General features: G+C 45.8%; 1 protein-coding gene across 3 annotated transcripts; it reads right to left on the reverse strand.

Moving 5' to 3' along the window:
* Nucleotides 1–2,855: 2,855 nt before the first annotated feature.
* On the reverse strand, nt 2,856–93,498 carry HAS2 (hyaluronan synthase 2). 3 transcript variants are annotated; one of them, XM_038745471.1, is made up of 5 exons: nt 93,421–93,498; nt 41,953–42,006; nt 21,065–21,691; nt 7,784–7,885; nt 2,856–4,092 (listed from the first exon to the last, which is right to left on the reverse strand). In XM_038745471.1, exons 3-5 carry the CDS (start codon nt 21,689–21,691, stop codon nt 3,163–3,165), a joined length of 1,659 nt encoding a protein of 552 aa, XP_038601399.1. In that variant the 5' UTR covers nt 41,953–42,006; nt 93,421–93,498; the 3' UTR covers nt 2,856–3,162. The 3 variants fall into 3 exon arrangements, with proteins under 3 accessions (XP_038601399.1, XP_038601401.1, XP_038601400.1); XM_038745473.1 differs by lacking the exon at nt 93,421–93,498 and adding an exon at nt 48,231–48,270; XM_038745472.1 differs by lacking the exon at nt 93,421–93,498 and adding an exon at nt 42,379–42,456.
* Nucleotides 93,499–144,179: the final 50,681 nt, after the last annotated feature.

Here is a 144,179-nt window from a genome sequence, read left to right on the forward strand (position 1 = left end):
TTTTCACCCTATGAAATATTTCCTTTCGTTTCAAGTCTTCAAGCTTCAATGGTGTGAAATTGGTGTGAAATTTGATGGACAACAATTTTGGGCTCTGCCCTCCCCGCACACTTCTTGACTTTGAAAACTTCAATGGTACTCTTTAGCCTTCCTCTTTCCAGGCTAGAGTCTTAAGCTATTCAGTCATCATAATGAAACCGCTCCTTCCCCGGATCTTTTTAATTGAATTTTTCCATAGCCCCTTCCATTCTCTGCCCACTCATTTCAACTCCATTGCTTAGGCAAAACATTTTTTACCAAAGTTATTACAAGCAGTAAGTGAGTGTATCAAGTTAGACTCACACATAGTAAATTCTCCAGGATATCTGGCAAATGTTTGCCTTTGCCCTGAATAGGGAAGAGGAATAACGCACATAGGTTGTTGAAATTTGGAATGAGGAGATATTTTTGGCAGCATATACATTACATCCATTTTTTCCATGAATATTTGAGCTAGCTCTGAAGCATTGGAAAGGAATGTTTTTATGTAGTCCAGGTGCTAAGTTAAATGACGGAAAATGATGCCAAGTCTAGAGGCATCTTCCTCTTTTCCATGCAACCCCTTGGTTCTTTCTCCACTTCTGAACAATTTTTTAAACAGTATTTGTTAAGCGCTTACTATGTGCCAGGCACTGCACTGAGTGCTGGGGTAGATATGCATTAATCAGGTTGGACACAGTCCTTGTCCCACATGGGGTTTACAGTCTTAATCCCATTTGACAGATGAGATAAAATGAGGCACAGAGGAGTTAAGTGAATTGCCCAAAGCCACACAGCAAATGAGTAGCGGAGCTGGGCTGAGAACCTGGGTACTATGACTCCCAGGCCCATGCTCTTTCTACTAGGCCATGCTGCTTCTCACTTTCCAAAGGTTAGCCCATACTTTCTCACTCATTTGCACATCTTTTGAGATGTAAGAGATATAAGGCAGGCAGGATTGGGGCACTCCATTTGGCTGGGAGGAAAACACGGAGAAAGATTGATATTGCCAAAGCCCATGGAATGTTGTTCTAATGTCCCATACGTAAATTTTTCTGTAAGTCAATTCCTTTAAAGAAAAATAGCCATTCTTTTATCAAAAATATTTTATTTACAAAAGAATCAATGATACTATACACCCTATAATGGAAATACATTGAATAATTGCGAAAATAAATATAGGCAATTAATTCAACCTTTTATAGAATGAGAGAATTTTGACATTTGAATTTTCTCGAAGTTTAACTTATAACATAAATAGCTAAAAGATGAACTCAAGTTTTAGTCTTGGTGGTTTCCACTGGTGGTTTGTGTTCTAGAAACCTCCCCCAACATAAACAGGAGGTGGATTTGCAGAGGGTTCCTTGTAGCTCGATGAACTCAGCTTGGGCAGAAGGGTTGGTGAGGGAGGGCTAAAGCTCATTCTATTGAATTGCAGAAGAATGTCATAAAAGATGTCAGTAGAAAAGAGGTGGAAGATCATTTGAGCTCATTAAGCCATCGCAATGGCTTTGCTTAGAGCACAGTACCGGATTGCCTCGATCCAAAGGGGTGCTCGCTTATAATTACAATGTGCTTTGCACCTCATCCTCCCAGAAAGAAGAAAGTGGATGAGATGCAGTGAATGGGGGTGGAAGGGACAGGGGGTTTTAACTGCCAGATTGACATCAGCGAAGTCCCAATTCACTAGATCTTTGCCATCTTCTACTTCCTCTATGCTGTGCAGACCTGGCTTTAACAATCAGCCAACACAGGTCAAGATTAGGGAAGTTGAGGTAATTATCCAGATAACAACAACCCACATTAGGACCGCTGAGTCGGTATTTAGCCAGAGGATTAGACCAAATCCACCAAACCACTGCCCAACTCTCCCCACTACGCCTCCGAAGTGGGACCTTACACTGTGTCCTTATAAATGAAGAGGTTGGAAAAATTTACTTGATCAAACAGGATCAGTGTAGTCAGGCAAATCTGGATGATACGGATGAGGCTCCCAAATTCATTTTCATCCTCAAGAAAGTGGTCTTGTTTGAATACCTGCTTCAATTCTCTATGCCAATTGACAAAACAGGACACAGCCACAAGATATGAAGGGTGTTTGCTTTTCATCTGCTGGGTATTTCTAATGTGAGAAGACAGATAGACTGTCCAATGCTAGATGCCTAGAGAGTCCTCAATAGGGCATCAAAGTTTCCTTTTGTGAAAAAAAAAAACCAAAATTGCACGTTTCTACCCCTTTAGCCTCAGTTCAAAATACGCTCATTTTTTGTGCACACAAAAGTATGTTATTGTTGTTTAAACATAGTTTGGCAGTACCATGGGTCCTTTCTAATGAAAGCTAAAAGGTAAAGACTGAAATATAAGCACTTTCCACAGAAATAACTATTCAGTTTTAAAAGGTAGAGAGAAATAGTTTATTCTATCATGAACAGCGTCAATCAACAAAGTTTCACATTTTGGGTAGTTTTTTTTTTTAAAGTAGGAAGTCTTTCAAAACCCATTTTAAAAGGATGAACAAGTGTATTTTGTCAGAGAAGTAAAATAGAGATTATGCAAAAATTTTTGTTGTAAAAGTAGGCATATAAAATACAAAACACAATACAATAATATAAAAATACAGCATTGCCAATGGATTTGCAAAAATTCTCCTTTGGCATGACATTTGGTAGACCAAAACAAAAGACCCTCGCTTTTAAAAAAATAGCTATCAAAACAGTCCATAAATTAGATTGTGAGGGTTAAAAGAACTTTTCCTTGAGTTTTCAAAAGATCCTTTTCTTCCTTGATAACCCACATAAGCATGAACAGTGAGGTATATAGGGCAAAACACTGTCAGGCATATGCACAGTAAGAAAAAAGTGCATAAACGAAGAATTCGTCCCATTTTCATAGAAATAACAGATTAACTCTGAGTTTGTTCTTAAATGGTGTATCATTTGACTTTGGCAGAGATTTTAAAAAACCCCATAGATATGGTAATATTCAAGTTCCAGCAGCAGTGATGTGATTCCCTTGGTGACATTCCCCAATGCCACAAATACTCTACAGTCCCTCGAGAAAATGTCTAAGGTTGTGTGTATGTGTTTGTGTTTCTGTGTGTGTGTATGTGTGTGTGTGTGTCTTTTCCCACTTCAAAAGTTAAGATCATACATCGAGCACCATGTCATACTGTTGTTCTTTCTTCCGCCTGCCACACTTGGTGATAAGAACCACATACAAAGTCAAAAGCATGATCCAATAACACGCATACAGTATTGTACCAATGATAAGAACGGTTTGCTTCGACTCTGAAAATGGTTTTTTGGACTCCTTGTAAATGGTGAAAATGACACCGCCCAGAAGTATCGTGAACCAGACAGACACCGGGATGAGTCCTATGAAATTGACAACGATGGTCTTCCTCCCGGAAGTGCCCCACCCAGCCTTGTTAATGGTAGCAATGGCGAACATCTTGGCAGGGAGCAGGCTCGACATGTACAACACCGAGTAGAGCGACATGAAAACCATGACGATGTTCCCCCTGAGGCAGCTGGCGAAGGAAGACTTGATGAGGCCCACCAGCTGCACCGTCAACAGGAAGAGCAGAATGTTCCAGATCTTCCCCCGGTAGAAGAGCTGGATCACTGTGGCGATCAGGAAGAAGGGGAAGAATCCAGTGATCACAGCCTCATAAGTCATCCACAGGTGATGCTTGTGGAACCACATGGCATTGTACAGCCACTCCCGGAAGTAGGACTTGCTCCAGCGTGTCTGTTGGTTCAGCCACCTCAGATACTCGATGGGGGTTTCCGTGAGACACTTGGACCGGGCCGTGTACTTAGTGGCATAGCCCAGGCTGAGCACGCGGTTGGTTAGATGTCTGTCGTCCCCGAAGCTGCACTGGTTGCCCATGAATTCCTGATTGTACCAGTCTTCCACGAATTCGTGGAGCAGGGAGTTCCTGTACATACCCAGCGGTCCACTGATGCACTGCACGCAACCGAAGTAGGACTGGCAAGCTCGCTCGATGTTGAAGGCCATCCAGTAGCGCACGCTGCTCAGGAAAGAGATCCAGGAGTCGTACTTGTTTAAGATCTGCAGCGGGGGGAGAAGAAGCATGGTGAGTCGTGACTGGAAGCTCATTGTGGACAGGGGACAGGCCTGCCGATTCTATTGGATTGGACTATCCCAAGAGCTCAGTCCAGTGCTGTGGTAGTAAGCACTCAGTGAATACCATTTATTGATTGCTACACTGTAAGCTCATCATGGATGGGGAACGGGTCTGCTGATTCTGTTAAATCGTTCTCTCTCAGGCGCTCAGTATGCTCTGCCCATTATAAGTTCTCAATAAATACCAATGATTGATTGTTAGACTGTAAGCTCCCCCTCTAGGCTGTAAGCTGGTCAGGGGTAGGGAACAGGTTAGCTAATTCTCTTGTATTGAACTTTCCCAAGCACTTAGTACAGTTTCCAGCATGGAAAGTGTTCAATAAATACCACTGATTGACTACAAGCTTTTTGAAGGCAAGGGCCATGCCTTTCATTTCTGACTAAAGGGAAGCAGTGTGGCCTAGGGGAAAGAGCATGGGCCTAGGAGTCAGAAGACCTGGGTTCTAATACTGACCCTGCCATTTGCCCGCCATGAGAGTTAGTGCAAGTCAATCACCTCCTTTGGGTCCATTTCTTTACCTGTAAATTGGTGGTTCAATACTTGTTCTCTGCTCAGAGTGTGAGCTCCACGTGGGACAGGGACTGTGTATGACACAATTGTTTTGTACCTACCTCAGCCTTAATATAATCAATCAATCAATCAATCAATCGTATTTATTGAGCGCTTACTATGTGCAGAGCACTGTACTAAGCGCTTGGGAAGTACAAATTGGCATCACATAGAGACAGTCCCTACCCAACAGTGGGCTCACAGTCTAAAAGGGGGAGACAGAGAACAGAACCAAACATACCAACAAAATAAAATAAGTAGGATAGAAATGTACAAGTAAAATAAATAAATAAATAGATAAATAGAGTAATAAATATGTACAACCATATATACATATATACAGGTGCTGTGGGGAAGGGAAGGAGGTAAGACGGGAGGATGGAGAGGGGGACGAGGGGGAGAGGAAAGAAGGGGCTCAGTCTGGGAAGGCCTCCTGGAGGAGGTGAGCTCTCAGCAGGGCCTTGAAGGGAGGAAGAGAGCTAGCTTGGCGGATGGGCAGAGGGAGGGCATTCCAGGCCCGGGGGATGACGTGGGCCGGGGGTCGATGGCGGGACAGGCGAGAGCGAGGTACAGTGAGGAGATTAGTGGTGGAGGAGCGGAGGGTGCGGGCTGGGCAGTAGAAGGAGAGAAGGGAGGTGAGGTAGGAGGGGGCGAGGTGATGGAGAGCCTTGAAGCCCAGGGTGAGGAGTTTCTGCTTGATGCGCAGATTGATCGGTAGCCATTGGAGGTTTTTGAGGAGGGGAGTAATATGTCCAGAGCGTTATATAATATAGTTATATAATATAGTGCTTGGCATGTAGTAAGCACTTAAACACCCCAGTTATTATCAATGAATCATATGCTATTGAATGCTTGCTGTGTGCAGAGGACTGTATTAAATGCTTAGGAGAGTACAATATAACAGAGTTGGTAGACATGTTCCCTGCCCACAATATTCCCAAGTGCTTATGTTCCATTCTTTATATTCCCAAGCTCCTTGTCCTGTTCTTTTATATTCCCAAGGGCCTCATTCTGTTGGGTGCTCTTTTCACAGAAGGGGTGCAGGTCAATGCTCTGTACCCCCTAGGCACCCAGTACACTATTCTGTACACCTCAGGCCCATCTCATCTAACCCGTGGCCTTCAGGCTGGACCATGCTTAAATCGTCCAAGTCGAGAACGATCCCATAATAATTAGAAGAAAAAGAAGCAGTGTTGCCTAACGGAAAGAGCAAGGGCCTGAGTTCTAAATTCAGTGCTGCCACTTATCTATTTGTGATCCTGGGCAAGTCACTTCACTTCTCTGGTCTTCAGTTCCCTCATCTACAAAATAGGGATTCAATACTTGTGCTCCCTTAGACTGTATGCCCCAAGGGGGGACCTGATGATTTGTTATCTACCTGCATGCTTAGTACAGTGTTTGACACAGTAAGCACTTAACAAATACCACAGTTATTATTATTATCAACACAACAAACTAATTTATTCATTCCTTGTCTACACACCATCCATTCCTTTTTCTCAGTTACGAGAACCAAAATCTAGGACTATATCATCTTTCTCCTAGATTTTCCTTCCTCTTCCTTCCTCAACCCTCTCCTGTCCTACTTCCCAGTAATAATAATAATAATAACAATAATAATAATAATAATAATGACATTTGTTAAGCACTTACTAGGTGTGAATTATCTTTTATAATAATAGTGGGATTTTGTTAAATACTAATTATGTACTCAGGGCTGGGGTAGATACAAGATAATCAGGTCCCACAGTCCCTCTCCCACAAAGGGCTCACAATCCAGGAGGGATTGTAGGAGGGAGAACAGGTATTTTTTATGATATTCATTAAGGGCTTAATATGTGCCAGGCACTGTACCAAACACTGAAGTACATACAAGACAATCAGGTTTGACACAGTCCTATGTCTTATGTGGGGCTCATAGTCTCAGTCCCTATTTTAAAGACAAGAGAACTGAGGCACAGAGAAGTGAACTGATTTAACCAAGGTCACACAGCAATCAAGTGGCAGAGCCGAGATTAGGACTGAGGTCCTTCTGACTCCCAGGTCTGTACATTACCCACTAGGCATCAGATTAGGGAATCAAGGGTTCAGAATAGTTGGTAGGGGGCTGTGGGTGTGTGGGTCTATGAGGGAGACATAGAAGGGCTACTCAATGGAAGAGACAGAGGGTTGAATTGTAGTGGGTCACTGTAAAACTGAAGGCGCAGAAATCTGGTACCTGGATTCTGGCCAGCTGCCCTAAACCATAGTTTCTTTGTGGGGCTGGGATTAGAACTCAGGTCCTTCGATTCCTAAGCCTGTGCTCTATCCACTAGGCCATGCTGCTTTTCATTGAATCCCCATTTTTCAGGTGAGGAGCCAGACTCAGAGCAGCTAAGTGTCTTCAGCAAGATCACAAAGCAGACAAGTGGCAGAGCTGAGATTAGAACACAGGTACCCCCACCCTCAAGTCTGTGCTCTTTCCACAGGGCCACCCTACTTCTAATTCCACAGCCCTCCCTCTATGGTTTCATGAAAATCACTTTCCCAGAATCCTCCCTACACACTGTCATCATTCCTTTATTCATCAGCTTTCACTAATAAACCTCGTTTATGGTGGGGGGGGGTGGGGGCAGTTGGGGGGCTCACCCAGGACCCCAGTCAATCAATCCATGGTATTTGTTGAGTGCTTACTCTGTGCAGATCACTGTACTAAGCGCTTGAAGAGAATTCACAGGCACATTTCCTGCCCAAAACAGTTTACCATCTAGAGGGACAGTCATTCGATCAATTGATGCTATTTATTGAGCACGTACTCTGTGCAGAGCACTGTACTAAGCACTTGGGAGAGTCCAATACAACAAATCAGTAAACACATTCCCTGCCCATAACAAGTTTACAATCTAGAGGGGGAGACAGACATTATTATGAATAAATAAGAAGCAAGTATTTAATAATGGCAATTGTTCTGCTATCATCAGCGGTCTAGTAAGGAGCACCGGCGGACAAATCATGGTGCTGGGGAGACCCAGCATGAGGAAAAGACATTTTGGGGTTGGCCTTGGTCAGAACCACGGCTCCATTCACCTGCACGTCTCCACCAACTCCTCCGACCATTGGATCTTCCTCTAAGACCTTGACCATCTCTACTGATGAGGCTGGGTCAAGCATCGTGTCTGAGTCGCAGACCTATGAACAACAGGACAGAAAGAGGGTCAGCGAGGATGAACAATTAGGAGGCCAAATGTTCTGTTGGTCTGTCTTACTTTCCTGTTTCATAGACTCCGTTTGGCTCATCCGTTCTAAAGAGATGATAGCTTCCTGCCTCTAATCTTTTCTTCAAGAAGATAAAAATGTTTCTGAAGCTGCACTTTGGGGGTCCATCACCTGTTGTCTTTTGCCCTCCCGGTCATCCCAACTGAATATTGTCTGTCAGTAGGATCTGGGTTCTAATCCTGGCCACGCCACTTGTCTGCTATGTGACCATGGGCAAATCGCTTCACTTCTCTGGATACAGAGAAGCAGCGTGGCTCAATGTAAAGAGCACGGACTTTGGAGTCAGAGGTCATGGGTTCAAATCCCGGCTCCGCCACTTGTCAGCTGTGTGACTTTGGGCAAGTCACTTAACTTCTCTGGGCCTCAGTTACCTCATCTGTAAAATGGGGATTAAGACTGTGAGCCCCCTTGGGACAATCTGTTCACCTTGTAACCTCCCCAGTGCTTAGAACAGTGCTTTGCACATAGTAAGTGCTTAATAAATGCCATTATTATATTATTATTATTATTATTAGTATTAGTATTATTATTATTATCTTACCTCATCTGTAAAATGGGGATTAAGATAGTAAGCCCCATGTGGGACTGTGTCCAACCTGATTAGCTTGTATCTACCCAGGTGCCTAGTACAATGTCTGGAACATGAAAAATGCTTAAAAAATGCCTTAAAGAATAAATAATGCAGACGCTCGTCTGCTTGTTGTCAGTCACCAAAGCTCTCACTGTTTTCAGGCTCGTCATTCCTCCAGGGGCCAGCTGAGTCCCTGAAACACTGCCATGTCCAATGGAAAGGGCCTGGGTATCAGAGGGCCTGGGTCCTAATCCTGGCTCTGCAACTTGTCTGTTGTGTGACACTGAGTCATTTCAGTTCTCTGTGCCTCAGTTTCCTCATCTGCAAAAGGAGGATTTAATACTGGCTCCCCCTTCTACTTAGACTGTGAGTTCCATGTGGGGCTGGACAATGTTGTATCTACCCCAGTGCTTAGTACAGCGCTTGGCACACAGTAAGCACTAAGCAAATGTCACTATTATTATTATTATTACTTCCCAAGAAGGGCTTTTTTCAATGCTGTGAAAAGTGACTTTTAAGTACAGTATGCTGCTTGTCCACTTTTCTTCCAAGAAGCCTTCTCCAATTAAGCCCTCTTTTTTTGTATCTCACTCTCCCTTCTGCATCACCTGTGCATTTTGATCTGTGACATTTGGACATTTGACATTCACCCCAAAGTACTTATGTACATATATTTAAATTACATACTGTAAATTATTTATTTATTCATATTAATATCTGTCTTCCCTTTTAGACTGTTAGCTTGTTAATGGGAAGGGAATGAGTCAGCTAATTCTGTTGCTCTTCACTCTCCCGGGTGCTTAGTACAGTGCTGTAAACTCAGTAAGCACTCAATAAATAATGTCGATAGATTGATTGATTGTCCATAAGATTCCAAGTGGGATCACCAGACATATTTGCACTAGTGGGTGGGATCTGGTAGAGTGGGGTTCCTTATCAGTTCTGCATTATTCCCTCACAGTGGGGAAGGAATCAATTCATTAGTCAATCAATCAATGGTATGTATTGAGCTCTTACTGTGTGCAGAGCCCTGAACCCTGTGTGAAGAGCCCCTGGGAGAGTCCAAAATCCTTTACACCCTTAAGATGACTAGTTGGCCCAACAAGATCCATGTCTAATCCCCACTTCTGTACTCTTTTGTACGCCAAGGAGCAGTATTGCCTAGTGGATAGAGCCTGGGCTTGGGAGTCAGAAGGACCTGGGTTCTAATCCCAGCTCCATTCATTCAATTGTATTTATTGAGCGCTTACTGTGTGCAGAGCACTGTACTAAGCACTTCAAAAGTACATTTCAGCAAGAAATAGTGACGATCCCTGACCAACAACAGGCTCACCGTCTAGAAGTGGGGAGACAGACATCAAAACAAGTAAACAGCCATCAATAGCATCAAAATAAATAAACAGAATTATAGATATATACACATCATTAATAAAATAAATAAAATAATAAATATATACATGTATACACAAGTTTTGTGCCGTGGGGAGGGCTCCACCACTTTTCCGTCTGCTGGGTGACCTAGGGCAAGTTACTTCTCTTCTCTGGGCCGCAGTTACCCCACCTGTAAAATGGGGATTAAGGACTGTGAGCCACCTGTGGGACAGGGACTATGTCCAACGCAATTTGCTTGCATTCACCTCAGCTCTTAGAACAGTGCCTGGCACAGTTATTTCTTAACATATAGCACAATTATTACTCTTTCCCGGGGCTTAGTCCAGGGCTCTGCACACAGTAAACACTTAATAAACATTATCAATACTAAATCAGCACTTGATCCCCTTTAGGGATGAAGCTGCAAGGGGTAGGTGAACTCCGTCAAGTCCTGATGTGAGGCCCTCTCTTTCACATGGGACTGAAACCCAAACACCCTCAACTGGTCCATCCATGAGAAGCCTGGATCTGGGAATAAGAACGACCTGGATTCTAATCCATGCTCTGCCACAAATCTCCTGTACGACTTTGGGCAAGTCACTTCACTTCTCTGTGCCTCAATTATCTCATCTGCAAAGTGGGGATAAAGACTGTGATCCTGACATGGGACAGGGAACATATCTAACCTTATTATCTTGTATCTACCCAAGTGCTTAGAACAGTGCTTGGTACATAGAAAGTCCTTAACAAATACCATTATTAAAAAAAGCTGACATGCAGTACTAGCAAGTTGTCATAGTAATCAATCAATCCATGGTATTTACTGAGTGCTTACTATTGTACTAAGTGCTTGGGAGAGTATAACCCAACAGAGTTGAAAGACACCTGCCCTGCCCACAATGAGCATTAGAACTGACAGATACATTCTTTATCATGCCTGTCTATACAGTTTAAAACTCAACACTGCACTAAACACTGGGAAAGAAAATACAGGTGGAATTTTAGCCACGTGACCTACTCAACAATTCAGGCCACGCTCAGAGGATTTAATGGCTTCAATTTGTCCTTGGCCAGACTGAGACTCAGAAACACCCAGTTACCTCATCTGTAAAATGGGATTATGACTGTGAGTCCCCCGTGGGACAACTTGATCACCTTGTAACCTAACCAGCGCTTAGAACGGTGCTTTGCACATAGTAAGAGCTTAATAAATGCTATTTAAAAAAAAAGTGAAGTGCCTAGCTCATGGCCACACAGCCACACATCCTGGTGGAGCCGGGATTAGAACCCAGGTCCTTCTGACTCCCAAGCCCATGCTCTAACCACTATACTGCTTTGAGAAAAGATTATAGGCAAGAAATAGCCAAGGAATTGTCCTTTCAGAACAGAAAAGCTGAATAGATTCTACAAAATGGGCAAGAAAGACAGACCTGCAGAAGTTTAGGCCTAATAATAACAACTGGGTTATTTGTTAAGTGCTCACTATGTGCCAGGCATTGTACTAAGCACTGGGGTGGATCCAAGAAAATCGGGTTAACCCAGTCCCTGTCCCACAACGGGCTCACATTCTTAATCCCCATTTTACAGATGAGGGAACTGAGGCCCAGAGAAGTAAAGTGACTTGTCCAAGATCACACAGCAGACAAGTGGAGGAGCCAGAATTAGAACCAGGTCCTTCCAACTCCCAGGCCTGTGCTCTATCCACTAGGCCACACAACCTCCACATCTGCTCATGGGCACTGAGAAGGGGCAGGAAAGGGTCAAGGCAAACATCTCCAATTCACCATTACCATCTGGAGACACTGGGGGCACACCCATTGTTATTGACTTATGCCGGGGGTGGTGAAATATATTCAAAATAAGTGAAAACAGCAACAAGAAGAGGGATCCAAAATTAAAATCTAAATGATGGTGCACAGCCTTGGGCACGGTAAACCAGTAGGACTCAAATAAGCCTGCCTCTCAAAACGGAGCCAAACCTCTAAAGTTCTAAAATATTTGACTATTTCCCTGCCCCTCCTCCCCGTTTCCAAGAGCAGAGTGCCAAAAAAATACTGTGAGAAAGACTGTTCTCATGCTTCTTAGCCGAGACTGAAAGCAAAAGCACGACAAGTCCCCCCCGCCCACCCCTGGGGCCCGAACCCTTGCTCGAGGGACTCAACTTCTATGAAGCAAAAGAAAAACGGCTGAAGGACTGGATGATTCTGACATGCAAACTCCCCAGTAGTCAATCAATCAATCAGATTTATTGAATGCTTACTGGGTGCTGAGCACTGTACTGAGTGCTTGGGAGAGGAGAATAGAACAGGGTTGGTGGACATGTTCCCTGCCCACAAGCTTATGGTCTAAATTGTGTGTAGCTATTTATGGAGTAGGTAGAGGGGAAAGAGTTGTATTTGCTAGCAGGTATGAAGACTGGCTGCTTCTTTGCAAATCTGACACAAATCAAAGAAACACGAATTTGAATTTTGTGTAGTATTTATTAAGCATTTACTATGTGCCAGACACTGTACTAAGAGCTAAGGTAGATCCACATGATCAGGTTGGACGGAGTTCCTGTCCCACAGCCTGAACCCCAATAACAGATGAGGAAACTGAGGCCCAGTGAAGGGAAGTGACATGTCCAAGATCCCACTATCTGCCAGTAGATAAGTGGCAGAGCTGGGATTAGAACCCAGGCCCAGACCCAATATTTTCATTAGGGATCTAATTAGTTGCCCTGAAAGTTTGGGGGTCATCAGTTTTCTCCTCAAATTTATGAAATGAAAGACTAGCCACCCAGATGTCACCCACCGTTAGCTGGGGAAAATCAAAAGTCAAGCCACAACAAGGAGTGCATTGCCTAGCGGAAAGAGCATAGACCTTGGCAGCAGCAGGATCTGGGTTCCAATCCCAGCTCTGCCACTTGTCTGCTGTGTGACCTTGGGTAAGTCACTTCACTTCTCAATGCCTCAGTTTCCTCACCTGTAAAATGGGGATTCACTCCTACTCCCTCCTTCTTGGACAGTGAGCCCTAATAGGGACAGGGCCAGTGTCCAACCTGATTCACTAGTATCTACCCTAGCTCCTAGAACAGTATTTGACACAAAGTAAGCACTTAGCAAATACTATTTAAAAAAAAAGAAAAAAGAAATGATCCGCTATTCCCCCGCTTCATCTTGGCACTGGACTAACTTGGTTATTCCCTTCTAATCTCCTCATCATTCCAGTTGATGACACATCTCTTAAACCTTTTCCCCATAGCCGAGCCCCACCCGAAAGCTAATCTATGATTTTATGAGAGCCTGCTTGATCTAAGCCCCAATTACAATCCTCAAAATTATTCTTCTTACCTTCTGTCTCCAAACCTTAGAATCATTAAGACTTTTTGACACTGACTCAAAAGCATTATTAAACCAAGAGGTGGACCTCTTTTAACTAATGACCTTAAAGTTTGGGGAAGCCCGTATTCTTCAGTCTAAACACTTTATCACCGGGCCGTTAAATACATTATTCAGCACAGCCTTGGTAATGTTAAAGGGCAAAATTCACGCTTTTGAGAAAACCAATGTGATCAAAGGAATCAGTGAAATAGCTTTCCCACTGTTAATCACACTGAGAAACAGAGTGGCCTTATGGATAGAGCACAGGCCCTGGGTTTTAACTCTGTCTTCACCACATTTGCTGTGTGATCTTGGGCCAGTCACTTCACTTCTCTATGCCTCAGTTACCTCAACTGTCAAATGGGGATGAGGACTGAGAGCTCCAAATGGGACATGGACTGTGTCCAACCTGATTAGCTTATATCTACTTCCCAAGTGCTTACGACAGTGCCTGGCACTTAGTATCCACTTAACAAATACCATAAAAAATAACAAAAAATCAACTTACCTACGCCCAACCTACAAACATGAGATTCAGTGATAAAGCGTTCAAAAGCTCCTCAAGGTGAAATGGCCTTTCACTATTGCTTATGCCAAGCCTATTGCTGTCTGGACTTATATCCAACTACTCAAACCATCCTGAGTTTTTTTTTCCTTTGGGATAGCAAGGGTCCTCCTCTCTTATCATACAAAAGTCTTGTCTAAGTCCTACTCTCCTCTTCTCCCACTTCCTTCTATGCCACTCTTATTTGCTCCTTCATTCATCCTCCCTCCCATCCCCACGGCACATATGTATATATCTACATATCTGTTATTTATTTACCTATTTATGTATTTATATTAATGTCTGTCTCCCTTTATAGATTCTGAGCTCATTGTGGGAAGGAATGTATCTATTTGTTGTTATATTGTACTCTCTCAAGCACTTCGTACAGTTCTTTGCACATAGTAAGTGCTCAATAAATGTGATCGAATTAATCAATCAATCAAAGCCCTCCAAAAGGAAATCCCATTTGATGATCCCAACAGCCTTCAGGGAGGAAATTGGATGGAATAAATCAATAACTATTCTGTGGCTACTCCTGCAACTAATAATAATAATAATAATAATAATAATAATAATAATAATTGTTATGCACTTACAATGTGCCATGCACTGTACTAAGGACTGAGGTAGATACAAGATGATCAGGTCTCCCATGGGGTTCACAGTGTAAATAGGGAGTACAGGTATTGAATCCCCATTTTGCAAATGTGGGAACTGAGGCTCTGAGAAGTGACTTACTCAAGATCACACAGCAGGCAAGTGGGAAGTCAGGATTAGAACCCACTCTTGACTCCCAGGTCCAGGCTCTTTCTACTAGGGCACGGTGCTTCAAACCCTAGTCTTTGCTGGGTGCCAGTGACCCCCGTGTTGTAGCTGTGACCAAATAGGCTTAACACTGACCTGAGGGGCCTATTTCTCAGAGAGGAATTTCTCTTGTTACATTCATGCATTCATTCATTCAATTGTATTAATTGAGCGATTACTGTGTGCAGAGCACTGTACTAAGCGCTTGGGAAGTACAAGTTTGCAACTTATAAAGACGCTCCCTACCCAACAGCGGGCTCACAGTCTAGAAGGGGGAGACAGACAACAAAACAAAACATATAAACCAAATAAAATAAATAGAATAAATATGTACAAGTAAAATAAATAGAGTAATAAATATGTACAAACATATATACATATATACAGGTGCAGTGGGGAGGGGAAGGAGGTAAGGCGGGGGGATGGGGAGGGGGAGGAGAGGGAGAGGAAGGAGGGGGCTCAGTCTGGGAAGGCCTCCTGGAGGAGGCGAGCTCTCAGTATGGCTTTGAAGGGAGGAAGAGAGCTAGCTTGGCGGATGTGCGGAGGGAGGGCATTCCAGGCCGGGGGGGACGTGGGCCGGGTGTCGATGGCGGGACAGGCGAGAACGAGGCACAGTGAGGAGATTAGCAGCAGAGGAGCAGAGGGTGCGGGCTGGGCTGTAGAAGGAGAGAAGGGAGGTGAGGTAGGAGGGGGTGAGGTGATGGAGAGCCTTGAAGCCGAGGGTGAGGAGTTTTTGCCTGATGCATCTCCCATTGACCTATCCGCTGAACTCAGTAAATCTTTCTCTATCCTGGAAGCAGAACAAATGGCAGAGAGAGGAGTGGGAAGAAGTGTATGTGCATGCCTTCAGCTTGAGGAAGGCACCCTCTGATGAAATTTCACATATTGTGATCCTGTTCACAGTAATATAATAATAATAATAAATAGTGGTATTTGTAAAGCACATACTATGTGCAAAGCACTTTTCTAAGCACTGGGATAGATTCAAGGTAACAGGGTTGGACACAATTCCTGTCCCACATGGGGCTCCCAGTCTTCTTTCCCATTTTCCAGATGAGGTAACTGAGTCACAGTGAAATTAAGTGACCTCCCTTAAGTCACACAGCAGACATATGGCAGAGCTGAGATTCATTCATTCATTCATTCATTCATTCATTCAATCGTATTTATTGAGCACTTAGTGTGTGCAGAGCACTGTACTAAGTGCTTGGGAAGTACAAGTTGGCAACATATAGAGACGGTCCCTACCCAACAGCGGGCTCACAGTCTAGAAGGGGGAGACAGACAACAAAACAAAGCATATTAACAAAATAAAATAAATAGAATAAATATGTACAATCAATCAATCAATCATATTTATTGAGCGCTTACTGTGTGCAGAGCACTGTACTAAGCGCTTGGGAAGTACAAGTTGGCAAATAAAATAAATAAATAGAGTAATAAATACGTACAATCATATATACATGTGGTGTGGGGAGGGGAAGGAGGTAAGGCGGGGGGGTGGAGAGGGGGAGAGGAAGGAGGGGGCTCAGTCTGGGAAGGCCTCCTGGAGGAGGTGAGCTCTCAGTAGGGCTTTGAAGGGAGGAAGCAGAGATTAGAACTCATGTCCTCCAACTCCCAGGCCCAGGCTCCTTCCTCTAGGCCATGCTGCTCCTCTTCTGTGTGTACACTAACGTTTCCATGGGAGTATGTGGTGCTCATGTCTGGCTTGAGATATGGCTCAGAATCAGACAAGAGTGACCTGACCCAATGTCGGACTGACCCAAAGGAGGGCGTTCTGAGGAAATAAGGGTGGGAATGGAGCTTTGCCTGAAACAGCCCATTCAGCATGGGCTGAACTATTCATTCTCAGGTCCATCCTTCTTAGACAGAACATTTACAACTCAACCTGGGCTATATGTAGGACCCCTTTGTAGAAGAAGATCATGGGCTAAGGGTCGGAATCCAGTAACCTTTTCCAAAATAATTTACATCATGAAAAGCCCAACTTCCAAGGCTCTTTCCTGGAAGGTCATGGGCTAATCGTGGGAATCCAGTAAACTTATCCAAAGAAATTTTAATCAATCATTTTACTGAGCACTTATTCTATACAGAGCACTGTACTAAGCACTTGGGAGAGTACAATACAACAGAATGACAGATAACAAGCTTACAGTCTAGAGGGAGTTAAGTGAAGTGACTTGCCCAAGGTGAAACATCAGACAAGTGGCAGAGCCTTGATTAGAACACAGGTCATCTGACTCCCATACCTGGGCTTTTATCCACTAGGCCACGCTGCTTCCTGAGTGTGAGAAGCCCAACTTCCAGAACTCCTTGCAGAACTTTCTTCTGAGGACTGAGAAAGCCCCCAGTCCACTACTGCCCCAACAGAAAACCTAGGTTCTAATCCTGGACCTGCCACTTTTCTGCTCTGCTCTGACCTTGGGCAAGTCATTTCACTTCTCTGGCCCTTAAAATTGGGGTGAAGACTGTGAGCCCCATGTGGGACAAGGATTGTGTCCAACCTGACTTGCTTGGATTCCCCCTAGCGCATATAGCCTGGCACAAAGTACACACTTAACAAATACCATGCCTGTGACAATTGGGTCACGGTAGATGGCGGCCAGGGCACTGAGTGAGAGGGGCCAGCCTAAGTGCAAGAATCTCTGAGCTAGGCTCCTCAATCAATCAATCCATCAATTAGTAGTGCTTATTGTGTGCAGAGCACTGTACTCAAATACCAGCTTCCTGGAGGGAGACCCTACACTAGCTCTCTTACAAGAGTAAGACTGGTGAGAATTGGACTGAAGAGGGGCTCCTATGGAGCTAAAGACCTCAGGCCTTATTTTGAGACTCATGAAAAGAGAGAATGAGCAAAGAGCCATGGACTGCAAGGGGCAGAGGAATCTGGTAATAATAGTAATTGTTGTGTTTGTTAAGCACTTATTATGTACCTGGTACTGTACTTAGCACTGAGGTAGATACAAGACAATCGGATTGGACACAATCCCTGTCCCACATGGGGCTCACAGTTTTCATCCCTATTTTCCAGAAGAGGAAACTGAAGTGAAGTGATTTGCCCAAGGTCACACAGCAAACAGGAGGCAGAGATAGGATAAGAACCCAGATCCTCTGACTCTTAGGCCCATGCTCTAACCATGAGGTCATGCTGTTTCCTTTCTCAGGCCCAGAGGATCAGCTGACTGAGCCCTACAGCCAGGGTGACCCCTGATGACACTAGATAATCTAGACACTCCCTAGAAACACAGACGTTAAGTGATAGTACATGCATTTTGCAGGTTATAATGACGCAGTGACATTACGAGCTCATGATGAGCAGGGAACATGTCTGCTAATTCCAATATATTGTACTTTCCCTCTGCACACAATAAGTCCTCAATAAATACTATTAATTGATGGATTACCTATAGACTATCCCTACTGACTATAGACTATCCCTCCAGAATGTAAGGTCAGTGTGGACAGGGAACGTGTCTAACAACTCTGTCATAGCGGTCTCTCCCAGGTGGACACAATAAGTAATTAAATAATTGCCTGTCTACTTGTCTTGTTTTGTTGTCTGTCTCCTCCTTTTAGACTGTGAACTTGTTGTTGGGTAAGGATTGTCACTATCTGTTGCCAAACTGTACTTACCAAGCACTTAGTACAGTGCTCTGCAAACAGTAAGCTCTCAATAAATACGACTGAATGGATGAAAGAAATACAATTGACTAAATGACTGACTTGTTAAGTGCTTACTATGTGCCAGACGTATTAAGTGCTGTGTATATACTATACTTTATACACTCTACTATATATACATATATCTCTACATATATATAAATCTATCTATATATAGATAAATGTAGTACAGCACCATACCACTTCTGTCCATATCTGTAATTTAATTTATGTATAGCAATGCCTGTCTCCCCGCCTAGACTGTAAACTCAATCTGGGCAGGAAATGTGTCTGTTATACTGTTATATTGGACCCCACCATAACAATGATAATGGAAGAACCATTAGCAAGGTTACGGATTATGGCAGAAGTCAGGATGTTCCGGAGAAAATATATCCATAGAGTCACTATGAATCAGAAAGGACTCGACACCATTTGATAATAATAATAACTCCCCAAGTGCTTAGTACAGTGCTATGCATATAGTAAGCCCTCAATAAATATGATTGACTGACTGACTTGTTAAGTGCTTACTATGTACTGGGCATTCATTCATTCAATCATATTTATTGAGTGCTTACTGTGTGCAGAGCACTGTAATAAGCGCTTAGGAAGGACAAGTTGGCAACATAGCACTATATTAAGCACTATATTAAGCGCTGGGATAGATACAAGCCAATCAGATTGGATACAGTCCATGTCCCACATAGTTGACGTGAACAGAGATGATCTGGGCTCAGAAACAAAATGAAAGACAGTGTCTGGGCTATCTTGATTATCCTGCATCTACCCGGCTCTTAGCACAGTGCTGGCTCAGAGCAAGTGCTCAATAAATACCATGCTTATCGTAGTTAGGGAGCAAACTGTATATTCATTCAATAAAATACATACGGCTTGGATTTAAGCTGCTCCCGCCAATCTGTATGTGGGAATCTAGAATCGTGGAATGAGAGAATTGAGGCCATTTAGGCCAAATCCCTGCCTTCAATTGGTAAGGTGCCTTAAAAATGGAGAACTCCTCCTACATGTAGATAATCTCAAAGTTCTGACGAATGTGTGTTTTAAGAAGCCCTGTGGCAGCTTCTACCAGTAGTGAGAGAATTCTGACTGCTGGAATCAATCAATCAGTCAATCAATCAGAGTAAGAAATTCTCAGGGCAGGGTTTCCTGAAACTCCAAGAAGCAGCCTTTCAAGGCAGAGGTCTTCAGGATGATTCATTTCAAGAGAAGCAACATGGGCCTAGAAGTCAGAAGCCCAGGGTTCTAATCCCGGCTCTGTCATTGGCCTGCTTTGTGTCCCATAACTGCTCTGCACCTTAATTTTCTCATTTGTAGAATGAGGATTAAATACCTGTTTTCTCTTAGACTGTGAACCCCATGTGGAACAGGGACTGTGTCCAACCTGGTTATCTTGGATTTGCCCCAGCGCTTAGTTCCATGCTTGTCACATTGTAACCACTTAACATCATATTGTAATTATTATTCTTTTCAATCCCTGAGAGAAAGGGGAAGTTGGTACAAAGCTCAAGCCAATGAACTGAGTTTCTGAAACATTTTTTAAATGTAAATTTTAGTAGTGTTTTAATGGTACTTTTAATGGCATTGTTAAGTGGCATTTTAATGGTATTTGTTATTTGTTGATGCACAGTACGCACTTTAAAAATACCATTTAAAAAATGAAGAAGAAAACCATATCGTGGTGTCAGAGGATTGTAAGGAGTGTGGGAGGGAAGGAGAAAGGGAGAGAGGAAAGAAAGGAGAGAGAAATAGGGATAAAAGGTGGGAGTGAGGGAGGAAGGGAAATAGAGAAGGAGAAAAGGGGGAGAGAGAAAGAGAGGTAGGGATTAAGAGAGGGAGGGAGGAAAGAAGGGAGAGAAGTAGGGTTAAAGGGAGGGAGGGAGGAAGGAAGAGATATAGAGGGGGAAAGTGGGGGGAGAGGGGGAGGGAGGAAGGGAGGGAGAGAGAAAGAGAGAGAGAGACAGAGAAAGAGACAGAGACAGAGAGAGAGACAGAGAGAGACACAGAGAGAGACAGAGAGAAAAGCCCATCCTAGAGGGTGGTCTTTTGGGGAATTGACAAGCCTGGCCTCATTTTCGTCTGAGTACACAGTACATCACAAATGCTGTCGAAGGTCAGGCTGAGAGTGAGGTAATGCTTTTATGAAAAGATGAAGTCAATGCTACTTGTATTTCTTTTGCCCAAGACGTTTTTTCCTCATCTGCATTAAAAAAAAAACTCCAACCCCCTCCAGCCTTTCCACTCCACCCTGTCTTTGTGAATAACCTTCTAAAGCCCAAACACGTTTCCCTTTCGGCTAATGCATTCCAGCAACCTTTTAAGACCCTCACAGAGGCAACGAACATGAGAGAGAGAGAGAGAGAGAGAGAGAGAGAGAGAGAGAGAGAGAGAGAGAGAGAGGGTGTGGGTGTGTAGTTTGAGGTTTGGAGAATGTGGAAAATGACCTTGGATTAGAGTAGAGGGGAAGAAGGGGAGGAGGGAAGGAGAGGAGGAAGAGCCGGGAAGGGTCTCATATTTGAAACAAATCTGATTTCTAACCGACATCACCACACTGGTTAAGCATTTTCACAGACAGCCTCAACCGTTATGACGAAACTGAAAAGAGAGGGGTGTTTTCCAACGGTCACACAGTTTTCCAACTGGCTAAAAGCGCCGTTGTGTTCAGGAAGGATCAAGACAGGCTGTAACAGACTGGCCGAGCTATACAAAAGCCGTCTTATTTAAGAAATGTTTGGGTTGGCACCCGTCTGGAAACCTACCTGAACATAGTCCACGCTTCTCCCCAGTGCTTTGAATGCCGTGTACATGACTTCTCTCTTTCCCCCCCACTTCTGCATTATGCACACGCTTTTGTTGGACAGGACCAGCTGAGTGACGTGTTGCGAAGACTCTTTGTGTGACTCCTCTGTCTCTCCGGGACCCTTCTCATGGAAGTTGTTCCTCCAAATGTAATTGGCCGACTTGTCCCTGCCCATGACTTCGCTAAAGATGTCCAGCATGTAGAGGTCGTCTTCTGAGTTCCCGTCGATGACCATGATCACCTTAATCCCAGGGTACGTGAGCCTTTTCACAGAGAGCAAACATTTTCTCAGATAGTCAGGGTCCTCCTGGTAGGCGGCGATGCAGAGAGCGACCGTTTTGTTCAACTTAATGGGCGTCTCTAGCGATCTTTTCATCTTTCTGTGTTCTAAAAAGGCAAACAGGCTTTGGATGATGAGATGGGAGGCTAAGAAGGCCCCGTACAGGCCGAAGGAGAAGTAGTAATTATCAGTCTGGATGAACTGGTAGCCAACAATATACGCGGCTGTGATTCCGAGCAGGAGGGACACCCCAAAAAGTGTGGTTCCGATGATTCTCAGGATGCATAGAAACCTTTCACAATGCATCTGCAAAGAAGCAGAGTCAGAATTGAGTTGAGCCACTCCCTCACTGAGATCTGCTAGACTGGAAGCTTGTTACAGGCAAGGAATGTGTCTGCTGACTAAAATAACAATAATGATGGCACTTGTTAATGCCCTTACTATGTGTCAAGCCCTGGTTTAAGCGCTGGGGTAGATACAGGCTGATCAGTCCCAGTCCCACATAGCGTTCATGGTCTTAATCCCCGTTGTCCCAACGAGGTCACTGAGGCCCAGAAAATTGAAGCAACTCACCCAAGGTCACACAGCAGACAAGTAGAGCAACTGGATTAGAACCTAAGTCCTTCTAACTCCCAGGCCTGTGCTCTATCCACTAGGCCATGTTGCACTGTATAGTGTTTGGTACAGTGCAGTGCACACAGTAAGTGTTCAGTAAATGCCTTTGGTTGATTGATTGACCCCTCGTGGGGGATGCCTTCTGAAGTTCAGAAGGCAAGTTCCAAGAGTGAACTCATCTTCCCTCCCAAACCCTGCCCTCTTCCTGACTTTCCCATCACTGTTGACGGCACTACCATCCTTCCCGTCTCACAAGCCCTCAACCTTGGTGTCATCCTCGACTCCGCTCTCTCATTCACCCCTCACATCCAATCCATCACCAAAACCTGCCTGTCTCACCTCCGCAACATTGCCAAGATCCACCCTTTCCTCTCCATCCAAACCGCTACCCTGCTCGTTCAATCTCTCATCCTACCCCGACTGGATTACTGCATCAGCCTCCTCTCCAATCTCCCATCCTCCTGTCTCTCCCCACTTCAATCCATACTTCACGCCACTGCCCAGATCGTCTTTGTGCAGAAACGCTCTGGGCATGTTACTCCCCTCCTCAAAAATCTCCAGTGGCTACCAATCAACCTACGCATCAGGCAGAAACTCCTCACCCTCGGCTTCAAGGCTCTCCATCACCTCGCCCCCTCCTACCTCACCTCCCTTCTCTCCTTCTACAGCCCAGCCCGCACCCTCCACTCCTCTGCCGCTAATCTCCTCAACGTGCCTCGTCCTCGCCTGTCCCGCCATCAATCCCCGGCCCACGTCATCCCCCTGTCCTGGAATGCCCTCCCTCTGCATATCCGCCAAGCTAGCTCTCTTCCTCCCTTCAAAGCCCTACTGAGAGCTCACCTCCTCCAGGAGGCCTTCCCAGACTGAGCTCCCTCCTTCCTCTCCCCCTCCTCATCCCCCCCGCGTTACCTCCTTCCCCTCCCCACAGCACCTGCATATATGTATACATGTTTGTACATATTTATTACTCTATTTATGTATTTATTTTATTTGTACATATTTATTCTATTTATTTTATTTTGTTAATATGTTTTGTTTTGTTGTCTGTCTCCCACTTCTAGACTGTGAGCCTGCTGTTGGGTAGGGACCGTCTCTACATGTTGACAACTTGTACTTCCCAAGTGCTTAGTACAGTGCTCTGCACACAGAAAGCGCTCAAGAAATATGATTGAATGAATGAATGAAGAGGCATTTTTGAAAATAATAATGTGGTATTTGTTAAGTGCTTACTAAGAGCCAAGCACCATACTAAATGCATGGAGAGATACAAGACAATCAGAAAGGAAATGGTGGGCAGGGATCAGGTCTACCAACTCTGTTTTATTGTCCTCTCCCAAGCAGGTAGGACAGTGCTCTGCACACACAGTATGTGCTCAGTAAAGACCATCGATGGATTCACTGATTGAAATGGTCCCTGTCCCACATAATAATAATAATGACACCAATGGCATCTGTTAAGCGCTTACTATGTGCCAGGCACTGTACTAAACGGTGGGGTGGAGATAAGCAAATTGAGTTGGGCACAGTCCTTGTCCCATGTGGGGCTCACAGTCCCAATCATAATAATAATAGTAATAATAATGGCATTTGTTAAGTGTTACTTTGTGCCAAGCACTGTTCTAAGCGCTGGGGAAAATACAAGGTAACCAGGTTTTCACATGTGGGGCTCCCAGTCTTAATCCCCATTTTACAGATAAAGGAATTGAGGCACAGAGAACCTAAATGACTTGCCCAGAGTCACACAGCTGATAAGTGGTGGAACCAGGATTAGAACCCACGACCTCTGACTCCCAAGTCTGTGATCCTTCCACTAAACCATGCTGCTTCTCTTCTCGTGTAAGAGGGAGAATAAACATTGAAACTCCATTTTATAGATCAGGAAACCAAGGCACAGAGAAGTTAGGCACCTGGCCTGGGGTCAGGCACCCCCTGGTCCACCTGAACCCTCGAGTGGCCACTGGCGACGGGGATCGTTCCCCAACAAACGATGGTGGATCTAGGCCTCATTCCTTAGGGGGAGCCAGGCGGTGTTGTCCTCCTCCTTCTCGCTCCTCTACTTCCTTCCCCCACCATCCCCTCTCCCTCCCCATTGCCTATTGAGCCCCCCCCAAAGTCCACCCCCCAGGGGTCCTCCCAGTGGCCCCAGCAGGCGAAGTAGTGGGGCAGGCAGGGCCTGGAGCTGAGCGCCCACTCTGGGAGTTAACTTGCAACTCAGGCATGTCACAATGGCCCATTAGCTGGGGAGGTGGGACCACCTTCTCCTCCTCCTCCTTCTCTTCCTTCTTCTTCTCCTCATCCTAACAAACCCCTGCCTCCCAGAGGCTCTGGAAAAGGATCTCATGATGGGGGAGGGCAGGGAAATGGTTGCGGCTATTTGGGGTGTTAATTTGAATTTCCCAACCAGAATTCTTATGCCCCACAAATGCTGAAGACCTACGCCACTGAATTGGGTTTCTAAGGGAATGCATCTCTTATATTGTTCTATTGTCCTCTCCCAAGCGCTTAGTACAGTGCTCAGCTTTCAGTAAATGCTCAATAAATACGACTAACTGACTGACTCTGGTTCCCAGGGCCATGTCCCGGATCACGCCACCTTATTTTTGAAATGTAGATATCGTACACCAAGCTGGTTGATGTTGAATGGGCATACCAAGCCCGGTAAAACCAGCTCTTAGAAAGGCCACTGGAGCAGTGCTTGGCACATAGTAAGCACTTAACAAATACCATAATTATTATGGTATTATTATTATATTATATTATTTTATTATTATTATAATTGTAGTATTTGTTAAGTGCTTTCTATGTGCCAGAATGATCCAGAGTAATCATGTTGGATGCAGTCCATGTCCTACAGAGGGCTCACAGTCTTCATCTGCATTTGACAGATGAGGGAACTGAGGCCCAGATTTATGAAGTGACTTGTCCAAGGTCACGCAGCAGGCACGTGGCGGAACTGGGATTGGAATTCAGGTCCTACTGACTACCAGGACTGGGTTCTATCCACTAGGTCAGGCTGGTTCCAAGCACTGTACTGAGTGTTGGAGCAGATACTGGGTCATCATGTCCCACATGGGACTCACAGTTTAAGTAGGAAGAAGAGAGATTAAATCCCCAATTTGCAGATGAGGGAATTGAGGCCCAGAGAAGTTGAGTGACTTGTACAAAGTCACACGGCAGGCAAGTGGCAGGGCCAGGATTAGAATCCATACTGCTTAGGGTAGTTGCATCTCCCTGAAGAACTTCCACATTGGTAATCTCATTTTTCCTCCCCCAAATCCCATTGAGCTCAGGGAGGCAAATATTCCCCCCTATATTTTACAGAGGAGGAAGGTGGGTCTCCGACAGGTTAAGTGATGTTAGAAAAGCAGTGTGGCCTGTTGGATAGAGACCAGGCCTGGGAGTCAAAGGACCTGGGTTCTAATCCCAGCTCTTCTACTTGTCTGCTGGGTGACCTTGGGCAAGCCAATTCACTTCTCTGGGCCTCAGTTTCCTCATCTGTCAAATGGGGATTAAGAGTGTGAGCCTCATGTTGGACATGGACTGTCCAACCTGATTAGCTTCTATCTTCCCTAGTGCTCAGTACAGTGTCTGACGCATAGTAAACGCTTTACAAATACCTTAAAAAAATAAATAAATAAACCAGAAAACACAGTCACCAAACCCTTTGCCCTGCTCCTGAGGCATGGCTTGAGAAGAAGCCGTGACATCCTGTTTGGGTCCTGGATGGACTGGGAATATGTCTCCCAATTCTGCTCTATTGCACTCTCCCAAATGCTTCGTACTGTGCTCTGCACATAGTAAGTGGTCAATAAATACCACTGATTGACTGATTGAGCAAAAGAATGTGTTTACCAACTGAGTTATATTGCACTCTCCCAAGTCCAGTGCTCTGCACACAGTAAGCGTTCAAAAAATACCACTCAATGATTGACTGTAGGCTGTCCTTCTGGACTGAAGGCTCGTTGTTGTCAGGTAACATGTCTACCAACTCTTTTGTACTGTACTCTTCCAAGTACTTAATAAATACCACTGGTGGACTGCTTGATCATTAGCATCAAGATTTTTACAAATTTGAGTCCTTAGGAGACAGTTCCACCTAGTCAAAACAGGCTGGGACACAGGCCTAGAGGGGGTCATTCATTCCTTCATTCAATCGGTTAAATTGAGCACTTAATGTGTGCAGAGTACTGTATTAAGCACTTAGAAGAGTACGTTATAACAATCAACAGACACATCCCCTACCCACAACATCAGCAGGAAGGCTTTGCCCACGTCCAGCCCTGCCACCCTGCAGATGGAGGCAGCCCCTGGAGCTGCCTGGCAGCTGGGCAGCATCAGGTCTCAGATGGACACTGGATGGCAATTTCATTCTGTCCAAAGGTCTTTGTGCAATCCACATTTCCCAATCCTCCTTTTCAGAGGCCTATTGCCCTAAAGAAGCTGAAACAAAACCCACCCTGTGGCATGCTCTCTTAAAAAGATGGCTGCCCCTGGGAGTTGATTCCTCCTGCTCTCTCCCCCCACCCCCACCTGCTCTTCCACCCCTTCCAGCCAAGCCCCTGCCCTTGGTAGCCCCCCTGTTCAACCTCCTCACTTTGCCCGTATCTTGCCTATCTTCCCCCAGCCACCGCCCCCCCCCCCCCCAACCCACATTCTGCCTCTGGCCTGGAACACCCCTCCTCCTCATATCAGACAGACAATTAGTCACCCCACCTTCGAAGCCTTATTGAAGACAAATCTCCTCCAGGAGGCCTTTCCAGACTAAGCACCCCCTTTCTTCTTCTCCCAATCCCTTCTGTGTCACCTGGATTTGCTCCCTTTGTTCTTCCTCCCACACCAGCCCCACAGCACTTATGTACATATCTCTCATTTATTTATTTGTATTGATGTCTGTCTCCCCAACTCTAGACTGTAAGCTCATTGTGGGCAGGGTATGTGTCCATTTATTGTTGAATTATACTCTCCCAAGTGCTCAGTTCAGTGCTCTGTACTAAGTGCACACAGTAAGTGCTCAATAAATACAATTGAATGAATGAAAGAACAGAAGAAGCAGGGCCTAATGGAAAGAGCACAGGTCTGGGAGTCAGAAGGACTTGGGTTCTCATCCCAGCTCTGCCACTTGTCTGCTGTATGACCTTGGGCAAATCACTTCACATCTCTGGATCTGTTACCTCAACTGTAAAATGAAGATTCAGACTGTGGGCCCCTGTGTCTATGAGGAGTAGTATTGTTTAGTGGATGGAGCACAGGTCTCAGATTCAGAAGGTCCTAGGTTCTAATACTGGCTCCTCCACTTGTCTGCTGTCTGGCCTTGGGCAAATCATTTCACTTCTCTGAGCTTCAGTTAACTCATTTGGAAAATGGGGATAGAAACGGTGAGCCCCAAATGGGCAGGAACTGTGTCCAGAAGCAGTGTGGCTTAGTGGAAAGAGAATGGGTTTAGGAGTCAAAGGATGTGGGTTCTAATCTTAGTTCCTCCATGTATCTGCTGTGTGACCTTGGGCAAGCCACTTAACTTCTCTGTGCTTCAGTTACCTCATCTGTAAAATGGGAATTAGAATGGAGATTAAGACTGTGAGTCCCACGTGGGACAACCTGATTACCTTGTATCTGTCCCAGCACTTAGAACAGTGTTTGGCACATAGTAAACGCTTAACAAAGCGGTGAGGGGGGTGGGAAGGGGGAGGAGGGGGAGAGGAAGGAGAGCACTGTACTAAGCACTTGAGAGAGTTCAATATAACAAGAGACAGGTACATTCCCTGTGCCCAACAAGCACACATTCTAGAAGGGAAGACAAACATTAACATAAATAAACTACAGGGAAGTGCACAAGTGCTGTGGGGCTGGGAGGGGGGAAGAATAAAGGGAGCAAGCCAGAGTGAGGCAGAAGGGAGAAAGAGAAGAAAAGAGAAGAGGAAAGGAGGGCTTAGTCAGGGAAGGCCTTTTGGAGGAAGTGGGGTTTCAATATGGCTTTGAAGTGGGGGCAAGTCATTATCTGTCAAACATGAGGCTGCGGTGGCGGTCGGGGGAGGCAGCGGGAGCCTCGTGTCCAGCGGGCGGGACCTGACCTGTGTACCCGAGGTGGCCGATACCTTGGGGGCGGTGGCCAAGCAGGGCTTCGACTTCCTCTGTATGCCTGTTTTCCACCCTTGCTTCAAGAGGGAGTTCACCCAGGAGCCTGCTAAGATCCACCCTGGACCCCAGACCCGATCCGATCTGCTGCTCTCCGGACAGGATTGGAACACGTTGATCATGGGGAAGCTCTCGCCCTGGATCCGCCCCGACTCCAAGGTGGAGAAGATCCACAGGAACTCGGAGGCGGCCATGCTCCAGGAGCTGAATTTAGGGGCATATCTGGGGCTCCTGGCTTTCCTGCTACCTCTCAACCAGGAGGACAACCTGTGATGTCCTCAACCCTGTGATGCCATTGCCTATTTATATCATTGCTACTGTTTTATCGCTTCTGCATCTCAATTGTTAACCTCCCGCCGTACTGTCACTGCCCTGCTGACCTCACCACGAACTTTCAATTCCCTTGCTCCCAAGTGCCATTCCCATTCCTCACCTTCCCCTTCCCCCTCCCACCCAGCTTTTTCCCTCCCTCTCCCCCACCAAGACCACTCCCCCTTACCCCCTACCAAGGATCCCTCTGTACCAGCGCCAGTCCTCCACTCCTCCCTCCCAGCCCCCTCCCTCCCCTTCTTCCCGCCCCCACCCCATCCCAGTTCTCCTTTCCCATCACCACCCCTCTTCCCACTCTCCCCGCCTAGGCCCCCCCCAACTCATCCCAATCCAAACCCTCCCGACCCCTCGCACCCTTCCCCCTCCCTTCCCTCCCTCGACAGCTACTGCCAAGTGTGGCCTCTGGAACCCCCGCTCCGTTTTAAGTAAGATCCCTTTCATCCTGGACCTATTCCTGTCCAGCTGTCTACTCCTCCTCGCCCTAACTGAAACATGGTTGTCTCCAGATGACACGGTCTCTTCTGCTGCTCTCTCCAGTGGAGGCCTCTTCTACTCCCACTCCCCCAGACTCACCGGAAAAGGAGGAGGTGTCGGTTTCCTTCTCGCCCACCAATATCGCTTTCGTACTATCCCTCCTCCCCCTTTCCTTTCCTTCCCTTCCTTCGAAGCCCACATTATTCGCCTCTACCACCCCCTCCAGATTCTTGTAGCCGTCATCTACCGCTGCCCCGGCCCCACCTCCAACTTCTTTAACGATTTTGACCCCTTCCTCACCTTTCTTCTCTCCTTTTCCATGCCCACTCTGATCCTCGGAGACTTCAACATCCACATGGAGATCCCTGATGAATCCTCTGCCACCCGCCTTCTATCTCTCCTTGACGCTGCAAACCTCTTGCTCCACTCCATCTCACCCACTCACCAACTAGGTCACACCCTCGACCTCATCATCTCCTACCGCTGCACTGTGTCCACCCTCACCAACTCTGAAATCCCTCTCTCTGATCATAATCTTCTCACCTGCCTCCTCACTCACACTCCTTTCCCCTGTAAATACATATTACTCCCTCACAGAGATCTCCGCTCTCCTGACCCCATCCATCTTTCTGAGCGCCTCACACCCCACCTCGCCTCCCTCTCCTCTCTACCCAGTCTTGATGATCAGATTACTGCTCTCAACTCTACCCTTTCTACTCAGCTAGACTCACTCGCTCCCCTTTCCCTTCGCCGCTCTCGTACCACTAACCCACAGCCCTGGATCACTGCCACTGTCCACCTCCTTCGCTATTATGCTCAAGCTGCCGAACACTGCTGGCGAGAGTCTAAACACCATGCCAACCTCGTTCACTTCAAGTTTATCCTTTCCTGCCTTAATTCAGCCCTCTCCTCTGCCAGACAAAACTATTTCTCCTCCCTTATTGACACGCACGCCCATCAGCCCCGTCAGCTCTTCCATACATTCAACTCCCTTCACAGGCCCCCGGTGCCTCCCCCTCCTTCTTCCCTCACCCCCAACGATCTGGCCTCCTACTTCGTTAATAAAATTAAATCCATCAGGTCCGACCTCCCCAAAGTCACTCCCCACCCTTCTCCAACCCCCCGGCTCTCAACACTCTCTGCTACTCTCCCATCCTTCCCAGCAATATCCTCAGAGGAGCTCTCCTCCCTCCTCTCAAGTGCTACTCCGGCCACCTGTGCTTCTGACCCCATTCCCTCTCATCTCATGAAATCTCTCGCTCTGTCCCTTCTCCCCTCAACTTCCATCTTCAACCGCTCACTCTCACTGGTTCCTTCCCCTCTGCCTTCAAACATGCCCATGTCTCTCCCATCCTAAAAAAACCCTCTCTTGACCCCACATCACCTTCTAGTTATCACCCCATCTCCCTTCTACCATTCCTTTCCAAACTCCTTGAACGAATTTTCTACACGCGCTGCCTCAAATTCCTCAACACCAACTCTCTCCTCGACCACCTCCAGTCTGGTTTCCGTCCCCTACATTCCACGGAAACTGCCCTCTCAAAAGTCACCAATGACCTCCTGCTTGCCAAATCCAACGGCTCATACTCTATCCTAACCCTCCTCGACCTCTCAGCTGCCTTCGACACTGTGGACCACTCCCTTCTCCTCAACACGCTATCCGACCTTGGCTTCACAGACTCCGTCCTCTCCTGGTTCTCCTCTTATCTCTCCAGTCATTCATTCTCAGTCTCTTTTGCAGGCTCCTCCTCCCCCTCCCATCCCCTTACTGTGGGGGCTCCCCAAGGTTCAGTGCTTGGTCCCCTTCTGTTCTCGATCTACACTCACTCCCTTGGTGACCTCATTCGCTCCCATGGCTTCAACTTTCATCTCTACGCTGACGACACCCAGATCTACATCTCTGCCCCTGCTCTCTCCCCCTCCCTCCAGGCTCGCATCTCCTCCTGCCTTCAGGACATCTCCATCTGGATGTCTGCCCGCCACCTAAAACTCAACATGTCCAAGACTGAACTCCTTGTCTTCCCTCCCAAACCCTGCCCTCTCCCTGACTTTCCCATCACTGTTGACGGCACTACCATCCTTCCCGTCTCACAAGCCCGCAACCTTGGTGTCATCCTCGACTCTGCTCTCTCATTCACCCCTCACATCCAAGCCGTTACCAAAACCTGCCGGTCTCAGCTCCACAACATTGCCAAGATCCACCCTTTCCTCTCCATCCAAACCGCTACCCTGCTCGTTCAAGCTCTCATCCTATCCCGTCTGGACTACTGCATCAGCCTTCTCTCTGATCTCCCATCCTCGTGTCTCTCCCCACTTCAATCCATACTTCATGCCGCTGCCAGATTGTCTTTGTCCAGAAACGCTCTGGGCATGTTACTCCCCTCCTCAAAAATCTCCAGTGGCTACCAATCAATCTGCGCATCAGGCAGAAACTCCTCACCCTCAGCTTCAAGACTCTCCATCACCTCGCCCCTTCCTACCTCACCTCCCTTCTCTCCTTCTACAGTCCAGCCCGCACCCTCCGCTCCTCTGCCGCTAATCTCCTCACTGTGCCTCGTTCTCGCCTGTCCCGCCGTCAACCCCCGGCCCACGTCATCCCCCTGGCCTGGAATGCCCTCCCTCTGCCCATCTGCCAAGCTAGCTCTCTTCCTCCCTTCAAGGCCCTACTGAGAGCTCACCTCCTCCAGGAGGCCTTCCCAGACTGAGCCCCTTCCTTCCTCTCCCCCTCGTCCCCCTCTCCATCCCCCCATCTTACCTCCTTCCCTTCCTCACAGCACCTGTATATATGTATATATGTTTGTACATATTTATTACTCTATTTATTTATTTATTTATTTTACTTGTACATATCTATTCTATTATTTTATTTTGTTAATATGTTTGGTTTTGTTCTCTGTCTTCCCCTTCTAGACTGTGAGCACACTGTTGGGTAGGGACTGTCTCTATATGTTGCCAACTTGTACTTCCCAAGCGCTTTGTACAGTGCTCTGCACACAGTAAGCGCTCAATAAATACGATTGATTGATTGATTGATTGGTTAACAACACAACCTGGCCAGAGTCCTGACCAATCACATCCACACTGGCCACCACTCTTCCATGGTAGGCCACTGGGGCTCTCCACTTTCTTCCGGGCCCAGGGGGCATCACTCATGGGGCAGCCAGGTGGTCCCAAACCCAAGGCCACCCCCGTGGCTCAGTGGAAAGAGCCTAGTCTTTGAAGTCAGAGGTTATGGTTTCAAATCCCAGCTCCATCACTTGTCAGCTGTGTGACTTTGAGCAAGTGACTTCACTTCTCTGGGCCTCAGTTACCTCATCTTTAAAATGGGGACGAAGACTGTGAGCCCCTCGCGGGACAACCTGATCACCTTGTAACCTCCCCAGTGCTTAGAACAGTGCTTTGCACATAGTAAGCACTTAATAAATGCCATCATCATCATCATCAAGAGGAAGGAGGGTGTTACAGGCCAGAGGCAGGACATGGATGAGAGGTCAGCGGCAAGATAGACAAAATTGAGATACAATGAGGTTAGCATTAAAGGAGTGAAGTGTGTGGGCTGAGTTAAAGTAGGAGACTAGCAAGGTAAGGTAGAAGGGGACAGGGTGAGCCGATGATGATGACTTTCTGTTTGCTGCAGAGGGGGAGGGGCATCCACTAGAGTTTCTAGAGGAGTGGGGAAACATGACCTGAACGTTTTTGTAGAAAAGCGACCCAGGTAGCAGAGTGAAGTAGCAGAGGAGGCTTGATGCACTAATCATGGCTGTATAGGATAAGTGATTGGATTAACATGGCAGTTTGGATGGAGAGGGAAGAGCAGATTATAGGCAGATTTTAGTGATGTTGTGATGGTTGAACAGGCAGGATTTAATTAAATATGAAGGTTGAACAAGAGAGAGGAGTCAAGGACAAGGCCACGCCTATGGACTTGTGAGACAGGAAGGATGGGGGTGCCTCTAATAATGGGATGGGAAAGTATCGGGGAGGACAGGGTTTGGGTGGGAAGATGAGTCCTCTCTCTTGTTCACTCCACACATCCAATTCATCACGAAAACCTGGCGGTCTCACCTCTACAACATTGCCAAGATCTGCCCTTTCCTCTCCATCCAAACCACTACCTTACTGGTTCAATTTCTCATCCTACCCCAACTGGATTACTGCATCAGCCTTCTCTCTGATATTCCATCCTCCTGCCTCTCCCCACTTCACTCTATACTTCACTCTGCTGCCCGAATTATCTTTGCGCAGAAATGCTCTGGGCATGTTACTCCCCTCTTCAAAAATCTCCAGGGGCTGCCTGTCAAAATACGAATCAAGCAAAAACTCCTCACTCTTGGCTTCAAGGCTCTCCATCACCTCGCCCCCTCCTACCTCACCTCCCTTCTCTCCTTCTACAGCCCAACCCGCCCCTCTGCTCTTCTGCTGCTAACCTCCTCACTGTACCTCATTCTCACCTGTCCCACCATCAACCCTTGGCCCACGTCCTTCCCCTGGCCTGGAATGCCCTCCTTCCACACATCCATCAAGCTAGCTCTCTTCCTCCCTTCAAAGTCCTACTGAGAGCTCACCTCCTCCAGGAGGCCTTCCCAGACTGAGCCCCCTTTTTCCTCTCCTCCTCCCCATCCCCCCTGCCCTACCTCCTTCCCCTCCCCACAGCACTTGTATATATATTTGTACGGATTTATTACTCTATTTATTCTACTTGTACATATTTACTATTCTATTTATTTTGTTAATGATGTGCATATAGCTTTAATTCCATTTGTTCTGACGATTTTGACACCTGTCTGCATGTTTTGTTTTGTTGTCTATCGCCCCCTTCTAGACTGTCAGCCCGTTGTCGGCTAGGGACCATCTCTATATGTTGCTGTCCTGTACTTCCCAAATGCTTAGTATAGTGCTGTGCACACAGTAAGCGCTCAATAAATACAATTGAGTGAATGAATGGATGAGTTCTGTTTCAGACATTTTGAGTTTGATGTGATCTCCTCCTACCTTCAGGGCATCTCCATCTGGATGTCTGCCTGCCATCGAAAACTCAATACGTCCAAGACTGAGCTCCTTATCTCCCCTCCCAAACCCTGCCCTCTCCCTGACTTTCCCATCACTGTTGACGGCACTACCATCCTTCCCATCTCACAGGTCCACAACCTTGGTGTCATCCTCGACTCCGCTCTCTCGTTCACCCCTCAGATCCAATCCATCACCAAAACCTGCTGCTCTCACCTCCGCAACATCGCCAAGCTCCGCCCTTTCCTCTCCATCCAAACCGCTACCTTGCTGGTTCAATCTCTCCTCCTCTCCCAACCAGATTACTGCATCAGCCTTCTCTCTGATCTCCCATCCTCCTGTCTCTCCCCACTTCAGTCTATACTTCAGGCTGCTGCCCGGATCATCTTTGGCAGAAACGCTGTGGGCATGTTACTCCCCTCCTCAAAAATCTCCAGTGGTTACCAGTCAACCTATGCATCAGGAAAAAACTCCTCACTCTGGGCTTCAAGGCTCTCCATCCCCTCACCCTCTCCTACCTCACCTCCCTTCTCTCCTTCTCCAACCCAGCCCACACCCTCCTTTCCTCTGCCGCTAACCTCCTCACTGTACTTCGTTCTCACCTGTCCCGCCATTGACCCGTGGCCCACGTCCTCCCCCTGGCCTGGAATGCCCTCCCACCGCACATCTGCCAAGATAGCTCTCTTCCTCCTTTCAAAGCCCTACTGAGAGCTCACCTCCTCCAGGAGGCCTTCCCAGACTGAGCCCCTTTTTTCCCCCTCCTCCTCCCCATCCCCCCCCACCCTACCTCCTTCCCCTCCCCACAGCACTTGTAGATATGTTTGTACAGATTTATTACTGTTTTACTTGTACATATTTACTATTCTATTTATTCCATTAATGATGTGCATCTAGCTTTATTTCCATTTATTCTGATGACTTGACACCTGTCCACATGTTTTGTTTTGTTGTCTGTCTCCCCCTCCTAGACTGTGAGCCCGTTGTTGGGTAGGGACCATCTCTATATGTTGCCAACTTGTACTTCCCAAGCGCTTAGTACAGTGCTCTGCACACAGTAAGCGCTCAATAAATATGATTGAATGAATGAATGTGAGAACATATAAGTAGAGATATCTTGAAGGCAGGTGGAATTGTGAGGCTGCACAGTTGGAGAGAGATCAGGGCTGGAAATGTAAATGTGGGTGTCATCTACAAGAGGTGGTACTTAAAGCCATGTGAGTGAATGAGTTCTCCAAGGGAGTGGGTGTAGATGGAGAATACAAGGGGACCCAGAACTGAACCCTGATAGATTCCTACAGTTACGGGGTGGGAGGCAGAGGAGGAATCTGCAAAACAGACTAATAATCAGTGGCCAGAAAGATAAGATGAGAACCAGGAGAAGACAGTGTCACTGAAACTGAGGTTGGATAATGTCTGCAGAAGGGTGTGGTTGACAGTGTTGAAAGCAGTTGAGGGGTTGAGAAGGATGAAGATGGACTAGAGGCCATTGGATTTGGCAAGATTATTGGTGGCCTTTGATAGGGAGATTTCATGGAATGAAGGGAATTGAAGCCAGATTGGAAGGGATCAAGGAGAGAATTGGAGGAGAGGAACTTGAGACAGCAGATGTAGATGACTCACTCAAAGAGTTTGGAGAGAAATGGTATGAGGAAGATGGGGCAATAATTAGAGGGAGCTGTGGAGTCAAGGGAGGAGTCTTTTTAGGTTATTTTATTTTAGGTTATTTTTTTTAAAGCAGTGGGGAAGAAGCCACTGGAGAGCAAACAGTTGAAGATGGCAGTTAGGGAGGGAAGAAAAGAGAAGGCAAGTGTTTTGGTAAGGTGCGAAGGAATGAGATGGGTTGCACAGGTGGAAGAGGTGGATTTTGAGAGAAGGCAGGAGAACTTCTCTAGAGATACTACTGGGAAAGATGGGAGAGTTGAAAAGGGGTCAGGAGAGGAGAGGGACTGGGGAGGGGCAGGGGGGATTTTAGGGAGATCACACCTGAAACTGTTAATTTTCTCAATAAAGTAGGTGGCCAGGTCATTACGGGGAAGGGATCGGGAAGGTGGTGGGAACATGGGACCTGAGGAGGGAGTTAAAAGTCTGGAGCAGCTGGCAAGGGTGATGGGCATGGGTGTCACTAAGGAGGGAGAAATAATTCTGCCAGGCAGAGGGGAGGGCAGAGTTAAGGCTCGCAAGGATAAACTTGAAGTGGGTGGTCAGCCTGATGTCTAGATTTCTACCAGCAGCGCTCTGCCGCTTGTGCACAAGAGCGAAAGAGGTGGACTATGGAGGTGATCCAGGGCTATGGGTTAGTGGTACGAGAATGATGGAGGGATAGAGGAGCGAGTGAGTTTATTCCAGCAGTGAGGGTGCTGTTGAGTTTCAATTTGGTCTTAAGGGAAGGTGGTTTGGGTATGGAGGCTACATGAGGCATGATGAATAAGTGTTTAAGAGTAAGCATATGATAGTAAATGCTTACAAATATCATTTTTTTAAAAAAGAGCTGCTCTTTTCTGGATTGCAGTGGGCCACACGGGTTTCTCTGTAGCTATTCCTTCCCAACTTTCAGCTGAGCGGCAGAATTTTTGAGGTTTCGGTTTCCACATCCTTCACACATTTTCCCCGTCCTCATTGCTTTCCATTTCCCAATCTCAGCCCTCTGTACAACAGCTGTTTGGATCCCTCTTCCTGCCATTCAGTCTCCTCACATGTCTCCGCCAGCACAGCTTCAGTCCAGGGGATTGACTTGGTTTCCGGATTTTGTTGTCTGGGTGGCCGTCCAAAACCGGAAACCATCAAGGCATCAGATGTGGCCTCTGTAGAGCCACTGAAAAGGTTCATTCATTCATTCAATCGTATTTATTAAGTGCTTACTGTGTGCAAAGCACTGCACTATGTACTTGGGTGAGTACAAGATAACATTAGACAGACACAAGTGGCATGTGCAGAGCAATGTACTGAGCACACTTGAGAACATATAACAACAAGCCCAATCCTCTTTATCCTCATCACAAACCCCCTAATCCTATTCTGCCCCATCCTCAAAATGAAAGGTTGGCACCAGTGTACCCTCCTCACCTTCAAAGCCTTATTGCAGGCACATCTCCTCTGAGAGTTATTCCCCAATTCAGCCCTCATTTCCTCTTTTCCCACTGCCTTGGATTTGCACTCTTTATTCACCCCTCGCTCAGTCCCAAAGCACTTATGTACATATCCACAATTTATTTACATTAATGTCTGTTTCCCCCTCTAGATTGTAAGCTCCTTGTGGGCAGGGACTTTGCCTATTATATTGTTATATTGTACTCTCCCAAGCGCTTAGTACAGTGGTCTACTCACAGGAAATGCTCAATAAATGTTACTGATGGATGGTGCTCTCACTTCCCCAACACTCCCAGAACTGCTTGTAGTCCAAAATAGTGATTGCATTGGAGGGAGAAATTTGGGGGGGAGAAGTGTTGTGGGGATAGTGGCAGTGATAACTCAAGATGCTATCCATCTCCATGACAGCCTGTCCATTACCACTGCCTGCCCATCCCGGCTGAAGTCACTCTAATGTCTAAACAAGAAACTCTTCCTGCTGTCTCCATAGTGATTTAGCCTTAGTAGAAATCTGAATAACCCACTCTACGAGAAGAACATGAAGGGTCAATCAGTCAATAGTATTTAGAGTGCTTACTGTGTGCAAAGCACTGTACTAGTCCCTTGGGAAAGTCCAATACATCAAAATTGGTAGACACATTCCCAGCCCACCATGAGCTTACAGTCTAGAGGATCACCTCTCATTTTGTTCTTCCATACTTTGTGCGAGGTAGGTCAGATGTTATTATCCCCATTTTACAGATGAGGAACTTGAGGCCCAGTTAGTCCTCTCAATCAATCAATTATATTTATTGAGTGCTTACTGTGTGCTTTCACTCCACTGTCAATCACTCTTGCTCTCTCACCAAGCAACATGGAGTAGTGGATAGAACACAGGCCTGGGAGTCAGAAGGTCATGGATTCTAATTCTGGCTCCACCACTTGTCTGTTGTGTGACCTTGGGCAAGTCACTTCACTTCTCTGTGCCTCAGTTCCCTCATCTGTAAAATGGGGATCGAGATTGTGAGCCCACATGTGACAGGGACTGCTTCCAACCTGATTTATCTGTGCCGAGCACACAGTAAATGCTTAATAAATATTATAATTATGATTATTACTATTTCACCATCTTTTGCTCTCTTAGCCTCTTGAGCTCAGTCCACTGTCTCACTCGTTCACTCTGCTGTCTCATGCTCTCACACTCTGTCTCTCTCTCAGGCCCCAAAATACTCAGAGTGATGCAGACTCTCCAGGTGCTCACATGCACCCACGTTTGCAGGGCCCACTTCTGCTGATTCCCCTGCCACTCCTCATCCACATTCTACCCCCTAGAGGTCTGCATATATGTATGGCACAAAAGGCAGAAGAACTGGGCACTGTCATTCCTCCTTCTGTTAGGACTATTGTCTTGTGGAAAGGAGAGAATTGGCTGGATCCACACTCGGTGGAAGTAGCGGCAAGAATGTCCCAAGAGCATGGTCGTGATGTAACAATCTCTCCAAGATGATATCCGGACAACAAACAGTGCCAGGGAGGGGGTCATGGTCATGGTGTTCAGAGAATTTGGAGCAATAAAGTTTAAGGGCTAGCCCACTATGATGCCTTCTGGGCTTAAAAAAAAAATTATGTAGGAAGAGGTTGATGAAAACTCCTTGGAGGGAGGACTGAAATTACCACTGCATTGTATTCTCCCAAGTATTGAGTACACTGTTCTGCACATGGCAATTGCTCAGTAAATATCACTGGTGGATTGGCGACTTTAAAATCTCCAGATCCCTTCTACCAACATGGTCACTTGGCTTAAGAAAAACAGGTATCTTCATGAAAAACTATTTTTTTGAGACATGGTGATATTTGCTTGTGGGTTAGATTTATAAATCACTTTTCTTCAAACTTCAGTAGCTTTTACCTTCTCAGATGTAGGGACCAAACTTTAATTTTATCCACAATTCTGTTACATAAGGGACTATTTTTCTGTTTACACCCAAGTGCTTTCTTGCTTAAACTGGTACATCTTCAACACCAGGTAACTAGCATCTTCATAAGAATGACTTTGCAATTTGAATTAGTAGCCCTGCTTAACTTTCTTCAGTTTGTCAAAGCAACAGCTAGTAGTTGAGGAAATAATACACTAGATATCCTGGGACTTACTGGTGAAAATCTTCTTGAAAAGGTAACCATCCTGTTTTAATGTCCTGTGGAATATCTTCCCAACATAGTTAAAGTTTAGGAGAAAAGCCATGGAAATCTCAATAGCTTTAATGAGCATTTACCTCTTTAATGACTGTAGCATCTAGCATTGAGTCCCCTTAAATTAGCAATTTTGTAGACCAAAATACATAGTAAAAGACTGCAGTCCTTAGAAGCATTAAAAAAAAGGAATGTGAGTCAAACTGGGCTCTTATTAAAGGATAATGGGCAGACTTAGAAGTCTATTCATTGAAACCAAATTCTTTATTAAAATCTATTGTTATAATAACCATTTCAAAAGTACCATGCGTTTTTCAAATTTACACTGACACCTGACTTATTCTGCATAGATGCGTCCACTTGGCATTATCTGCTCTATGATTCATCCCTTTTCGGCTAATGACACTGGTAGACAAGAGACTATTCATGATTGCTAGTTTTTCAGCACAGTGCTGTGCACATAGTAAGTGCTCAATAAATGCCATTATTATTATTATTATTTTCTGTGTCCTTCACGGACTTCACTGGGGCACTTTTCAACTCCACACCTCTATGATCCTCTGTTTAATGTGTAAATATCAAATTGGTGATTTGCAAGAATTCTGTGATCAGTTTCCACACATAACCTATCAACACCATATAATAATGACCTACTGAGGATCAAAGGTTGCAAGTGTCCTTCGTACTGAGTAACACCTTCCGTGTGCAGTAAAAGCCAATCCCTTCATGATATGCTTCTCTAGGCACCTGAAAACTGATGTACAGTTTGAAAATGACCACAGACAACAATTTTACCAAGTTGAACCAGCTTCATCACCTAACCCTCGAAAAACCTCATTCGCTCCAAGGTCAGTTTTCCAGATCCCGGCTGACCCAGAGCCAGTAGAATGTTAGAGTTCCAGGGAAACCCCCCCTCCTCCCCCGCCTTCCGGCCAATCAGGGCGCTGCCCTTTATTACGTCACTCCGCCCCTTCAACTGTGATGTCAAGGCATTCCCTGCTCTTTGCCACGTGGGTTTAGCGGGAGTCCTGGGCCGGGCGTTCTAGGGGGCAGGGGCTCCAACCTTGGGGGAGGGGGTTTAAAGTGTCAGCCCTGAGACCCTCAGCCCTCCCTCCCCCGAGGGCAGGCGCGATGGTCCTGGCTTCCCCTTGCCCCTTTCCCCTCTACCACCCCAAGGATTTACTTCCAGGCCCACCCCCACCCCTGGGCCGCCCCCTCCCCTAGGCCCAATTGAGGGGGGCGGGGGGAAATTCCGAGCCAGCTGCCGGATCCCCGCCCTGCCCCCAAACCAAGGCCCCTTAACCGTACTGCCTCCCGCAGCTAGGAATCGAATTGCTGGGGAGTGGGACGAGTAATTGCGGATGTGTCCTTGGAGGGGTACCCTGCTAGGTTGGCGGGGGGGGTCCCTGGGGGCTTCCATGGGGTGCTGAGCCGTGGGCATGCAGGCAGGTGATTGTGTGCATGCTCCTGGACATATAAGCGGGATGCATTTCTGCCACTCCCCCCCTCCCCTTTGACTGAACGCCCCTTGTGGGCAGGGATTGTCTCTCTTTATTAGCTGTAGTGTATTTTCCGAGCGCTTAGTACCGTGCTCTGCCCACAGTAAGAGCTCAATAAGTACGATTGAATGAGTGACTGTGTTCAGCTTCTTCCCCGCCCGCCCCCCCCCCCCGGCTCGCTCTCCCTTCTGCGTCGTCTAACGCACTTTGGGTACTTGACATTCGCCCCAACCCCATAACACTTGGGTAGGGATCTTGAAATCATGTATTCTCAATTCATTTATAATAATGTCTTTCTCCCCCTTTAGACGGTAAGCTCATCTTCCAACTCTATTATACTGTAGTACAATCGCGGTGGTATTTGTTTAGCGCTCACTATGTGCCAGGCACTGTTGTAAGCGCTGGGGGAGATACAAGGTAATCAGTTTGGACACAGTCACTGACCCACATAGGACTCAGTCGTAATCCCCATTTTACAGTTGGGGTAACAAGAGGCACAGAGAAGTTAAATGACTTGCCGAAGGTCCCATTTTCGTACTGTACTCTCCCAAGCGCTTAAACTAGGGCTCTGCCCAAAGGAAGCGCTCAATACATGATTGCTAAATGATTTATTTCATTTCCCCAGAGACTCCAAGATGTGTACAGGCGTGCTGGGTCTGCCTGTACGTGAGTTGTGCATACGCTCGGAAGAAAGGATAATCAATCAGTGGTATTTATTGAGCGCTTACTCGGTGCAGAACACTATGCTAAGCACTTGGGGAATTACACTCCAGCAGTACTAGCGGACCCGTCCCCTGCCCATAAAGAGCTGGCGGTCTAAGGGCGGAGGAATAGACATTAATACTGCGGAGGAGATCTTAGGTAAAGGGGACACAAGGTGGGTTGGGGGTGAACGCCCACTCGACCTACTTGGACTGTAACATACAGAACGTCTTCGTCTCTTCACTGGTCACCTCTTGGGGATTTTTATAGGGAATGCATTCCAATCGCGTTCTTTCCCAACTCTACCTGGGCCCCCACCAAGGCCACATTTGGGGCGACCTAGGCCTGGTGAAGGATGGGAGGGGGCTGTCTCTCCCCAACATCTTGGAGGCTCCACTGGTCTCCCCCCGGAAAGCTCACCCTCCACCCCAACCCATCCAGAATTGGGATGCAAAAGCTTTTTTTTTTTTTAAAGAAATCATTCCGTCTCCCTGTCTCCTTTCCTGCCTCCACCCTCCTCGCCCAGGGAAAACGCGACCATAAATAACGTACCTTGTTCAGCTTTCGGTCATAAAGATCTTCAGCCCGCTGTGTGGTCTCCCAGGGCTGGCGGAGGAGCAGTTTCCAAAATTGAGGTCACGGGAGATTAGATGAATTTGAGGCGACCGGCCAAAAAGGTAGAAAAGAATAAAAACAACATGAAAGAGTGAGGAGTTGGCGGGGAGGGTGGGTTTCTACAACGTGGTCTCCCCCCACGCGTGGTTTGGAGACTTGAGCTGTATTGATTGGGGTGAGAGGTACTGGAAAATTCAGCTTCGCTCTCCAAAACTCCCGGGGTGGATTGCTTGTGCTCTTCCAGTAAAAGAACCGCTCCACCCCCACCACCCCCTCTGCAAGACCCCTTCTTCTCAGACCAGAAAGCACCCCCCTTTTTTTGGTTTTGTTTTCCTCCAGTCCTCCAAAACTACTTGTCCGAACCTAGTCTGTAGAAAAGCGTCCCAGAGATGGACGGCATCGGGATAACGTCTCTTTGGCGGATGCTGGTTCAATGAGGCTTCTCAGAGACCGGGTAATTTTTTCCAGACGTCTTGATTTTTTTTTTTCCTTTCCTGCCGTTGCCTCTCTGCCTCCTCCAACTTAAGGGGGTCTTTTAACAAGTGAGACTTGGTGGTTGTTTTAATAGGGTAGAGGATGAGGGTGGGGGGAGTGGAAGGGGGAAGAGGGAGGGGAAAGGAGGAGGGAACTCAGAGAGAGAGAGAGAAAGAAAGAGAGAGAGAGAGTTGTCCATTCAAAAGTAACTTTCTCAGCCCTAGGACAGGTCTAACCCCCATGGCTTCGGGAGACTTTAATTGCAAACATTTGCGGATCCAGGAGGCTCACACGTGTTTTTCCCACCTGATGGCCTCCCCATCCGCGCTGACGAGTTGAGGAAAATAAAGATCCCGCTCACCAAATCGCCTCCCACCCACTCCCTTGCCCCCCGACCCAACGCGCTCGCGGTCGCTGGGATCCCGTTATTTTTCTTAATTATCACTAGGACGAAAAACGCCACCCGGCGTGAGGTTCGGTTAAGCGGGCCTCCTGGGCCCACTAGGGGGTCGGGGTGGGGGGAGGGGCCCTGAAGCAATGTTAGGGGGGAGAGGGGTCGTCGTTCCCCACTTTAGGAACTCTGACCCCCTCCCCCCACCCACCCAGTTAAGCCCCCCGGGGGGGGGGGGGGTAGGATGTATAGGGGTGAAACTCCCCAAATTCCTCCAAGAACGGGCCACCCCAAGAGGATGCGGTGATGCCCTCGCATTAGCTCCCAAAGACCCTGGCCGGGGCCCACACAGGACCGGCACCCTCCGCGGGGGCGGGGGGTGTGATCTCTGCGCTTAGAACAGTGCTTTGCACATAGTAAGCACTTAACAAATAGTCATTCATTCATTCATTCAATCGTATTTATTGAGCGCTTACTGTGTGCAGAGCACTATACTAAGCGCTTGGGAAGTACAAGCAGCGTGGCTCAATGGAAAGAGCACGGGCTTGAGAGTCAGAGGTCATGGGTTCAAATCCCTGCTCTGCCACTTGTCAGCTGTGTGACTTCGGGCAAGTCACTTCACTTCTCTGTGCCTCAGTTCCCTCATCTGTAAAATGGGGATTTAGACTGTGAGCCCCACGTGGGACAACCTGATCACCCTGTATCCTCTCCAGCGCTTAGAACAGTGGTTTGCACATAGTAAGAGCTTAACAAATGCCATTATCACTATTATTACAAGTCGGCAACAGATAGAGACGGTCCCTACCCAATAACGGGCTCACAGTCTAGAAGGGAGAGACAGACAACAAAACAAAACATGTACACCATCATCATCATTATTATTATCTCAAAGCGCCAACTCTTCCCCCAAGGCGAGGTCGGAAGACCCCCCACCCCCACCCCCTTCCAAACCCGAGGAGGATGGAGGGGGAGGAGCGACCTCCCCCCGCCCCTTCCCCGGCTCAAACCCGAGCGCTGTTCCCGGGATGACGGTGAGTGGCCAAAAGGTGGCGCTGTTGAGGAGGCGATGGAAGCGGGTTTTACCCTTTTCGGTTCCCCGACACGTGCCTTCCAATAATAACAGTAATAATAATGCCATTTGTTCGTTCATTCATCATTCAATCGTATTTATTGAGCGCTTACTGTGTGCAGAGCACTATACTAAGCGCTTGGGAAGTACAAATCAGCAACAGAGACGGTCCCTACCCCACAATGGGTTCACAGTCTACAATTTGTTATAATACTAATAATGGCATTTATTAAGCACTTACTATGTGCAAAGCACTGTTCTAAGCGCTGGGGAGGTTACAAGGTGTTCAGGTTTTCCCACGGGGGCTCACAGTCTTAATCCCCATTTTACAGATGAGGTAACTGAGGCACAGAGAAATTAGAGTGTCCAAAGTCACACAGTTGACAATTGGCGGAGTGGAGATTTGAACCCATAACTAACATCTGACTCCAAAGCCCGGGCTCTTTCCACTGATACAAGGTAATGAGGTTGTCCTACGTGGGGCTCACAGTCTTAATCCCCATTATACAGAAGAGGTCACTGAGGCACAGAGAAGTGAAGTGACTTGCCCAAAGTCACACAGCTGACAAGTGGCAGAGCCGGGATTAGAAGCCGCGATCCATGACTCCCAAACCCGGGATCTTCCCACTAAGCATGCTGCTTCTATGCTTCAATGCCACGTGGGGGGGGAGGTTACTGACCTCTGCCGCCCTGCCCCTCTCAAACCATGGGCATATGACTTGGGCATGGTTGAGCGGGGACCTCTGCAGACCAGGGAGATCCAGGGCCCGGTGGAATAAGATATCTGGGTACCCCTCCCTCATTTTGGCTCTCCTCAGCCCTCCTTCCTCCTCCTCCCCTCCTGTCATTTTGAGAATGGCATAAAGGTTATGAGTATGGGCACAGAAAGGATGGTGGTGTTATCCAATCCACTGAGAAAGTTTGCTGGACAGATGAGGGTATCCGACTCAGACATATTCAATTTGAGGGGCTGGTGGGACGACCAAGAGGAGATGCCTGGAAGGAAAAAATCCAGCCGATAGGGGCCCCCAAGACCCCTGTCTTGAAATCATTAATAATAATAATTAACTGTGGTATTTCAGCACTTACTGTGCCAAGCACTGTACTAAGCACTGGGATATATAAATGACCATCAAGTCCCACATGGGGCTAAGTAGACCAGACAACAGGCATTGAACCCCCATTTTTCAAATGAAGGATCTGAGGCACAGAGAAGTGAAGTGACTTTTCCAAGTTCACAGGGCAGACAAGTAACAGACCAGGAATTAGAACTCAGGTCCTCTGACTCCCGGGCCCATGCTCTTTCCACTAGGCCAGGCTTCTCCTTGAATCATTCTGGGCTACTCTCAGCGCCGCTCTGCCCCACCCCACCTTCAATCCTCCCCCCCTTTCCCTACACACATTATGCCTCAAGAATTTTAAATGCATTGGAATGGGAACTCGGAACAGTGAATTTTATTTTTTTTTTACTAATAAAATAGGTAATAGCCCCTATTAAGGCCACCTGGACCTCTAATGGCCAAACATGTTTAACTTAATAATAGTGGTGTTTGTTAAACGTTCTTACAATGTGCCAAGCCCAAGATAATCAGGTTGGACACTCTCTCGTTCACCCCTCACATCCAATCCGTCACCAAAACCTGCCAGTCTCACCTCTGCAACATCTCCAAGATCCGCCCTTTCCTCTCCATCCACACAGCTACCCTGCTCGTTCAATCTCTCATCCTATCCTGACTGGATTACTGCATCAGCCTCCTCTCTGATCTCCTATCCTCCTGTCTCTCCCCACTTCAATCCATACTTCACGCCGCTGCCCAGATCGTCTTTGTGCAGAAATGCTCTGGGCATGTTACTCCCCTCCTCAAAACTCTCCAGTGGCTACCAATCAACCTACGCATCAAGCAAAAACTCCTCACCCTCAGCTTCAAGGCTCTCCATCACCTTGCCCCCTCCTACCTCACCTCCCATCTCTCCTTCTACAGCCCAGCCCGCACCCTCCGCTCCTCTGCTGCTAATCTCCTCACTGTGCCTCATTCTCGCCTGTCCCACCGTCGACCCCCGGACTATGTCCTCCCCCTGGCCTGGAATGCCCACCCTCTGCACATCCGCCAAGCTATCTCTCTTCCTCCCTTCAAGGCCCTACTGAGAGCTCACCTCCTCCAGGAGGCCTTCCCAGACTGAGCCCCCTCCTTCCTCTCCCCCTTCTCTCCCTCTCCATCCCCCCCGCCTTACCTCCTGTATATACGTATATATGTTTGTACATATTTATTACTCTATTCTACTTGTACATATTTATTCTATTTATTTTATTTTGTTAATATATTTTGTTTTGTTGTCTGTCTCCCCCTTCTAGACTGTGAGCCTGCTGTTGGGTAGGAACCATCTCTATATGTTGACAACTTGTACTTCCCAAGCGCTTGGTACAGTACTCTGCACACAGTAAGCGCTCAATAAATATGATTGAATGAATGAATGGACACAGTCCTTGTCCCACATGGGGTTCACAGTCTATGCGGGGAGGGAGAACAAATATCAACTCTCCCTTTGACAGCTAGGAAATCTGACTAGGAACTAAGTTCTCTGACTCCCAAGCCCATGCTCTTTCTGCTAAGCCACGCTGTTCTCTGTTTTCTGGGTGCAGAGTCCAATCCCCAGTAATGCAGAAACCAAGAGGCAGAAATGTGTGGTTGGGAGACCCTTTCAGACTGTAAGTTTCTCATGGGCAGGGAATATGTTCATCAACTGCTATTTTGTACTTTCCAAAGCACTAAATACAGTGCTCTGCACACAGAAAATACTTGATAAATACCATTGTTTGATCAGGTAAGATGCATTTAAAGCCTTACCATTGGCTTTAAAGTACTCAATCAGCTTGCCTCCTCATACTTCACCGATCTCCTACTACAACCCAGCCCACAGCACTTATGTACATATCTGCAAATTACATATTGTAAATTATTTTATTCATATTAATATCTGTCTCTCCTTTTAAACTGTAAGCTCAGTGTGGGCAGGGGACACGTCTACTAATTGTGTTGAACCCTCCCAAGGGTTTAGTGCTCTGCACATAGTAAGCATTCAACAAACATGATTGATTGAGTGTAGAAGCCAACACAATTATCTGTGGTTTGGAAATTGGGAAGTGAAATCCATAAATACCGTATGTAATACAGAGACCTTATTTCTAGCAAGGAGATCCCAACCAATCCACTTACGTTAGAGAAGCAGCGTGGCTCAGTGGAAAGAGCCCGGGCTTTGGAGTCAGAGGACATGGGTTCAAATCCCAGCTCTGCCAGTTGTCAGCTGTGTAACTTGGGCAAGTCACTTAACTTCTCTGTGCCTCAGTTACCTCATCTGTAAAATGGGGATTAAGACTGTGAACCCCATATGGGACAACCTGATCACCTTGTAACCTCCCCAGTGCTTAGAACAGTGCTTTGCACATAGTAAGCGCTTAATAAATGCCATTATTATTAAGTTCTCATTACAGCTTCCAGCAAGGTGCAGAATGGATAGTTCCCAGGTTTCACCTTTTTTATGGTGTTACTTAAGCATTTACTATGTGCCAGACACTATTCTAAGTGCTAGGGTAGATACAAAGTAATCAGGTTGGATACAGTCCATGTTCCACATGGGGCTCACAGTCTTAATCCCCATTTTACAGATGAGGTCACTGAGGCCCAGATAAGTGAAGTGATTTACCCAAGGTCACATAGCAGACAAGTGGCAGAGCTGGGATTAGAACACAGCCCCTTCTAACTCCCAGGCCTGGGCTCTATCCACTAGGCACACGTCTCCCTCCTCGATCATTATCATTGTCCCAGACCACCTTCTGATCAGTCAGTCAACCAATCCATCCCAGCTCTTAGAATAAACTGGAGAGACTATGTGTTTATCATCAAGAAGACTAGTCCCCATGGGGTCTTCGGTGTAAATGGGAAAGGAAAGACCCGGAAAACCCAACAAGAATTACAAGATAACAGGCTACATTTACAATTCAAGAGTAAACAAGAGCCTCCCCACACTGCTCCAAGGAGGGTGGTGGTTGTTGTTGCCTTGTGCTGTCAAGTCATGTCTGACCCATAGCCACGCCATGGACACACTCTACCAGAATGCCCCACTTCCATCTGTAATTGTTCTGGTAGTATATCCACAGAGTTTTCTTGGTAAAAATATTAGCCAAGTGGAACTGCCAGAACGCTTTAAAATTTGTACTTCCTGGATGGGGGTGCAGGGGTCTGGTAGCTCCTCTTGGCCCTGGTAGCCCCCTCTAGGACTTACCTGGTCCCTAATGCTTCTGCCCAACTCCCCCTCAGATGGAAGTCCTTGGGAATAGAATATGAGAGCAGGAGAAGAGAGAAGACAAAAGGGATATCAATCAATCATTTTTAAATTATTATTATTATGAAATAACACAATAATAATAATGGCATTTCTTAAGTGCTTACTATGTCTCAAGCACTGTGCTAAGTGCCGAGATAAATACAAGCTAAACAGGTTGGACACAGTCCCTGTCCCACATGGGGAACATAGTCTTAATCCCCATTTTACAGAGGAAGGAACTGAGGCACAGAGAAGTTAAGTGACTTGCCCAAGGTCACAGAGGAGACAAGTGGCAGATCCAGGATTAGAACTCATGTCCTTCTGACTCCCACATCCTTACTTTGTCCACTAGGCCACACTGCACGCTTAATGTCTGCAGGGCACTGTACTAAGTGCCTTGGGAGAGTACACAACAACAGAGTTGGCAGCCACATTCCCTGCCTGTGACAAGCTTGCAGTCGAGAGGGGCTGTCAATTCATCAGTCAAGATTATTTATTGAGCACTTACTGTGTGCAGGGCAAAGTGTACAAAGTGCTTGGGAGAGCACAACACAACAATCTAACAGACATGTTCCCCACCCACAAAGAGTGTACATGCTAGAACAGAAAATCCACAACCTGGATAATCAGTCCGTGAATTACTGGAGTGGGAAAACAAAACAAGGAGCGAAATTGAAATCTACAAACTTTGGTTTAAATTTTAAATTCAACTCTCTGAAGGTTGTTTTGGGGGTTCACTCAACTGCATCTTTTCCTCTTCCTCCTCGCTACCCTCCCCGCATCGCCAACTGTTTCACCTCCTCTTTCCCCTTTCCAGTTCCTTTCTTCTATTCCCTCTTGTTCCTCGATTTCCACTTCTTTTCTACACCAGTGTGTGTGATCCTGTGACAAGCTTGTCATGCCCTGGATTTGCATGGGTCTTTTATCAATCAATCAATGGCATTTATTGAGCGCCTACTATGTGCATAGCACTGTACTAAAGTCTTGGGAGAGAGAGCATGGTACAAGAGAATTAGCAGACACATTCCCTGCCCACAACTAGCTTACAGGTCTTTTGACTTTTTCCATTATGCAGACATGTGCCATTTAGATAAGAACTCTGAGATGCAGAGAAGGTAAGTGATGCCTAGGTCATTGCACAGCAGGTCACTGCAGAGCTGAGACTAGAACCCAGGCCTGTCCACTAGATCAAAGGAAGACAGAACTTTAAAAGAGTTTAGTAAAAAGATGTGCAGAAGAGGTGAGAAGCAGTGTGGCCTAGGGGAAAGAACCTGGGAGTGAGAAGGACCTGGGTTCTAATCCTGTCCCTGCCACTTGTCTGTTGTGTGACCTTGGACAAGTCACTTCCCTTCTCTGTCCCTCAATGACCTCATCTGTAAAATAGGGATTAAGATTGTGAGCCCTATGTGGGACAGGAACTGTGTTCAACTTGACTAGCTTATAACTCCTCCAGGCGTAGAACAGTGCCTAGCACATAGTAAGTGTTTAACAAAGAACTTACTATGCAAGTGCCCTGATTGCAGGAATTCTGTCTATTAATTTTATTGTATTTCCCAGCCACTTGGTACAGTACTCTGCACACAGTAATCAATCAATCCTTGATTGTGTGCAGAGCATTGCACTAAGCACTTGGGAGAGTATCACAGCATTGGTAACCTGTACTTCCCAAGCGCTTAGTACAGTGCTCTGCACACAGTAAGCACTCAGTAAATACAACTGAATGAATGAATGAATGAATGGTAGACAAGGTCCCTGCCCACACTGAGCCTACGGGCTATAGTAATTGTTCAGTAAATAGTACAGCTGGCTTAATTGATGATAAATAGAAACTATTTTTGTCTTCTATGATCAAGATGATATAAAGAAATTATAGAATTAAGATTTGGTTGAAGTGCTCTTCCCCAGTTTTCAAGTTAGTCACAAAAGTAAAAAGAAAAGATAGCAGTCAATGAACGAGTTTTCATGGAGGGAATGGAGTCATCTTTTAATTGTCCTTTCATACTGTGATTGTTAACAAGACAGTGCCTAAGTGAACAGATCTGATAAATTGCTCTAATATTAAGAATTCCAAGTAGTTTTGACTGTGAAGAAGAATTAGGCAGCAGGTTAATGTAAGAAAACACTATGTCCTCTTCAATCTGTTTGTGTTCACTAATTTTAAAATATTTTCTCCCACTCAGGGAACATGGACCTGTCTCTTCTGCCTATGGGAATTCACACTATTAGCCCCCAAGACAGGGAAATCTGTATCCAAGCAATGAAGAAATCCCACTAATTGTTTCTTCTGCTGAATTCTACCCTTTCTCCCTGCCAACAACAAACAGAAACATCCTTTCAAAGAGATGCAATCTCTTCGAAGAACTGGAAATTCTAAGATTTTAAGAGGGGGTTAGAGGGGGTGGAGATAGGTGGTGTCTGTGGATTTGGCTGTTTGCTCAGATTTTGAAATGCTGATTATTTTTATTATTATTTTTTACAAAGATCCTCATTCTGTCCAGAGGAGAAAGATAGGTAGGTCCCTGTATTCAGGAGTCGATCAGACAGAAACAATGCAGTGAGAGGCCTCCTCTCTGCTGTCTGGTAGGGGGATACAATTAGCAAAATTACCATTGCAATGCCATCTCAGTCCTGTCTCAGAGTAGAAGGAGCAGAAAAAAACCATCAGGAAGAGTGACTGGATGCAGCACTCACCTTCTGGATCTCTCTGAATGACTACTGCATGCCACTTAGACTATAAATCTTAAAGAAGCAGGTGGCAGACAAACCCCATCAACCCAAGGTGTGATTGCTTGATTAATCTCTAGGGACCAGGTTCTGAATGGGAATTTTATCTCAGCCTTACAAAGCTAGGAAACTCTGTTTAAAATTGAGTACCCCCTGATGTTTATGTACTTTAGGATGTTACCCCACAGGTATTTTATGTTGAATTTTCTTATCTGCTCTTTGTTTCCTGGGTATTGAGAACCTCCTGGGATATTTGTGTCTACCCTAGCATTGTAGCTGTTGTATCTGTTAAGTGCTTACTATATGTGGCTTACTCCACGAAGTGCTGGAGTTAATTACAAGTTAATTACAATTACAATTAGTTGATTACAAGCTAGTCAGGTTGGACACAGTCCCTGTCCCACTTGGGCACCACAGTCTTAATCCCCACAACATTGCCAAGATCCTCCCTTTCCTCTCCATCCAAACCGCTTCCCTGTTCATTCAAGCTCTCATCCTATCCCGTCTGGATTACTGTATCAGCCTCCTCTCCAATCTCCTATCCTCCTGTCTCTCCCCACTTCAATCCATACTTCATGTCGCTGCCCGGATTATCTTTGTCCAGAAACGCTCTGGGCATGTTACTCCCCTCCTCAAAAATCTCCAGTGGCTACCAATCAACCTATGCATCAGGCAGAAACTCCTCACCCTGGGCTTCAAGGCTCTCCATCACCTCGCCCCCTCCTACCTCACCTCCCTTCTCTCCTTCTACAGCCCAGCCCGCACCCTCCGCTCCTCTGCGGCTAATCTCCTCACCGTGCCTCGTTCTCACCTGTCCCGCCGTCCACCCCCGGCCCACGTCATCCCCCTGGCCTGGAATGCCCTCCCTCCCCACATCTGCCAAGATAGCTCTCTTCCTCCCTTCAAGGCCCTACTGAGAGCTCACCTCCTCCAGGAGGCCTTCCCAGACTGAGCCCCCTCCTTCCTCTCCACTTCCTCCCCCTCTCCATCCCCCCCGCCTTACCTCCTTCCCTTCCCCACAGCACCTGTATATATGTATATATGTTTGTACGTATTTATTACTCTATTTATTTATTTTACTTGTACATATTTATTCTACTTATTTTATTTTGTTAATATATTTTGTTTTGTTCTCTGTCTCCCCCTTTTAGACTGTGAGCCCACTGTTGGGTAGGGACCGTCTCTATATGTTGCCAACTTGTACTTCCCAAGAACTTAGTACAGTGCTCTGCACACAGTAAGCGCTCAATAAATATGAATGAATGAATGAAAACCACTAGGCACAAAGCAAGCCCTCCACAGATACAATAGGGACGACCACCACAACAAAAGTAACTCTTCTAGACTAAAAGCCCATTGTGGCCAGAGAATGTATCTATTCTACTGTTGTGTTGTTCCCGCACAGGCACTTAGTACAGAGCCCTGCATACAGTAAGCACTCAGTATAATATGATTGATTGATAACAATGGTGGTAATATGTCTCTCCTTTAAACTCCTCATAGCAGCACCAAAAAAGCAATTCATCCTGTTTCTAATTTTGCAATTTGGAGATTTTCCAAACATTGTTAAGCTCAGCCCCGTCTCCCCAGGTTTTTACTAGATCCCTAAGGTAGAGACCCTTTCTAATCATTTCCTGGCAGGTATTTGATTTATGGAGCTGCCAAGAGCCACAAGTCTAGTCGTTCCAGTTACTGAAAAACACAAACCACAAACAAAACTATGAATTTCCAAAGAGAGAGAAGGCCATTTCAGCACTCTTTACTGTTTTCATGGACTTTGTTTTCCCCCCATTGCTAGAGAGGATTTTATGTAATCTCCATCAGGACACCTCACAAAATGGATTAAAGCCCACTGCTGCCTCTGCCTCCTCACTCTGCCCCTTCAATCCTGCTGGTGTGCACATTGTATTCCTAGGGGAGATGGCTGGGGGCCTCTTTTTATACATTGGCACAGTTAGGACTGTGGTGGTGGACACGCAGGCTGCAGATTTTCTTTCTGATTCCTTGAGGAAACTCCTTTAATGTCCTAATTGGATACAGAGCAGGATGTAGGTGTGTCATTCTAAGGGAACTTGCTCTCCAGTCTACCAACATAGAGAAAATACCACCTTCTTTTGTAACCCCCTACCCCACAAAACTCAAAGCTTAAAGACTCCTTTGAAAGAGTGGCTCAAACTTGGGGTTTTCCTTCTCCTTCCATGATTTATTTACCCAGGAAAACTTTGTTTAGAAGGAGCACCTGGTTCTCAACACCCTCCTGCACTCTTCATGTTTCCAGCTATAGATAAAATGCCTGGGCCTCCAAGCATTCACAATCTAAGAGTTCTTGGGGAGGGTGTTGGAAACAGATACATAAGGAAAGATGAAATAATAAAAGAAGCAGCAGCATGGCTTAGTGGAAAGAGCACGGGTCTGGAAATTAGAAGGAACTGGGTTCCAATCCCGGCTCCACCACTTGTCCACTTTGTGACCTTCGGCAAGTCACTTAACTTCTCTGTGTCTCAGTTACCTTATCTGGAAAATGGGGATGAGTGTGAGTTCCATGTGGGACAGGGACTGTGTCCAAACCGATGAACTTATATCTACCCCAGAGCTTGGAACTGTGCTTGGGCTTGGTACGTAGTAAGTGCTTAACAAGTACCATTATTATTATTATTATTATTATTATTACTATATAAAGCAGAAACCACTAATAAAAAATTCTGGGTCATACCGTGTTTCCAGCTGAGCAGAGGGAGGGGTGAAAAAGCAGGTGACTGAAAACAGGTCACATGGGACTATTCAGCCAGTCAGAATGCAGGATTTCCCCAGCTGGGCCCCTCCCTCAGCCCTGGCTATTGGCAAAGGCACTAGGAAGTCCCAAAATGCTATTTGTTAAGTGCTAAGCACTGGGGTAGACACAAGATAATCAGTTTGGACACAGACCCTGTCCCACATGGGACTCACAGTCTTAATCGATTCGAACCAGTAATTGAATGTTTCTAAAAGACATCTTGAAAGGCATCTGAAAGGCTTCCTTTCAGAGCCATAAGCTGTTGACACTGGCCCTCCCCTACCTCACCTCACTACTCTTCTACTACAACCCAGCCTTCACACTTCACTCCTCTGATGCCAACCTTCTCACCGTATCTCGATCTCATCTATTTCACCCCGACTCCTCAACCTTGTCCTCCCTCTGGCCTGGAACGCCCTCCATCCTCAAATCGACAGATGACTCCTCTCCCTCCCTTCAAATACTTATTGAAGGCACATTTCCTCCAGGAGGCCTTCCCTGACTAGGCCCCACTTTCCTCTTCTCCCACTACCTTCTGTGTCACCTTGACTTGCTCTCTTTATTCATCGCCCCCACCCCCTGCCAAGCCCCATAGCATTTATGTATATATCTGTAATTTATATTTATATTAGTGTCTGTCTTCCCCTATAGATTGCAAGCTCATTGAGGGCAGAGAATATGTCTGTTTATCCTTATATTGGACTCTCCCAAGAGTTTAGTGCTGTGCTCTGCACACAGTAAGAGCTCAATAAATACAATTGAATGAATGAGTGAATGCAGCTCATGAAGAATGAAAAGAAGCAGCACCTATGGGAGTTTGACTAATGTGAGGGTGGTTAACAGTCCAGGTGAATTCTGAGTATTGATTTTTTATTTCTCTGATGCAGGTGACCTTGCATATCCACTTTGATTTCAAGGTTCCCATTCCTAAGGAGAAAAAATGGGGAACTTAACTTAATCCCCCCAAGGATGATAATAAGGATTTTATTTGTTAAGTACTTAAGTTAACTGCCAGGCACTGTAATAATAATAATAATAATTGCTATTATTATTATTATTGCATTCGTTAAGTGCTTACTATGTGCCAAGCACTGTTCTAAGAGCTGGGGTAGATTCAAGGTAATCAGGTTGTCCCATGTAGGGTTCACAGTCTCAATCCCCATTTTGCAGATGAGGTAACTGAGGCACAGAGAAGTTAAGTAGCTTGCCCATGGTGACACCTGAGAAGTGGTGGAGCTGAGATTAGAACCCATGTCCTCTGATTCCCAAGCCCGTGCTCTTTCCACTAAGCCACACTGCTTCACTACTGTGCTGTACTAAGCACTGGGGTAGATACAACACAAGCAGATCAGACACAGTCCTTCCCATGTGGGGCTCACCAACTAAGAGGGAGGGAGAAGAGATATCTTATCCCCATTCCTCTAGACTGTAAGCTCATTGTGGGCAGGGAACATGTCTGCTAATTTCTTATTTTGTACTCTCCCAAGAGCATAAAACAGTGCTCTGCACGTGGCATAGTGGATAGATCATGGGCCTGGAAGTCAGAGGGTCATGGGTTCTAATCCTGGCACTATTTGTCTGCTGTGTGACTTTGGGCAAGTCACTTCACTTCTCTGGGCCTCAGTAACCTCATCTGTAAAATGGGGATTGAGACTGTGAGCCCCACTTGGGACAGTAACTGTGTTTAACCTGATTTCCTTGTATCTGCAACAGCATTAGCTTAACAAATATAATAATTGTTATTAACAAATACCATAATAATTACTATTATTAGTAGTCAGTCAGTCAATCCTATTCATTGACACTCTCAACACCACTCTCTCTACTGAACTCAACTCACTTGCTCCCCTATCTCTTTGTCTATCTCTTATTGCTAACCCATGGCCCTGGATCACCTGCACAGCCCATCACATTGCTCTTGTGCTCAAGCCACAGAGCGCTGCTGATGGAAATCAATATCATGCCGGCTTCACCACATCAAGTTTATCCTTGCATGCTTTAACTCTGCCCTCTCCTCTGTCTGACACAATTATTTCTCTACTCTTACTGCCACCCATGCCCATTGCCCTCACCAGTTGTTCCAGACATTTAAATCCCTCCTCAGGCCCCCTGCCCCCCTGACTCCCTCCATTCCTTGCCCCCAGTGACCTGGCCACCTACTTTATTAAGAAAATTGGCACTATCAGGCATGAGCTCCCTAAAATCACCCCTGCCCCTACTCAGTCCCTCCCCATTCCGACCCTTTTTTCAACTCTCCCACCCTTCCCAGCAGTATCTCTAGGGAAGATCTCCTGCCTCCTCTGAAATCCACTCCCTCCACCTGCACTTCCAACTCCATTCCTTCGCACTTTATCAAAACTCTTGCCCTCTCCTTTCCTGCCACCATAACAGCCATCTTCAACTGTTCACTCTCCCGTGGTTTCTTCCCCACCGCTTTCAGACATGCCCATGTCTCCCCAATCCTAAAAAACGCTCTCTTGACCCCAAGACTCCCTCCAGTTATTGCCGTAACTCTCTCTTTCCATTCCTCTCCAAATTCCTTAAGCAAGTTGTCTTTACCCACTGTCTCAAATTCCTCTACTCCAATTCTCTCCTGGACCCTCTCCCATCTGGTTTCACTCCCTTTACTCCACAGAGACTACCCTCTCAAAGGTCGCCAATGGTCTCCTTCTTGCTAAATACAACGACCTCCATCCTAATCCTCCTTGGCCTCCCAGTTGCCTTTGACACTGTCTACCAGCCCCTTCTCCTGGAAACATTATTCAACCTTGGCTTCAGTGGCACTGCACTTTCCTGGTTCTCCTCTATTCTCTCTGGCCATTCATTCTCAGTCTCCTTTGTGGGCTCCTCCTCTGCCTCCCACCCCCTAACTGTGGGGGTCCCTCAAAGTTCAGTTCTGGGTCCCCTTCTATTCTCCATCTAAACCCACTCCCTAGGAGAACTCATTCACTCCCATGGTTTCAACTACCACCTCTTTGTGGATGATATCCAAATCTACATCTCCAGCCCTGATCTCTCTCCCTCTCTGTAGTCTTGCATTTGCTCATGCCCTCAAGACATCTCTACTTGGATGTCCACCTGTCACCTCAAGCTTAACAAGTCCAAAACAGAACTCCTTATCTTCCTACCCAAACCCCTCCCTCTGTCTTTCCCGTTACTGTAAAAGGCACCACCATCCTCCCTGTCTCACAAGCCTGTATGTAGCCTTGGTGTAATCCTTGACTACTCTCTCTCATTCAACCCACATATTCAATCTATCCCTAAATCCTATTGGTCCCACCCACACAGTATCACTAAAATCCACCCTTTCCTCTCCAACCAAACTTCTACCACATTCATTTAACCACTCATCTTATCCCGCCTTGATTACTTTATCAGCCTCATTGTGGACTTCTCAGCCTCCTGTCTCTCTCCACTCCAGTCCATACTTCACTCTGCCACTTGAATCATTTTCCTACAAAAACATTCAGGACATGTTTCCCCACTCCTGAAAAAACTCCAGTGGCTGCCCATCCACCTATGCATCAGAGAGAAACTTCTCACCATTGGCTTTAAAGCACTCATTCATTCATTCATTCAATCATCTGCAGCAGATGGAGGGAGTGGAGGAGACAGCTACTGTCAGTCCATCCATGTGGGCAGGGAACATGTCTCTTAAATTGTTATACTGTATTCTCCCAAGCACACAGTATGATGCTCTGCAATTGTCTGCTCTGTGACCTTGGGCAAGTCACTTAATTAACTGTGCCTCAGTTCCCTCATCTCTAAAATGGAGATTAAGAGTGTGAGCACCAGTGTGGGACAGGGACCATGTCCAACCTGATTATTTGGTATCTATCCCAGCACTTAGAACAGTGCCTGGCACATAGTAAGCGCTTAACAAATACCATAATTATTATTATTACTGTAAGCACTCAATAATTACATTTGACTGATTGACTGACCTCCATAATTTCCCATCTCCAACAATAGCACCTGATAACTCACCTCTAGCCGACGTGTGGAACGTAGAGCGGCAGCTCTTTGTAGGCATGGAACACGTCTACCTACTCTGTTTATAGGACTCTCCCAGGTGGTTAGTCCGGTGCTCTGCATCATACAGTAAGCACTCGATTAATATGATTGATTATGGTTGATTTAGTACAGTTTACTGCACCTAATGGGCACTCAATAAAGGCTATTTATAATACTTTGTGGAGACTGACTGGCAAAATAAGATGCCACTTTGGCATCAAATTTATAAATCAATCAATCACTGGTATTTTTTGAGTGCTTATTTTGTGCAGAACATTGTACCAGATGCTTGGAAGAGTACAATACAACCAAATTGGTAAATTTGTTCCCTGCTCACAACAAGCTTACCATCTAGAGGGGCAATCGATGGTATTTTGCAACCCCTTAGTTTGTGCAGAGCATTTTACTACATGCTTGGGAGAGTACAATACAAGAGAATTGGCAGACGTGTTCCCTGCCCACTACGAGCTTATAGTCTGGGGATTTATCACCAGCTTAATTTAAAAGAACACAGAAATCATTCAGTAGTTGCAATCAAGCATTGCTTAGTGGATGGAGCATGGATGTGGGAGTCAGAAGGAGAAGGGTTCCAATCCCAGCTTCTCCACTTGTCTGCCCCCTTTTCCTCTGCTCCTCCTCCCCTACCCATCACCCTGACTCTCTCTTTCTGCTCTACCCTCCTCCCTGCCCCACAGCACTAGTGTATATATGTACATATTTATTATTCTATTATTTTATTAACAATGTGTATGTATATCTATAATTCTATTTATTTATATTGCTGCTATTAATGCCTGTTTACTTTTTTTGATGTCTGTCGTCCCCCTTCTAGACTGTGAGCCAGGTGTTAGCAAGGATTGTCTCCATTTTTTCCTGAATTATACTTTCCAAGTGCTTAGTATAGTACTCTGCACACAGAAAGCACTCAACAAATGCGATTGAATGAATGAATGATGTATGACCTTGGGCAATTCACTTCACTTCTCTGTGCCTCAGTTTCCTCATCTCTAAAATGGGGATGAAGACTGTGAGCCCTGTGCAGGACAAGTGACTGTGAACAACCTGATCTGCTTGTATCCTCTCCTGCACTCCAGTACCTGGCACTATTATAATAAGTGCTTAACAAATACCACAGTTATGATTATTATTATTTTCATTATTACACCACCCGTGGAAAGAACAAGGAAGTTTCTCAGAACTGTGCTTTTAAAATGTATGTTTGAAAAACATCCCCAATTTCTTCCCTTCTGGTACTTTCACCTACGTCAAACACCCATGGCCTTATTCCTATAATATTTGTGGTATTTCTCAAGCCCTTACTATATGCCAAGCACTGTATTAAGCCCACTCATGGCCTTATTCCTATAATAATTGTGGTATCTGTTAAGCCCTTGCTATGTAAGATAATCAGGTCCCACATGGAGCTACCAGTCTAAGTAGGAGCAAGAATGTGTTTAGAATTCTAATTTTACAGTTGAGGCAACTGAGTGCAAGAGAGGTTAATAATAATAACTGTGATATTTGTTAAGCACTTACTATGTGCCATTCATTCATTCAATCGTATTTATTGAGTGCTTACTGTGTGCAGAGCACTGTACTAACCACTTGGGAAGTACAAGCCAGACACTGTACTAAGTGCTGGGGTGGATACAAGCAAATCTGGTTGACACAGTCCCTGTCCCACATGGGGCTCATAGTCTCAATCCCCATTTTACAGATGAGGTAACTCAGGCCCAGAGAAGTGAAGTCACACAGCAGGCAAGTGGTGAAGTCAGGATTAGAGCCCATGACCCTCTGACTCACAGGCCAGTGCTCCATCTGCTATAGGCTGCTTCTGGCTTGCCCAAGGTTCACAGGAGGCAACTGGCAAAAACAGGATTAGAACCCATGTCCTCTGATTCTCAGGCTCGTGTTCTTTCCACTAGGACATGCTGCTTCCCATTCAATCAATCGGTAGTATTTACTGAGCACTTATTATTTACAGAGCACTGTACTAAGTGCTTGGGAGAGTACAACAGAACAGAATTAGCAGAAACGTTCCCTGCATGTAACGAAGTTTACTGTCTAACGGGAGGGGGTCCTGTTGCAGTGACCTTTTATAAAAGGATTGAAGTGACAAGATACAGTGCATAAAATCCACCCAGGACTCTCTCCTCCCCTGGAAAACCAACACATGGTTGTTTTGGGTTTTTTTTCTTAAATTCTGAGTCCAGCAGACCATGGGTTAACTGCCAGAATTAATGGCCTTCTCAGGAGGCTGGGAAATTCACACCTATTGTTTCAGCCTGTCTGGCTTGCAGATTAGACAAACGCTTGTTTTACATTCTACAGGCTGCAATCTCCAACGAGAAAAGGACAGAAACACAAAGAAGAGGAGGCCTCTGGTCTATGTTGGCTTTCATTTGCATTCTCCGAATTGAACCCTTTCCCATCACACCATGTAAAGGAGGGTTTTCCCTTTTTGTTCTCCCTCCCAGGCCACTGGGAAACAGGGAAAGGGAGAAAAGAGAGTTGGAACAGTACTGGCCAACTAGAGAGGAGAAAGGAACCTGCCTGCTAATTCTGTTGCATTGTATTCTCCCAAGCCAGTGCTCTGCACATAGTGAGCATTCAGTAAGTACAACTGATTGGTCCATTATTGCCTGGATTTCCCCTCTAGAATAATAATGACAATAATTGTGGTATTTGTTAATCGCTTACTATGTGCTAATCACTTTTTTAAGCTCTAGGGTAGATACATGCTTATCAGGTGGGACACAGTCCCTAACCCACATGAGACTCACAGTCTTAATCCCCATTTTATAGATGAGGTAACTGGGGCCCAGAGAAGTGAAGTGACTTGCTTAAAGTCACACAGCAGACAGGTGGTAGAGTCAGAATTAAAACCCAGGTCCTCTGACTCTCAGAACCAAGCTATTTCCACCAGGCCACGCTGCTTCCTATATAGTAAGCATGTTATGGGCAGGGAATGTGTCAGCTAATTCTTTTGTACAAGACCCTAGGAGTCCTTTTCCATTTTACCACCAATCATCAAGCTTTAGGTGGGTTGGATATTTCTTATATTATCTATATTATTATTATATTATATATATTATTATAATCTTTATATTTTTCCTGAATCTCTGTTCATTAGAGAAGGGAATCAATTGACCAGTGATATTTATTGAGTGCTTACTCTGTGCAGAGCACTGTACTAAGCACTAGAGAAAATACAATACAATAGAGTTGGTAGACACATTCCCTGCCCACAACAAGCTTACAGTCTAGAGGCACAGTCTACAGTCAATCCATGGTATTTATTGAGCGCTTACTGTGTGCAGAACACTGTACTAAGTGCTTGGGAGAGTACAACAGAGTTGGTAGATATGGTCCCTGCCTACCAGGAGCTTACAGTTTAGAGGGACAGTCCACAGTCAATCTATGGTATTTTTTGAGCACTTAGTGTAGATCACTGTACTAAGCACTTGGGGGGGTCAGACAGTGTAAACTCAGGGAGAATCACTATGCCAGCAAGTGCCAGGAACTCCCTTCCCTTTGGGAGCTTGCAATTTAATATTATTATTTTCCAGAAGAAGACGTTTCCTCTTGACCCTTTCTTCTGGACCCTTAGGTCTCATTCCTGTACTCCGTAACTTAAATTATCCACTTGGTTGTCTATGAAACCATACAGCAGAAACAATAGAAACTCACCACAACCACCCAGAGCAACAAACAGATAGGAAATGTGAAGCTGTGTGAGAACACTGTGTGCTTTAGTTTGGGAAGACTGAACGGGTGCATCCTTCATCTGATTTAGAAAGAAAGTTAGGGGATCCAAGGTAACCACCCTCAGTGAATGGGCAGACATTTATTTGCTCAGAAAAAGGGGCCTCATCAGATAGAGACAGCCTGATGTTCTAACTCAGTGATTACAATGTTGCCTCCTTGGATCTTTACTTTCCCTAAGTGCTTTCACATTCCTTATTTCACCAGTGGGTTTTTTAGTGGCATTTGTTATGCACTATGTTATGACAATAATAATAATAATGGCATTTATTAAGTGCTTACTATGTGCAAAGCACTGTTATGTATTTGAATGGTGTAGTGGAGAGACCATGGGCCTCAGAGTCAGAAGGTCATGGGCTCTAATCCTGGCTCTGCCACTTGTCTGCTGTGTGACCTTGGACAAGTCACTTCACTTCTCTGGGCCTCAGTTCCCTCATTCTATAAAATGGGGATTGAGAATCTGAGCACCACCTGGGACAGGGACTATGTCCAAACAGATTTGCTTGTATCCACCCCAGTGCGTAGGGGTAGCGGTAGCCGGGGTGGGGGTGGGGGGAGGAAGTAGGTTTAGTGGGGAAGGAAATCGGGGAAGGAGGAAGTGGGGGAAAGGAGGTAGGGGTAGCAGAGAAAGAAATGGGGGAAAGAGGAAATTGGGGGAAGGGGCTAGGTGTAGTGGGGGAGGAGATGGGGGGAGAAGGAGGTGAGGGAAGGAGACAGGGGTAGCAGGGGTGGAGAAGGTGGAGTTAGTTTGTTCATTCATTTGCTTATTCAATCAATCTGCTTACTGTGTGCTGAGCACTGTATTAAGTGCTTGGGAAGAATACAATATAACAATAAACAGACACATTCCCTGACCACAACGAGCTGACAGTTTAGAGGGGGAGCCAGACATTAATAGATATAAAGAAGGAAGTCGGGGTAGGGGTTAGGGGTAGCAGGGTAGGGGTGGGAGATTGGATGAGGAGGAGGTGGGAAGGAAAGGGCAAAGGGGTAGCAGGGGAAAAGATGGGGAAGGTGGAAGTGGGGAAAAACGGCTAGGGGCTGTCGGGGGGAGGAGACTGGGGAAGAAGGACAGGGAAGGAGGTAGGGGTAGCAGGGGAGGAGATGGGGGAAGAAGGTAGTAGCCGAAATCCGCCCTTCCCTCTCCATCCAAACCGCAACCACGTTAGTACAGTCATTCATCGTATCCTGATTGGTTAACTGCCTCAGCATCTTTTCTGATCTCCCAACCTTCATGTCTCTCCCTGCTTCAGTCTATACTTCACTCTGATGCCCAGATTATCTTTCTACAGAAACGCCCTGGGCATGTCACCACCCACCCCCCTCACCGCACCGTCAGAAATTTCCAGTGGTTTCCTAACAATCTTCGTATCAAGCAAAAACTCCTCACTATTGCCTTCAAAGCTTTCCATCCCCTTGCCCCTTTTTATTTCACCTCTCTTCTCTCCTTCTACATCCCAGCCTGCACACTCCACTCCTCTGCTGCCAACTGTGCCTCGTTCTCGCTTGTCCCGCCATCGAACCCTGGCTCACATCCTATCTCTGTATTCTAGACAGTGAGCCCACTGTTGGGTAGGGACCATCTCTATATGTCAACAACTTGTACTTCCCAAGCGCTTAGTACAGTGCTCTGCACACAGTAAGCGCTCAATAAATATGATTGATTGATTGATTGAAGGTACGCTGGGGTAGATTCAAGGAATCAGGTTGGACACAGTCCATGTCCCACATAGTAATGACAATAATAATAATAGTTGTGGTATTTTTTTAAACACTTACTAGGTTCCAGGTTCTGTACTAAGCACTATGGTGCATACAAGTGAATTGGGTTGGGCACCATCCTTGTTCCACACAGGGGCTCACAGTCTTAATCTTTATTTTGCAGATGAGGGACCTGAGGCAGAGAGAAGTTAAGTGACTTGTCCATGGTGACAGAGCAGGCAGGTGGTGGAGTCGGAATTAGAACCCAGATCCTTTGACTCTCAAGCTTGTCCTCTATTCACTGGCCAACACTGCTTCTTCTCATGGGTAGGCAAGGAGGCATTTACCATTTTTTCATTTTATATATGAGGAAACTGAGGCACAGAAAGGTTAGGTGACTTGCCCAAGGTCATTTAGCCCAAACAAGCCTAAAAGACATCAGTGCTCCCTGGACTCAATCAATCAGTCATATTTATTGAGCACTTACTGTGGGCAGAGCACTGTACCCTTGGGAGAGTACAATATAAAAGTGTTGGTGGACAAGTTCCCTGCCCACAACTTAATCAGTTCTATTTATTGAGGGCTTCCTGTTTGCGGAGCACCAGACTAAACACCTGGAAAAGTACTATGTAGTAGAGTTGGTAGATACATTTTCTGTCCACAAATGAATCAGTGTTTTTTACTGAGGACTTACTGTGTGCAGAGCACAGGACTAGGCACTTGGAAAAGTACCGTTAACAGAAGCAGCATGGCTTAGTGGAAAGAGCACGAGCTTTGAAATCAGAGGTCATGGGTTCAAATCCCAGCTCTGCCACTTGTCAACTGTGTGACTTTGGGCAAGTCACTTAACTTCTCTGTGCCTCAGTTACCTCATCTGTAGAATGGGGATTAAGACTGTGAGCCCCAAGTGGGACAACCTGATCACCTTGTTACCTCCCCAGCACTTAGGACAGTGCTTTGCACATAGTAAGTGCTTAATAAATGCCATTATTATTATTATTACAGTATAATTGAGTTAGGTATACATATTCCCTGCCCTCGAGGAGCTTATAGCCTATAGTGTGGCCTAATGGATAGAGTACAGACCTGGGAGCCAGAAGGACCTGGGTTCTAATCCTGCCTCTGCCACTTGTCTGCTGGGTGAACTTGGGCAAGTGACTTTATTTCTCTGGGCCTCATTTCCCTCATCTGTAAAATGGGGATAAAGACTGTGAGCCCCATATGGGGCAGGGACTGTGGCCAACCCGATTATCTTGTATCTACCCCAGCACTCAGAATCAATCAATCAATCAATCATATTTATTGAGTGCTTACTATGTGCAGAGCACTGTACTAAGCGCTTGGGAAGTACAAGTTGGCAACAACCCAACTCAGAACAGTGCCTGGTACACAGTAAGTGTTAACAAATACCACAATTATTATTATTATTTTTTCAGGGGAGACTAACCACTCACATTCCTCTGTTGGCTACTCTTGCTTTGGCAGTGCATCTAGGAAGAAGGGGGAGAGTTGTAGTAGTAGTAGTAATACTAATTCCTTTTATTTATATTGATGCTATTGATGCCTGTTTATTTGTTTTGATGTCTGGTTCCCCCCTTCTAGACTGTGAGCCCATTGTGGGCAGGGATTGACTATTTGTTGCCGAACTGTACTTTCCAAGTGCTTAGTACAGTGTTCTGCCTAAGGCAAGTGCTCAATAAATATGATTGAATGAATGAATAGTAGTAGTAGTAGTAGTAGTAGTAGTAGTAGTAGTAGTAATAATAAAAGTAGCAGCAGTAGTGGTAATGATGATGATTTATTAAGCACTTACGATGTGTCAGGCACTGTACTAAGAGCTGGGGTGATACAAGCAATGGCATTTATTGATGGCATACTGTGTGTGGAGCACCAGACTAATCGCTTGGAAGAGTACAATTTAATATACTAGACGTGATAGGTCATGACTCTTTCAATTGCATTTATTGAGCACTTACTGTGTGCAAAGTACTGTACTAAGTGCTTGGGAGAGTACAATATAAAAATAAACAGACACATTCCCTGCCCACAACAAGCTCACAGTCTAGAGGGGGAGACAGACATGAATGTAAAGAAATAAATAAATTACAGATATGTACCAAATCATGCTCCCTCTCTGGGTCGCACCTGGAGTACTCCAGTACTCTACCAGTCTCAACTATGGGAGGGAGAGTCATGCAGAGGCATACCCATTCCATTCCTACCTTGGGTGGTGGCTAGTGAGTGGAAGGCAATCAGCTGCAAGTCAAAACACCTATGCTGGGCAGCAGTGGCATGGGAGAGATTCAAGGGCAGAGACTCAAGTTTACTGCGCAGAAGGAGACAGTGGTAAAACACTTCCATATTTTTATGAAGAAAACTCTATGGATCCAGTACCAGGACGATTTCAGATGGAGGTGGGGCATTCTGGGAGAGATGTGTCCATGGCATCACTATGGGTCAGAGATGACTCGACAGCATAAGAGAAGTAATAGTCTTGGTAGTAGTAGTGGAAATGATGATGATGATAATGGTATTTATTAAGCACTTACTATGTGTCAGGCACTGTACTAAGAGCTGGGGTGGATACAAGTAATGACATTTATTGAGTGTTTACTGTGTGCAGAGCACCAGACTAAATACTTGGAACAGTGCTTTGCACATAGTAAGTGCTTAATAAATGCCACGAAAAAAAAGAGTACAATGCCATAGACTTAGTAGACAGGATGGGTCATGATTCATTCAGTTATATTTATTGAGCACTTGTGTACTGTACTTAGTACTGTACTAAGTGCTTGGGAGAGTACAACATAGCAATAAACAGATACATTCCCTGCCCACAACATGCTCATAGTCTAGAGGGAGAGACAGACATGAATGTAAAGAAACAAATACATTACAGATATGTACCAAATCATGGCCTTTTTGAGAAAATGAGGGAGAAACTGTGAGAAAGCCATTCTCATTCCCTTTAAGGCTATTTCTGGAGGATAAAGAGACCTGCGAGGAGCCTCAGCTCCAACCCTGTCCAGGACATGGGGTCAGGGCAGGGCACTGTGAATTCTAAGCACCTTCTCTATCTGACCTCTTTGATGTAAGCCCACTGCATCCGGTGGTAGAATGGAAACCAATCCTTCTGTGTGTTCTACCAGTCCAAATCAGCAAACATGTTAACTTTTAAACTCTCCTCTTGGGTTGAATAGTTAACAGAGTACCTGTGGATTTAAAACTGGCTATAATTGCTGCCTGACTGTGAGACCACAGAAACTCTTCCATTATCTTTTTCATTATCATTATCCATTATCCTTCAGCTCCCACACCAATGGTGACAGAAAACAAATGCAATTTCCCTTTAAATTAATCTGAGGGACAGTATTCAGTCTAAGAGATAACAGTCTCTTACTGTGAACAATACAGATATCTGATTTCAAGGGCTGATGCTAAATGAGAAAGCACCATGACCCACTGGAAAGAACCGGGGCCTGAGAGATGGCAGACCTGGGTTCTAATTCCAGTTCTATCAGTGGCTTGCTGTGTGACCTTGGCCAAGTCGCTTAGCTTCTCTGTGCCTCAATTTCCTCAACAGTAAAATGAGGATTAAATAACTGTTTCCCCTTCTACTTAGACTGTGAGCTTAATGTGGGACAGGGACTGTGTCTGACCTACTTCACTTGTACTCACCCTAGAACTTAGGTCAGTGATTTTTTTAATGGGATTTGTATAACACTGGGGTCTGTCTTGTCTTGTTTTATGCCATCGAGTAGTTTCCAACCCATAGTGACATCATGGATGCATCTCTCCCTTAACGCCCAGCTCTCCATCTGCAATCGGTCTAGTAGTGTGTCCATAGAATTTTCTTGGTCAAAATATGGAAGTGGCTTACCATTGCCTCCTTTGGCACAGTTAAGTCGAGTTTCCACCCTTAACTGTCTCCCACACCATTGCTGCCCAGGACAGGTGAGTTTTGACTTGTTGCAGATTGCCTTCTACTCGCTAGCCACTGGCCAAGCTAGAAATGGAATGGGTATGCCTCCGCTTGAATCTTCCTCCTGTAGCCAGACTGGTAGAGAACTGGAAGCTCTCTAGGTGCCACCCTGAGAGAGGAAGAACTGGGATAGATAGAAGCTCATCAGGTTGGATATAGTCCATGTCCCAGATGGAGCTCACAGTCTTAATCCTCATTGTGCCAATGAGGTAAATGAAACACACACAAGTGAAGTGAATTGCCCAGGGTCACACAGCAGACAAATGGTGGACCTTGGATTAGAACTCAGATCCTCGGACTCCCAGGCCCATGCTCTTTCCACTAGACCACACTATTTCTCAACTATATAAGTTCTAGAGATGACTCAGGGTTCTGGGAATTTATCTGGAAGGTTTATGGGAGGAAGTACTGTCTCTACTTGGATGTCCAGCCAACACCTCAAACTTAACATGTCCAAAACACAACTCCTCATCTCCCCCTCAAACCCTGTTCTCCCCAAGACTTTCCCATCACTGTAGACAGCACCATTGTTCTCCCTCTCATAAGCCCTTAACCTTGGATTTATCATAGATTCATCTGTCTCATTCAACCCCCATAATCAGTCTGTCATCAAATCCTGTCTTTTCTTCCTTCACACATCTCTATAATCTGCCCCTTTCCTCTGCATCCAAACTGCTAGCACACAGATGCTGATTACTGCATCAGCCTCTTCACTGACCTCCCTGCCTCCTGTTTCTCCCTACTCCAGTCCATAGTTCACTCTGCTGCCTGGATCATTTTTCTAAAAATACATTAATTTCCCAAGGCTCCACACTCCTCAAGAAGCTCAGGTGTGGTCGCTTGTACACCGCTGCATCAAGTGGAAACACCTTACCATCTGCTTTAAGGTCTTCAAATCCACTCTTCCCCTCCTACATTACTTCACCTACATCCTAGTACAACCCAGCCTGCACACTTCATTCCTCTAATACCAACCTATGTGTTGTACCTTGATCTCATCTCTTTTACTGCCAGTTCCTTGCCCACATATTTCCTCTGGTCTGGAAGAACCCCCTTCCCCTTTATATCAGAGACCATCACTCTTCTCACTTCCAAGGCCCTACTTAAATCATCTCCTCCAAGAGTTCTGTCCTGAATAACCCATTTCCACACCTATTCACACTCGTCTCTGCGTCATCTATGTTTGTGGGCCTGTACCCCTAAAGCACAATGATTTTCATAACAAATGCTCAATAATTATGATTGACTGATTGATTGTTCACTCCATCCCCAGCCCCACAATACTTTTTAAATGATAGTTGTTAAGTGCTTACTATATGCCAGGCACTGTACTGAGCACTGGAGTGGGTACAAGATAATCAGGTTGGACAGAGTTCATGTCCCACATCAGGCTCAGAATCTTAATGTCCATTTTACAGATGAGGTAGCTGAGGCCCAGAGAAGTGAAGTGACTTGCCCAAGGTCACACAGCAGACAAGTGATGGACCCAGGACTAGAACCCAGGTCCTTCTGACTCCCAAGCTGGGCTCTAGCCACTAGCCCACTTGCAATCGTAATAATCATCATCACAATAATGATGGTATTTGTTAAGCGCTTACTATGTGCCGAGCACTGTTCTCAGCACTGGGGGAGATACGGCGTCATCAGGTTGTCCCACGTGGGGCTCACACTTGTAATAATAATAATAATAATAATAATAATGTTTGTTAAGTGCTTACTCTGTGCTGAGCACTCTTCTCAGCACTGGGGGAGATACAGAGACATCAGGTTGTCCCATGTGGGGCTCACAGTCGTCATCCCCATTTTACAGATGAGGGAGCTGAGGCCTAGAGAAGGCAAGCATGAGTGACAACCAGGGGCGCAGGACAGACACAGAGAGAGAGAGAGATTGATTCATACTGATGCTATTGATGCCTGTTCACTTGTTTTAATAATGATAATAATAATAATAATGGTATTTATTAAGTGCTACATGTGAAGTACTGTTTTAAGCGCTGGAAGAGATACAAGGTTATCAGGTTGTTCCACTTGGGGCTCACAGTCTTGATCCCCATTTTCCAGATGAGGTCACTGAGGCCCAGAGAAGTGAAGGGACTTGCCCAGAGTCACACAGCTGACAAGTAGCAGAGCTGGGATTAGAACCCACGACCTCTGATTCCCAAGCCCGGGCTCTTGCCACTAAGCCGTGCTCCTTCTCTTTTGGTGCCCGTCTCCCCCCTTCTAGACTGTGAGCCAGTTATGGGCAGGATTTATGTCTATTCATTGCTGAATTGTACTTCCCAAGCGCTTAATACAGTGCTCTGCACACAGTAAGCGCTCAATAAATAAGATTGAATGAATGAATGAATAGCTTTCCCCTACTATTAGTGTCTGAGCACTGTTCAGCCTGGTTAGGAAAGGGCCAGAAAAGTCAGTCAGTCATATTGATTGAGTGCTTACCATGGGGAGAGCACTGTGCTAAGCACTTGGGAGAGTACAGAAGAACAATATAACAGACACATTCCCTGCCCATAGTGAGCTTACAGTTTAGAGGGGCACGACTGTGTTTTTGTGTGCACAGTTGGCAAGCAAGCAAAATATTTTTTCCTTCACCTTACGCTTGCCATTAGCAGTGACATCTTTGCCACGATGGACAACTCTACAACTACAGCTCTACAGAGAAGCAGTGTGGTCTAGTGGAAAGAGCCCTGGCCTGGGAGTCAGAGGATGTAGGTTCTAATCCCGACTCTGCCACCTGTCTGCTGCATGGCTTTGGACAAGCCAGCTAACTTATCTTTGACTCAGTTTCTTCATCCATAAAATGGAGATTCAGAACTTTTTCTCCTTCCCTCATAGACTGAAGGCCCTATCAATCATTTGGGAGAAGGCAATACATCCGACTCTATTTTAATCCTCCTCGACCTCTCGGCTGCCTTAGACACTGTGGACCACCCCCTTCTCAACACGCTATCCAACCTTGGCTTCATAGTCTCTGTACTCTCCTGTTTCTCCTTTTATCTCTCTGTCCATTCATTCTCAGTCTCCTTTGTGGGCTCCTCTTCCCCCTCCCATCCCCTTACTGTAGGGGTTCCTCAAGGGTCAGTTCTTGGTCCCCTTTTGTTCTCTATCTACACTACAATCACTTCCTTGGTGAACTCATTCACTCCCATGGCTTCAACTATCATCTCTACACTGATGACACCCAAATCTACATCTCTGCCCCTTCTCTCTCTCCCTCCCTTCAGGCATGTGTCTCCTCCTGCCTTCAGGACATCTCCATTTGGATTTTTTCCCCACCATCTAAAACTCAATATGTCCAAGACTGAACTCCTTATCTTCCCTCCCAAACACTGCCCTCTCCCTGACTTTCCCATCACTGTAAGACAGCACTATCAATCAATCAATCAATCGTATTTATTGAGCGCTTACTATGTGCAGAGCACTGTACTAAGCGCTTGGGAAGTACAAATTGGCATCACATAGAGACAGTCCCTACCCGATAGTGGGCTCACAGTCTAAAAGGGGGAGACAGAGAACAGAACCAAACATACCAACAAAATAAAATAAGTAGGATAGAAATGTACAAGTAAAATAAATAAATAAATAAATAAACAGAGTAATAAATATGTACAACCATAACCATCCTTCCCGTCTCACAAGCCTGCAATCATGGTGTCATCCTCGACTCCGCTCTCTCATTCACCCCTCACATCCAATCCATCACCAAAACCTGCCAGTCTCACCTTCACAACATTGCCAAGATCTGCCCTTTCCTCTCCGTCCAAACCGCTACCTTGCTGGTTCAATCTCTCATCCTATCCTGACTGGATTACTGAATCAGCCTCCTCTCTGATCTCCCATCCTCCTCTCTCTCCCCACTTCAGTCTATACTTCACGCTGCTGCCCAGAAGCAGCGTGCCTCAGTGGAAAGAGCACGGGCTATGGAGTCAGAGGTCATGGGTTCAAATCCCGGCTCCAGCAATTGTCAGCTGTGTGACTTTGGGCAAGTCACTTCACTTCTCTGGGCCTCGGTTACCTCATCTGTAAAATGGGGATTAAGACTGTGATCCCCCCATGGGACAACCTGATTACCTTGTAACCTTCCCAGTGCTTAGAACAGTGCTTTGCACATAGTAAGCGCCTAATAAATGCCATCATTATTATTATTATCTTTGTGCAGAAATGCTCTGGGCATGTTACTCCCCTCCTCAAAAATCTCCAGTGGCTGCCAACCTAAGCATCAAGCAAAAACTCCTCACTCTCGGCTTCAAGACTCTCCATCACCTTGCCCCCTCCTACCTCACCTCCCTTCTCTCCTTCTACAGCCCAGCCCACACCCTCCACTCCTCTGCCACTAACCTCCTCACTGTACCTTGTTCTAGCCTGTCCCGCCGTCAACCCCTGGCCTGGAATGCCCTCCCTCCGCACATCCGCCAAGCTAGCTCTCTTCCTCCCTTCAAAGCCCTACTGAGAGCTCACCTTCTCCAGGAGGCCTTCCCAGACTGATCCCCCTTTTTCCTCTCCTCCTCCCCATCCCCCCAACCCTATCTCCTTCCCTCCCCACAGCACCTGTATATATGTTTGTACAGATTTACTACACTATTTATTTTACTTGTACAGATTTACTATTCTATTTATTTTGTTAATGATGTGCATCTAGCTTTATTTCTATTTATTCTGATGACTTGACACCTGTCCACATGTTTTGTTTTGTTGTCTGTCTACCCCTTCAAGACTGTGAGCCCGTTGTTGGGAAGGGACCATCTCTATATGTTGCCAACTTGTACTTTCCAAGCTCTTAGTACAGTGCTCTGCACACAGTAAGTGCTCAATAAATATGATTGAATGAATGAATGAATCAGAGTTAGTAGACACTTTTCCTGCCCACAAGCTGATATAAGCATGTATCCTATCCCACCTTGACTACTGCATTTTTCTCCTCTCTGATCTCCTGGCCTCCTGTCTCTCCCCAGTCCAAACCATACTTCACTGTGCTGCTCAAATCATTTATCCAAAAAACGTTCAGTTCATGTCTCCCCACTCCTCAAGAACCTCCAATGGTTGCCCATCCACCTCTGCTTCAAACAGAAACTCCTTACCATTGCCTTGGAACCACCCAATCAGCTCGTCCCCTCCTACTTTACCTTTCTGATCCCCTACTACAGCACAAACTGCTCATTCTGTTCTTCCAGAGCCAGCTTACTTACTGTACTCCGATCTCATATATCTCGCTGCTGATCCCTTTCCCATGTCCTCCCCCTAGTCTGGAACTTCCTCTGCCTCCATATATGCCAGACCACCACTCTCTCCACCTTCAGAGCATTACTAAGGTCACACTTCCTCCAAGGGGCCTTCCCTGATTAAGCCTTCTTTTCCCCAGCGCTCTCTCTCTCTCTCTCTCTCTCTCTCTCTCTCTCTCTCTCTCTCTCTCTCTTTGTCATCTATGCACCTCAATCTGCTGTCTTTTGGACACCTGATATTCTCCCCATCCCACAGCACTTATATACATATCTTTAAATTATATATTATCAATTATTTATTCGTATTAATGCCTGTCTCCCCCTCTAGACTGTAAGATCTTTATGGGCAGGGAATGTGTCTGCTAATTCTGTTGGATTTTACTCTCCCAAGTGCTTAGTACAGTGCTCTGCACATAGTAAGCACACAATAAATACGATTGATTGATCGATCACTTACAGTGTAGATGGGCAGACACACATTAATGTTAATAAATAAGTTGTGGATATGAACATAAGTGCTGTGGGGCTGAGTATGGGGTGCGCATCAAGTGTCCAAAGGGGACAGATCAGTCAATCAATTGTATTTATTAAATGCTATTACATTCACAGCACTGTACAAAGCACTTGGGAGAGTACAATACAACGAAGTCAGCAGACATGTACCCTGCTGTTCTAAGGTGAACCAGAGCTCCCAGCATCACAAGGTTAAGTGCTATCTTGTTACTATTTGAGCCAGTAAAGTGGAACTCAAAAGAAGAAGCAACTGAAGCTGTTAGATATCCCAGGTCATGAATGAGGTGTCCCTCACCCTCGTGCCAACCAACTAAGTTATGGAGGAGGGTGGGGGGAACGGAGATTGGATAAGAAGACAGCAGAAGTCCCAACAGCCCGGACGGAAGGGTGACAAATACCTGCCACCTCCGACGTTCTGGGCAGTGGATTGAGACTCACAGCAGCTGACTGTGGGTCACTTCTGCCCAGAGAATGGATTGCCTGCTCTGTCTGCATCACGCGAGGAGCTGTGGGACAGATGACTCAATGCTCGTGGGGCCGGAAGTTAGGGTGCTTCGCCACATGAGTGGAACGCATAAATGTATTCCTCCCAAGTGGGAAACATTCATAGTCGGAAGGCCATGTTTGAGTAACGTATAAGTTTATTCCTCCCCAGTGGGAAGTTCAATTCACCTCACGTGAATAACTAAAAATAAGTGGATTCTTCCCAAAAAGGAAGTTCAATTTGCCATGTAGAATACTTCTTGTGAGACTCAGCCTTTCTGACTCTGGTCTCTCCCTCTCACCAAGCCGATTTTTAAAGCCATTCCCACATTACAGATGACCATAATGAGTTTACAGTCCTGAGTTTATATATCCAAATGCAAGAGTTATGCAGAAGGGAGAGGAAATCGTGGAAAAGAGAGGTTAATCGGGGAAGGCCTCTAGACTGTAAGCTCAGTGTAGGCAGCAAATGTGTCTACCAATTCTGATGCGGTGGACTCTTCCAAATGCTCAACAAAGCGCTCTGCCCGCAGCAAGTGTGAGGGGCCGGAACTGTATCTGCCCTGATTGCCTTGTATCTACCACAGTTGTTCAAGCAGTGCTTGGCACATAATAAGCGCTTAACAATTACTATTATCATTTTGCTGTGGGTACCACCTGCATTTCAAGGGAGGTATCCAAGGATGAGAGGCCCTAGACTATAACCTTGTTGTGGGGAGGGGATGTGTCTATTATATTGTTATACTCTCCCAAGTGCTTAGTATATTGCTTTGCACAGAGTAAGCTCTCAATAAATCTGATTGATTTGACTGACCTACTGTGGAATGTGCATGGGGAGCAGAGTTCTCTCCTGACCCAGCTGGGCTCAGCTCCTAAAGCCGTTGACAGGCAGGAGAGATGGGATCCCATCTGGACAGATGTGGGATTGAAGAGCATTGAAACTCTGCAGTCAAAAGTCAGAGGAACTACGGTTAATGAGCATGTACGGTCTTTTCTCAGACATCAAAGAAGTAGCACAAGCCAAATTATGCAAACGATGTTCCACAGAGAGAGAAGAAAAGTGTAGGAGGCTCTGCCCAGAACTGGAAGGATAAAAACATTTTTTTCTCTAATTGTGTAAAACAGCAAATGGAAAACTATGTAGTTTTAACCACTTAGAAGAGTTTTTGACACATATTAAGTACTTAACAATTACGATTAAAAAAAACAGTGTTTGACAAATTAAGTGCTTGATGACTACCATTAAAAAAAAACAAAATAAAAACAACAACAACAACAAAAACCCCACAGCAACATGTCTATTTGTTTACCTGAGAGTGTAAGAATAAAATCCCCCATCCCACTTTCACTTCAGTCAGGTCTCAGCAACAGTAATAATTAACAAGTGTGACCTATCCATTATGAAGGGAGAAGGAAACCCACCCCCCAAAAAACTTTCTGTACTGAATTTCATACTGGGATTTAAGGAGAAGATTTCACAGGCTCTCAAAGAACTTTCTATACTCCCCAAAATTCAGTTCTCTTTTCAGTTTGCAAGCCCGTGAGGTGTGATGAGTTTGGGCCTGTGTTAGAGAGCTGTGTGTGAAGTCTGAAGTATACACTCTTTATTCTGGGCTAATAAGGGCACAATTGGTTTCAGGCAGCTTTGAAGAACACACCAGGTTTTTCTTCCTCATTCCCCATTGAACTAATTCCAGAGAGAGAGAGACAGAGAGACAGAGAGAGAGTGTGTGTGTGTGTGATTCTGTCGTCACTGCCTTTAGTCATTCTAGGCACTCAGCCAGTGAAATATAGACTAAATACAACAACAGGATATTAATTTTACTTCACCCTATATGCTTTGCATAAAACGAGTGATACATATGGTCTTCATTCCAGAACCTACAATTGTGCAATTGTCCAGAATTAAACGCCACTGACAGATTTCTGAGGGAAGTTGGAAGCAGATAAATGGAGAAGGATGAAAGCAAGGCTGTGAACGTGGGCTGTAGAGCAAAGCTCATTCCCCCCATCCACGAAGTGCGTGACGCCTACCGTGAAATCATTCAGAACTAAACTCAGAGAGACACTCATGGCGGGACAGATGGAAAAGGCGGAGTTCTGGTCTCCCAGAGGGGTCTGAGTATGAGAAGGAGTCGAGCAGAAACTGGATGGAAAATCTCTGTTACCTCCTATTATAATCCTCTCGATGGGAGATGGGTCAAGATGGACACAGCTAAACCATGGATTTGCTAGAGAAATGGCTATGTGCTTGATTCGTATATTCGGTCTGTTAATTTAGACTGACAGCTCATTATGGGCAGGGAACGTCTCTTCTAATTCTGCAGTATTGTACTCTCCCAAGAGTTTGGTACAGAGTTTTGAACACAGTCAGTGATCAATAAATACCACTGGATGCTTGATTGACTGTAGACTGTCCCTCTAGACTGTAGGCTCATTGTGGGTAGGGAATGTGTCTGTTATATTGTTGCACTGTACTCTACCAAGTGCTTAGTATTGTGCTCTGCACACTGTAAGCACTCAATAAATACAAATGACTGACTCTCCTCAAACCCAGCTCTCCAATAGCTCCCTGTTGCCTCTCTCTTTTTTAATTGTACTTGTTAAGTACGAAGTATGATCCAAGCACTGTATTAAGCACTGGGGTAGATACAAGAGAATCAGGTTAGGACATGGTTCCTGCTCCACATGGGGCTCACAGTCTAAGTAGGAGAGAGAACAGGTATTGAAGTCCTGTTTTACAAATGAGGAAATGGAGGCACAGGGAAGTTAAGTGACTTGTCTGAGGTCACACAGCAGGCAACTGGCTGACCAAAATTAGAAACCAGGTCCTCTGACTCCCAGGCCCATGATCTCTCCTCTAGGCATTTCTGCTTCTCATGCCTCTACTTGTGCCTGGCCCCTGGGATTAACTTAGACCAATCAATTGTCCAATTAATCAATGGTATTTATTGAGCTCTTACTATGTGCAGAGCACTGTGCTAAGTGTACACTATAACAGAGTTGGTAGATACATCCCCTGCTCACAACAAGCTTATAGTCCACATTCTGCCAAGCACTCAGTACAGTGCTCTGCACACAGTAGGCACTCAATAAATACTCTCGATTGACTGACTGAATGTAAACTATTACTCTAGACCGTAAGCTGACTGGGACCAGGCAAAGTGCCTACCAGCTTTGTTGCATTGTGCTCTCTTGAGTGCTCAGTACAGTGCTCTGCTCATAGTAAGTGCTCAATAAAGATCACTGAAAATGATCTTCGTCAAACCAATCTAGCCCTTTTTCTGTGCTCCTCCTCAGCAAGTCTCCCAGCCATCCCAAATTCTTGTCAGTTGTACTTCCGATCTGCTGCTCATAACACTTCTCATTACCTATTGCTCATGTCTAAAATACCTGCCCTTGTCAGGGTCGGCTTTCAATAGCAGCCCCACCCTCCTGTTCCACAGGATGCCATTACCTTGGGCTATGGGCATGGCTTCGAGCAGGTAGTGTGATGTGATGGTGAATTAAGAAGCAGTGTTGCCTACTAGATATATCATGGGCCTGGAACTCAGAAAAATCTGGGTTCTAATCCTGGCTCTGCCACTTGTCTGTTATGTGACCTTGGGCAAGTCACTTCATTTATCTGGGCCTCAGTTACCTCATTTGTAAAATGGGGATGAAGACTGTGAGCCCTACGTGGGACAGGGACTGTGTCTGACCTGATTAGCTTGTATCTACCCTAAGCACGGAAACGACTTTAAGTATAAAATAAGACAATGCACCAAACAGTGTACTACACTCTGAGTACTACACTCTGAGGTAGATATAAGATAACAGGGCTGACACAACTGCTCTAGACTGTAAGCTTGCTGTGGGCTAAGAATGTGTCTATGGGCTCTGTGTGCAGAGTACAGTGCTCTGCATGCAGTAACTTCAATAAATATCACTGACTGATAAATGTCCCACAGGGGGTTCACAATCAAAGTAGGAGGGAGAATGGATACTGAATTCCCACTTTACAGATGAGGGAACTGAGGCATGGAGAAGTGAAGTGACTTGCACAAGGTCCCACAGCAGACAAATGGTGGAGCCAGAATTAAAACCCAGGTCCTATGATTCCCAGGCTAGACCCTGGAAGAACCATCTAAGACATCTAACATAAACAAGGGCCCAGTGGGAATTCTGAAAAAGAGCTGGTATAGAGATAGCATATCTACAGTGGGAAGAAAAGGAAAAACAAATCCTGGTAGGAATAACAAAAGTGGTGGAAAATCTAAACAACTAAAAGAATAAATCAGTGGAGTCAATAAACAAGCATCCCCAAGCGGGCGACAAGGGGATGATAGGATTGCGTGAGGTAGGGAAGCGGAGTCAGTTGGGAAATGTCTCCCAGATAGTTTGGAGATTGAATAGAATTACAGCCCGCCATTTTGTAAAATTTTTGCCCAGCTAATTCTATTTGCTGGGAGGAGTTGTTCCCCATCATGACTATGGATTAAGTGCAAAACTGAATGCAATACAGTGTCCTGGGGTGGGAAGAATACAGGTCATGGGTTCTGATCCCGGTTCTGCCACTTGTCTGCTGTTTGACCTTGGGAAAGTCACTTCACCTCTCTGGGCCTCAGTTTCCTCATCTGTAAAATGAGGATTGAGACTGTGAGCCCCACATGGGACAGGGACGGTGTCCAACCTGATTTGCTTGTATCCACCCCAGAGGAGAGTACAGTGCCTGGCACATAGGAAATGTTTAACAAATACCATCATCATTATTATTGCAGCACAAGCTCTGTACTGAGTTCCCTTTCTGTCTTTGCCTTTAGTAAGACCTCGATATACCTCTGTGGCGGTACTATACCACTGTGGTGGTGTGTTAAAGGAAAAGCCCAAGCATTTTGAGGAAACAGCAGAGCAAATGAAGAGGGTTACAGAGAACTGATAAGGAGTTTCATTCTGGCTTTGGAGAAACATCTCAAAGAAGTGTACCAACCCACTCAGTATACCCCAATCTCATCTATCTCACCTCCGACCCCTCACTCACACCCTGCTTCTGGCCTAGAATGCCTATCCTCTTCATGTTCATTCATTCATTCAATTGTATTTATTAAGCGCTTACTGTATGCAGAGCACTGTACTAAGCACTTGGGAAGTACAAGTTGGTAACATATAGAGACGGTCCCTACCCAACAACGGGCTCACAGTCTACAAGGGGGAGATAGACAGCAAAGCAAAACATGTAGACAGGTGTCAAAATCATCAGAACAAATAGAATTATAGCTATATGCACATCATTAACAAAATAAATAGAACAGTACATATGTACAAGTAAAATAAATAGAGTAATAAATCTGTACAACTATACACAAGTGCTGTGGAGAGGGGTAGGAGGTAGGGTGTAGGGGGATGGGGAGGAGGAGAGGAAAAGGGGGCTCAGTCTGGAAAGGCCTCCTGGAGGAGGTGAGCTCTCAGTAGGGCTTTGAAGGGAGGAAGAGAGTTAGCTTGGTGGATGTGTGGAGGGCGGGCGTTCCAGGCCAGGGGAAGGACGTGGGCTGGGGGTTGACAGCAGGACAGGTGAGAACGAGGCACAGAGGGGAGGTTAGCAGCAGAAGAGTGGAGGGTGCGGGCTGGGCTGAGGAAGGAGAGAAGGGAGGTGAAGTTGGAGGGGGTGAGGTGATGGAGAGCCTTGAGTCTGAGAGTGAGGAGTTTTTGCTTGATTCGTAGGTTGACAGGCAGCCACTGGAGATTTTTGAGGAGGGGAGTAACACACCCAGAGTGTTTCTGTACAGAGATAATCCGGGCAGCAGAGTGAAGTATAGACTGAAGTGGGGAGACAGGAGGATGGGAGATCAGAGAGGAGGCTGATGCAGTAATCCAGTTGGGATAGGATGAGAGATTGAACCAGCAAGGTAGTGGTTTGGATGGAAAGGAAAGGGCAGATCTTGGCCATGTTGTGGAGGTGAAACCGGCAGGTTTTGGTGGCAGATTGGGTGTGTGGGGTGAACAAGAGAGCTGAGTCGATGCCAAGGTTGCGGGCTTGTGAGATGGAAAGGATGGTAGTGCCGTCTACAGTGATGGGAAAGTCAGGGAGAGGACAGTGTTTGGGAGGGAAGATAAGGAGTTCAGTCTTGGACATACTGAGTTCTAGATGGTGGGCAAACATCTAGATGGAGGAGATATGAGCCTGGAGGGAGGGAGAGAGAGCAGGGGCGGAGATGTAGATTTGGGTGTCATCAGCGTAGAGATGATAGTTGAAGCCGTGGGAGCGAATGAGTTCACCAAGGGAGTGAATGTAGATAGAGAACAGAAGGGGACCAAGAACTGGCCATTGAGGAACCCCTACAGTAAGGGGATGGGAGGGGGAGGAGGAGCCTGCAAAGGAGACTGAGAATGAACGTCCAGAGAGATAAGAGGAGAACCAGGAGAGGATGGAGTCTGTGAAGCCAGACGATCACTCTCCCCACCTACAAGGGGAGAACCAGGAGAGGACGGAGTCTGTGAAGCCAGACGATCACTCTCCCCACCTACAAAGCCTTATTCAAGGGACATCTCCTCTAAGATACCTTCCCTGATTAAGCCCTCACAGAAGCAGCATTGTCTAATGGATAGAGTAGGAGCTTGGGAGTCAGAAAGACCTGGGTTCTAATCCTGGGTCCCACACTTGTCTACCGTGTGACATTGGGCAAATCACTTAACTGCTTTGTGCCTCAGTTATCTCATCTGTTAAATGGGGATTAAGCCTGTGAACCCTATGTGAGACAGGGACTGTGTTCAACCCAATAACCCTGTATCTACCCCAGTGCTTAGCAGTTGCCTGGCACATAGTAAGTGCTTAACAAATGCTGCAATCACTGTTATTATTACTTCCTCTTCTCCCATTCCCTTCTGCCTTGCACATAGATTCGCACCCTTTATTCACCCCTCCCTCAGCCCCACAGCACTTACATACATACCTGTAATTTACTGATTTGGTGCATTAATGTCCATATCCCCCTCTAGACTGTAAGCTCATTATGGACAGAGGACATGTCAGCTAATTCTGTTGTGTTATATACTCTCCCAAATGCTTAATAAAGTGCTCTGTACACAGGAAACATTCAATAAATATGATTGATTGATCAATTGATGGAAAGATTATCTCCACTTCCCCTTCCCTTGTCAGGAAACAGCATGACCTAGTAAATAGAACTCGGGCCTGGGAGTCGGAAGGAACTGGGGTCTACTCCTGGCCCTGCCACTAATCTGTTGTGTGACCTCAGGCAAGTCACTTAACTTCTCTGTGCCTCAATTCTCTCATCTGTAAAATGGGGATTAAGACTGTGAGCCTCATGTGGGACAGGACTGTGTCCAACCCGATTACTTTGAATCTACCCCAGCGATTAGTACAGTGTCTGGCACATAGTAAGGGCTTAACAAATTCCACAATCATTAGTATTGTTTATGAATATTAATATCCATCTCCCCCTCAAGACTGCAAGCTCTTTGTAGGCAGGAATGTGTCTGTTTAATGTTATAGTCTCCCAAGCACTCAGTGCAGTGTTTTACACACCGTAAACGCTCAATAAATACAATTGAATGAATGAATGAATCAATGAATTAAGGATCATTATTACCATTCCCCAACCCTAAATCCTCCCTTTGGCTACCAGTGGTAGAAACCCCCTGGGGGTCTGGCCCCCTCAGTCATTAAGGGTATTGTTATTCTTGGTCTGTTAATCTCCTCCTTTCAAAGCCAGCCAGAAGAGGGCCTGTTAATCACCTTCACAAACAGGGCCAGTTGTTTACCTCTACAGGTCCAGGGGTACGGGGTGGGGGAGAGCATAATTTGCCATTTCACCCGCAAACTGGGCCTTAACTAGTGGTCCAATGTGTGGAGAAGCAGGGTGGCCTAGTGGCTAGAGCCTGGGCCTGGGAGTCAGAAGGACCTAGTTCTACTCCCACCTCCCCCACCTGTTTGTCTGCTGGGTGACCTAGGGCAAGTCACTTCTCCAGGCCTCAGTACCTCATCTGTAAAATGGGGATTAAGACTGTGAGCCCCATGTGTGACACGTACTGTATCCAACCCGTTTAGCTTGTATCTACCCCAGGGCTTAGTACACTGCCTGGCACATAGTAAGGGCTTAACAAATGCCACAGTTATCATTGGCCAGGGCAGACTGTGGGCAGGACACACTTTGCTCCTCTAATGCAAACCTTTTCACTGTATCTCGATCTTGTCTATCTCATCACCGACCTCTTGCCCACATCCTTCCTCTGGCCAGAAATGAGCTGCTTCATATTCAACAAACAACTACTCTCCCTGCCCTTCAAAGCCTTATTGAAGGCACATAACAATAATAATAATAATAATGATGGTATTTGTTAAGTGCTTACTATGTGCCAAGCACTGCTCTAAGCACTGGGTTAGATACAAGATAATCAGATTGTCCCACAAGGTGCACACAGTCTTAATCTCCATTTTTACAGATGAGGTAACTGAGGCACAGAGAAGTTACGTGGCTTGCCCAAGGTCACACAGCAGACAAGTGGTGAAGCCAGAATTAGAACCCGTATCCTCTGACTCCCAAACCGGGACTCTTTCTACTAAGCCACGCTGTTTCTCCTCCAAGAGGCCTTCCCAGACTCAGGCCCCCTTTCCTCTTCTCCCATGCCCTTCTATGCTGTCCTGACTTACTCCCTTCATTCATTCCCTGCCCCACCACCTTCCAGCCCCACAGAACTTATGTACATATCTGCAATTTATTTATTTAAATTGATTTGTTTGTATTCATGTCTGTCTCCCCCTCTAGACTGTAAGCTTGTTGTGGGCAGGGAATGTGTCTGTTTATTGTGATATTGTACTCTCCCAAACACTTAGTACAGTGCTCTTTACATAGTAAGCACTCAAGAAATTTGAATGAAAACAGAAAGACATTGGGGTCAAAGTAAATAAAATAGTAGGAAGGAGAATGGGAGAGACAGCCCTCCCCACCTCCAACCAGGATTCTAATTATTTTTCTGATTAGTTCCCTCCAAGCTGAGTTTCAGAGGGCTTGAGATACATGGAAAGGGCTTTTGTGGTTGGGGGCTGGGTAAAGGAGAGGGGAGGAAAGGTCTAAATTAATGCCAGGGTCTGGGCATGAGTAAAGACATGCGAAGCAGTGTGGTCTAGTGGCATGATCATGGGTCTGGGAGTCAGAAGGACCTAGGTTCTAATCTGGACTCCACCACTTGTCTGCTGTGTAAACTTGACTTTCACTGTGCCTCAGTTCCCTTATCTGTAGAATGGGAATGAAGACTGCAAGCCCCAGGTGCAACATGGCCTGTGGCATGGACCTGATTAGCTTGTATCTACCCCAGCACTTAATACAGTGTCCAGCACATAGTAAGCACTTAACAAATACCATAAAAAAAGAGTTAAGGAAATTGAACCATGACTTTCAACTAGCCTAGGCAGATGAAGGCTCATTATCTCCCTCCTTCAACTTATTAAAACAAAGTAAAATTCACATCTGGATATTTTAAAATGAACATGTCCACATTCCCGCCCATTCGATTTTTGAAAAATACTATTTGCTAAGTGCTTATAAGCACCATACTAAGCGCTGGGGTAGATACAAGATAATCAGGTTGGACACAGTCCATGTCCTACATGGGACTCACAGTCTAAATAGGAGGGAGCACAGGCACTGAATCATTATTTTACACATGAGGAAACTGAGGCACAGAGAAGTTACATGATTTGCTCAAGGTCACAGAGAAGGCACATGACAGAGCAGGGATTAGAACCCTGGTCTTCTGACTCCCAGGCCTGTTGTCTTATCTCTTGACCAGGCTGCTTCTCATGTTTCCTGTTTGGAGAAAGCTGATGCAGTAATCAATCAGTGATATTTTTTGAGTGCTTATTTTGTGCAGAATACCATACAAAGCGCTTAGGAGAGTCCAAGACAATTAGGAGACACCATCCCTGCTTTCACGGAGCTTACAATCCAATGAGGAAGTCAGAGGACATGGGTTCTAATCCTGTCCCAGCCATTTGTCTTCTGGGTGAGTTTAGGCAAGTCATTTCACTTTTCACTGCCTCAGTTATCTCATCTGTAAAATGGGGATTAAGAATGCAAGTCCTATGTGGGACAGGGACTGTGCCCAAACTGCTTATATTGTATGTACCCCAGCGCTGAAAACATAGTACCTGGCACATAGTAAGCCCTTAACAAATGCTTGAGAAGACGTGTGGTCTAGTGGAAAGAGCATGGGCCTGGGAGTCAGAGGACCTGGGTTATAATCCCAGCTCCTCCACTTATCTGCTGTGTGATCTTGGGCAAGTCACTTCATTTCTCTTTCCCTCAGTTCCCTCATCTACAAAATGGGGATTCAATACCTGTTCTCCCTCCTACTTAGACTATGAGCCCCATGTGGGGCCTGATTATCAGTTATCTACTCTAGCTCTTAGTACACGGCTTGGCTCAGAGTGAACACTTTACAAATAATAATAATAATAATAATGATGGTATTTATTAAGCACTTACTACTACTACTACTAATAATGGCATTTATTAAGCACTTACTATAGTAGTGCAAAGCACTGTTCTAAGAGCTGGGGAGGTTACATGGTGATCTGGTTGTCCCACGGGGGGCTCACAGTCTTAATCCCCATTTTCCAGTTGAGGTAACTGAGGCCCAGAGAAGTTAAGTGACTTGCCCAAAGTCACACAGCTGACAAGTGGTGGAGTCAGGATTTGAACCCATGACCTCTGACTCCAACACCTGTGCTCTTTCCACTGAGCCATGCTGCTTCTATATATACTCTCCAAATATATATATGGTCATATATATATATTCCATATATATAATAATATAGTCTCCAAATACTAATTATTGTTATGATTATCATCAGTATGATCACCACCATCATCATCACTATTATAAACACACATACTAAGTTCCTAGCTGTCTTTTGAGTTTCAAATGGTGTCCCTAATGGTGAGATTTTATCCATGGGAGGGAGTCTGAGTGGTGTGTGACTGACAATCCTTCTCTTCACTATGTGCCCATAAGGATTTTCCCTTGTGACACTATTACCACTCTAAGTCCAGGAATCCTGGAAACCTGGGTCCTGACGCAGCCACCCCAATGCTGATGACTGTGTGTCTTCTCTGGTGGTCCCCCCCCAACTCACCACTGCTCTTATTTGAGGTAGTTATTAAGCACTCCCTATCAATCAATCAATGGTATTTATTGAACACTTGCTGAATGCAGAGCACTCTACTAAGCTCTTGGAAGAGTACAATACAACAAAACTGTAAAGGAGCATTATGGCATTGTGGAAAGAGCATGGACTTAGGGTGTCAGAAGACCTGGGTTCTATTCCTGGATCTCCCAAATGCTTGCTGTGTGATGTTGGTCAAGTCGATTCACTTCTGTGTGTCTCAGCTCCCTATTCTTTCATTCGGTCAGTCATATTTATTGAGCATTTACTGTGTGTGGAGTTCTCCTTCCTACATAGAATGTGAGTTCCATGCGGGGCAGGAACTGTGTCCAACTTAATTCACTTGCATCTACTCCACACTTAGAACAGTGTTTGATACATAGTAAATGCTTAACAAATACTATAAAAAAGGAGCTTAGAATATAGAAGCGGAGCCAGACATTTAAAATAAATTATGGACACATAGATAAGTGCTGAGAGGCTGAAGCTGGGTTATTTCTCTATTTGTAAATACTCTGAAGTCTGTCACTAGCATTAGGTATAAACTCAGTGTAGGTAGGGAATGTGTCTTGTACTTCTTTTGGACTTCCCCAAGTCCTAATTCTGTGCTCTGGATCCAGTGGGAGCTCAGTAAATATCACTAAAATAAAAATTCCACATCTCATCACTGGACCCATTGGGAGCTCAATAAATATCATTTAAAAATATTTCCGCATCTCATTATTTGGATGTTTTGCTTTTGATGTGACTAACATTTTCCTCCCAATTAATTCTAAGCTCCTTTAAGGCAGGAATTATGTTTATTCGATCAGTCAATCACTATACTGAGCTCTTCAATCAGTCATTTTTATCGAGGGCTTACTGTGTGCAGAGCACTGTACTGAGCTCTGGGGAGAGGACAATATAACAAAGTTGTTAGACACATTCCCTGCCTGAAAGAGCTTACTGTCTAGAGGGAGAGTCAGATATTAATCTAAGTAAATACATTACGGTTATGTTCTCAAGTGCTATGAGACTGAAAGAGGAGCGAATAAAGTCTGTAAATCTTGTGTAAGGGTGTCAGAAAAGGCAGTGGGAGAATAGGAAATTAGGTCCTAGTCAGTGAAGGTCTCAGAGGAAAGAAAGGCCTCTTGATCTATTATATTGCATTGACTGTCCTTTCCCAATTGTTTAGTACAGAGCTGTGCATGCAGTATGCGCTCAATAAATAGCACTGATTGATTAATTCTATCCACAGTTACACTTTTCCCATTCCATTCACCAGAGAGCAGCTGTTGGAACATTCTGTGGATATCTGTTCCCCTTACAAATGCCACACACACAGGGGAGATATCATATGATTAATACCATGAGGCAAGACCACCCTTTCTTGGGATACCAGTGAGTGGGAATTTGAAGTCTTACTGAGGCCCAGAGGATCATGGTGTAGTAGATAGAGCATGGGCCTGGGAGTCAGAAGGTCTTGGGTTCTAATCTTTGCTTCCCCTCCTGTCTGCTGTGTGAATTTGGGCAAGTCACTTCACTTCTCTGTGCCTCAGTTCCTTCATCCGTAAAATGGGGATTCAATACCTGTCTCCCTCCTACTTAGATTGTGAGCCCCATTTGGGAGCTGATTATCTTGTATCTACCCAAGTGCTCACTACAGTGCTTGGTATATAGCATGCACTTAAAAAAAACTATTATTATTACCATTATTATTATTGCCCTCAAGGAACTTATAGTAAACTGATAAATCAATGTTTATTCAATCAGTCAAGGCACAAGAGTCACAAGGCAGCGATGAAGTAGTCATAGGCCAGGAGGACCTCTGAATCAATCAAACAGTGGTATCTGTTAAAGTTTTTTTTATGTGCAGAGCTCTGTAAGATGAAGAAATGAGCCAGAAAATTTTTCATGAACCAACTGTCAGACTGGAGGGAAAACCCAACTTTCGTTGGCTTGAATAATTTCCATAAATGAAAAATAAAAACCCTGACTCAATTCAACACCACACTGGAAACCTGCCAGTGTTTTAGATGGGAGAGGAGGTAATAATTATGGTATTTGTTAAATACTTACTATGTGCCAGGCACTGAACTAAGCACTGGGGTGGATACAAGCAAATCGAGTTGGACACAGTACCTGTCCCATGTGGAGCTCACAATCTCAATCCCCATTTTCCAGGTGAGGTAACTGAGGCCCAGAGAAGTGAAATGACTCACCCAGGGTCACACAGCAGACAAACAGAGGAGCCGAGAATAGAATCCATGATTCTATTCTCCTTCTGGATCCTGCTTCTGGATCCTAGGGTTAAGTGGTCCGGGAGACTTTCAGGGGTTCAGAGATGAGGTTCAGGTGCTGCCTTGTACTTAAGTCATCAAGGAATTCATTGGCTAATCACTGCATGGACAACCAGGCTGACAAACAGAGGGAGAGAAGCTAAATGATAACTGATAAATAAAAACGACAACAAATGGTTATCAACACGAAAGGAGATTTGGAAAACCAACCCATTGACGTCATCGTAGCATTCCTGGGAAAGGTCGGTTTACAAAGGATGAAGGACAATGCAAACAAATTAGATGGCCCGACCTCTACGAGCTAATGTTGCCTTTGGTGAAGTGACTGTAGGAGGCGTCCTACAGTCAGGCCAGATGGCTGACTTTGGTCCAAAGACCTCTGGACCAAAGACCAGCACAGATAACCATGTGAGTAGGTGGATCGGAGTCCAGTACAAACCAGTAGTGGTGTGGCCTACTGGAAAGAGCACAGGCCCTGGAGTCAGAGGACCTGCATTCTAATCCTACTTCTGTACTTGAATCAATCAGCAGTATTTGTTGAGCAACTATTATGTCCAGAGCAGAGGTCTAGAGATGTGAAGTAACTCTCCCAAGGTCACACAGCAGACAAGTTGGGGAGACAGAATTAGGACTCAGTGCCTTCTGACTCCCAGGCCCTTGTTCTATCCACTAGGACAAGCTGCTTCTTATGCCTTATGTCCTTGGACAAGTCACTTCACTTCTCTGTGCCTCAGTCACCTCATCTGCAAAATAAGAATTCATAGGGTGAGTCCCTTTCAAAGACATGAACTGTGTCCAACCTGATTACCTTGTATATACCCAATGCTCAGTACAGTTCTTGGCAGATAGCAAACATACGACTACTACCATAAAGCATTAGTAAGTGAATAACAAATACCTCAATTTTTACTAGAGTGAGGATGGTCCATTTTTCCGGGTGTCATAAACTGTGAAGACAAAAAGTCACTCTAGTGTTCAGGGTTCAGCAAGTGCATAGAGATCAGCAAGAGGCCCTGAAATGGGAGGTGGGAGAAACTGGTTGTGGAAGTTTCTCTTGGCTAACCTTTCACCTCTCTTGGGCCTAAGGCAAGCATCATCCCAGGCAGGGAGGTGAATCTTTCTCCATTTACCATCTGGGTAACCTTGGGCAAGTCACTTCACTTCTCTGTGCCCCAGTGCCCTCATTGGCAAAATGGGGCTTCAATACCTGTTCTCCCTCTTATTTAGACTGTGAGCCCCATGTGGAACCTGATTCTCTTGTATCTACCACAGTGATTAGTACAGTGCTTGGCACATTGTACGCACTTAACCGTATGGTTGAATTGATGAAATCATCATATTTCGTATTTATTGAGCGCTTACTGTGTGCAGAGCACTGTACTAAGCACTTGGGAAGTACAAGTTGGCAACATATAGAGACAGTCCCTACCCAACAGTGGGCTCACAGTCTAATGAAATGCCATTATTATTATTACCTGGTCAGGGTCAAAGGAGGGAATTATTTTTTTTTCCTCCGAGGTATGCAGAAGACAGGCCAGAGCTGCATCAACAGCACCTCTTAGTGGTGGTGGAAAGCATTAGGCAGAGTAAACCCATGAGAATCACATGAAGAACAAACTCACTTTGAAGACTTTTTTTTCCTTTAGCAAACCAGGCTTAGCATTTCTTTTTCTTAAAATAAAAATGGTATTTGTTAAGTAAGTACTATGTGCCAGGCCTTGTATTAAGAGCTGGGGTAGAAATAAACTAATCAGAATGGACACAATCCATGGTGTAGTGGTGTAGTGGATCGAGACCGGGCCTTGGAGTCAGAAGGTCCTGGGTTTTAGTTCCGTCTATGCCATTTGTGTGCTGTGTGACCTTGGGTAGTCACTTCACTTCTCTGTACCTCAGTAACCTCATCTGTAAAATGGACATAAGGACTGTGAGCCCTATGTGTGATATGGACTGTGTGCAACCTGATTAGCTCCTATCTACTTCAATGCTTAGAACAGTTCCAGGCACATAGTAAGCACTTAACAAATACCATTACAACCACAGTATTAAGTGCTGCGGTAGATACAAGTTTATCCCGATGCATATTCCCTGCCCTCAACGACTTTAAAATGGGGATTAAGACTGTGAGTCCCATTTGGGACATGGACTGTGTCCAACCTGATCAACTGGTATATGCCCTGGCTCTTAGCACAGTGCCTGGCACATAGGAAAGGGCTTAACAAATACCATTTTAAAAAAAGGAGCATTCAGAAAGGTAGGATGAGAGTCTTACTACTCAGTGAAGAGAACTTCCAACTAATCCTGTTTTCCACTACAAACATCTGGGTAAGCTCATTGTGAGCAGGAACGTGTCTACCAACTCTGTTGTGTTGTCCTTTCCTCAATACTCAGCACAGTGCTCTGCACCCAGTAAGCACTCAATAAATATCATTGACTGATTGACTCTAGACTGTCCCTCTGGACTGTAAGCTTGTTGTGGGCAGGGAACAGGTCTACAGACTCCGTTCTATTGTGCTCTCCCAAGCACTTAGTCCAGTGCTGTGCACACAGTAAGAGCTCAATAAATACCATCAAATTGATTGATTAATTGGTTAAAACCTGAGGAAATGGTGAGACGTGGGAGTCCCGAGGTGGAGCTCATCACTTATAGCCTTGATTAATTCATGTGAAGAGTCTATGCATCATCACCCGGTAGCCTGCCCTGTGAACCTGATGCCGACAGGCTTTTCCTGGTGGTCAGGACTTGTTCTCTGCAGATTCGGGGCCTGTATGGCTTTAGAAGTCTGAAGTTTCCTCACCTCTGCCGTCAGCAGGAGCATCTGAAGCACCAGAATCGAATTACCCAGTGATCTGCGAAGTGCAGTTCAGTGAGAAGTTAGCTGGCATAATTCATCTTCTAGACTGTGAGCCCCCTGTTGGGTAGGGACCATCTCTATATGTTGCCAACTTGTACTTCCCAAGCGCTTAGTACAGTGCTCTGCACACAGTAAGCGCTCAATAAATACAATTGAAAGAATGAATGTCCCACATAGAGCTCTCAATCTCAATCCCCATTATACAGATGAGGTAACTGAGGCCGGGAGAAGTGAAGTGAGTTGCCCAAGGTCACACAGAAGGCAAGCAGCAAAGCTGGGGTTAGAACCCATGACCTTCTGACTCCCAAGTCCATGCTCTATCCACTATGCTATGCTGCTTCTCATAAGATTTTGGTGTCCGGCTGTGACATTTAAAAGAATGTTTATGGCAATGCAATTGTGGTAAAATAGCATATCACTGCCAGTTAGATTTGATGGCTCTACTTTATGGGGCATCTCTGATTCAATTACAGCACTCAGTTGCTCAGACAGAGTTTCCCTGAGTCTTTAAACCTTTAACCCTGTGCAGGCCAGCAGCAAGACTTGGGGCTAAAGATCAGGACACTTTGAGACTGCCTCTGACCCACTGAGGTAACTCCCTCTGACTGCCTGATGTCACATCACCTACCTCATAGGATAGAAATCTCATATCCCAATCAACAGGCCTCGTTCTACCTCTAGATTGTAAACCCACTCTAGGCAGGGAATGTGTCTACCAACTCTGTCATATTTTACTCTCCCAAGTGCTCAGTACAGTGCTCTGCACACAGGAAGCACTCAATAAATACCACTGATTGACTGACTGTACACTGTCTCTCTTGGGCTATAAGCCCATTGTGGGCAGGGAATGTGTCTACCAACTCTGTCTTATTGTAGTCTTCCAAGCTCTCAGTACAGTGCTGTGCACATGGTAAGTACTCAATAAATACCATTGTTTGATAGACTATAGACTACAAACGCACTGTGGGCAAGGAATATACTCAACAACTCTGTTGTAGTGTACTCTCCCAAGTGCTCAGTACAGGGCCTTCCACACAGAAAGTGCTCAATAAATTCCAATGATTAATTGATTCCCAGGCCCATGCCAGGCAACACTCTTTCTCTGGCAGATGGCATTCTATTTTCTCAGAGAGATGGCATTCTATCCTGAAAGCTGGCATTTTTGAAAGAATATTAGAGAAGTAGCATGGCCTAGTGGATAGAGCCTGAACCTAGGAGTTGGAAGGACCTGAGTTCTAATCCCAGCTCTGACACATCTACTTTGTGACCTTAGGGAAGAAGTCACGTCACTTCTCTGTGCCTCAGTTACCTCATCTGTAAAATGGAGATTAAGACAGTGAGCCCAATGTGGAACAGGGACTGTGTCCAATCTAATTATCTTGTATCTACCCTGGTGCTTAGTACAGTGGCTGGCACACAGTAAGTGCTTAACAAATGCCATTAAAAACAAAATAAAAAGACTGCTCACCAACCTCCCAACAGCATCTCATCAAAGGCCATCGTGCAAACAGACATCAGGGAAGATGTGAGCTTGTCAGCAGAGCAAGAGTTAAAGCTTTAAAAATAAAAGCCAAAAATGGAGGAATGAAGTGGCTAACTAAATGGCTTGGGTAATTGGCTTGCTATAAGATTCCTGCTCAGCTGGAGGCTGACTCATCAGGTACAGACCTCACTCACCTGACTTTGGCCATTGTTAAGGTTCAGTGCAGCCAAGCTGAAAGAGAAATAGATACGGCTTCTGGGTGTCTGTAGCTGCCCTATCTGTTCTTGGCTTGGCCACTGTAAACTGAGGAGAATCTACTTCCCCAAGCAAGTCGACTTCAACTCACTCTGCTCTCCTACTACAACCCAGACTGAGCACTTCAATCCCATAACACCAACATACTCACTGTACCTCAATTAAATCTACTTCACCCCCAACCTCTCACCCATGTCCTGCCTCTTGCCTGGAACTCCTTCCCTCTTTATATCTGACAGATAATCCCTCTCTCCTGCTTTAAAGCCTTACTAAAGGTACGTCTCTGCCAAGAGGCTTTCCCTGACTAGGCCCTCATTTTCTCTTCTCCCACTCCCATTTGTGTCAATCTCGCACTTGGATTTGAACCCTTTATTCACCCCACTCTCAGTCCCACAGCACTTATTATCTGTTATTCATTTATTCATATTAATGTCTGTCTCCTCTCTAGACTGTAAACTTGTTTTTGTTTTGTTTTAATTGTATTTAATGGTTTAGTGCTTACCGTGTGCCGGGCACTATACTAAGTGCTGGGGTAGATATAAAGTTGGACACAGTTTATGTCCTACATAAGGGTCACAGTCTTAATCCCCATTTTACAGATGAGGTAACTAAGGCACAGAGAAGTGAAGTGACTTGTCCAAGGTCAACACAACAGATAAATGGCAGAGTCACAATTAGAACCCAGGTCCTTCTACTCCCAGGTCCATGCTCTTTCCACTAGACCACACTGCTTCCCCAAGAAGAGTTGCTCCCTGTGGTCAGGGGACATGTCAACCAACTCTGTTATATTGTATTCTCCCAAGCACATAGTACAATGCTTTGCACATAGTAAGAACTCAATAACTATGATATGTCATCCTCACCCCCAACTCCTGCTGTGAGATGATACTTGCAAAGACAATTCCCTGGGAAACCAGGAATTTAAAATGTAGGATTAATGACCATAAAGTCCAAGGTTGTTAGCTGATCCAGAATATAGCATGTTTCCCTGCTCTGGCATTTTCACTGCAAACTCCACTGCAAACATCTACAGATTGGACCTGGTCAGTAATCTGGTTATGAAGTAAAACTAGTCCACCAGGCTCCCAGTGTCCTATACACTCTGTCAGCTCAAATTGGACAGGAGATTAGTGTTTCTGGTAGTCTTACACCAAACTTTCCCAGTTTATGAAGTTGGGATGATAAATGCTCTTTAAGGTCAAACAGGTGGGAGCCAATGGCCAGAGGAGGATTCAAGCCTCTGTCAATCAATATAATTTATTGAGCTCTTACTATATTCAGAGCACTGTACTAAGTGTTTGTGAGAGTACGATAAAATGGAATTAGCGGACACGTTCCCTGCTCATAGTGAGCTTACAGTCTAGAGGGGGAGACAGACATTAATAATCAAATCACTCAATCAGTGGTATTTACTGAGTACTTACTCTGTTTAGAATGCTGAGCTAAGTGTTTGTGAGAATACAATAGAACAGAATTAGTGGACACTTCCCTGTCACTAAGAAGAGCGGGGGTTCAGGTTGGGGGGTGTCTATAACTGGTGACTTATGGTCTTTGTATAGTACTTTGATTTTTCTGTAGCACAGTTCATAATAATGATAATGATATTTGTGGTTTCTGTTAAGCACTTACTATGTTCCAAGCACTGTTCTAAGTGCTGAGGTAGATACAAGATACTCAGGGCCCACGGTCCAAGTAGGAGGGAGAACAGGTACTGGATCCCCATTTTGCAGATGAGAGGCCCAGAGAAGTGAAGTCACACAGCAGACACATGGCAGAGCTGGGATTAGAACCCAGATTCTCTGACTCCCAGGCCAATGCTCTAACCAGCTGCTTCTCTATTTATCTCATTTTGTTCTTACAACATCTTCATGAAGCACAGCGAGAGCCGGTATTAGTATTTCCTTATTACAGATGTGGAAATTGAGGAGTTAATTGACTTACCACAGGTCACAGCACAGGCCAGCAACAGAGGTGGAATTCAAACCCAGGTCTTCTGACTCCTAGACCTGTGTGCTTTCCTGTAGGCCACTCTACCTCTCTTCCCAGAGAAAAATCCCGGCTCGGAGTCAGGGAAGGTTGTGTGAGCAGTGGGCTGAGATGGATTCGGGCCTTGGTGGCGCGCATTCATCAGAGGTAGAAAAGGCTGGTGATTTGCTGATTGGAATAGAATAGCTGCTCCGTGTAATCATTGTTTCTTGCTAGGAGGCAGACCTCCCATCGACTGAAACAAAATCTCCCAAATCCCACAAAGACCACTTAGTGTCCACGTAGGGCAGGGTGCTTTGGGCTTAAGGATAATGACGCTTTGTTCTGACCTGAGACAAGACTCGCACTGTACTGTCGCCGAACCTCTTGGAGGAAGAATCTGTTTTGCCCCGGGAGTGGCTGAAATCTTGGGGGGAAACATGATTTGGGGGGGGGGGACTCACAGGGCTTCTGGTGTGGGTCTCTAGACCTCTAGACTGTAAAGGTCTTTGTTGGCAGAGCATGAGTCTGTTTAGTCACTGTGACCCTGGGCAAGTCATTATGACCCTGGGCAAGTCACCGTGACCCTGAGCAAGTTACTGTGACCCTGAGCGAGTCACTTCATTTCTCTGTACCTCAGTTACCTCATCTGTAAAATGGGGATTGAGACTGTGAGTCCCCCATGTGACAGGGACTGTGTCTGACTTGATTTGCTTGTACCCATCCCAGCACTTAGTACAATGTCTGGTGCATATTAAGCGCCTAACAATCAATCAATCAATCAATCAATCGTATTTATTGAGTGCTTACTGTGTGCAGAGCACTGTACTAAGCGCTTGGGAAGTACAAGTTGGCAACATATAGAGACAGTCCCTACCCAACAGTGGGCTCACAGTCTAAAAGGGGGAGACAGAGAACAAAACCGAACATACTAACAAAATAAAATAAATAGAATAGATATGTACAGGTAAAATAAATAAATAAATAAACAAGTAAATAAATAAATAAATAAGTACAAACATATATACATATATACAGGTGCTGTGGGGAAGGGAAGGAGATAAGATGGGGGAGATAATAATACCATCATTATTATTATTGTTGTATTGGACTCTCCCAAGAGCTTAGTATTCATTCAATCACATTTATTGAGCACTTACCGTGTGCACAGCACTGTATTAAGCACTGGGGAGAGTACACTACAGCAATAAACAGACCCATTCCCTGTCCACAGCAAGCTTACAGTCTAGTGGGGAAGATAGACATTAATAGAAATCAATAAATGACAGATATGGAAATAAGTGCTGTGGGGCAGGGTGGGCAGATAAATTAAGGGAACAAGTCAGGGAGTGCTCTATACACAGCAAATGCTCAGTAAATACTACTGACTGCCTGGTTGTGAGCCCCCTCTGCTGCCTGGCCAGACCTAGACCTAGGGGCCATGGAGGGGCTGCAGGGGGCAGCAGGAAGATTAAGGAATAGAGTATGGGTCCGGGAGTCAGAAGGACCTGTGTTCTAATCGCTGCTCTGCCAAGGTTTTGTGACCTTGGGCAAGTCATTTCACTTCTCTGGGCCTTGGTTTCTTCATCAGTAAAATGGGGATTAAGACTGTGGGATATGGACTGTGTCCAACCTGATAGTCTTGGATCTACCCCAAGCACTTAGGACAGTGCCTGGCACCTAGTAAGTGCTTAACAAATACAAAAGAGGGGTGTCATTTCTGCTGCCCAGAGCTAAGTAGCCAGGCCTGCTGGAGGGGGATCCAGGAATGGACAGACTACTCTTCCCCTGTGACCTGGCCAATTAGGATCCTGAATGGAATGGCTTAGTTAGGACAATCCCAAATGAAGATTTGGAAGATTGGAATGGTGACTAAAGAAGACTCCCCTTACAGTACTGTAGACTAGACTCAAAGCTCCTTGCAGGCAAGGAATATGCCTACCAACTCTGCTATGCTGAACTCTCTCAAGCACTTAGTACAGTTCTCTGCACAAATATTAAGCACTCAATAAATACCATCAATTGACTGATCCACTTCCTACCACAGGTAGCCTAATCCTCTCATTCTGAGGAATGAGCCCTGAATCTTTCCCTCTTCAAATTGAGCACAATCTCAATCCACCTAACAATCACTTATTGAGAGATTACTTTGTATAGAGTACTGTACTAAGCACTTGGCAGAGTCCAATATAATAGAGTTGAAAGACACGTTCCCCTCCCTCAAGGGGCTTACAGTCTAGTGGGGATTGTAAGGCTCGCAGGTCATTGTTCAGTGTGGCATTGGTTAAGTTCTTAATATGTGCCCAGCCCACTGCTAACCACCGGGTTAGAGTCATGGTAATATGATGGGACTTTCACAGAGTCCTCTCTGGATCTTCTCCTGCCCAGCCCACCTCCCTTAAAATGAAGCTCCATGTGGGTGGGGAGTGTGGTGTGAGCTTCCATCAGACTTACCCAAGTGCTTAGTGTAATGCCTTGCACCCCATGGGCAATCAATAAATAGAGAGGCAGAGTGGCATAATGGATAGAGCACAGGCCTGGGAGTCCGAGGACCTGGGTTCTAATCCCAGCTCCTGCTATGTGACCTTGGGCTTGTCACTTTTTTTCTCGGGGCCTCAGTTACCTCATCTGTAAAACGGAGATTAAGAGTGTGAACCCCATGTGGGGCAGGGACCGTGTCCAACCTGATTACCTTGCACCTGTCCCAGAGCTTGGAACAGTGCTTGGCACATAGTAAGTGCTTAACAAGTACCACAATTATTATTATAATTATTCTTACTTCTAGTATTCAGGTTGGCCAGAATCCCCAAAAAGAAATTCATTCCCAGTTCAATTTATGTAACTCGTTTGGTTTGGATGAAAATCCTCTTTTGGTGCCCAGTTATGATTTTCTTTCTAGGTCTGACCTTCCCTCTTTCAGTCTCGGGATCCTGAGGGGAGGCTGGGAGCTTTGGGTCCCCAGAGACCTGGGGTGCTGGGGGCCCTGGGGTTCTGCCAAGGTACAGCGTGGGGAACCCAGCAAGGAGTTGGAAGGGTTCTGACCCTTAATCCGGAGGGTGGATAGAGGATAGAGCCCAGGGCCTGGGAATCAGAAGGACCTGGGTTGTAACCCTGGCTCTGCCACAGCGTGGCTCAGTGGAAAGAGCACGGGCTTTGGAGTCAGAGGTCATCATCAATCATATTTATTGAGCGCTTACTGTGTGCAGAGCACTGTCATGGGATCAAATCCCAGCCCTGCCACTTGTCAGCTGTGTGACTTTAGGCAAGCACCCTCCTTCCTCTCTCCCTCCTCCCCCTCCCCATCCCCCCCACCTTTCCTCCTTCCCCTCCCCACAGCACCTGTATATATGTTTGTACATATTTATTACTCTATTTATTTTACTTGTACATATTTACTATTCTATTTATTTTATTTTGTTAATATGTTTTGTGTTGTTCTCTGTCTCCCCCTTCTAGACTGTGAGCCCACTGTTGGGTAGGGACGGTCTCTATATGTTGCCAACTTGTGCTTCCCAAGCACTTAGTACAGTGCTCTGCACACAGTAAGGGCTCAATAAATACGATTGAATGAATGAATGAATGAACTTAACTTCTCTGGGCCTCAGTTACCTCATCTGTAAAATGGGAATTAAGACTGTGAGCCCCCGTAGGACAACCTGATCACCTTGTAACCTCCCCAGCACTTAGAACAGTGTTTTGCACATAGTAAGCACTTAATAAATGTCATCATTATTATTCATTCATTCATTCAATCATATTTATTGAGCCCTTACTGTGTGCAGAACACTTTACTAAGCACTTGGGAGAGCACAGTACAACAGTAAAGAGGCACATTCCCTGCCCACAGTGAGCTTACTTGTCTGCTGTGTGATCTTGGGCAAGTCACTTCGCTTCTCTGGACCTCAGTTCCCTCATCTGTAAAATGGGATTAAGAGTATGAGCCCCACGCAGGACTGGGACTGTGTCTAACCTGATACTTTGTATCTACCCAAGCACTTAGAACAGCTCTTGGCACATAGTAAGTGCTTAACAAGTACCATCATTATTATTATTATAGTGGACACACCACAGCCCCCCGAGTTCTGTCACTTCCCAGCTCCCCTGACCCCCAACCCTGGCACCCCCTCCCATCCCCTGTGCCTCTGTGCTTATGGGTGGCCCCTCCACAGATGCAATGTCCCACCCCAGGGGCAGCTGCATCGTAGGGGCTGATGAAGCCATCCCTTCATTTAGTCAGGCTGCACTGTGGGGCCTTGTTTATATTTTCAACAGCCCCCCAGGGGGAAAGACAGGCTGACCTTCCAGGCATCTGTCTTGGTCGGTGAAGGGGGTGGTGGCGGGGGGGCGTGGGGGGAGGATTTGTTCTGTAAGTGGGGCCGGGGAGAGGGGGGCTTGGGTGGGAACTGGGGGTGGTCTGGTTTGACCTGCACCTAACAGCTCACAGCCTCTGCTGCCCTACCCGGGGCCACGGAGGGGGGAGGCTCTGAGTCCTTTCAACCCCATCCAGGTCCCGGCCAGCTGGGGAACTCCAGGAGCCTGGGCCAACTGGGGGGCCGGCTGTGTGGGGTGGGAAGAGACGGGAGCCCCGCCAGGGCCTCGGAGGATGGAAAGTGGGCCGCACTCCCTGGGATGAGCTTTGGTCTTCCTCTTTCACTGGAAACTCCTGCTCTGCCTCAAAGGGCAGGCCTGGTGATAATAATAATAATGATGATGATAATGATGGTATTTGTTAAGTGCTATGTGCCAGGCGCTATACTAAGCACTGGGATGCATACAAGCAAATCGAGTTGGACACAGCCCCTGTCCCATGTAGGGCTCACAATCTCAATCCTTATTTTTCAAATGAGGGAACTTGGATTCAGAGAAGTGAAGTGGCTTGCTCAGGGTCACACAGCAGAAAAGTAGTAGAGTCAGGATTAAAACTCATGATCTTCTAACTCCCAGGCCGAGGCTCTAGCCACTATGCTGTGCACCGATCCACTTGCCCTCTCCTCAACTTGCCCACTTGCCCACTTGCCCACCCCCTTCTCCTCAACATGCTATCCGACCTTGGCTTCACAGACTCCGTCCTCTCCTGGTTCTCCTCTTATCTTTCCGGTCATTCATTCTCAGTCTCTTTCGCAGGCTCCTCCTGCCCCTCCCATCCCCTTACTGTGGGGGTTCCCCAAGGTTCACTTCTTGGTCCCCTTCTGTTCTCGATCTACACTCACTCCCTTGGTGACCTCATCCGCTCCCACGGCTTCAACTATCATCTCTATGCTGATGACACCCAAATCTACATCTCTGCCCCTGCTCTCTCCCCCTCCCTCCAGGCTTGCATCTCCATCTGGATGTCTGCCCACCACCTAAAACTCAACATGTCCAAGACTGAACTCCTTGTCTTCCATCCCAAACCCTACCCTCTCCCTGACTTTCCCATCACTGTTGACGGCACTACCATCCTTCCTGTCTCACAAGCCCACAACCTTGGTGTCATCCTTGACTCCGCTCTCTCATTCACCCCTCACATCCAAGCTGTTACCAAAACCTGCCAGTCTCAGCTCTGCAACATTGCCAAGATCCACCCTTTCCTCTCCATCCAAACCGCTACCCTGCTCGTTCAAGCTCTCATCCTATCCCATCTGGACTACTGCATCAGCCTTCTCTCTGTTCTCCCATCCTCGTGTCTCTCCCCACTTCAATCCATACTGCATGCTGCTGCCCAGATTGTCTTTGTCCAGAAACGCTCTGGGCATGTTACTCCCTTCCTCAAAAATCTCCAGTGGCTACCAATCAATCTGCGCATCAGGCAGAAACTCCTCACCCTCGGCTTCAAGGCTCTCCATCACCTCGCCCCCTCCTACCTCACTTCCCTTCTCTCCTTCTACAGCCCAGCCCGCACCCTCCGCTCCTCTGCTGCTAATCTCCTCACCGTGCCTCGTTCTCGCCTGTCCTGCCATCGACCCCCGGCCCACGTCATCCCCCGGGCCTGGAATGCCCTCCCTCTGCCCATCTGCCAAGCTAGCTCTCTTCCTCCCTTCAAGGCCCTACTGAGAGCTCACCTCCTCCAGGAGGCCTTCCCAGACTGAGCCCCCTCCTTCCTCTCCCCCTCGTTCCCCTCTCCATCCCCCCCGTCTTACCTCCTTCCCTTCCCCACAGTACCTGTATATATGTATATATGTTTGTACATATTTATTACTCTATTTATTTATTTATTTTACTTGTACATATCTATTCTATTTATTTTATTTTGTTAATATGTTTGGTTTTGTTCTCTGTCTCCCCCTTCTAGACTGTGAGCCCACTGTTGGGTAGGGACTGTCTCTATGTGTTACCAACTTGTACTTCCTAAACACTTAGTACAGTGCTCTGCACACAGTAAGCACTCAATAAATACGATTGATTGATTGATTGATTGCCTTCAAGGTGACCCAGAAGTCTTCTTGGGGCCGAAGCCGTGGGGAGAAGGGACAGGACTCTGGGGACAGACTGCCAGGGGTCTAGCCAGGAATCTGTCTCTGATATTGCTTTGTGTACTCTCCCAAATGCTCTGACTCCCTGCCCCAGGTTCTTTATTCTAGGGACAGTCTTGAGGTCCTCTCCACCATTTTTGGCTCAAAGGGACAGGAGGAAAAAGCTACTTTCCACCTAGGTTCCTGTGCAGCATTTAGCAGTATAGGGGAAGGTAAGGACAGCATAGCCCTCTTGGGGCCAAGTCTGTGGGGGGCACCTACGTTCTAGAACCATCATCCTCATCAGTGATATTCATTAAGAACCTACAATGTCCAGAGCACTGTACTAAGAGCTTGGGAGAGTTCTATACTCTATAAATAGACATTTAAGGGCCCAAATTTCTGGCCCAACTCCTCAATCACTAACAGAATGGGTTGTGAGTCTGGAAGCTTCCAAAAATTTGTCTGGGAAAAGCCTAGAAACCACCTATGTTAAAAGGTCAAATCAGATTTCCTAACCTTGAGATTTATCCACTGTAAGCTAAATCTCTACCAAAGGCAGGCAAATCAGTAAAAATCATCATCATCATCATCATGAGAAGCAGCATGGTTGTTTGTTGTTTGTTTTATGGCATTTGTTAAACGCTTACTATGTGCAAAGCACTGTTCTAAGCATGGTCTAATGGATAGAGCTCAGGTCTGGGAGTCAGAAGGACCTGTATTCTAATCTGGCTTGGTTGAGCACAATGTTATGTAAATGGACATTTAAGAGTTGGAAGACACCATCTCTGCCTTCAAGGAGCTTACAGAGGAAGAGCCACAGGTAGCTTGTGAACCACATGCTCCAGACCCCCATATCTCATAAGAGGCCAAAGATTATAGGGAACGAGTTTAGCTACTCTGTTATATTAGACTCTTCCAAGAGCTTAGTCCAATCAATCAAACACATTTATTGAGTGCTTACTGTGTGCAGGACACTGTACTAAGAGCTTGGGAGAGTACAAACAACCATATAACAGACACATTCCCTGTCCACAGTGAGCTTACAGTGTACGGGGAAAACAGAAATTAATATAAAGAAATAAACTACAGATATGTACATAAGTGCTGTGGGGCTGGGAGGGGGGATGAATAAAGGGAGGGAGTCTGGGTGACGCAGAAGGGAGTGGCAGATGGGGAATGGAGGGCTTAGTCAGGGAAGGCCTCTTGGAGGAGGTGTGCCTTCAATAAGCCTTTGAAGGTGGGGAGAGTAATTGTCCAGTATTCTGCACACAATGAGTGCTCAATAAATATCATTAATTGATTTTTGATGAAATTCACCCATGAGCCAATTTATAGCTGCCTAGGCCAACGAAGGATCCTTTTTCTCTACCATGCTGTACATACACACAAACACACACACATACACACACACACAAACATTCTTTACCTTATTTAGACTGTAATATCATTGTGGGAAGGAAATGTGTCTGCTAATTCTGTTGTACCCTCCCAAGTGCTTAGTACAGTGCTATAAAACATAGTAAGCATTCAATAAATACTGTTGATTGATTGATTGACTATAGACCATCCCTCTAGACTGTAAGTTCATTATGGGCAGGAAACATGTCTGCTAATTCTGTTGTATTGTACTCACTCAAGTGAGTAAGTGCTCAACAAATACCATTCATTGACTATAGACTGGCCCTCTAGGCTCCAAGCTTGTCACGGGTAGGAGACGTGCCTGTTAATTCTGTTGTACTCTCCCAACTCTTAGTATATTGCTCTGCATCTAGTAGGTGCTCAATGAATACCACTGATATATTTTTGCAGCACCTGGGGCTCTTCTAACACTCGTCTTCCTGTCTCAAGATCCTTTGTTCAAAAAGAACTGCCCCTCTCTTGATTGCACTGCTCCACGCTGATCTTGCTAATGCTGTTGTCTCCCCATTTTCAGCTAGGGGCATTGTGGATGTTTTGTTTCACTTCTCTGGATCTCAGTTCCCTCATCTGTAAAATGGGGGCCCCATGAGGGACAGGGACTATGTCCAATGTTAGAGCATTTCCTCAGTCCCCCTTACTTTCAGTTTCCAAACTTCCACTGATCTGGATATCCACTTATCTGGATGTGCTGCTGTTGTTGACTCTTCTCCCATGTCTCACCCTGTGCAGCTATGCTGTTGTGTGGTTCCCCCTTCCTTCTGCTTCACCAGCCCCACAGGAATAATAATAATAATTATAATAATGATGGTACTGGTTAAGTGTTTATTGGGGACACAGTATGCACTTAGTAAATACGAATGAATGCAAGAGAGCACTGTTCTAAGTGCTGGAGTAGATACAAGCTATTCAGGTGGGACACAGTCTCTCTCCCACGTGGGACTCAGTCTTAATCCCCATTTTCCAGAAGAGGGAACCCCCATTTTCCAGAAGAGGGAACTGAGGCCCAGAGAAGTGAAGTGACTTGCCCAAGGTCACATAGCAGATAAGTGGCAGAGCCAGGATTAGAAGCCAGGTCCTTCTGACTCGCCAGGGCCAAGCACCTTCCACTACTCCATGACAGTACTTATGTCTTGTCGAGTTGTCTCTGACCCATAGAAACACCATGGACACATTTCTCTCAGAATGCCCCACCTCCCCCTGCAATCTTTCTGGTAGCATAGCCATGGAGTTTTCTTAGTAAAAATACACAAGTGGTTTACCATTGCCACCTTCAGCACAGTCAGTTTGAGTCTCCGCCCTTGACTCTCTCCCATGTCTCTGCTGCCCAGCACAGGGGAGTTTTAGCAGATGCTAGCAGATGGTCTTCTACTCGCTAGCCGCTAGCCACTTGCCAAGATAGGAATGGAATGGGTATGCCTCTGCTTGACTCTCCCTCCGTAGTCAAGATTGGTACAATATTGGAAACTCTACAGGTGAAACTCTGAGAGGGTGAGTACTTATCTACAATTTATAGACTGTAAGCTTGTTATAGGCAGGGAATGTGTCTTTTATATTGTTGTACTGTATACTGTACTCTCCCAAGTGCTTAGCACAGTAAACGTTCAATAAATACAATTGACTGACTGGCTGACTGACTGACTGACTGACTTCAGTGCCATGAGAGCAAATTTACTCCAGGGCCTTGTGATTTGTGGTCCTGTCTCTCTACTTACTATTCTGGGTCACCCTTGATTTTTCCCTATGGAAAATCAGAGGTCATTTAACAGCGTGGTCTAGTGGTTAGAGCATGGAACTGGGTGTCAGAATGACTTGGGTCCTAATTCTGGCTCCATCACTTCTCCGTTGGGTGATCTGGGGCAAGTCACTTCATTTCTGGGTTACCTCATCTGTAAAATGGGAATTGTGAGCCCCATGTGGCATATGAACTGTGTCCAACCTGATTAGCTTGTATCTGCCCCAGTGCTTAGTACAATGACTGGTGCATAATAAGTGCTTAAGAAATACCATTAAAAAATATAAAAAAATCAGTGGTGTTTATTGAGTACTTACCATGTGCAGAGCACTGTACTAAACTTTGTGGAGTGTATAATATTTGATAGATAGGTTCTCTGCCTACATTGAGCTTAAAGTCAGCCCTCTGCATGCTCCCCTCCTTACAAAAGAACTTCCTTTGAAGCTTGGGTTTTCTAGAAGGTTCTTTCCACCTTCATTTTGCATTTAGATGAGAATCGGCAGGCAGAATACTCGTGTGCTGTGGATTTTTTTTTTAAAGTAACGACAAGATAGAGAACAATGTGAACTGTCTCCCAGCCTATTATTTTTAGGGAGAGAAGAAACAAACAAATAAACAGATAAAAGAAAACCCCAAAACCAAACCACTTAAGCTTGAAGTAATTCCAGAGTCCAGCTCTAAGACAAAATAGCCATCAAACCCTTGAGAATCCAAAGACTGCAAAACTGAACGGAGGAAATGTAACATTTCACACATTGTCAGTTCCTTTAGTTTCCAGACAATGGATGTCTTCTTATCTGGCTGCCAAAATGTCTGTAAAACAGTGTGCGGAGGAGAGAGGGCGTTTCTATTAGGTTAGAAAATGCAGCTGGCCTCAGGAGTGGACTTTCTGAGGGAAGATTTTGCAGTGTTCCCTGAAGGAAGTTGTTCTTCCGTGTCTTTGAAAGCCAACTTCCTACCCTAAGCCTGTTCCTTAAGTCTGGATCTGAGATGTCTCAGTCAGTCAGTCATTCAGTCGTATTTACTGAGAGCTTACTGTGTGCACAGCACTGTACTAAGCACTTGGTAGAGTTCAATACAACAATAAAGAGACACAGTGCCTGACCACAACAAACTTACAGTCTAGAACCCTGTAATAGAAGCCCTGCGAGTCCCCAGAGGAATGGGGGACAAATCACAGTTCCTTCCAAGACCTCAGCCACTCCAATGACAAATAAGTTTTTTCCCACAAGAGGTTTGGTGAGGGTAAATCTTGACCCAGGTCAGAACTCTGTCCCGAGGAGAGGAGGCTGCCAGGACTGAAAGGAGGTGGAAACCCCAGGGGAGGAAGGAACGATGGTGAATCTTCTCAGGGGGCCAGGAGAAGGGGAGAGAGCTGACCTGAGCCACTTCTTCAAATCCAGGGGGTCCATTTGGCTATTTCTTCAATCAATCAGTCTATCAGTGGTATTTACTGAGCATGTGCTGTGTGCAGAGCACTGCACTAAGCACTTGGGAGAGTACAATACACGTTCTCTGCCCTCAACAAGCTTACAGACTGAGGAAGAGTCTACAGTTAATCAATTGATGGTATTCATTGAGTACTATGTGATGAGCACTGTACCAAGAGTTTGGGAGAGTGCAGTACAACAGAGCTGGAAGACATGTTCCCTGCCCACAATAAGCTTACAGTCTAGAGGGACAGATTACTGTCAATCAATCAATTGTATTTAGTGAGGCCTTACTGGGCTCAGAGCACTGTACTAAGTGGTTGGGGCAGTACAATATAAGGGGCAGTACAATATAACAGAGTTGGTAGACACGTTCCCTGCCCACAAGGACCTGACAGTCTAGAAGGAGAGACACACATTAATATGAATAAATAAATGACAGATATGTACATAAGTGCTAAGGGGCTGAGTAAGGGGTGAATGAACAGAACAAATCCAGTGCAAGGAGCATGCCTTCTTTGATATTCACATCATTAATAAACTGAATAATAAATATGTATTTACATACATTGAGAAGCAGCGTGGGTTAGTGGAAAGAGCACGGTCTTGGGAGTCAGAGCTCATGGGTTCTAATCCCGCCTCTGCCACATATCAGCTGTGTGACCTTGGGCAGGTCACAACTTCTCTGTGCTTCGGTTCCTTCATCTGTAAAAGGGGGATTAAGACTTTGAGCCCCACGAGGGACAACCTGATTACCTTGTATCTACCCCAGCACTTAGAACAGTGCTTGGCACATAGTAAGCACTTATCAAACACCATCATTATTATTATTATTATACACACAAGTGCTATCTTTTATTGGGGTTTATTCATTCACCTCATTTCTCAGATTCAAAGACAGGACCCAGCCTCATCCCAGGAGACGGAGATGAACCCTGGTAGTCTGGACTTTGGGGGATATGGAGTGGCTTTCGGGGGATGTGAGAGCCCAGTTTTGCAGCAGGGACAACCCCATGATGGCGTCTCCCTTGAAGCCCTCTGCCTTCTCTCTCTCTTACCTCCCACTCTTTCTCTTTTTTTATGGTGTTTGTTAAGCATTTACAATGTGCCAGGCACTGTACTAAATACTGGATAGGTACATGCTAATCAGGTTGGACACAGTCCCTCCCCAACATAGGGCTCACAATATATCCCTATTTTACAGATGAGGTTATTGAGGCACAGAGAAGTAAAATGACTTGCCCAAGGTCACAGAGCAGACACATGGCAGAGCCAAGATTAGAACCCAGGTCCTTCTGACTCCCAGGCCTGTGCTTTATCCACTAGGCCATGCTGCTTCTGTACTTACCATCCAATCAATCAACCAATAATATAAATACAAGTGCCTGCTGTGTACAAAACACTGTACTATGTGCTTGAGGGAGTACAATAAAATAGACATGATTCCTGTCCTCAAAGACCATACAATCTAGCAGGGGAGACAGACACTAAAGCAACTCAGTATTAGATATGAGAAGCAGCATGGTCTAGTGGAAAGAGCACAGGCCTGAGAGTCAGAAGACCTGTGTTCTAAACCCAACTCCACAACTTGTCTGCTGTGTGACTATGGGCAAGTCATTTAACTTCTCAGTTACCTCAAAACGGGGATTAAGAGTGTGAGCCCTAAGTGGGACATGTACTGTGTCCAACCCAATTAGTTTGTATTTACCCCAGCATTTAGTACATTGCCTGGCACATAGTAAACACTTAACAAATAAAGGTATCTACATAAGGGCTATAGGGGTGGGGTAGGATGAGCAACTGTGTTTGCAGACTCAAACATATGGGTGATGCAATAGGGAGGGAAAAGAGGATGGGAAGATGAAAGATTAGTTAGGGAAATTGTAGAAATCTGGAAGGCTTATTTTATTTCATTGGCATTTGTTAAGCAATCACTATGTGCCAGGCACTATACTAAGTGCTGGGTTGGGTACAAGCAAATCGGTCTTAATCCCTGTTTTACAAATGAGGGAACGGAGACCCAGAAAATTAAAGTGACCTGCCCAATGTCACCCAGCAGAAAAGTGGAGGAGCCAAGATTAGAACCCAGGTCCGCCTGACTCCCAGGCCCAGCCTCTATCTACTAGGCTGTGCCGCTTCTTGGAGGAGCAGTCCCTCGCTAGGCTGTAAGCTTGTTATGGGCAGGGAATGTGTCTGTTATATTGTTATAATGTACTCTCCCAAGCATTGAGTACAGTGCTCTGCACATAGTAAGCGCTAAATAAATATGGTTGATTGGCAGAAGACTGTCAATCATGGATCAGTGCCCCTCCCCAGTCTCTTTGCTGCAGGGTTTGCAACATAGGTGGTGTGGGCTGTTTTGAGGAGAGAGAAAAGATGATAGGGGTGGAGAGGACCGTAGGCAGTCTGGAGATCCTTTCTGAGGCCCCAGAACTGCTCTGGACATCCAGCAGACCCTCTGACCCTGCTCCTGACAGACCATTTTTCGTCCTCTATCTGACCCTGTTCTCAAATAGGTAGGTGTTTTATTTTATTCATTTCTTTCTTTAATGGTATTTAAGTGTTTACTATGTGCCGGGCACTCTACACTAAGCGCTGAGAGAGATGCAAGCTAATCAGGTGGGATACAGTCCCTATCCCACGGTCTTCATCCCCATTTTCCAAATGAGGGAACTGAGGCCCAGAAAAGTTAAGTGACCTGTCCAAGTTCACTCAGCTGACAAGTGACCGAGCCAGGATGAGAACCCAGGTAAAAATAATAATTGTGGTAATTGTTAAGTGCTTACTATATGCCAGACCCTGTACTATGCACTGGTATTGGATACAACCATATCAAGTTTGACACAGTCCCTGTCCCTCATGAGGCTCACAGTCATCATCCCCACTTTCGAGATGAGGGAACTGAGGCCCAGAGAAGTGAAGTGACCTGCCTAAGGTCACCCAGCAGATAAGAGGTGGAGTTGGGATGAGAACCCAGGTCCTTCTGACACCCAGGCCCGGGCTCTATTCACTAGGCCGTGCTCCTTTGGCTGACTCCCACTGGCTGCTCCTATCCAAAAAGGCAGTTGGTGGGGAAAGAGGTTGGGAGGGAAAGGGTTACTGACACCTCACTGAACGAGAATGGCAGTGGCCTTGTAGCCAGCCTCATGGCCTCCACCGGACCCAGCTCTCAACCTTCACTGCCCTGAGGCCACCAAGTCAAGCTGGACACTGGCCCTGGAGCCTGGGAAAGTCTGGGCCTCATTTGTGTTCGAAATCTGTTTCCAATTGAGGCCTCCGGGGGTGGACGTCAGCGGCGAACAGTGCCGTGATTAGCTGGCTGTCAGAGATCGGGGGCACTGGCTCGGGGTCCACCCCAACCCAGCCCACGGGGATGGGGTGGGTGAAGGGAAGCTGGGTGCTGGTGGCCTGACTGGGGCGGTTCGTCTTCCCTTCTCCCCCGACAGGGGAGTTTCTCACACAGAGGACAGTGAACAGGGGAGATTAAGAAAATGAAAACCAAAAGGGCAAGGAGGCAGAAGCCAGAAAGCCTGACAAACACCGGCATAGACCGGGCCTGCTGAGAAATATTCCCCTCAAGGTTTGGGGGGAACTACGGGGGCTGCTGAGGAGCAGAGTGTGGTAGCTCCAGTTCCCTTGCATGCTCTCAGCTTGGCCTAGACAGAAAAACAGCAGACTTGAGGCCTTCTCTAAGTCCTCCTTTCCTCTTCTCCCACTCCCTCCTGTGTCGTCCTCATTTGTTTGCTTTATTCATCCCCCCTCCCAGACCTACAGCACTTATATACATAACTGTAATTAAATTAAATTAACTTATTTACATTAATGTTTGTCTCCACCTTTAGAGTGGAAGCTTGTTTTGGGCTGGGAATGTGTCTGTTTATTGTGATATTGCACTCTCCCAAGCGCTGAGTACAGTACTCTACACACACAAAGCACTCAATAAATTCAACTGAATGAAATGAACGCCTTATCCTTGCTCCCCTGCTAAGTCACTTCTGTGTCCCCCATTCACCTGGACATAGAATGACACTCCCTGCTAGGGGCGGCCCAGTCACATCATTATATACTTACCTCAGCACTTAGCAAAATGCCTGTCATAGAAAAATTGCTTAAATAATAATAATAATAATAATAATAATAATAATAATAATAATGGCATTTATTAAGCGCTTACTATGTGCAAAGCACTATTCTAAGCACTGGGGAGGTTACAAGGTGATCAGGTTGTCCCACGGGGGCTCACAGTATTAATCCCCATTTTACAGTTGAGGCAACTGAGGCATAGAGAAGTTAAGTGACTTGCCCAAAGTCACACAGCTGACAATTGGCAGACCCTGGATTTGAACCCATGATCTCAGACTCCAAAGCCTGGGCTCTTTCAACTGAGCCATGCTGCTTCTCAATGCAAATAATGCAACAACAAGAATAAAAATGATTATTTGAGCATCTCGGTTCCTAATTATTATTATTATCATTATCATCACCATTGCTGTTATAATAATAATAATAATAATTATTATTATTTAGCATGGCCACGTGGAAAGAGCACAGGCCTGAGAGTCAGATGTCCTGGATCCTAATCCCAGCTTCAACACTTGGCTACTCTGTGACCCTTGGTCAAGTCACTTCATTTCTCCATGACTCAATTCCCTCATTTGCAAAATAGGGATTCAATACTTGTTCTTCCTCCTACTATGACTGTGAGCCCCATGTGAGACCTAATTATCTTGTATTTACCTCACTGCTTACTACAGTGCTTGGTACTTAGCATGCACTTAAAAAACTACCATTATTATCATTAGATTTGTTTTAATTTAATTTATTTTAATGGTATTTGTTAAGTGCTCACTTTGTGGCAGGCACTGTATTAAGCACAGAGGTAGATATGAGCTAATTGGATTAGACATAGTCCCTGTCCCACAGTCTTAATCCCATTTTACAGATGAGGTCACCAAGGCCCAGAGGAGTTAAGGGACTTGCCCAAGGAAACACAGCAAGCAAATAGCAGAACTAGAATTAGAACTCAGTTCCTCTGACTCCCAAGGCAGTGCTCTTTCCACTAGGTCATTCTTCTTCTCCTTGTGGGCAGGGCACATGTCTACAAACTCTGTTGTATTGTACTCTCCCAAGCTCTTAATACGGTGCTCTGGACACAGTAAGCCCTCAATAAACACCAGCTGATTTTTCATTCATTCAATCATATTTATTGAGTGCTTACTAAGTGATTACTGGTGACAGTGGCAGAGATGAACATCAGCTGACTCCAAAACTTGCTAAAGGTTGAACCATTAGCCTTGGTTAGTTACTGCTTATATCTCCAAGATCTGCTCACCTAGGGGTGGGGTTGATCCATCTACCAATCGTATTTACTGGACATTTACTGTGTGCAGAACACTGGACTAAGCGCTCAGGAGAATACAGCAACAAAACAGATCCATTCCCTGCCAAAATGAGCTTACAGTCTAGTACGGGAGAAAGACATTTATATAAATAAATAAATTACAGATACAGACATAAGTGCTATGGGTCTGAGGGAGGGGGGGAATAAAGGGAGAAAACTGGGGTGACACAGAAGGGAGTGGGAAAAGAGGAAAGGAGGGCTTAGTTGGGAAGGCCTCTTGGAAGAGAAGCACCTTCAATAAGGCTTTGAAGGAAAGGGAGAGTAATTACCTGTCACCTCTGCATCACTAAATGTGCAAGTTCAATCAGTCAATGTTATTTATTGAGCACTTACTATGTGCAGACCATTGTACTAAGTGCTTGGGAGAATACAATACAACAATATAACAGACACATTCCCTCCCCACAATGAGCTTACAGTCTAGAGGGATCTACCCCAAAGCCATAAAATCATTTCTTCTCTGAGTAAGGAGAGAGGAGGTTGCTTCCCATCTCCCCCACAACCCTTCTAATTGCTCTGGGGAGGTGCAGTCACACTCGGGTGGTCCAGCATTTCACTCAGATCAGCCGTCTATGCCAGCAGCCAAGACAATCCCATCTGAAATCTCAGCCTCCCACCAGAGACTTTGTTGCCTCGGCCCTGGCTCTAGTGAGGAAATCATCTCAAATGATCTACATGTGTCATGTCCCAGGATGTGAGAACCAGTGGAGCAATTAGCGTGGAAACCCAATTTCTATGCTGACTCACGTAGACTGTGCCCTTTGCAAACTGGCTGGTACAATTATTCTTCGCTTTTGTTTTCTATTAAAGAGAAGATTATATCCTTCCCTCCTTATGGGACTGGGGTTCTCACAGTGATGAAGCAATTCAGGGTCGGGATGGGGAAACAGAGGGAGACACGGAATCTTTTCTGGGACTTAACCTACCTGTTTCCTCAGCCTGGCAGTCCCATCCAGCTCCATTGCTTGCAACATGGCCTAGTGGATAGAGCACGGGCCTGGGAGTCAGAAGAATCAGGGTTCTAATCCCAGCTCTGCTACTGTTTGCTGGGTGACCTTGAATAAGCCACTTCACTTCTCTGGGCCTCAATTTCCTCATCTGTCAAATGGGAATTGAGACTGTGAGTCCGATGTGCGACAGGGTCTGTGTCCAACCTGATTATCTTATATTTACCACAGTGCTTAGTCCAATGTCTGGCACATAGTAAATGCTTAACAAATACCAAAAAAAAAGGAAAATTCTTGAGCTTCCCATGTACCTGAGGAATTTTGCTTCAGTCCAATGTTGGGGCTAAGCGCTCTCTCTCTCTCTCTCTCTCTCTCTCTCTCTCTCCCCCTCCCTCCCTCTCCTCCCCCCCCCCCCCCCCTTTTTGTGTCTCGGACTGAGCTTGCTGCCTTCGGATAATGAGTTGCAGCTCCCTTCTGAAGAAGTTCCTCTGAGGTCATAGGCTAATGATATCAAGAGTGAGGCTGTCTGGCTTATTGGAAGGGTGTTTGGTTTAGATCAAGAGCTCAGATAGGGTTTGAGGTTGCCCAGGCTGAGACAAGAAATCACTTCAAAAACAACACAGGCGTTTCTACAGAAGACAGACAGCAGACAACTTACTCATGCGCATGCACACACACGCCTGCACACACACACACTCTCTCTCTCTCTCTCTCTCTCTCTCTCTCTCTCTCTCTCTCCTGTGAAACCCTTATGAGACAGGGGCTGTGTCTGACCTGATGATCTTGTATCTACCCCAATGTTTAGCCCAGTTCTTGGCACATGGGAAGTGCTTAACAAATACCACAATTACTTATTATCATTGTTAATATCATTATCACTACTACTACTTCTACTACTAATATTCACTAAAATCTTAGATTGTGAGCTCCATCTGTGACAGGGACTGTGTACACCCTGGTTATCTTGGATCTACCCCAGCACTTAAGAGAGTATTTGTAAAATAGTAAGCGCTTAACAAATACCACGGATAGTACCATTATAGACACACAAATGCATACACACACATGACGGTTCTCAAACGATTCTGCTCTAAATTTTACTGATGGGAAAAGGAGGGGTGGGGGTGGGCTCTGGCTTGACTTCCTGCCTTGATTAGACTTAGACTGTTATATCCATGTGGGAGGGGGACTGTGTCCAAGCTGAGTTAACCACCCCAGCACTAGAACAGTTCTCAACATATAGTAAGGGCTGAAGAACATCACAATAATTCTTCCTTCCCTAAAAGCCATCTTCAACTGTTCGCTTCTTCCCCACTGCCTTCGAACATGCCCATGTCTCCCCTATCCTAAAAAAACTCTCCCTTGACCCCACAGCTCCCTCCAGTTATCGCCCCTCCTACCATTCCTCTCCAAACTCCTCGAATGAATTCTCTACACCCACTATGTCAAATTCTTCTCCTCCAATTCTCTCCTTGACCCCCTCCAATCTGGCTACTGTCCCCTTCACTCCACAGAAATTGCCCTCTCAAACGTCATATAGGATCTCCTTGCCAAATCCAATGGCCTCTACTCCACCCTAATCCTCCTCAACCTCCCAGCTGCCTTCTAAACTGTCAATCACCCCCTTCTTCTGGAAACATTAACCAACCTTGGCATCACTGTCAATGTCCTCTCCTGGTTCTCATCTGATCTCTCTGGCCGTTCATTCTCAGTCTCCTTCACTGGCTCCTCCTCTGCCACCCACCTCCTAACTGTAGGGGTTCCTCAAGGTTCAGTTCTTGGTCCCCACCTATTCTTCATCTGCACCCACTCCCTTGGAGAAGTCATTAGCTCCCATGGCTTCAACTACCACCTCTACATGGATAATACCCAAATCTATACCTCCAGCCCTGATCTCTCTCCCTCTCTGCAGTCTCTCATTTCCTCCTGCTTTCAAGACATCTCTACATGGTTGTCTTCCTGTCACCTCAAGCTTAAAACGTCAAAAACAGTACTCATCTTCACATCCAAACCGTGTCCTCCCACTGACTTTCCCATCACTGTCCATGACTCCACCATCCTTCCAGCCTCATAAGCCCGTAACCTTGGCATTATCCTTGACTCTTATATCTCATTCAACCCACATATTCAAACCATCACTAAATCCTGTCAGTCCCACCTTTACAACATCACTAATATCCACCCTTTCCTCTCTATCCAAACTGCTACCATATCAATACAATCAATCATCTTATCCCATCTGTATTACTGCATCAGCCTCCTTGCTGAACTCCCAGTCTCCTGTCTCCCCCTACTCCAGTCCATACTTCACTCTGCTGCCTGGATCACTGTTCTACAAAAGTGCTCAGGAAATATTTCCCCACTACTTCAGAAATTCTAGTGGTTGCCCATCCACCACTGCATCAAACAAAAACTCGTCACCATTGGCTTTAAAGCACTCCATCACCTCACCCTCTCCTTCCTCACCTCACTACTCTCCTACAACCCAGCCCACACATTTTGCTCCTCTATTGCTAACCTTTTCACTGTGCCTCAATCTCATCTATCTTGCTGCCAACCTCTTGCCCATATTCTTGCCTTTGGCCTGGAACACCCTCCCTCCTCAAATCTGACAGAAAATTACTCTATCCTTCTTCAAAGCCTTATTGAAGGCCCATCTCCTCATGAAGCCTTCCTTGACTAAGCCCCCCTTCCCTCTTCTCCCACTCCTTCTGCGTCACCCTGACTTGCTCCCAGTGTTCATCCCTCCTCCCAGATTCAAAACACTCATGTGCATATCTGTAATTTATTTATCATGGGTTCTAATTCCACCTTCACCATTTGTCAGCTGTGTGACTTTGGGCAAGTCACTTAACCTCTCTGTGCCTCAGTTACCTCATCTGTAAAATGGGGATTAAGACTGTGAGCCCCATGTGGGAAAACCTGAGAACCTTGTATCTACCTCAGTGCTTAGAACAGTGCTTGGTACATAGTAAGCACTTAACAGATACCTTCATTATTATTATTATTATTATTATTATTATTGTTATTATCATCATCACCATAAATGTTTGTCTCCCTCCCTCTAGACCATAAGTTCACTGTGGTCAGGGAATGTGTCTGTTTATTACTATATTTTACTCTGCCAAGAGCTTAGTAAAGTGCTTCGCACAAGGTCAGTGCTCAATAAATATGATTGAATGAATGAATGAACAAATGCATTAGTGATAATTGGTTAGGGAGGTAGAAATGGTGCTGGAGGAGAGGAGACCTCCCTAACCCCAGCCTCTGCTAATCCTGCCTGCCTCCACCAGCCAGGCCTAACACTAAACTCCCTGCCTCCTCTCTTCCTCCCCGCTCCTGGCCCCACAGCCTTATGCCCATATCTTTCATTTATTTATTTCTATTAATATCTTTCTCCCCCACTAGACAGTAAGAGCATTGTGAGCAGAGAATGTGTCTGTTTATTGTTATATTGTACTTTTCCAAGTGCTTAGTATTGTGCTCTGCTCAATAAATATGATTGACTGACCCTCATTTGAGGTTCACTTGGGATCAAGAACTCCCAGGACTAGCTGGGGCCCAAGGAGGTTAAAATGGGGATGATCCCCATGAAAGAACAAGGACTGTGTCCATCCTGATTAGCTATCTACCCCACTGTTTAGTACAGTACTTTGCACATAGTACATTCTAAACAATTCCAATAAAAATACAAAAAGGGAGGACAATGATCAAGTTTCTACAGCCCTGCATTCTGATTCCCATCCCTCCACATCAAACGTTAGTCACTGGGAAGAGTCCTTGTACTTATTGAGTTCTTGTTCCCAAAGAGTTTGCAGCACCTTATAGCTCCTTAATCAATTAATCAATCGATGGCATTTACTGAGTGCTGACTATGAGCTTGGGAAAGCACAAGACAATGGTGTTGGTAAACATGATCCCTGCCCACAAGAAGCTTACACAGAGGAGAAGAAAGATATTAAAATAGGTTTTGGGAAGGGGGAAATTATAGAGTAATTTAGTAGTTTATCTATTACTGATATACCCACACAATAAAAGTGAAGGAAAACAGTGTTGCCTAGTGGATACCCACAGGTCTGGTAGTCAGAAGGACCTGGGTTTGAATCCTAGGTCTGCCACCTGTCTTCTGGGTGACCTTGGGTAAGTCAATTCACTTCTTATGTGCCTCAGTTCTCTCATCTGGAAAATGGAGATTAAGACTGTGAGGCTACTGTGGGATAGGGACTGTGTCCATCCCAATAAGCTTATATCTCTTCCAGTGCTTATTACAGCACCTGGCACATAGTAAGCACTTAATAAATTACTCCCAGTACAGTGCCTGGCACATAGTGAGCACTTAATAAATTACTCCCTGCCGTCCCCCACAAAAATCATTTCATTTCTCTCTACCCCAGTTCCTTCATCTGGAAAATGGGGATTAATTATGTGATCCCCATGTAGGAAAGGGACTGTGTCCAACTAGAGTAGTTTGCATCTACCACAACGCTTCCTACAGAGCCTGGCATATAGTGAGTGCTTAAAAAACTACCATGAATAAAAAAAGTGTAGGGACAGACTTCTCCTTCAATTACCCAAGGGCTCATGGGGTCAATTGACAATCCTTAAGCTTTTACATTTCTCCTCACCCTGTCACTCACCTCTTCCATGAACAGGTGGACAGGGAGAAGAGGGAAGGGAAGACTGGTGGACAGATCCCCTCACTCCATGGTCCAGGCTCCATGCTACCAACTAAGGTAAATGGCTTGAAGAAGCAGGATCATGAGATGGAGCACAACCCTGTGGAAAGAGCATGGGCCTAAGAGCCAGAGTATGTGGGTTCAAATTAATTCAGTTCATTCAATCATATTTATTGAGCACTTACTGTGTGCAGAGCACTGTACTAAGCTCTTGGAGAGAACAACAATAAACAGTCACATTCCCTGCCTAGAATGAACTTACAGTGAGTGTGGCTTAGTGGAAAGAGCATAGGCTTGGGAGTCAGAGGTCATGGTCTCTAGCCTCAGCTCCACCACTTGTCAGTAGTGTAACTTTGGGCAAGTCACTTAACTTCTCTGTGCCTCAGTTACCTCTTCTGGAAAATGAGGATTAAGACTGTGAGCCCCACATGGGACAATCTGATGACCTTGTATCTATCCTAGCACTTACAGCAGTGCTTGGCATATAGTAAGCACTTAACAAATACCATCATTATTGTTATTATTAGAGCAGGGGCGACAGACATCAATACAAACAAATAAAATTATAGATATGTACATACATTCTGTGGGGCTGAGAGGGGGTCAAATCCCAGTCCTACCATTATTTTTTCCTTTTAATGATTTTTTTTAAGTGCTTACTATATACTGGGCACTCGACTAAGTGCTGGGGTAGATTCAAGCTCATCAGGTTGGACACAGTCCATGTCCCACACTGGGCTCACAATCTTATACCCCATTTTACAGATAAGGGAACTAAGACACAAAATAGTTAAGTGACTCATCCAAGGTCACCTAGCAGGCAAGTGGCAGAACTGAGTTTAGAACTCAGATCTTTCTGACACCCATGCCCATGGTCCATCCACTAGGCCACTTGCCTGCTATGTGATCCTGGGTAAGTCACTTGGCTTTTCTGTTCCTCATCTGTAAAATCTGTGAGTTCCATGTGGGACAGGGATTGTATACAATCTGATTGCCTCACATCTTCCTCAAAGCCTACCATGCTCCTTGGCACATAGAAAACACTTACCAGTGCCACTGTGATTATTTCCAAATTTGGTTTTTGAGTCAGCCCTGGACATTCTTTCTGCCCCACATCAGAAAGAACTGGGGTGGGTGTTGGCTAGCTAGAGTTTGTAGCAGCTGGCAAAGTGACTGCTGCACATTTCCTGATGTCCAAATGCCCACTCCAACCTCTTTTTCTTAATAGTAAACACTTACTATGTGCCAGGCACTGTTCTAAGCTCTGCGGTAGATACAAGCTAAGCAGGTTGGACACAGTCCATGTCTCTAGCTAAGCAGATTGGACACAGTCCATGTCCCACATGAAGCTCACCGTCTTCATCCCCATTTTCCAGATGAGGGGACTGAGGCTCAGAGAATTGAAATGACTTGCCCAAGGTCACACAGCAGACAAGAGGGCAGAGCCGGGATTAGAACCCTGGTCTTCCCGACTCCCAGGTCCAGGCTCTATCCACTAGGCAACGCCACTTGCCACTATTCTGAGTGGACAAACCAACAAATTAGCCAACGAAAAGGGCACTTGGAGGATCCAGAAACCGTCCCCTGGTACCAGGGCTGGCTTAAGACAGGAAGCGAGGCCATCCATCTCCACAAGGCAGAGGTTGGAGCTGCACTCGGTTTTACAAAGAGCTGTGTGGACCTTGTTCATTCTGCGTGTAATCGTCTCTCCCCGTGAGACAGTGGGTCTGTGAGTCACAGGGTGTGGTCCGGTCCAGAGGGGAAGCCTTGAATGACGCAGATAGGGCTGTTCAGTCCACGGATTGCTGGTTTCCGGGCAATTCTGTTGCGAAAGGAAGAGAGATGTTTTCAGGGCGTCGCTGGGGTATCCTCCCATATGAACCATGGGGAAGGTTGGGAGGGGGCTTGCTGGATCAGCAGCTGGCCACAGGCAGATCCAGAGAAAGACCCTGGTGACATCTGCCACAGATATCAGCTGGTGAGATTCTGGAATTTGAAACTGCAAAGTAAAAGCAGGGCCAAGTAAATCAGCATTCCTCCATTATTCATTTTTAGGCAAGACATTAATCAAATTCACGAATAACTCTCCCGTAAATTGTTTCAGGAAAATTTGGAGGGAGGAAAACACATCCAACAAAACCCAGGAGAAATATAATATGATTGTCGCTTTCTTTGCTAATTAATTCTAAGTATGTCAGTCTAAGCCATGGAGGTTACTTAGAAGAGTTAATCCAGACCCTTTGATGATTTTTTTAGGTTTAATAGCTGTGTAACTGAATCCCTTAGTCTTTTTTTTCTTTTTGTACCTGCTAAGCACTTACTCCATGCCATGTACTGTGCTAAGAACTGGGGTAGATATGTGATAATCATACTGGACATGATCCCTACCCGACATGAGGCTCACAGTCTAAGTAGGAGGGAGGAAGATTTGATCCCTATTTTACAGGTGAGGCAACTGAGGTGTCAGAGAAGTGAAGTGACTTTCCAAGGTCACAGAGCACACAAATGGCAGAGCCTGGATTAGAACCCAGGTCCCGGCTCTTTCCACTAGGCCATTTTGCTTCCCCATGAGACCCTGGAGCATGGTCAGGATTGTATTAATTTTTTATGGCATTTGTTAAGCATTTGCTATGTATCAAGCACCATTCTGAGCACTGTCACTTCACTTCTCTGAGCCTCAGTTCCCTCACCTGTAAAATGGAGATTAAGACTGTGAGCCCCACATGGGACAGGGACTGTGTCTGACCTGATGACCTTGTTTCTACCCCAGCACTTAGTACAGCCTGGCAAATAGTAAGCACTAACAAATACCATAAAGAAAGCTCTTGGTATAGTGCTCTGACCACAGGAAACACTCATAACTACCATTGATTGAATGATTGATATGTCTGTGTAAAAACATAGTTAGTGCTTAATAAACACCATACCAGATCTGCTGCGACAGGGGCTCATTGGAAAGGAGAATTTCCAGGGAATGAAGCCACTCCCAGTGAGATGGGAAAGCCAGGAGAGTCTCTGCTGCAGGGAGCTTCGGCAGGAGTTGGAGTGGGCTGAATTCTCTCAGTCACAGGGTTGGGGCATTTCAATCGGACGGTGAGTCAGCTGTGGTCTGCACCTCTCCTTCCACACCCCAGTGGGCCCCACTTTGGATTACACCATTCCACCTCAGCCCGATCCTGCCCAGAGCCACGTGGGCAGCGAAACGGCTATCAGTCTGGTGGAAAAAGTGTAAAGAACATATTCAATCAAATTAAGGAAAAGGGCAGAGGAAGAAAATGTGCAAGGCAAGGCCAGCTCTTGTAAAGGAAAAAATAAACGCTTTGGGGTCCTTTCTTATTGTTTCTCAAGGCTTGAAATCTCTTCTTTTTTTCATTCCTCATGGCATTTGTTAATGCTTACTATGTGCCAGGCATTGTATTAAGCACTGGGGTAGATACAAGCTAAACAAGTTGGACACAGTCCTTGTCCCACATGGGGCTCACAGTCTTAATCTCCATTTTACAAATGAGAGAACTGAGGCCCAGAGAAGTGAAGTAACTTCCCTAAGGTCACACAGCAGACAAGTTGTGGAGCAGGGATTAGAACCCAGAGCCTTCTGATTCCTAGGCCCAGGATCTATCCACTAGGCCATGCTACTTTCCAAACCCTGTTGATATTCAAAAGGACATTAGATTAGAAGGCAGTCAGGTGTAAAGGCAAATCAGGTTTTGAAGAATTCCTGACTTGATCCCTCCCTTGTCTCCATCCTGGCTCTCTCGTGGTTGTGGAGACCAAACATGACTGTGAGAGCCTTACTGAGGATGGATACCTGGGACCAATCAGCCATTTCCCAGGACAAAATATAAGCCAATTGCAGTCTTCCCCTCTGAGTTCACTTCTGATTAGTATTCTTGAATTTAGGTTCCCGCTATGAATTTAACCCATGCTTATTAGCGGGCCTGCTTTCAATCAATAGAGAAGTAGTGATGTCTAGAGGATAGAGCATGGGCCTGGGAGTCAGAAGAAACTGGTTCTAATTCCGTCTCCACCACGTCTTTGCTGTGTGATCTTGGGCAAGTCATTTCCCTTCTGTGAGCCTCAGTTCCCTAACCTGTAAAGTGGGGATTAAGAACACGAGCCCCATGTGGGACAGGGACTGTGTCCATCCTTATTAGTTTGACTCTATCCAGCACTTAGTACAGTGACTTACACATAGTAGACACTTAACAAATATAATTAAAAGAAGTTTATTCCAGGGGAATTTCTGATGTGTTCCAGAAGTCACTTTAGAAAATCAAAGGAAACAAATCAGACTGTCTCAACGATCCATATTGATCAATTGGCCACTGGTTTCACTTAAGGTCACTGTACGGTCTCTCAATCAGTTACTCTTCTTCAGAACTGGGTTAGGTTCTGGTTTGGTTTAATATCACAAGGTTTCTTTGGAGAATCCATCAATCGATGGCATTTATTGAGCACTAACTTTGAGCAGATTACTGCCTAAGCATTTGGGAGAATATATCAATCAATCAATCGTATTTATTGAGCGCTTACTGTGTGCAGAGCACTGTACTAAGCACTTGGAAGTACAAGTTGGCAACATATAGATACAGTCCCTACCCAACAGTGGGCTCACAGTCTAGAAGGGGGAGACAGAGAACAAAACCAAACATATTAACAAAATAAAATAAATAGAATAGATATGTACAAGTAAAATAAATAGAGTAATAAATATGTACACAGGTGCTGTGGGGAAGGGAAGGAGGTAAGACGGGGGGATGGAGAGGGGGCTTGTGAGACGGGAAGGATGGTAGTGCTGTCAACAGTGATGGGAAAGTCAGGGAGAGGGCAGGGTTTGGGAGGGGAGACAAGGAGTTCAGTCTTGGACATGTTGAGTTTTAGGTGGTGGGCAGACATCCAGATGAAGATGTCCTGAAGGCAGGAGATGCAAGCCTGGAGGGAGGGGGAGAGAGCAGGGGCCGAGATGTAGATTTGGGTGTCATCAGCGTAGAGATGATAGCTGAAGCCGTGGGAGCGAATGAGGTCACTAAGGGAGTAAGTGCAGATCGAGAACAGAAGGGGACCAAGAACTGAAACTTGAGGAACCCCCACAGTAAGAGGATGGGAGGTGGAGGAGGAGCCTGCAAAAGAGACTGAGAAAGAATGACCGGAGAGATAAGAGGAGAACCAGGAGAGGGCGGAGTCTGTGAAGCCAAGGTTGGATAGCATGTCGAGGAGAAGGGGGTGGTCCACAGTGTCGAAGGCAGCTGAGATACCTTTAGATACCCTTTTACATTCCCTGAGATGCTTAGGGCTGTGCAGGGTAATGTAAGTAAGCAGTGGGAAGAGCACAGGCTTGGAAGTCAGAGGACTTGGGTTCCACTTTCTGCTGTGTCTTTGGGCAGTCACTTCATTCTCTAGGTCTCCATTTCCTCATCTGTAAAATGGGGATTCAATACCTGTTCTCCCTCCCACTTAGACTGTGAACCCCAAGGTGGGACAGAGAACGTGTCTGACCTGATTATGGATAGAGTCCCAGCGGGCAGAGAGCCACCCATAATTCCTTGCAAAGTTTTGGATAACTTTCTAGACTAGACAGGAATTAATTCTGGGATAGGACCCCAGACCTAGGCAAAGACCTACCCATGATTCCTTGCAAGGTTTCGGCCTGTTTGTAAGACTGGACAGAATTAATCCTGGGATAGGGCTTCAGTGGGAAGAGACCTACTCATGATTCTTTGCAAGGCTCTGGCTAACCAGCAAGAGTGGGTAGACTCAATCCAGGGATACAGCCCCATATGGCAGAGACCTACCCATGATTTCTTACCAAGTTTTGACCTACTTATAAGGCTGGACAGAATCGTTCCTGGGATAGGGCCTCAGCAGGCAGAGACTGTTCAATTAAAAAACCCAGCCACACGGGTGTCCCAGAATTTACCTCAGGCTGACGACTCTCTCCCACTGAGTTTTGGACTCAGGCCCACCTCTCCGCACTTAATCAGGCACTGACTGGCCTCTGGCTAATGTAGCTCACTCCTCGAAAGTCACTTTCCCTTGAGGTCTTGGCAGGGAAGCTGGTCCATCTCCATTAGGGATTGCTCTGTCCAATGTCTCCCACACAGATGAGGAGAATAAAGCCGGAAAACAGAGCCCAGACCAAGGATCTAGCTGGATTCTGCCGCTGAATTCAGGTGTACATGCCTACCAGCTCTCCATTTACCTCGCATCTCCCAGCCGACCCAGCACCTGACAGAGATTCCCTTGTCTGAGGCAACTGGAGTTTCTCCCAAGCCTCAGAGGCAGGAATCAGGCCTATGAAGTTAGCCAGAGCCAGCCTGTCTCCTAGACTTAAATCTTTCCTGCTGCAGCCTATTAAGATCTTCAAATCATTGATTTGGGATATTTTTTTAAAATGGTATTTGCTAGATGCTTACCATGTGCCAAGCATTGTATTAAGCTCTGGGGTAGATACAAGCTAATCAGATTGGACACAGTCCCTGTCCCACATGGGACTCACAGTCTTAATGCTCATTTTACAGCTGAGGAAAACTGAACCACAGAGAAGTGAAGTGACTAGCCCAAAGTCACAAGGCAGACCATTTGTTAAGGAAATAAGAATTGTGGAGGTATTTGTTAAGAAAATAAGCTCATTGTTGACAGGGAATGTGTCCGTTTATTGTTATGTTATACTCTCCCAAGTGCTTAGTAAAGTGCTTTGCACACGATAACCTCGCAATAAATAGGATTGAATGAATAATGAATTGTGACAATATTCGTTAAGGAAATAGCAAATCTTCCCACACAAAGTGTCCTCCCTCTGAATTTCCCATCACTGTAGACAGCACCACCAACCTTCCTGTCTCACAAGCCTGTAAACTTGGCGTTATCCTCGATTCCTCCGTCTCATTTAACTCACGTATTCAATCCGTCACTAAATCCTGTCAGTCCCACCTTCACAGCATAGCTAAAATATGCTCTTTCCTCTCCCTCCAAACTTCTACCACAGTAATAGAATCACTTATCCTATCCCTCCTGGATTACTAAATCAGACACTTTGCTGACTTCCCAGCCTCCTGTCTCTCCCCACTCCAGTCCATACTTCACTCAGCTGCCCAGATCATTTTTCTTCAAAAATGCTCAGGATATGTCACCCTGCTCCTCAAAAGTCTCCAGTGGTTGCCCATCCACCTCTGTATCAAACAAAAACTCCTCACCATTGTTTCAAAGCATTCAGTCACCTTGCTCCCTCCTACTTCACCTCGCTACTCTTCTACCACAGCCCAGCCCACACACTTTGCTTCTCTGATGCTAACCTTCTCGCTGTAACCTCGATCTCGTCTATCTCACCACCGACCCCTAGCCCAAGTCCTACCTCTGGCCTAGAACACCCTTCTTCTTCAAATCCTACAAATAATTACTCTCTCCCCTTCCAAAGCCTTAATGAAGGCACATTTCCTCTAAGAGGCCTTCCCTGACTAAGCCCTCTTTCCCTCTTCTCCCACTCCCTTCTGCATGGTCCTGACTTGCTCCTTTTACTCATTCCCCTCTCCCAGCCCCACAGCACTTATATCTATATCCATAATTTATTTATTTAGATTAATGCCTATCTCCCCCTTTTGACTGTAAACTCATTGTGGGAAGGGAATTTGTCTAATGATTTTTATAGTGTACTCTCCAAAGCAAGAAGGCAATAGTAAACCACCATATTTTTACCAAGAAAACTCTATGGATATGCTGCCAGAATCATCTCAGGTGTAGGTGGGGTGTTCTGAGAGAGATGTGTCCATTGAAATCACTTTGAGTCAGAGACAACTCAACAGCATAAGACAGGACTCTCCCAAGTGCTTAGTACAGTGCTCTGCACACAGAAATCCCCCAATAAATATGATTGAGTGAATGAAAAAAGAATTGTGGTGTTATTCATTAATGAATTAAGAATTGTGGTAGTATTTGTTAAGGAAATAAGAATTGTGGTGATATTTATTAAGAAAATAAGAATTGTGGTAGTATTTAAGTTTTCATTATGTGCCAAGCACTCTACTAAAACTATATTTATCTGACTCTGGTTTATTTGTATCTACCTGGAAAGAGAAATAATTGAATATTTTTCAATAATGCACGTGACATAACACAATAATTTTATCCCCAAATAATACTATAAAATTGAGAAGTAGTATGGCCAGCAGAGAGAGCATGGGCCTGGAAGTCAGAAGGACCTGGGTTCTAATACCAGCTCCACTGCTTCTCTGCTGTGTGATCTTGGGCAAGTTATTTCCCTTCTCTCTTCCTCAGTTTCCTCAACTGTAAAATGGGGATTCCTGTCTCCCCTCCTATGTAGGCGGTGAGCCCCATGAAGGACAGGGACTGTGTCTGACCTAATTCTTAGAACAGTGTTTGGCACATAGTAAGCGCTTAACAAAAACCTTTAAAAAAAAAAGACAGCCCGAGTCTATGTGTACAGTACAGCCGCTGGAGCTGTGGATCATAAATGAATCAACCTCTTTTGATCTCTGGATGCTCCAGGGTGGTCAGTCTGGATCATGTCTCATCCCGTCAGTCATGGCAGTGGAGTTCAAAACCCACTCCAGTGAATGGGCTGCCTCCCCCCAACCCCAGACTTGAAAAGACTATCTTATTCTACCCTTGAACCCCAGGGCCTGCACCTGTATTCCGATATGGATTTCCAAAGTGCTCACAACACAAGCAGAGATAAAAGCAAGAGCCACCCCTGATCTGCAGGGAAGGTAAAAAAGTGGAAAGAACCCCATTCAGAGTTATCCACCTTGCCAACTTTACTCCCAGACTGTAACATGTGTCTTTCCTAAAGGAAGCTAGGGAGATTTCTCTAGATCTAATGCTCCTCCCTTCTCCCTGACATGATCATGGTCCCTGAATGAAAGCTTTGTGAATAGGGTAGGGGGGAAATCCCTCCGGAATCTCCAACACCTGCTTGTGATTAGGACTGGCGGAATGAAATTTTGTTCTGTCATCTGATTAGTTTGACTCTTCCTAGCACTTAGTACAGTGACTGGCACAGAGTAGGCACTTCACACATACAATTAAAAAATGTTTATTCTGAGAGTAGGGAAACCAGCCTGCTTGTTCAGTTGACAGACTTCTGTGAGGAAGTCTTTGGAGATCCATGGTGTTGCCCCCTGCTCGACTCTACCAGATATTCAATGGGTGACCTTCTTTGGGAACAGACATTGGCTACTCCAGGAGGGAGTTCTGGGGACCCTATCCCAGCCCCTCGAATCTCCTCCGAAGGAAATGAGAAACTCCATTCCACTGGGTTTCAGCATCTCCAAGATTTTTGAGTGTTTTAGTCAAGGTCAGGATACTCTCTTGTGAGGACAATTGTTCTGATGATACCTCTCAGCCTGGCACACTACTAGGGGTTAGTGTTGTTAGGGTCAGGGTTCAGTAATAATAATAATAATTGTATTATTATTATTTGTTAAGCACTATGTGCCAGGCACTATTCTAAATGCTGGGGTTGATGTAAGATAATTGGGTTGGACACCATCCTTGTCCTATATGGGGCTCCCCATTTCACAGATGAGGTCGCTAAGGCCCTGAGACCTGGTGACTTGTCCAAGTCACACAGCCTACCAGTAGTGGAGCCGGGATTAGAACCCAGGTCCTTCTGACTCCCAGGTCCATCCAGGCAAATAACTGGCACAGAACAAGAAGCACATGGGAGCCAAGGTCTGTCCCTTGCCAAATATGGGTGGGGAGGGAAGCATCAGAACAAATCCTAAAGCCCCTTTCTTGAAAGCTTTCTTTTATTTTTAGTGGTATTTGTTAAGCTTTTAGTATGTGCCAGGCACTGTACTAAGCCGTAGGGTAGATACGAGGTTGTCAGGTTGGACATAGTCCCTGTCACACATGGGACTTACAGTCTAAGGGGGAAGGAGAATAGGTATTGAATCCCTAATTAATAGATGTGGAATGTGAGCTTCAGAGAAGTTATGTGATTTGCCAAAGGTCCCACAGCAGGCAAGTGATGGAGCGGGAATTATAATCCAGGCCCCTGACTCTCGGGCCTGAGCTATTCTGCCCCAGTGCTTAGTACAGTGATTTGCACGCAGTAAGGGCTCAGTAAATACCAGTGAATAAATGATTAATAAACCCAGTGTTAAATGTGGCTTTCTGCAATTCCACCATTAGACTGTAAGCTCCTTGAAGGCAGAGACCATGTCTACCAACTCTCTTTTCATATATAGTTATCGCACCATCTCCCTCCTACCATTCCTTTCCAAACTCCTTGAACGAGTCGTCTACACGCGCTGCCTCGAATTCCTCAACACCAACTCTCTCCTCAATCCCCTCCAGTCTGGCTTCCGTCCCCTACATTCCACGGAAACTGCCCTCTCAAAGGTCACCAATGACCTCCTGCTTGCCAAATCCAACGGCTCATACTCTATCCTAATCCTCCTCGACCTCTCAGCTGCCTTCAACACTGTGGATCACCCACTTCTCCTCAACACGCTATCCAACCTTGGCTTCACAGACTCCATCCTCTCCTGGTTCTCCTCTTATCTCTCCGGTTGTTCATTCTCAGTCTCTTTTGCAGGCTCCTCCTCCCCCTCCCATCCCCTTACTGTGGGGGTTCCTCAAGATTCAGTTCTTGGTCCCCTTCTGTTCTCGATCTACACTCACTCCCTTGGTGACCTCATTCGCTCCCACGGCTTCAACTATCATCTCTATGCTGATGACACCCAAATCTACATCTCTGCCCCTGCTCTCTCCCCCTCCCTCCAGGCTCGCATCTCCTCCTGCCTTCAGGACATCTCCATCTGGATGTCTGCCCGCTACCTAAAACTCAACATGTCCAAGACTGAACTCCTTGTCTTCCCTCCCAAACCCTGCCCTCTCTCTGACTTTCCCATCACTGTTGACGGCACTACCATCCTTCCCGTCTCACAAGCCCACAAACTTGGTGTCATCCTCGATTCCACTCTCTCATTCACCCCTCAATTCCAAGCCGTCACCAAAACCTGCCGGTCTCAGCTCCACAACATTGCCAAGATCCACCCTTTCCTCTCCATCCAAACTGCTACCCTGCTCGTTCAAGCTCTCATCCTATCCCATCTGGACTACTGCATCAGCCTTCTCTCTGATCTCCTATCCTCGTGTCTCTCCCCACTTCAATCCATACTTCATGTGAGCCCACTGTTGGGTAGGGACTGTCTCTATTTGTTGCCAATTTGTACTTCCCAAGCGCTTAGTACAGTGCTCTGCACATAGTAGGCACTCAATAAATACGATTGATGATGATGATGATGATGATGCCCAGATTGTCTTTGTCCAGAAATGCTCTGGGCATGTTACTCCCCTCCTCAAAAATCTCCAAGTGGCTACCAATCAATCTGCGCATCAGGCAGAAACTCCTCACCCCGGGCTTCAAGGCTCTCCATCACCTCGCCCCCTCCTACCTCACCTCCTTTCTCTCCTTCTACAGCCCAGCCTGCACCCTCTGCTCCTCTGCTGCTAATCTCCTCACCATCCCTTGTTCTCACCTGTCCCACCATTGACCCCCGGCCCACGTCATCCCCCTGGCCTGGAATCCCCTCCCTCTGCCCATCCACCAAGCTAGCTCTCTTCCTCCCTTCAAGGCCCTACAGAGAGCTCACCTCCTCCAGGAGGCTTTCCCAGACTGAGCCCCCTCCTTCCTCTCCCCCTCGTCCCCCTCTCCTCCCCCCTGCCTTACCTGCTTCCCTTCCCCACAGCACCTGTATATATGTATATATGTTTGTACAAATTTATTACTCTATTTACTTTACTTGTACATATCTATATTTTGTTAATATGATTTGTTTTGTTCTCTGTCTGCCCCTTCTAGACTATGAGCCCACTGTTGGGTAGGGACCATCTCCATATGTTGCCAACTTGTACTGCCCAAGTGCTTAGTACAGTAAGTGCTCAATAAATATGATTGATTGATTGATTAAAGGTGAAATCCTTTCTAATTAGAATAGCAAAATCCTGTTTAAATGACTGGGAACAGGAAAACTCAGAAGAGCCCTCTCATTTTTTTACTAAGCATCTCACATGCTGATCTTTCAATCAATCAATGTTATTTATTAATAATAATGACATTTAAGCACTTACTATAAGCAATGCACTGTTGTAAGCACTGGGGAGGATACAAGATTATCAGGTTTTCCCACAAGGGGCTCACAGTCTTAATCCCCATTTTAAAGATGAGAGAACTGAGGCACAGAGAAGTTAAGTGACTTGCCCAAAGTCATACAGCTGACAATTAGTGGAACCAGGATTTGAACCCATGACCTCTGACTCCCAAGCCTGGGCTCTTTCCACTGAGCCATGCTGCATTTGTTGTATGCAGAGCAGTGTATTTAGCACTTGGAAGAGTACAACATAACAGAGTTGCAGTCATGTTCCCTACCAACAATCAACATATGTTTTAAATGCTTACCATGTACCCCACACTGCATAAGATCCAAGATAATCAGATGAGACACAATCCCGGTTTTACACAGACCACCCAGTCTCAGAGATTGGGTCATCAGTTGACCCCATTTTACATATGAGAAAACTGAGGCACTGAAAGTGATTTGCCCAAGGTCACCCAGCAGGTCAGCGACAGAACTGGAACTACAGTCCAGTTCCAGTGGTCCACACTGACTATCAGGTTTGCTCTTCTTATGAACCTTCACATGACCCTGGCAGGGGGAGGGGCCCACAGGACAATCAATAAATCAATCAATGGTATTTATTGAGCATGGACTATGTGCAGAGCACTGTACTAAGCTCCTGGGAGAGTACATATGAGTGTGGTGGACACATTCTCTGCCCACAAACTTACAGTCTAAAGGGGACATCAAAGATTAATATAAATGAATATTTTATTTTATTTCCTGCAGGGGATATAGTGACCCAGAAGAGTTTGGGGGGTGTGGGGGTCCACTGTCAGGCAGTACTTATGGGGACCAGTCTCAGGGGGGCTGAGCTAAACCCTGTCTCCTCACCCTTGGTGGTTCCGCAGAGAGCAGGGCTTCTCCCGGAGGTCTGTAACCACTTCTAGACTGTAAGTTCTTTGTGGGCAGGAAACATGTCTACTACCTCTGTTATGTTGTATTCTCCCAAGAGCTTAGTACAGTGCTCTGCCCACAGTATGCACTCAATAAATACTCTTCCCGCTCCACACTATACATCACTCTTCTGCCAGAATCATTTTTCTACAGAAATGTTCAGTCTATGTTTCCCCACTCCCCATGAACCCCCAGTGATTGCCCACCCACCTATACATCAAACAGAATCTCATCATTAGCTTTAAAGCACTCAATCACCTTGCCACCCCCTACGTCACTCACTATTCTCCTACTACAACCCAGCCCATAACCTTTGCTCCTCTAATGCTAACCTTCTCACTTTACTTCTATCTCGCCGCCAACCTGTCACCTTTGTCCTGCCTGTAGCCTGAAACACCTTCCCTCCTCATATCCAACAGACAATTATTCTCCCCCCACTTCAAAACCTTATTTAAGGCACATCTCCTCCAAGAGGCCTTCCCTGACTAAGCCCTCCTTTCCCCTTCTCCCACTCCCTTCTGTGTCATCCTGGCTTGCTCTCTTTATTCATCCCCCCTCCCAGCCCACAGCACCTATGTACATATCAGTAATGTACTTATTTATATTGACATCTCTCTCCCTCTCTAGACTGTAAGCTCACTGTGGGCAGGGAAAATGTCTGTTTATTGCTATATTGTACTCTCCCAAGCACTTAGTACAGTGCTCTGCACACAGTAAGCACTCAATAAATACAATTGTTTGATTATTATCATCATTATATGATTCATTCATTCATTCACTCAATCGTATTTATTGAATGCTTACTGTGTGTAGAGCACTGTACTAAGCACTGGGGAAGTACAAGTTGGCAACATATAGAGACGGTCCCTACCCAACAGCGGGCTCACAGTCTAGAAGGGGGAGACAGAGAACAAAACAAAACATATTAACAAAATAAAATAAATAGAATAAATATGTACAAATAAAATAGAGTAATAAATACGTACAAACATATATACATATAATCAGGTGCTGTGGGGAGGGGAAGGAGGTAAGGTGGAGGGGATGGGGAAGGGGAGGAGGCGGAGAAGAAGGAGGGGGCTCAGTCTGGGAAGGCCTCCTGGAGGAGGTGAGCTCTCAGTAGGGCTTTGAAGGGAGGAAGAGAGCTAGCTTGGGGGATGTGCAGAGGGAGGGCATTTCAGGCCAGGGGGATGACGTGGGCCGGGGGTCGATGGTGGGACAGGTGAGACCAAGGCACGGTGAGGAGATTAGCAGCAGAGGAGCGGATGGTGCAGGCTGGGCTGTAGAAGGAAAGAAGAGAGGTGATGTAGCAGGGGGCAAGGTGATGGAGAGCCTTGAAGCCGAGGGTGAGGAGTTTTTGCCTGATGCGTAGGTTGATTGGTAGCCACTGGAGATTTTTGAGGAGGGGAGTAACATGCCCAGAGCATTTCTGGACAAAGACGATCTGGGCAGCGGCATGAAGTATGGATTGAAGTGGGGAGAGACAGGAGGATGGGAGATCAGAGAGAAGGCTGATGCGGTAATCCAGACGGGATAGGATGAGAGCTTGAATGAGCAGGGTAGCGGTTTGGATGGAGAGGAAAGGGCAGATCTTGGAGATGTTGCAGAGGTGAGACTGGCAGGTTTTGGTGACGGATTGGATGTGAGGGGTGAACGAGAGAGTGGAGTCAAGGATGATACCAGGTTTGCAGGCTTGTGGGATGGGAAGGATAGTAGTGCTGTCAACAGTGATGGGAGAGGGCAGGGTTTGGGAGGGAAGACAAGGAGTTCAGTCTTGGACATGTTGAGTTTTAGATGGCGGGCAGACATCCAGATGGAGATGTCCTGAAGGCAGGAGGAGATGCAATCCTGGAGGGAGGGAGAGAGAGCAGGGGCAGAGATGTAGATTTGGGTGTCATCAGCATAGAGATGATAGTTGAAGCCGTGGGAGCGAATGAGTTCACCAAGGGAGTGAGTGTAGATCGAGAACAGAAGGGGACCAAGAACTGACCCTTGAGGAACCCCTACAGTAAGTGGATGGGGAGGAGGAGCCTGCAAAGAGACTGAGAATGAATGGCCGGAGAGATAAGAGGAGATCCAGGAGAGGACAGGGTCTGTGAACAAGGTTGGATAGTGTGTTGAGGAGAAGGGGGTGGTCCACAGTGTCGGAGGCAGCTGAGAGGTCGAGGAGAATTCGGATAGAGTATGAGCCATTGGATTTGGCAAGCAGGAGGTCATTGGTGACCTTTGAGGGGGCAGTTTCCATGGAATGTAGGGGATGGAAGCCAGATTGGAGGGGGTTGAGGAGAGAGTTGGCATTGAGGAATTCAAGGCAGTGCGTGTAGACAACTCGTTCAAGGAGTTTGGAAAGGAATGGTAGGAGGGAGATAGGGCAATAACTAGAAGGAGAGGTGGGGTCAAGAGAGGGGTTTTTTAGGATGGGAGAGATGTGGACATGTCTGAAGGCAGAGGGGAAGGAACCAGTGGAGAGTGAGCAGTTGAAGATGGAAGTTAAGGAGGGGAGAAGGGACGGAGTGAGAGATTTCATAAGATAAGAGGGAATGGGGTCAGAAGCACAGGTGGCCGGAGTAGCACTTGAGAGGAGGGAGGAGATCTCCTCTGAGGATACTGCTGGGAAGGATGGGAGAGTAGCAGAGAGCATTGAGAACCGGGGGGTTGGAGAAGGTGGGGAGTGACTTTGGGGAGCTCAGACCTGATGGATTTAATTTTATTAATTAAGTAGGAGGCCAGATCATTGTGGGTGAGGGAAGGAGGAGGGGGAGGAACCGGGGGCCTGAGAAGGGAGTTGAATGTACAGAATAGCTGACGGGGATGATGGGCATGGGTGTCAATAAGGGAGGAGAAATAGTTTTGTCTGGCAGAGGAGAGGGCAGAGTTAAGGCAGGAAAGGATAAATCTGAAGTGAACCATGGGCTACAGAAGTTGGGTTACTTGCCTCTGAGTTTAACTAACTGACCAGGGCAGAGCTAAGTGAACTCAGGTTCCCTGACTCCCAAACCCACTTTCCTTCCACCTGCACTGATTGCCTTCAACCATCTCATGCCATCCTATGCCCCATTTCTTAGTTGCTTTCCTCTCTTCATTCATTCATTCAATAGTATTTATTGAGCGCTTACTGTGTGCAGAGCACTGTACTAAGTGCTTGGAAAGTACAATTCAGCAACAGATAGAGACAATCCCTACCCAACAACGAGCTCACAGTCTAGAAGGGGAAGATAGACAACAAAACAAAACAAGTAGACAGGCATCAAATAGCATCAAAAAAGATAAATAGAATTACAGATATATGCACATTGTTAATAAAATAAATAGAATAATAAATATGTACAAATATACACAAGTGCTGTGGAGAGGGAAGGGGTAGAGCAGAGGGAGGGAGTAGGGGCGATGGGGAGGGGAGGAGGAGCAGAGGAAAAGGGGGGCTTAGTCTGGGAAGACTTCCTGGAGGAGGTGAGCTTTCAGTAGGGCTTTGAAGGGGGGAAGAGAGCTAGCTTGGTGGATGTGAGGAGGGAGGGCATTCCAGGCCAGAGGTAGGATGTGGGCCAGGGGTCAATGGTGGGACAGGCAAGAATGAGGCACAATGAGGAGGTTAGCGGCAGAGGAGTGGAGTGTGTGGGCTGGGCTGCAGAAAGAGAGAAGGGAGATGAGGTAGGAAGGGGCAAGGTGATGAAGAGCTTTGAAGCCAATAGTGAGGAGTTTTTGCTTCATAAGAAGGTTGATAGGCAGCCACCGGAGATTTTTGAGGAAGAGAATGACATGCCCAGAGCGTTTTTGTAGAAAGATGATCTGGGCAGCAGAGTGAAGTATAGACTGAAATGCGGAGAGACAGGAGGATGGGATATTAGAAAGGAGGCTGATGCAGTAATCCAGTCAGGATAGGATGAGAGATTGTACCAACAAGGTAGGAGTTTGGATGGAGAGGAAAGGGCAGATCTTTGCGATGTTGTGAAGGTGAGACTGGCCGGTTTTGGTGACGGATTAGATGTGTGGGGTGAATGAGAGACTGGAATCAAGGATGACAACAAGGTTGCGGGCTTGTGAGATGGGAAGGATGGTAGTGCTGTCCATAGTGACAGAAAAGTCAGGGAGAGGACAGGGTTTGGTAGGGAAGATTAGGAGTTCAGTCTTGGACATCCTGAGTTTTAGGTGGCCGGTGGACATCCAGGTGGAGATGTCCTGAAGGCAGGAGGAGATATGAACCTGGAGGGAGGAAGAGAGAACAGGGGAGAAGATGTAGATTTGGGTGTCATCTGCATAGAGAAGATAGTTGAAGCCATGGGAGCGAATGAGGGCATTCCAGGCCAGAGGTAGGATGTGGGCCAGGGGTTGAGTGAGTATAGATAGAGAACAGAAAGGGCCAAGAACTGACCCTTGAGGAACCCCTCCAATTAGGGGATGGGAGGGGGAGGAGGAACCTATGCAGGAGACTAAGAATGAACGGCCAGAGAGATAAGAAGAGAAACAGGAAAAGATGCAGTTGGATAACATGTTGAGGAGAAGGGAATGGTCGACAGTGCCAAATGCAGCTGAGAGGTCAAGGAGGATTAGGATAGAGTAGGAGCCGTTGAATTTGGCAAGAAGGAGATCATTGATGACCTTTGAGAGATCAGTTTTGGTGGAGCAGAGGGGACGGAATCCAGATTGGAGGGGGTCCAGGAGAGAGTTGAAGTTGAGGAAATCGAGTCAGCGAGTGTAGATGACTCGTTCTAGGAGTTTGGAAAGGAAGGGTAGTAGGGAGATGGGACAATAACTGGAAGGGGCAGTGGGGTCAAGAGAGTGGTTTTTTTTAGGATGGGGGAGATATGGGCGTGTTTAAAGGCAGAGGGGAAGAAGCCTGTTGGAGAGTGAGCGGTTGAAGATGGAAGTTAAGGAGGGGAGGAGGGAAGGGGTGAGAGTTTTTATAAGGTGAGAGGGAATGGGGTCCAAAGCACAGGTGCAGGGGGTGGCACTTGAGAGGAAGGAGGAGATATACTCTGAAGATATTGCTGGGAAGGATGGGAAAGTAGAGGAGGGGGTCGAGAGTCAGGGTGGCAGGGAGAAGGGAGAGGGGTTACTTTGAGGAGCTCAGACCTGATTGTGTTAATTTCCCTAATGAAGTAGGTGGCCAGATGGTTGGAGGTGAGGGATAGGGAGGGGGAGGAACAGAGGGCCTGAGGAGGGAGTTAAATGTCCGGAACAGCTGAAGGGGGTAATGGGAATGGGTGTCAATAAGAGAAGAAAAATAGTTTTGCCTGGCACTTGTTCTGTCTAAATCATAAAGGAAGGCAGGAAGGACTAGTGGAGAGAGTGCAGGGCTGGGAGTTAGGAGACTTAGGGTTCCAGGCCCAGCTCTGCCACTGTGTGCCTTTGGGCAAGTCACTGAAACGCTCAATGCCTTAGTTTCCTCATCTGTAAAATGGGGCCAAGATAGTTTGTGAACCCCATGCAGGAAAGGGACTGTGTCTCTGATATTCTTGTACCTACCCTAGTGCTTAATAGATAGTATGTGCTTAATACATGTCATGATAAAAATACTAGTAGTATGAATAATGATAAATTAGGACAGTCGGTCAGAAGATAGGACATTCAATCACTCAGTCAATCTATAGGATCTGTTAAGTGCTTATTCTGAGCATTGTGCTATGCAATTGGAAGAGCATAACAATAATAATACTAATTATTATTATTATTATATTTGTTAAGCACTTACTCTGTGCCAAGTACTGTTCTAAGCACTGGAGTAGATACACGGTAATCAGGTTGTCCCACGTGGGACTCACACTTTTAATCCTCATTTTACAGATAAGTAACTGAGGCACAGAGAACTTAAGTGACTTGCCCAAGGTCACACAGCAACAAGTGGCAGAGGTGGAATTAGAACCCACATCCTCTGACTTCCAAGCCCATGCTCTTTCCACTAAACCATGCTGCTTCACAATCCCATGCTGCTAAAAGAAAAGCAGCATGTTCTTGTGGGAAAGAGCCTGTGCCTGGGAGTCTGAGGAACTGAGTTCTAATTCCAGCTCTGCCACTTATCCTGCTGTGTGACCTTGGGACAAGACACTTCACTTCTCTGTGCCTCGGTTCCCTCATCTGTAAAATGGGTATTAAGACTGCGAGCCCCATTTGGGACATGGACTCCATCATACTTGATTATTTTGTATCTAAGTCAGGACTTAGTCCAGTGCCTGGTACCTAATAAGCACTTAATACCATAAAAAAAAATAATAGAGTTTGCAGACATGACCCCTGCCCTTATAACCCAATGAGACTAGCAATGTTATGCCGTGTGGGCCTGTTAGCCAAGTTTTCACTTCTTGGTCCCTGAAGGTAGTTGTTGGCTCGGCTTTCTGAAGAGCCCAAATACGTTATTAATTAACATTTCTGAGAAGGAGCTGAGCAATACTAATAAAGGGCACTGAAGCAATCTGGATCGTTCGGATTTTTAAAAAATTGAACTTAGATGGGGCCACAACAAACAAGCAGTCAGAGGATCGGGGAAGGGAACTCTGTATTTGTCTCCAAACACTTAACCATGGCAACCACTATAAACAGCATGATGAGCTCTTTGTAAATGTCACTCTGAAATGGACCATCCCACCTAAACAAGAGGAAGGGATGGAGGTGTGTGAATAGGGGTCTTCCTTTAACAGACTCTAAATATCCACGACAGAATGAAAGCAGCCACACAATTGGTTCCTCTCCAGTCAAATGCGCAACCATCACCTTTCACCTAAGTGTGGGTCAGAGTGAGGAGATGGAAGAAAATGGATCAATGGAATATGTGTAATATCCTGGAAAATATCCTATGACTGAAAAAGTGCATTATTGTAGAAAATGTGCAATATCACTGAAAATAAGTACTAAAGACGTGTGATATTACTGAAAATATTCACCTTCACCAAAAAGACGCACTACCATGAAAAATGTGCACTATAACTGAAAATATGCTGTCACTAAAAACGTGCAGTATCACTGAAAATTCATGCTATCACTGAAAAGTGCAATATTCTGAAAATATGCACTATCACCAGTAACATGCAATATTCTGAAAATATGCATTATCACCAAAAACACTCATTAATGGCATGTTGCCTGCAGTGACTTCCACTCACTGTAGTTCATAGCCCAGTGAAAGCAGAAGCAGACTGCTCTTCCTATCAGGGCATGGCTTTTTCCTGATCGCTATTCCTAATGATCACGATAATAGTGATAAGTGGTATTTGTCAAGCACTGACTTTGTGTCAAGCAACGTATTAATCACTGGGATAGATACAAGATAATGAGGTCTCACATGGGGCTCAGTCTAAGTAGGAGAGAGAACGGGTATTGAATCCCTATTTTGCAGGTGAGTTAACTGAGGCCGAGAGGCTAAACAACTTGCCCAAGGTCACACAGCAGACAAGTGGCAGAGCCAAGATTAGAACCCAGGTTCTATGACTTCCAGTCCTGTGCTATTTCCACTAGGCCATGCTGCCACCTTCATGATTATCCTGATAATCTTGAATGTGGCAGAAATCACAGAATGGGCTAGCCTTCTTTTCTCTTTTGAGCAGCAGCATGGCGTAGTGGATGGGCCTGGGCGTCAGAAGGTCATGGCTTCTAACCCCGGCTCTGCCACTTGTCTGCTATGTGACCTTGGGCAAGTTACATAACTTATCTGTGCCTCGGTTACCTCATCTGTAAAATGGGGATTAAGACTGTGAGCCCAAAGTGGGACAATCTGATTACCTTGTATCTACCCCAGTACTTAGAACAGTGCTTGCCACAGAGTAAGTGCTTAATAAACACCATTATTATTATTATATAACCTGACCCCTCTAGACCATAAGCTTAGTGTGGGCAGGGAATATATCTGTTATATTGTAATACTACTGTACTCTCCTAAACACTTGGTACAGTGCTCTGCACACAGTAAGTGCTCAATAAATACAATTGACTGACTGTCTGATTCACCCAAGTGTCTCCCACCTTCTGGGGAAGTCAAAGAAAGTGAAACTATTAAATCACTAGAGGGCAAAGAGCTAATCATCCTTGAGGCTGGTCGGTCATTTCCGCAGTTGGAACATGAACTGTTTTTGCACGTTATGACATATCTTGAATTTGCTGTGAGATGCTGTGTTTGTCAGAAAACATGTCATATAGCTCTCTGGCTGTGTTAAAACACATACCACTTCATACATCTCTTTCACTGAAAGGTTAACCTTTGTGAATGAACTCTAAGGCACCTGAAAAATTTGTGAACCTTATACTTTTTCAGTTCACTATGTCAATAGTTTATTGGCTCGCCTCATATTATTATTTGCAGCTTCTTGGAGGCTTTTTGCTGAACTACATCCTCTGGGTATCATCACAATCTACTGTCACAATCTGGCTTGTAAATTTGATGTTTTATTTGAGGCTAGATAATCACTGCAATTTCGAAAAAGCCGAAAACCTGACCACTCCCATCGTGGTTCATCTTTCTTTCACTTCGCCACAATTCAATACAACTGCTTCTGATTCAAGAGCTAGTTTTAAATAAAAAACAATCATATATGTTTTTACACAGACAGATATCACAATCAATCAATTGGTGGTAGTTATTGAGAGCTTACTGTGGTCAGAGCACTATACTAAGTACTTTTTTATGGTGCTTGTTGAATGCATATTATGTGCCAAGCATTGTACTAAGCACTGGGATAGATACAAGACAACCAGGTTGGACACAGTCCATGCCCCACATGGGACTCACAGCTTTAGTCCCCATTTCACAGGTGAGGGAACTGAGGCACCGAGAAGTGAAGCAACTTGCCCAAGGTCACCCAGCAGATGTGCGACTGTGCTGCATTAGAGCCCAAGTCCTTCTGACTCCCAGGCCTGGGCCCTATCTACTAGGCAACCCTGCTTCTGTATCTGATTGAGACTGGGAGTCCTATGTGGCACTCTACTTACTTGTATGTACCCCAGCACTTAGTACAGTGCCTGGTACATAGTAAGAGTTTAACAAATACCACAATTATTATTATTATCTATTCTGTAGCAGTATCTCTCCAACCTCTCGTTCTTTTTCTTTAATCTCCTAGAACTGAGCTGGCAATCCCAAGAACTCAGCAAACTCCCTGTACTTCGAGCCTCTGGACTTCAGTGTTCGTCCGCTTCTCCAGGCCCTCCTACCTTCTACGATTGAAAGAGCGTCCGGGCTGACCCAAGCAGAAAGCAGTTTATCACAGATCCTCTGGACAGATCCAGTGGTTCTTGAATCGCAGCTCGAGGCAGCTGTGCAAGTCCCCGGCACACATGGCCCTTGACCACCCAGACCCTTTCCCTCGGCCGGCTCCACCCTCTCTGGCTGCTAAAAGCCATCAGAGGTGGGAGGGTGGAGGCAGGGAGGGGTCCAGTTCCCATTCTCTCCAATGCCCCGAAAACTCCCCCCTCCCTGGCTATCCCCCTTTCCCCTGCTGGAGTTGGATTTCCCAGTCTCAACAATAACAGCACAAGTCTTGTGCTAGATTGCTCTGCTGTCTTTCTTTAGGAATTAGCTTGCAAGAGTGTCTCTTCTCCAATGAGTTCAAGGATTGTACCCCAACACAATTCTTTTTTTTTTTATGGTATTCATGAAGAGCTTATTATGTGCCAGACCCTATTCTGAGTACTGGGGTAGATACAAAGTAATCAAATTGGTCCCAACCCATGTCCCACATGGGGCTTACAGTCTTAACCCCATTTTACAGATGCTCTCAAATACAATTGAATGAATTTTGCAGATGAAGTAACAGACACAGAGAAGTAAAGTGACTCGAGCAAGATCACACAGCAGACAAGTGGTGGAGCTGGGATTAGAACGAGGGTCTTTCTGACTCCCAGGCCTGTGCTCAATCCACTGGGCTACTAGGTCACACTACTTCACACCCTGCTGCTTAGTTGCCCCTGAGGCATTGGAGCTATGTGAAGTGGATAATTGAGAGATAGTTCCAGGCTAATTCAGGACAGAAGGAAGCAGATGGAGACCTGAATCACCCAGATATTTCAAACAGTAGTGAGGGAAGTAGGCAGAAAGCAGCCTTAATTTTCCCCTGCTAGTAAAACTTAAAAGTACCAAGGTTTTTTGGTGTTTTTTTTATATCTCTGAACTACAGTGTCCTAGCCTCTTGGCAACTTGAGAAGTAGTGTGACCTAGTGGATATAGCATGGGCCTTGGAGTCAGAGGACCTAAATTCTAAATCCTGGCCCTGCCACTTTTCTGCTGTGTGAACTAGGGCAAGTCATTTCAATTCTCTATGCCTCAACAATACTTAATTAGCAAAATGGAGACTGAGGTTGCTAACCCCATGGGGGACATGGACTATGTCCTACTCAATTAGCTTGTACATACTGCAGCACTTTGTACAGTGCCTGGTAAATAGTAAGCGCTTAACAAATACCAAAATTATTACCAGTCAATCAATAAATGGTATTTATTGAGCCCTTATGGGCTCAACTCTGTACTCAGCTCTTGGAAGAATACAATATGACAATATAACAGAGTTGGTAGGCGAGTTATTATTAGATATTTGAGACAATAGCAAGGGAATTACCCAGAAAGGCAGCCTTAATTTTCCCCTTGGCTGGGAAAACTTGGACTTTATGGTCTCAAGGTGTTTTTCACCAGTCTGTGAACTACAGAATGCTGGCATCCTGCCAACTTCAAATTTGCAAAATGGTGGCCCCAGGTGAGAGGGTGTTAGGAAGCAACATAGGATAGTGTATGGAGCATGGGCCTGGGAGTCAGAAGGTCTTAAATTCTAATCCTGGCTCTGCCACTTGTCTGCTGTGTGACCTTGGGCAAATCACTTCACATTTCTGTACCTGAGTTCACTCATCTGTAAAATGAGGATTGAAACTGGGAGGCCCATGTGGGACAGGGACTGTGTCCAGCCCAATTTGCTTGTATCCACTCCAGAGCTTAGTACAGTGCCTGGCACATTTTAAGTGCTTAACAAATACCACAGTTATTATTATTAACAGGAGTCAGGTGAGGACAGGGCCAGTGGTCTGAGCTTAAGGAGGAGATAAAGGAAGTGAAGAAAGGCAGTCAGCCGATCACACTTGCTGAGCGCTTACTGTATACAGAGCACTGTACTAAACGCTTGGAAGAGTAAAATATAACAATAAACAGACACATTCCCTGCCCCCAACTGGCTTACAATCCCGTCTGGACTACTGCATCAGCCTTCTCTCTGGTCTCCCATCCTCATGTCTCTCCCCACTTCAATCCATACTTCATGCTGCTGCCTGGATTGTCTTTGTCCAGAAACGCTCTGGGCATGTTACTCCCCTCTTCAAAAATCTCCAATGGCTACCAATCAATCTGCGCATCAGGCAGAAACTCCTCACCCTGGGCTTCAAGGCTCTCCATCACCTCGCCCCCTCCTACCTCACCTCCTTTCTCTCCTTCTACAGCCCACCCCGCACCCTCCTCTCCTCTGCCACTAATCTCCTCACTGTACCTCGTTCTCGCCTGTCCCGCCATCGACCCCCGGCCCACGTCATCCCCCAGGCCTGGAATGCCCTCCCTCTGCCCATCCGCCAAGCTAGCTCTCTTCCTCCCTTCAAGGCCCTACTGAGAGCTCACCTCCTCCAGGAGGCCTTCCCAGACTGAGCCCCTTCCTTCCTCTCCCCCTCATCCCCCTCTCCATCCCCCCCATCTTACCCCCTTCCCTTCCCCACAGCACCTGTATATATGTATATATGTTTGTACATATTTATTACTCTATTTATTTATTTATTTATTTATTTATTCTACTTGTACATATCTATTCTATTTATTTTATTAGTATGTTTGGTTTTGTTCTCTGTCTCCCCCTTTTAGACTGTGAGCCTACTGTTGGGTAGGGACTGTCTCTATATGTTGCCAAGTTGTACTTCCCAAGCGCTTAGTACAGTGCTCTGCACACAGTAAGCACTCAATAAATATGATTGATTGATTGATTACAATCTAGAAGGGGAGACTAAGAGCTAGAGGAACAGGGAGGGAGGACAGGCCTGAGACATCAAAAGGTGGAGAGAGGGACGAGATGGAGGAAATCAGGGCAGAAGGAAAGAGAACACACAAGAGAAATTACCCCCTCAAAAATCAAGCTGAGGAGAAGCCTCCTCCCCTCAAAGAAGCCAGGAAAAGCTTTATGTTTTCTCACTTTTTATGGTATTTGTTAGACACTTACTATATTCCAGGTCCTGTTCTAAGCACAGGGGTAGATACAAAGTAACCAGGTCCATGTCCCACATGGGGCTCCCAATCTTTAACCCCATTTTACAGATAAGTCTTCTAGACTGTGAGCCCGCTGTTGGGTAGGGACCGTCTCTATATGTTGCCAACTTGTACTTCCCGAGCACTTAGTACAGTGCTCTGCACACAGTAAGCACTCAATAAATACGATTGAATGAATGAATGAATAAGGAATTGAGGCACACAGAAGTGAAGTGAATTGCCCAAGGTCATACAACAGACAAGTAGTGAAGCTGGGATTAGAACCCAGGTCCTTCCGACTCCCAAGCCCATGCTCTACTGACTAGGCCATGCCTCTTTCCACTCTCTCCTTGAAGGGCAAGAGGGGAGAAATGGCCAGTACAAATTCATTCCCCGTGAAAACAGTTCAGATCTAAGATTGAGGAGACCTAGGTTCTAGTCCTAGTCAGCTGTGTGACCCTGGGCCAGTCATTTGACACCTCTAAGCTTCAAAACCCTCAACTATAAAATGGGACTAATGGTACCCACCTCTCCCATCTCACAGGGATGTTGTGAGGAGAGCGAGCTCATGGGAAAGCACTTTTGTGGCATAAAAGGACTGTTCAAATCCAAGGTGGAATTGTTGAATTTCAGTCCCAGACACACTCTCCTGATGTGAAAGGAATTGCTTTGTATTTGCCTTTCTGGTGAATTTATGCATACCGTTCATACTGCCTGTGCTGCTGCATCAGTTTTTAATGTTTTTAGATAGTACCAGCTTTAAATTTCTGCACCAGTTATCTTTAGACTAGTGCTCTTTCCTGGAATTAGTGTATGATGAATATACCACCAAATAGAAAGGTAGCTACAATAAACGAACTTAGAAAGGTAAGCACAGTAGCAAGATGGTTTATATGGTTGAGTAAATCCACTCAAGAGGCTAATTGAAAAGGAAAGAAATGTAGTAGTAATGTGTAGTAGAGATTTGACCAGAGAAGCTGTCAATTACAATTAAATTAAGCACAAATGCAAGGGTTCCCTGTACCCTTTGCTAGAACGTAGTCAGTTACTCCAATTCTGGTTCACAATAGTTTTCTGTCTAGGATATGAACAAACTATTTCTGGTTGACAAGGGATATTTAGCAGTGGGATATCAAGGGGAAACTTCTGTGCCAAACCAAACAGTTGATATGTCTGCAAGCTCCCTCTGAATCTTCACCAGACATAGGTCTGCTTTATGTTGTTCATTATCTGTGTAGATGTCACATTGCTGCTCTCTCACACACCCTTCTCTACCTCCCCCCACCTCCCCAACCAGACAAACCCGTGCATCAAAAAGTGTTGTCTACTTGGATTTGCATTCTATGATGGCTGGAGTTTTGAAAAGAAAACACATGATCACATTGGAGAAAGGGATTTTTACCTCACCAAGCAAGTCTGGATGAAGCACTTCAATTTGACCCCCTGGAGGAAAAAGTGGCAATCGATCAATCAGTTAGTCAGTCAATGGTATTTATCAAGAGCTTACTCTGTGCAGAGCACTGTACTAAGGGCTTTGGAAAGTACACTACCAATAGAGTTGGTAGACACGATTCTTCAGCTTACAGTCCAGAAGAGGAGAGTGAGTAGAAGTGTGCTGGTAGAAAGAACACAGGACAGAGTAAGGAGACCTGCATTCTAATTCCGGCTCCACCATTTGCCTGCTGCGTGACTTTGGGTCAGTGGCTTAACTTCTCTGGGCCTCAGTTTCCTCATCTGTAAAATGAGGATGGAATACTTATTCTCCCTCCACCTTAGACTGCGAGCCCCGTGTGGCACAGGGACAGTATCTTGGCTGATTACCTTGTATCTACCCCAGTGCTTGGCACATAGTAAGTGCTTAAATACTAGAACGAATTTATGAGAGAAGATGGGATGATCTGAAGAGGGTGTTTTCACGGAGTCACTATGGGTTGGAAATGAATAGAAGACATTTGAAGAAGTGCTTAGTACAGGGCTCTGCATACAGTAAGCCCTCAATACATAAAATTGAATGGAATTGAACAATGGGGCTGATTTGGCTTGAAAATATCCAATTCCATCATCTCCAGTCCCCACCAATCATGACGGCAGTAAATAATACAGGTAGGCAGAGGCTCAAAAGCTCCGATCCTGGGTGTGACCACACCAATTGGCTAGTTTTCCTCCAAGAGGCCTTCTCTGGCTAATCCCTCATTCCCTCTTCTTCAACTCCCTTCTGCATTGCCTTTGCACTCAGATTTGCCCCCTTTTTTCATCCCTTCCTCTGTCTTACAACACTTATATCCATATCCATAGTTTCTATATTTATATTAATGTCAGTTTCCCCCTCTAAACTGTAAGCTCGCTGTGGGCAGAGAAAGCATCTATCAACCCTGTACTCTCCCAAACACTTAGCACAACACTCTGCAAACAGTAAGCCCTCAGTAAATACCACTGATTGATTGATTCCCAATCCTGGCTCAGGCTAAGGAGATAATAATAATAATAAGGATAATTTTGGTCTACGTTAAGCACTTACTATGTGATAGGCACTATATTAAGTGGTGCTGTAGATACTAGCTAATCAGGTTGGACACAGTTCCTGTCCCACACTGGGGCTCATAGTCTTAATTTCCATTCAACAGATAAAGTCACTGATGCACAGAAAAGTTAAATGACCGTTCACACAGCAGACACAAGGAAGAGCTGGAATTAGAACTTAGGTCCTTCTGATTCCTAGGCTTGTGCTCTATCCACTGGGCAACAGAGCTTTTTAAAATGATATTTGTTAAGTGCTTACTATGTACCAGGCACTGTACTAAGTGCTGGGGTAGTTAAAAGGAAAATCGGGTTGGACACAGGCCTTGTCCCACTTCAAGAGGCCTCCCAGCCCCTCCCAGCTAGGAAACCCTGCATGAGGAATAACAGACTTTTGTCCCAACATTTCTAATTTGGAGCTTTTCCTCTATGGTCTTTGTGGCCCTCCAAAACATTCTGAGGGTTACATAAAACCAAGACAGCTCACTCACGAGAAAAAGAAAAATGGCTGTATTAGAAGGAGCATGGCCTAATGGATAGAGCTCGGGATTGGGAGTCAGAAGGACCCGGGCTCCTCCACTTGTCTGCTGTGTGACTTTGGGGAAGTCACTTCACTTCTCTGAGCCTCAGTCACCTCATCTTGTGAAATTGGAATTAAGACTGTGAGTCCCATGTGGGAAGTAAACAGTGTCCAATCTCATTAGCTTGTAACTATCTGAACACTTTGTACAGAGCCTGACACATAGTAAGAATGTTAACAAACAACATTAAAAAAGCCCCCCAAACCCAGTCTTCTTTACTGATGCAAAAGGTAGAATTAAGGCGATCATTTGGAAAATTTCAGATAAAAAAATTTGTCCTATATCAGTACAACAGCAGTTCAGACAGTCTATTATTCATTCTTCCCCTTCTAGACTATGAGCCCGCTGTTGGGTAGGGACCATCTCTATATGTT

This window comes from Tachyglossus aculeatus, chromosome 4, assembly GCF_015852505.1.
Source record: "Tachyglossus aculeatus isolate mTacAcu1 chromosome 4, mTacAcu1.pri, whole genome shotgun sequence".
NCBI classification, from domain to species: domain Eukaryota; kingdom Metazoa; phylum Chordata; class Mammalia; order Monotremata; family Tachyglossidae; genus Tachyglossus; species Tachyglossus aculeatus.

Excerpts from the sequence above, each read along its gene's own strand:
- HAS2 (XM_038745471.1), bottom strand. The coding sequence starts at position 21,691 with ATGCATTGTGAAAGGTTTCTATGCATCCTGAGAATCATCGGAACCACA. Across the intron at positions 7,886-21,064 it reads GAAGCGTGGACTATGTTCAG|GTCTGCGACTCAGACACGAT; the intron begins GTAGGTTTCCAG and ends TGTTGTTCATAG. Across the intron at positions 4,093-7,783 it reads GAGTTGGTGGAGACGTGCAG|ATCTTAAACAAGTACGACTC; the intron begins GTGAATGGAGCC and ends CCCCCGCTGCAG.